The sequence below is a fragment of the Chaetodon auriga genome, chromosome 1 (genome assembly GCF_051107435.1).
Source record: "Chaetodon auriga isolate fChaAug3 chromosome 1, fChaAug3.hap1, whole genome shotgun sequence".
In the NCBI taxonomy this organism is placed as follows: domain Eukaryota; kingdom Metazoa; phylum Chordata; class Actinopteri; order Chaetodontiformes; family Chaetodontidae; genus Chaetodon; species Chaetodon auriga.
Window position 1 is genome coordinate 28716973 of NC_135074.1, and position 144179 is coordinate 28861151.

Genomic DNA, 144179 nt, shown 5'->3' on the forward strand with positions numbered 1-144179 from the left:
TGTCACCGGCATTCACGTCAGGTGTTATGAATAAAAAACAAAAACAAAAGCAAAGATGAGCTTCAGGACAAACACTGAGACCTCAGCACGGACATCAGCACACATACAATGTGACCGTACTTTTGTATTCACGGGTCTCTGATGAAGGCAGGAACAGTTCAGCTATGAAATGATTCTCTGTAAGCAATGAGGGCTGATAATACACACCTTTAACAGAGCGCCGACTCACCTTTGAGTGTTTAATTTGCCTCACGATGCCACTCTGCTGAGGCGGCAGCTCTATGGAAATAACATCACCGAGTTCAATTTCAGCTTTGTTAGAGTGCTGAAGAGAATGAACAAATATAATTACAAAAGTACTCAAAGCACCTTTTTTTTCCTCTTCTGCTCGTGACTGAAATGCCTTTTTGAATTGAATTTATTTAAATATGTGAATGAAACAAAAAATAATTGTGTTAAATGTGTTCATTACGATTGAAAGATGAAGATATCTGTGATCTGTTTATTTAAAGGCTTCCACTTGCATTTTTTTTAAATTTATTCATTTTAATTGCTTAACTGAGTTGAAATGCCGCGTGGTAAACCAAATCACAGCATTATTAATAGTGCTCCACAAGCATCAATTAGCAATAACAAGGCACCAGCAGAGGGCATCAAAAAATCATCATGTTCCCAGCCAGCTATTTGTAGGGCACCTCCAACAGCTACACTTAACAAGCATCCAACGGATACAGCGGGGACAAGCAGAAAAAAGGCAAAAGCTGTGGGGGAGCCACATGCTTATGGGATCTAAATGTGACAGCTAAGCCGGGCTAACATATTGCTGTCATGTTGTGTTGCAGAACAGTAGTGGAGCTGTCAGCTCGCTCAAAACCTCGATGTACCAGCCGTGAACGGCTGGACAGTGCCGGCTGTCTCAGAAGGTCTGATTTCAGAAGCAGTCACAGTCTGCTTTCATAAACTGTTTGAGACGGGGAGCTGTTCAATCGCTCACACTGCAGCTCTGTGATTGCATCTGGGATAAATCATTTTACCTTTGAGCTTCAAAGTAAACACTAATGTAATAATGTAGTCATCCAATCATTTCACCAGAGAAAGCAACCTCCGTGCCTCAGATCTGAGATAAACATGGTTCTGCTTAGATAAAAAAAATATATGTAAAGGAATGTATTATCATGCATCTACTTGGCACACAGTTCATTTAATCCAGATGTGGAAGTAACTAGATTAGAGGCAAGTCTGCCAGATCTCCACTGGATGTATCCAATCATGTTATGTATGAAATGCACTGCAGGAATACGAAATATTTCATCTGTGATAGCAGAGATGTGCCGCGGCAGCTCTATAGGCACTCCGTCTTGTGTTGTGGCTCCTCTTGAAGCAGGGATGTGTGCCAAGAAGGAACTAAGTCCCTTGCAAATCCATTCACTGGGAATGGTTGTCATCCCTCCAATCCATTCAAATTTGATTTGGCAAAAAGTAGTTTGCGTGACAGAACCTTGTGCTCCAATTGGGGGAGGTGATGAGGGGGAGGTGAATGACGCACAGCCCGGGAAGCTTAATGAGTCAGGAGGAGGAATCCCAGGGCTCATACAATACATCTGGTTAATAAGTCTAATACCTCATTTTGAAATGGCAGTTTACACAGCTACGATATGTGAAACACACTCACTCTGGAGCACACAGCAGGTGGATCGTTGATGGCTCTGGGTTCAAAACCTCCAGCTACCCGGTGAGTTTCTGGCTGCAGCTTGTATTTTCTCCCTGTGTGTGTGGGAAACTGTTTAATTACTGTTTAATCTGTCTATTATTTATCTGATAAATTGATTATGTCACAACGAATGTTATAATTTCCCAAAGTGAAGCCTTTTCATTGTTGGTTTCGTGCAACCAAAAGTCTAAAACCCAAAGATATGTTTAATTTAAAGTGATAGAAAAGGAGAAAAATGGGTGATTTGCAAATTTGAGAAGCTGGAACAAGTGAAAAATTGGGCATTTTCCTCAATAATTTACTTACTTTTCTGTCCATCAAATAACAAACTTATCACATTTCATCACATTAAAACTACTATAATTAATATTCTGTATTAACAGCAGATCGAATGACTGTTTGTGAAAGAGGTCGCTTGTAGTGACGGAATTATCACCAAAGTCTCCTCAGCTCAACAGAGCATTTCAGCAACTTTCAGCCCTCCTTTTTTTGGTTCACTGTCTGTAGAATAACAAGAAAAACCCCCTTTACCCAGCACCAAAGGGCAGACAGACAAAATTAGTGACATGCTGGTGAACATAATGGAGCACTTAGCAGCTAAATAGCCAGATTATCTTTCTCTGGAGTTGGAGACCAAAAACACGACTAAAAAGACAGTCAGTGGTGGACTCAAATTCATCAAATGGCCACAAACATGACTCCATCTGAATGATGATGAATGATGAAGTTGTTCTGTGTCTACCTGATGTGCAAGTAAGCAACTGTAAACTAAGAGTTTGTCAAATCATCTTAAATGCCTGTTTTTCTTTTTTTTTTTCTTTTTTTTTCTTTTTTGCAGCTTGTTTCTGCTGCCCCCAAATGGCCAAAAACACTGCCGATTTAAACTAAATGTCTTTTAAGTGCTTGGTGGATCAGAACCTTTCATTTGACTTTTCCTGTATTTTTGTGCTTTTGCGCAGTCATTCACAGACGCTGCAGCTGAATCTCCAGTCAGCGACTGTAAATTGGTCAGAATTAATAGCTTTTAGATGCTAACGAGGACCTCAGAGAGAACGCTGTGATTGTGTTACTTGAAACCCCAAGTGCCCAGATACCCAGCATCTGCTACCCACATAGTTTGATTATACGCACAAACATACAGCAACACACACACACAATTGCGCATACATAACTTATGGGGACATTACATAGACTTAGATTCATTACCTGAACCATAACCAAAAGCACAGCTTGCCTAACCTTAACCTTAACACAAGTCTTCACCCTAAAATATATTGATTTACATTATGGGGACTTGTGTTTTGATCCCACAAGGACAGTAAGTCCCCAGTTCGACTGTGTCATGTCTACACACACACACACACACACACAAACAGCCAGTACGTGACTCTCTCGGATGTGCTGAAGCTACAGTATATTACATAATACTACAGTCTGGAGACTCTAAAATACTTTCTCTTCCAAATCAATAGCAATTAATCAACACCAACCACAGCATTTTGTTTTGTTTTCTAAGAGGGTCCACAAAGACAAAAGCACTTGGTCCCTTGTTTGACTTGGAAAACAAGACAAGAATCGACAAGAAGTGGCTGAATAATGCACAACTCTGTCTTTTAGTGCGCGGCGCTATGTGTATCTACTGAGCATGCTGATGAGTACATCAGCAGTAAGATAGGCTATCTACAGTCAGGATCCCATGTGGTTTCAAATGTGAATGTAGCTAAGAATACAAATTTGTGCTTTAATTTGAAGTTTAATGTAGAATATCCAGTAAAAGTTTGATAAAAGAAATCTCATGTTTTATGTATCATTGGATAAATTACAGCTATGGCTGATTATGGAGCGTTAGCGATGGTTAAACGGGACATACCACAATGTTAGAGACAGCTGGTCTCCGGCAAATGTTTCTGTGTGAACTGAACAATCACTGGCAGGTTATTAACTGATCTGATCAAACGAACAAACAAGCAAACAAATAAACAGTAGAAAAACCAATTACTTAAAGGTGAGATTGCATGTTGCGTCCAGGCCATACACCTGCATGATGAGGAGGGAGGAAGCTGTGTTTTACGTGCTTTTCAATAATTGGTTCTGTGATTTAAAAAAGGGGTTTTCTGCTTACAGCAATGAGTCTTCTGTACTGTAGTTGTGTTTATTATTAGTAGTATTATCAGCAGCAGTAGTAGGTCTAAATAAATGTGCAATAATCCCACTTTTGCAGCATCTACACCAAACTGTTTTTGAGGATTAAATATACTTATCATATAAGCCTTTTAAAAAAACACTCACCTTAAATTGACAGTTTGGTTCAAAGGTGGTTTGCACTTATAGCAGCAAACTAAAATGGACTCAATTCGGGACTATGAAAAGGCTCATTTTCAAACTAAATACCATGTAAGATGTCAGCAGGGCCACTCATGGACGTGTTAACACATTTATGACTCGAGTCTTGACTACATTTGCATGGAACATGATGCATGTGACGGGATGCGTTACATGAATTTATGACAGTAATCCATTTAATCTTTGTCAAGTTCTGCATATTTTTCACTGTGCCTCAACGCTTTCAAGGACAATTCAATGTCATAACTTTGCCTATAGGGGCTCTTGATAAAGTGACCGATACAGGCCTACAATATACTGGCCAGTCAGATTTATATTTAACAGCTAATTTAATCCATCTACATTTAATGAGATCAACACTTATCTTCACTGATGTGCTTCTGGAGAACAGTGTCTGGCTCACCTTCTGTCAGCATCATTATTTAGTGGCATTTCTTTGTAGAAATGAGTATTGCAGACTTGGCTTTCAGTCAGGAGATTGGAGATTCAAATGAAATTCATTTCCTGTGCGGAAGTGTGCAGGATCAACATAATTTATGACTTGGGGGTCGCCTGGGACCTGGTTGTCACTTGGAAATTAGGATTTAGAGGAATTATTATCAATCAGTGATAAGTCTGGCTCATAGTCTGTATCACGTCCTCCCTGTGCTATATGTTCAGTCTGCTCTGCTCGTAAATAAAGGAGAGATAGCTCACATGTATTTAAAATAAAAGGCACATATGGGTGCGCATTTGCACATAAAAGCGACGTAAAATCTGAATTTTTATTGATGATCTTTCTTGTCCAATCCATCTGTTTGAGGGTCTGTTCGGAGCCCCGGGGAAAGGGTGTCTGCTGAGGAGAAAACCAAAGCTGGAGTCAAAGCTGTGTTCTCAAAGCCAAAGTTATAATGAACTCCACGTGTTTGAAGTCAGACATCTCCTCAAAGGCCGCTAAACTCAAATATAAAATGCTGCTGCATAAATGTACTCAGCTGATAAAGAATTCATAAATTAGCTGGTGTTAATTGATCACCTTTTTAAGTAGAGCTTTATTTCCGAGCTTCTCTTCAGGTGTTCTGTATCAAATTTTAAAGGTGGTTCAAAGATGCTAGACGTGCACTTGCACTGTGCACCCTGATAAACTGGAGAATTCCTGCTGAAATAGTGGGAATATGGTAAAAACATATTAGAGTATGCCTTATACTACACAACACACCTACTGACAATTTATGCAGAATCTACTTTTCCTGCATATTTAGTCATTTGCATGACTAAATAGCCCCAAACCAACTGAATTTCAATTAAGTTTGTTATGGATCATAATGCTCCCCAGAGGAGGAATCTGACCAGTCTGGTGCAAATTTACCCACCGTGCATGCAAGGTTTCTCGTTAACTTACTGTAGATTTCGTGGCCATGAAATATACTGAGAACATTTGCGACCCCAAGAGGATAAACTCTTCTGGTTTAATAGTATGTTGCCTTTCCTCGAGATAACACAAAGGGAATTAGTGGCAGAATCACTTTGGCACAAAAAAATAAAATTGTGATAGTTTGAGTTTAATGTAGAACAAACCCACAGAAACAGAGAACAGCAATATGTCATTAAACCTGAAACGATAATGCTCAGGACTGTTAGTGTATTGTGACACAGTTAATTATTATGGGATTAAATCTGCATAGACGGTAGATTCAGCAGGAACATGCATGTGGAATCTATTTTATTTACTGGTAATTGTGCATGTGCATATACTTCACTTTGCACTCACCATATGTCTTAATTTATTTATTAATAAGAAATGATGTTCTTAACAACAGCAAATACGCTTGGAAGGAAACATAATGCAGCATGAATTACATTTTGTATTAAGTTAATGAGAAATTGTTATAAATTAATGCACCCGGCATTTTGTCAGAAAGTTGTTACGTATTTCATTTATTTTCCACCAAAATGAGCAATCGTGCGATGCACTATCCACTTGTAGGGGCCACATTAGCACATTAGCATCACTCTCAGCAGCAATCCTGATGTTTCCCTACCCTTCACTAAGGGGCCCTTGTTGCCTGACTCTGATCACAGTCTGGATTTTGGTGTCACAGTCCCGCAAGTGTTACGCACACCATCCTCCCCGACCACGTCCCTGAGACTCCAACACGCCACATAAAATGTACTGTTTCATCCAATCAAACAAACATTGATTCTGAACATAATTACGGCAGCAATTAGGTTTGTCACCACACTGTAATCATGAAGGCAAATCGGTTGTACATAAACATAATTTCTAGGTTGTGGCATAGCTCTGGGCGCGGCGATGTCGGCCGGTCGGTCAGCCCAACATTTCGGTCCAGGGTCAATATTTTGGCAACTGTCAGATACTTGCAATGACATTTGGTAGATTTTTTAACTTATCCAACTCACAGAGTTTCCACATAAATGCAAACCAAGGGCTTTTTCAGTTTGATGTTTTGTGCAATTGTACAATAAAAAGCTTGGGCTTGTGAACTTCAACAACTTCAAGAGTAAAAGACACTCTTTAAAGTGTTCTTTAAAAAGGTGTGCAGCTTAAAAATGAACTACACACAAGGCACTCTGGGTTGTTTTTGACCGCTGACTTGAAACCGCATATATCTACAGTTTAGACAGAAAAAAGTTGTATTTGGCGGTGCAGATAGAGGTTTTCTAGGGAAGTGGATCGAGGTCCTTTACATCTCTATCAGCAAAGTCAGAGCAGGCAAGAAAACAAAGTGAGGCCTGGGTGAAAGGATTAAGGGAAGAGGAGGGCCCAGAGCAAAGTGCTGCTGCTGGTCTGATAAGTTTGCTGAGGAGGCTGATTCACATTGGAATTTGGCAGACATCAAACCTTTATAGCTTGCAGAGGACATGAGCAAAAGTAAGTAGATCATTCGTTTTTCTTAAACAGCAGCGAGGAACCTGTAGCGGCACAATCTGTGGCAAGAACCCTTTTGTTTGTTTAGCTACAACTCAGCTACAGCCACTTGATTTATGTCTTACTAAGCTTGTTTGGCCGCAATCTAGATCAGATTATGTGGCGTGCAGCTCAGTAAATTAAACCTGATGGAGGCAAAAGTTTCATTGCCAACCTGAACCAGCAGCAGCTCTTTACCTGAGGTCTTCATTGTGTTGTGCTACCTGGTAGCAAACTGATATTTATCCACATTAAAATCCTCTGCCTAAAACATTCGGCAGTGAGCTTTAATTAATAATCAGTAATCCGTAAGTGCTTGACGTGTACTGAATTATAATGAATGTTTCCTCAACAACACAATGGTGATGATTAGTTAAGATGCATTGTGCAAATTTATAGCCCTTATGTATATTGAAGCATATATTGCTTTCATAGTCTGTTAAGATGAATTTATGGGTGCATTCACTGAAGCTGTACCGAGCTACCCACGAATATAAACTATGAAGACACATCCATCAGTATTCAAATCTTTCATGATTAACCAGTTCCTTGTTCCACCTAATCATTCTTCCTGCTCAGAACTCATGCAGGAAATTCCCAGACTGTGATGACACAACCTGGACAGCTGATCCGCACATTCACTGAATCCCTCTAAAGCAACGTTATATCAAGATTGCTTCAACATGGGAGTCGTGCAAGCTCATGTCTGATACACTGCAACTACCTTTAACATGTTATATTTATTTTAATTACCTTTTACAGCCACTTTTAGCTCACAACAATCAGAGATGACTGTGGCTAAACGTTCAATCTTTGAGTCCATTATGCAGCGTTGGGTGGCAGCGAAGCTTCAACACAAACTTAAGTCCATTTGTTTCTCCCCTTTTAGCTCAGTTTGCTTCTCATCAGCTCTTGAAAGATGTGTCTGGCTCTTCAGCGAGGCGTGCCACGCACAGTTTCTGCAGTTTTCAGGTAAGCATGGAGTGAACGCTTGGCTTGGCAGAGCATGCTTGCTGGAAACTGGTTTTACATAGAGCCCTATAATGGTTTTAATGGTGAGGCCATGTGTTTACAGTGATGATTTTAAAACTGTGACAGTATAAAGATTTCAGCAAACCTTGAATTTGTGGTTCCTGTGGCAAGAAGACGGTGGCGTGAAGATAAGTGACCGTAATGAAGTGACAGGGAGGACCACCCAATCCTCTCTTCAAATGCCATGTTTGTAAGTGGCGCGACTGACTGACACGAGTCAATCACACTGATGCAGCTGTTGCTCACTCGTTCCTCTTTGCTCACAAAGAAAATGCTCTGTTTGTAAATCACCAGGAAAAGGCTGCCGTGTTCAAGTGCCTCCATAGCTTCTTCTTCTTCTTCTTTTTTTAAATCTTGGTGGTTTTATTGTATAAAATGCATACACCAAAGTGCATCTTTAATTTGTTTAGGGGGCTAAAGTAGATTCTACTGAAGCTACTCACTGAAGTGACAATTTACTGTATTCAAAAGCCATCATTACAATCTGAAGCACCCTGGCGACTCGGCTGGCTGAGGAACACACAGACGCATGTAACTGCTATGTTCTGGTTTCAGTGACTTCCACTTTCATCATGCTGGCACAGCTCTCTCCATATTTTCTGTCACTGTCATGTTAGAACTGTCCAATGAAGGCAAAATGCCAAGAAAAAGCACAGAGCTCAGAGTGGGAGTGGTAAGAATGTCAAAATGCAAAGGCTGTCTTTTGAATGTGGACCCTGAGCTGCATTAGTGAGCTTCAGGTGTTTTTTTTGTGAATGTGTGACTGCGAGCTGTGAGGCTGCCACACATAAGCTCACAGTCCTTGTGTCTGAACGTCAATGATACTGATATATATCACCATTTGGCCTGTCACAAGGCTTTTACTGAAGCTAAAAATCATAAACACATTTACACTTTAATCAATATCGTAAAAAATATGGTGCAGCAATGAGTGTTCCCTTCCTCCTGAGACATGGGTGCCAAACACATTAATACAACTTGAATGTAATTTATGGGTTGAGGGGCGCCACCGCAGCATTTGAACGGTTATACGTCCCTCGGTTGATTGAAAAGGCTGGGGAAAATAACATTTTCTGCAACGCTTATAATGAGATGCCCTGCGCGGCAACTGATAATGTGCTCCAAAAAAGACCGCTAATGGCTGCAGCGATGAAGGAGGCGAGGATCAAAAACAGTGATGTGATTTCTTGTCTATCCAGGCGACATGCTGCGTATACCATTTAAAGTTTTACGAACAAACATGAATTAAAATCAGCTTTTCGAGGGAGTTCAAACAGAAACATAAACAGGGAGCAAAAAATACGAGGAAAGGTGTCTCGGAGCTTCTGTCATGGAGGGCTTACAGGAGGGGTTTGCTCTAAGAGGAGATTATAACAAGGGATTATGTGCATGGATTCTACAATCACCACTGATAGAAATGCAAAAGGAAAATAAGTGCCAATTTACATTTTTGGGGCAAAAGATTGATACCGGTGTGGTGTTGGAGGAACGCGATTATGCTAAATGAGCATATTGTAATTAAAAGTACAGCATTTGTGGACCGAACCACACACACTTAACACGGTTTCATTTAGCCTTTTGAGGGAGGGCAGTCTCATTGATTTTGGGTTATGTGGCAGTCGCTCACACTGGCCAGAAGGCTGTGCATTGTCTTCTCAAAGTCCTCCATCTGTGGTTGTTCACTCCCTCCTACACTAAAACCAGGGATAAGCCTAAACATGTCGTCTCTTAGTTAAGTATTTTATTTCAGTGTGAGCTAAACTCTGGGAAACACTGGAACACGCAGGGCTAGAGAGTAACTCAAAACGAGCCCTGTGGAGCTTCCCTTCAGACAAAATTTTCTGTTATACTCACAGTTACTCACCAAAATGCCCCGTCTGTGTCGCTGAGGTCTAACAAACGTGCTGAATGTGTGTCCTCACTCATAGAACAAGCAGCCTTCTTAGCGCCTGCCTTTGGTGACTCATTGCGGCGTACCTTGCCATGTTAGCCCCACCTGTTGATCACTGTGAAACCGCAGGCAGGACTGTGTAACACACGTGTGTTTGCGTGCCTACTCGAGGCTTTACGCCTGTAATATTGCCACAATATGATAACTATGTTTACTTAAGGATATAAATATTTCTTCCACCACTGGGAAAATACTGCACAATGTATTTGTTTTTCTGTACTTGGTTTTGTTCTTCTTATTTTAATCAGTTTTTATACAATTGAACATACCAAGGTTGTTGGCAGGCCCCGTTATCAGACAGGTCGTTAATGACTCCCCCACCCCCAAATGACCATCATGTTATAATGTGAACGTCCTTGTTTTTGCTCCTGAGGTACAAAAACAACAGACTAGTCAGTGAAAATATTGTAGTTCTTGTTTGTTTCTCTTGTTTCGTTCCAAAGTGACCAGCTGCACCATATCTCTGAGCGCTTTCACTCCGTCACACCACTATTTGTAGGAAAGGTGTCTGAGCTCAGCTGGCCTCATTCCACAGTGTTGACAAGTGGCTTCAGTGCCCCCCTGAGCCCCCTCCCACGTCATGTGAGTCTTCATATTCCATTCTTAACGTGTTGGTTGCTGAACTTTGCCAGCTGACGGGTAATAAATATTAATGTAAATGCATAATGGAATGAATATTGGAATATATGATGCATATTTTGGTTCGGCTGCCAGGCTGTAATCCACCTTTAATGCTGAATAGTTGAGGGAATGTTTTTTTTTTTTCCTTATCTTTTATCTACACATTTTTCCTCAGAACATCATGGAACAACAGCAACGACTCACGAGCATCCCTGAGATCAGATTTTTGTCTGTTGGAGTGGACAGTGAGATTCAGACATCGTGTGCTCCTGTTCAATTTCTTCTGCAGGCGAGTTCACCAGAATTCCTCATTAATCATCGGACGGGGAATCTTGGCCGTGTTTGCGCAGCACGAAAGCGTATTTTTGTTGTTGTTCCTTTTGTATGAATTCCTCCTTTTTTCAATTTGAAATAAGCCTGCAGCATGTTCGACAGCGCTGTTTTGAGCGGTGGAAGCAGTGGGATGGTGGCAGCAGAGGGAGCTTGTTAAAAGAACAACTCTGGCTTTCATGAGAAATGAGTATGCAGACAACTAGAGGCATGCTGTGTAAGGCTCCACAGACACTGTGCCATGTCTGCACTGAAGGCACTCGCCTGCTCCTGGAGGGGCGGTTTGGGAGTGAAGGATGTCCATGGACACAGAACGGGGCTTTAACGCAACACAGGGTTATTTTCACTGAAAGGGCGTTTGACAAGATTACCGCGGTCATTTATGTGTGTCCCGTGTTTGTTAGTGTGTTTGTTGTCTGAGGCTGAAATATGGCGTCAAAAAATTCTGACATGATTTGTAGCTTATGCAAAACATCGGGCATCATTCTGTGTGCCTTGTATTACGAAATAAGAGAAAGAAAAATAATAATTGCTGTAATTCAGTTTGCATCCCATCCCTTTTTATTGTTACTGCCGTTCCGGACATATGCACACCGGCACCTTCACTCCTGTGCAGTCAAACTTGAATAGGAAAGCTGTTGAACCTGAGGACCGCGATCTGACAGCCGCTCACTCTTGCGTTGTCCCACAGCGCTTTGCAGCGAACCTCCAGGTGCTTCTGGATCACAGGCATTCAATCACCTTCAACCCTGAATCTGCCCTTACCAGCAAATTTTAGCAAATCCGAAGCCGGCCGGCATGAAAGGCAAACGATTACAATCTGCTCTCCTGATTGAACTCCACTGACCTTTCCACAACGAATGACTCTTTAAAAAGCACCAGTCAAAGTCAAACTATTCCTTTTTCTTCCGTCGGGAGGGCTGAAGGGTCCAGTCCACACTGCTTCATCTGGACGGCGATGTCGAACAGGTAGTCGTAGCATTCACACCTGCAAAGCACAGCAGCAAACTCAAAATCCATTTTCTGTCTTGCAAATGCACCTCTATATTCTTGGTCATAAACCGGATCAAAGAGGTTAATAATGCTGGGAATTAAATGCTCACATGGTCTTAGCTTTTTCCCACGACTCCCCCCAGACGTAGACACCGTGTCGGCGGACGAGGACCGCGCATGAATCCGGGTACTCCTCCATCGCCCGAGCCATCCGGTCTTTCAAGTCCTTCTCCTCTGGTGTGTTTTCAATAATAGGCACAACCAGGGTGTCATCATACCTGGGTATAAGCAGAGTAGGAAAAAAAAAAAGACAAATTACACCCAGGCATTAACTTTTCTCACCAGAGTTCTGTCAGATGATGCTACACAGACAGAGACGTCTGGACTGTGAGCCTGTCACTGCCGTCAGCTGTTCAGTGTCTCTGACTGCGACGCAATCAAATCAATGACTGTGAATCAGGCACTGTACGGAAACTGGATAAATGCTTTATCATGAAAGTCTGTTCCAGCATCTCATGCGTGAGGATCTGCTGGTTTTCTCTGTTTTATATCAGCGTACGTTGTGTCTCTTTGGGTTTTGGACTGCTGGTCGAACAAAACAAGCAATCTGAAGTTGTCACCTTTTTCAGCATTTGATGACATTTCCAGACTGAATGATGAATCAAACTGATGAATGATGAAAATATTCCTTTGTCAGTGCTGTAATCTAACGGCTCCTGACTGCCTCCTTCGCAGCTCTGACTAGAGAGGAATCATATAAACCTCTGCCAACATTTCGCCCTTCTTCTGCTGCCTGGACGGGTAACGAGCACATTGTCCGATATGTGAACTGTTCAAATGCTCCCATCAGGCGTTCACATCAATGACACAAAGCCTTTTTAAAAATATTATTTCAAACAGTATATGCTGATTATATGGACAAAATAAAATGAAATGAAATAAAACGAATGATCTTTGTTGGCAATCTGAAATTTAAAAAAAAAATCCCGCGGCAGTACCTGTGTTGTGGTTTTGTGGCGAGACTCATGTTTCAGCCTGTGATTTCCATCAAGGTTATTGAGAAAATTAAGACAAGACGGGACACATTCATGTGCAAAGAGCCAAGAAAGAGCTGTCTAAATGGACATCTGATTTATGTACAAAGACCTGCAGGCTGTGATGAAACTGCGCTCTTTATGAGCTTGAGCTGATGTTTCATTGTAAGGCTTTTCCTAATCATGGTGAAGGCAACGAGCCCAAAGTGTTGGTTTCCACAGAAAATTTGGCAGCTGCTGGAAATTTCTACTGTTGGACTGATTGTAGTTTTCATTCATTTTAACAGTTGAAATACGCTGAGACGTTTTAGGCATCATCCTCTGCTGGTGTACTGGAAGTTTGTCTTCTCAGGCTTGAAACTTCAGCGAGATGATTCTGAGAATGAGGTCAAACTTCACCACACAAAGCACTACGCACTGAATTATCATGTTTTTTATTAGCATATGATGCTAGCACAACAAAAATCAAGTTCTGCTCAGAATGAACTTCTCCCGCCGCGCCCGAACCATGAAGAAACAGGCTCAGAGGTCGACCTTGCACACTGTGCTGCTGCATTTTTATAATATTCAGCGAGGGAGGGTTCTAGAGTTCTGCATTTATCCTTTAAGCTCACCTTCACATTACTGAAATCCAGTTAAACAGAAACGGTCCTGCCTCGTGTGCAACGTGTCGGCCCAGGCGGAGCACTCTTTAGATTTTCACTATTTGTCATTCGCTGACTCCAAACAGCGAGTTTTCAGCCATGATCTCTGCTCTGAGAGCCACGACGCCAAGACTTTCTGAACCTCCACTTGACTGAGAAATGAAAACGCTTGGAAACTCTTTGGACTTCACTAATCCTCGCTGCTTGATTACGTACCGATAGTTGGTGCCTGAGGTGCCCTTACGAATCCCCTTGATCATCTCCTGGTGTGTTATCCTGAACTCTTTTCCAGGATACAGCAGTGTTGCCATGACAGCAGCCTTGGAGTGGGTGTGTATGACTGCCTGTGCCCCTGTATTTTAGCAAAGGAAAGGCAGATTTTGATTTTCGAGTGATGTCTACTGGTATTGTTTTTCTCAAATGGTGAATGTAAAACACGCGCTCACGCTCTCACACACAGGTGATGATCTGACATCAAGGTGCACTCTGCTTTCAAATTCCTTGGTTCACTTTGAATTGTGCTCGTGATGGCTTCGAGGTTTCAGTGCAAGCTGAACAAACTTTCACCTGACATTTCGGGATGGAGGGGATGAGTAACTGATACAAGAATCATCATTTTGAGGTGAGTCATTACAATAAAACGCTGACCTTCAATTACAGCGCCTTTCTTCAAAACCTGCATCTTATGAGCGCAACACTGTGTTTCTTCGTAAAACTGGAATTTAACTCAAAGCAATATTTCATCAAACCACAGCTTCCACACAGCCTTCACTTCAGAAAAACCATCCAAAGAAGAAACCTGCTGGTATTTATAGACCACCTTTATAGAATAAAAGGTGTTTCGAATGAAGGTGTTACAGAAGGAAACTGTTTGGAGGCGACTGATTTTACAGCTTTCTGTCCAATTATTACATCATTTCCAAAGACAGAATGATTTAAGTGAACTTTAAGGGAACGTTATCACAGCAGGTCAGTCGGCCATTCAAATAAAAAACATGTTTGTTCAAATAAAAAGTGTATGTTTGTGTATATGTGGATTTCTTCTTGGTGCTGTAGTGCAGCCCCACATTCTTATTGACATGTACTGCACTGAAGACTGGGGAAGATGTGGAACGCTCCAAAAACACCTGTGTGGATCATTCCACAGGTGAACGGGTTCGTTGGTAACAGGTGATAGTATCATGATTGGGGATGAAAGGGGCATCCTGAGAAGGCTCAGCCGTTCACAAGCGAGGTTCACCACTTTGTGAACACATGATTGGATGAAGGATGTCACTTGGAATCAGGTTTGTACACCATCGATGTGCTCAGACGAAGACAACGCGAGGATATGACTGACTTCAATAAAAAGATAACTGGTGTGTGTGTGTGTGTGTGTGTGAATGTATTATGAGTGACTCACCTCTCATAGTGTAGGCATTCATGAAAAGCGGTGTACACTGGCTCTTCTTCAGCTTCTTCCAGGCAGGTGGACAGCTGATGTCCCTCTCCTCCACGTCACACACAAACATGTCCTCCGGCTGAGTAACACAACACACACCAATCTGAATACTGCTCAATCACAACTCTCAGCTGATTATATATGCTGAGCAGAGCGATATTTCAGGGAGAGTCCAGCCCGCTCACCTGTATTCTCTCCTTCTGGACGCCTGATGGTGCAATGTAGATCTGCTCTCTGTGAGATACACAACAAACAGCACAGTCTGTATTAACATGAGGGAGAAGGACACGGACGGTGAAGTAGTTCTTGAAATAGCGATCCCGGGAGTGACTTTGTCATCCCATAATGGAGCATCAAGGCCTTGAGCGGAATACAAATAACAGCTGGACTCTTGTCGGGTTATTCAGTCTTTATCTCAAAGAAAACGTTAGTGTGTGTGCTGAGCCGAGACTTTACGGCTACAACTAACTTAAGAAACATTCACTAAAAGCTTTTCTAGCCATCCACAAAGAGCCCAATCCGCAGGGCACTCATTGGAAGTAATTCTTTGTACTGCTGCAGCAGTCTCACAGACTTTTTGCAGTTATCACTACAGTATTCATTTAAAAATCTTTTTGTGTCTTTGTCTCCATCGTTCCATTTACTTGCAATGCACTTTGAACTACGAGCGTGCAATGTCAATAGTGTTTCAGTGACTTCCTGATGTGTCATGTCGCTTACTGAGAAGTTAATCAGTGTTCAAGAGTTTTACTTTCTACAGCCTTGACCAAGAGACTGAGATATAAAGGAAAGAAATCAACTGGTTTTCAGTCTTAAACACACACATTGATCCCCTCCAAATCTCTGCAATGATCATATTTTTGCTTAAACGTTGAGAGCCCTCACGTTTCCTCATAGGATGTAGCGGATACAGCCATTCGACGCTCCTTTATCTGACAACAAACACAGCAGATAAAGGAGTAGCATATTGATTTTCTCGTGCAAGGTTTGGCGAGACCGCCTCGGGCTCTGAGTCATTTCTGAGTCGAACCAAAGCTACTGTGAAAAACAGGCTTCAAAACTTAAAATTCAGACCTGCACTCACAGAAAATAAAAATACACTCATTAGCATTTTCGTGTGGAACTGTGCATCAGTCTGACAACTCCACGGTCTATTCAGATTGCTTCATGTATTACACATTTTCATCGGCTTTCTTTTATGTAGAGTTAGTGAATAATTGTTAGAGGCTTTGGTTTAATCAAGCAGTTTCCAAGTTGCTCAGTTAAACAATTAAAGCAGCAATTTCTAAACATCCACAATATGGATAAGTCTCATTTATTAGACCGCGCAGATGAAGCTGGGGCCACACATTGGGGTTTCAAATGGCTCCTGTTTTTTAGCTTGATTTTAAAACGCCCTGACAACTAGAAAATAGTCATTATTACTCTGTCAAAAGCACAGCCATTCTGAGGAGTAATACTCGGCACAGCTGAAATACTGCACCGGCGCTTAGAACTGCTTATTTTCCCACTGACTCTGAAGGTACAATAATTTAACAAGATGAAAGAAAGTTTTCCTGTGAATCATTTCGGAGTTACAATGTTTTTCTCGCTGAATGAAACAGCAGCACGCATGAAGCGGCAGTCAGTAAATCTTATTTGGTTTCATCTGAAGTTTCATCAACCTCCCCTGTTGGCTTAAATGAACGTCTGCCATTCCCCGTTTCAGACAGGGATTTGCTAATGGGTGGTGCTTTCTTTGTAGCTGCCATCCAAAACAACACATTTCAAAGATGTTTGTAATAACCTGTCAAAGCCTTCAGTTTGAGTTCTGTTTCATTATGGCAGAACTGTGGCCTTCTGTCTTCACCCGAGATTTGCACACATTGTCAAAAGCGATATAACCGACCTCACGTCAGCCTCCCTGCACTTTTGTCAGCATACAAATGTTCTTAAAACAAGTCGACAAAACACAGCAACATTTTTGGCACGACTGTCAAACACATGCAAACAGAAAAGCTAACTGAAGGTGAATTCACGAATTCGGTTTTAGCAGCTTTAAGTTGGGAAAGTCACAGTTGAACATTTCTATTTCAAGGTCTATGTAATATATTTTGTTGAGTTGTGTATTCACATTATCCCAGATGTTTCCAAAAATGTTCAAACCCTGAGAAATCTGTAATTTGATTCAAGGTAACGGTGCATTTGCTCGCCTGTCAACAAAGGAAGCACCAGATGACACTTGGGAGAGGGAGGGAGGAAGTGGGTGAACGTGACTAAACGCTCCTGAATCGAGTCTGATTCTCATTGCCAGTGTTGATTTAACAATGAAGACAGCAACTCCCACGATCCCACGCTACTTCACGACATCAGCAAACTGCGTCTTTCATGGTTTTGAATGGGAAACCTGTAATGAACCTGCATACGAACCCTCGTCTCAGACTGATCCCTCCGCCCGTCCCCGTCACCCATCCCAGCTGGTAGAAGAGTCGGCATAACTCAGGGATGAGCACACGAGGATGCTCCTTCTCCTGCAACACACACATCAAATCAGTGTTGTGAAGAAAAGACTCTAAACTTTGATGCATATGCTTAAATGTATAATCACTGTGCTTTTAATGTTGATGTGTCGGGTCGCTGAACCAGTCATGTGTCACTGTGATTAAAGCAAAAAACCGTTCACCAGTATAACCAGTGCTCACATTTTCACTGAGACATCTGGTGAAATTCAATATTACTGTCTTATTGTCAACAAATCCCACGAGAAGATCAAAACCAAAAATATATTGATTCTATTAACAAAAATTGCCTGTTTAGTGGAAGATTACTCCTCTGTGGCAGGGAGCTCTGTTACTGCCCAAAAACTATTAAAAACACATCACTGGTGACATGTTCCTTAATTACCATGAACACACGCGCTGTAGTTTATTTTGGCCCGATCCCACACACCACCCTTCTGCATTAAATATTCACTGGAGCACCAAATGTGTATTAATCCAACGCTGAAAATAATCCCTAACAAATACACTCGTTCTTCCAGTTTGAGCAACGTTTGCTGAAAGATATTACAGAGCTTTTTATAAAGAGAAATAACACACACTATATTTGGGATCTGTTGCATCTTCAGTAGGAAGTAACGGGCTTGAGGTTGTGTGAGACAGACTTCACACACTGTTGGGTTTTGTCTTTTCATGGGATATGTTAACCATCAGAAAACTATAGAATATCTAGCCATGTACTTAAAAATGTGTGAATGACCTCATAATAATGGGAGACCATTATACTAAAATATAAAATACACTTTGTATTTTCTCACTTTGGCAGATATCTGTGAAGTTCAGTTGAACAACACTGATACCAAAAAAGTTGGGACGCTGTGTCAAACACAAATAAAACAGAATGTGATAACTTGATAATCCTTTTTAACATATTCTCAGTTGAAAACAGCACTGAGACGATGTATTTAACGTTCTACCTCGTTAACTTCATCGATTTTCTGTAAATATCTGCTTATTCTGAATTTGAACTAAAGACTGGGAACTGCTCCAAACACACCTGTTTGGATCATTCCACAGGTAAACGGGTTCATCAAGGCTCAGGTTCAAGGCTCAGCCGGTCACGAGCGAGGACGGAGCGAGGGTCACCACTTTGTGAACACATGATTGGATAAAGGAGATTACTGCATGAGCTCAGAAAACTGCCGATATGCAAATGAGTCATTCTGTTTCATTGACCTTTTACACAGCGTCCTAACTTTTCTAGAACCAGGGCTGGAGCTCTGTCGAATTAGTTCATGCAAACACTTGCCTGTTTCTCTGCGGCCTCTTGACCTGCATCTTGGCAGCCATTACTGGTGCCACACAGAGATGACATCTCCTGTGAAAAAAACCATTGACCACATTTAGAGACAATTCACAATGCCAGGAGAAGACGTCTGACAAAGGTTGCAGTAACATTGATTTTGGTGTAATATGAGACAAGCTTAGTGCTCTTAAGTCACAGCGAAGCAGCATTCTGTCAACGTCTTCCTTATTTTGATTCACTCCCTGTTGAAATCTGATATTGGTGAGCTAACAGGGGGAAGAATAAAGAGAGAAATGATTTACAGTTCTGAGTAATTCCTCTCCTTCCTTCTCCTCCCACACGTCAGTTACGAAGAAGCCACGGTTTCTCTAGATGGAGGAGCAGATAGGCAGGGCTGCTCAAAAATCTCAGATGCCACTATTGATTTAAATTTCTATTTTTACCTGCAGTTACATAATGGAAAACCCTAAAGATCTGAATTCTTTTATGGGAAGAGAAGGCAAATATAAAAGTGTACATATTTGGAATTGATCGTTAGATAGACAGAAGCTGTTTTTCATTCTGTTGTAAACAGTGCGTCAGTTTAAGCAGGATAGGGCAAATGACCTACGGAAGCTTTAAAATGCCTGAAAAAAATCAAATAAAGAAATAAAGTTGAGTATAATACACACTGGTATACGTATATCTTATACTTACATACTGTATATCATTATATTGTGGGCATTTACTCAAAATTAAACAAAAAAAAATGTCAAAAAGACAAGTACTAGTGTGCAGGATTTCATGGCATCTTGTGGATTTCATTCTAAGGTAATGAAAACACAGCACTTTGTATTTTCCGGTGATTATAAACCATATAAACATATAGCATACATATATTAAATATTAAATTAAACATTTTAAACAAAAACATACTTAAATATTATACCTCATTTCAGCCAATAGATCCCCCTAAATCCTACTCACTGGACCTTAAATAACAATAATTTTTCTATGCAACATGATCTTTCCTTGTCACATAAAAATTAAAAGCATAGTGAAAATGAATATTGCATCTCAGTGTTGTTCAGCAGAGAGCAGTATGTATGCATGATCATTAGCTTTCATGAGGATGTGCAAGGGAGCATTTTCTTTTTTGAAATGGAGACACGCTGTCAATGCCACAATGAAAAACAATAACCTGTCACAGCTTACAATCAACCATGAGCGCAGCTTATCAGCGCTGACATGAGCTGATGGCAGCCATGACAAACAGCCTTTCACATTAAAACGATTTTTTGTGGGCTAGCTGGCTGCAGGGACACTTGCATTGACTGTAATGCCATTAAGTTACATTTGTGATTGATTGAATGCACTTTTAAGGGATGAACAGTGCTGGTAGAAGCAGAACAGAAACTTCTCTTGGCTGAATTCTTAGACTTTTTTGATCCCAATTTGGGAAATTCTTTAGTTGCTTTGACAGCTATGAAGCAGCGATGGAAGAATTTTGCAAACATTATCACCACTGATAGTCAGCTGTCATTATTATTATTTTTTTTTGTTCTGATAACACAGCAAAAAGCAAAATTTAAGTAAAAAAGTCTAAGACAAGACCTGGCTTAAGTTATTCGATTTTCTGCTTTCATCTGTAGTTGTGTTATACAACAGTCCATTCATTCAGATATTGAATACCAAAAACTGCCCTTTCGACTTGTTTTTAATCAAATATGACACAGCAAATGCATACCTTAAAAAGGGAATGCTTGTAACTATGTATGGTATTTGACTTTATTTCATTCTGTGTCTGATTTGTTTTTAGTTAGGCATTTTAAATCTTCCATATACCAAAACTGTTTGAATATCTTTAATTTTGCGATATTGGTTGGACAAAACAAGCAATTTGAAGAAATGACCTTGGGATTATGAAATTGTCACTGGCTGGGTCGTGACTTTATTATTTTATACAACTGATGTCTGTTTCCTGTCAATGACCCTGCTGTAGCTCCACTGGAAACACTACATGTCAGCACACACTCATAATTGAGCAATACTGTGTTATCTAACTATGAGTAACACATTTTTATTGCAACAAAAGACCACATAAGGTCATTTCATTTCACTGAGCGGCTCTCCGTGCTTATTGGTGCTTATGATCTGCTGTTGTCTTGGTGCTGCTAGGTTGGATGAAAACTTAACATTACATAACAAACTTAGATTGTAAAACTGGAATCTGTGATAAGACACAAGATGCTGTGTTCAGTGCAGTAAACAGGTGGCTTGCTGCAAATTTGCCACTTTTAAAACCGTGATGTCATTTGTTTAGCTTATTCTTCTGTAGATTAATTCCATATCGTACATATGGAATTTACTGGCATAGAGAAACTACAGGTGTTCAAGAGTATCAACAACACTAACTGGAAAAGAAACATATGAATTGGAACCGACTGAAACATAACCTGTTTAGCTTGTGTGATTTGGCTGTGGGAGAACTATGACTAGATGTTTTAACTTACGGCAAACGCAAGCCGCAGTTTGTGCCACAAGTATTCAACACGAGTTACCACTCGCTCTAAAGAATAACGTTAATCACCTCAGGCTTTAGGACTTTAAGTGTGACAGACATTTTTCACTTCTTTCTGATATTTCATAACTCAAATGATTATGAATGATGATGAATGAGGAATCAATAAACAGATCCGCTGATTATGGTAAAAATCATTAGTTGCAGCTCTCAAAATGAATGAAAAACAGTTACATGATAAGTCTGTGAAGATTGTCATTCATCCAGGTCATGGTACTTCTGAGTGCTTTACAAAGGCAACTGGACTTGCTTGAGGTTCAGGAAGACATTTTGCATCTAACCCAAGAAACTTCTTCACTTCTAAATGACTGGTGGGAAATCCCAGGCATTTAATCTCTTGCAGGATTGTTCACGTCTTGGAAGTCATTGAGGTCTGAGGGACTGAAGGACTCCCCTCCACTCAGTATCTTGGATGGTAAATATACTGTATTTGTAAAGCGCTTTTCTCAAAACGCTTTTACAACACAAGTCTGCATTCACCCGTTAGCACACACACCCATACGACCAACCTTGCTCATTACCAGTGTTAGCCACTCAAACACACTCACACACCGATGGCACAGCATTGGGGGCAATTTTGGGGCTCAGTATCTCGCCCAGGGATAGTTCAGCATATGGACTGCCGAAGGTCGAACCACCGACCTTCTGATAGGTGGACGACTGCTCTACCTCCTGAGCCACAGCCGCCTGGATGAGAGGCAAAATGTCTTGTCCAGCTGCCTTTGGAAAGCACTCTGAAATAAGAACAAAGTTTGCATTTCTCATGCCTTTTATGAAGATCTACAACAGATCCAAATTACAAGTTTTAGAAGCACTGCTTGAATGAAGAGTTTCTTTTTACTTTGTGCTTTTGACTTGAGGGTGTTTACAGTCACTGATGCCTTTTTCCTGTTGAAATCTCTGCTGTAGAAACACTGAACATATCAGCATGCATGTCGGTAAAGACTGAGCATTTAATTGCCATGAAAGATGCCATCAGATCATTTCACCGAGGGGCTCTATATTTCCAGTTCTGTGCTCATCAGTGAAATCATCTGCTGTACTCTTGGTGCTGGGCAGGACTGAACATTTAACATTATCTAATCTGATGAGAGGTAAGATCCTCCATTCATGTAAATAAACAAGCACATCGTTGCAAACATGTCACTTTAGACTTGTAAAGATGAAGCATTATTGTTTGTTGTTATTTCTTTGTAAACAATTGTAATATGGTACAAGGGGCAAGTACATAACGTTAGACTTTGGCAATGAGTGAGGCTGTGCATTTTTTTTTGACTGGGAATGGATCAACAAATGGACTTAACTGAAACACAACCTACATAGTTTATGTAATTGATTAAGCTAAGTGAGAGCTAGCTAGATGCTGTAGTTAGCCAAGCTACAGTGCTCACGTTACACTAAGTTTTAGAAGTTAACGTTACGTTACCGAAAGTAGTCTTAATTCTGGAGTAACAAACAAGCAATCGACGCTCATTGATGTTAGTGTTGTCTCAGTTTAGTCACATGAAAAGTTTTAATTGTTACCTCATTTAAACTGAAGAAATACAAGTGCAGTTCTGTGCAGTTGATGCTAACGCTGCCTCGGCTAACCTACAGCAGTTCGGCTAACTTTGAAAAGACCTTCGTTTAGCTTTCAAACTCATTGTGCTGCGACATGACAAAGATAGTCTGACCTCTGCTCATGAGACCAGCAAAACATACACAAAGAACACGACTACTTACCTTATTTATGTTGTAAAATCAGTCTGTGGTTGAAATACACCATGCCCAAACAGCTAACGTTGCGGCGCATATTTTACGCACACCCGACGTCATCAAAGTGCGACAGCCAAACAGAAAACATACCCGGATGTGAAAACTATTGCCCAAACCTGTTTCTCTCAGTGGCTACATATCATGTGGTGGAAGAAGTATAGAGATCATTTAAGAAATGCCAGTCTACACAAACACTCCATTACAATTAGAAGTCAGTGCACATACATGTCCAAAGAGCCATTGGCTCTATGTGAAACTGCCTACTTACATATCAGTTACCACTCACAAACAGATTAATAATGCCTCTCTGATGATTGGAAGAAACCAGATTCACCAGGGTTTTGTCACATCACTTCACCACATACATAACGCCAGCGCTTTACAAATACAGTCCTCCCGGTATCTTTTGTTGCTTTGGGATGTTATTCTGTTATCCTTACCTCAATCAAACTAGTCTTTGCATAAAACTTTCTGATTGATGGCACTTTCATGTGTGTTCATGGCCATGCTGGTTTGGTCATATTGTGAATATTTCCCCGATGGACGACTGAATAACAATGGTACAAAAATTTAAAATGCATTTCAGCTGTGGGCCTGGCAATCAGCTTCTTGATTCTGAAAACGTTAAAAATAATGCTAATATTTGAAATCCACAAAGTTGATTTCTTGGATACCTTCCGTCACATCCTGCATGTTCAGCATTTAAGCTTTGTTCAGTCCTGTTTTCTGACCCATTAAGCCTCTGCTGCTCTGTTTGATAGGTTGCTGTTTTGGGGAGTTTCACATCGATGCCTGCCAGCTGTTTACCTCAAAATCCAGTTAAAACCTATGATCACAGTAGCGACATCATATCTAACATAATTAAGAGTTCCCCTTTCCCAACAACCTGACACGTTTGATCAACATGCTGCATCTCTTTCCACAGATATCATCATAGCCAAGCGTATTGACACACACAAGGAAATTTACTTTGTCTCGGGCTGTCAGTACAACAGTACAGTGCAAACTTAAATGAAGATATACAGATAGACCAAGACATGAAGCATACAGCTATTATATACAAGAAAGAGCTGGATTACAAACATAAATCAGGTCATAATATTATGGTATACAGCATATGTAGAACTGTGGTACAAGTAATGCAAGAGTGCATGGTAGGATAAACATGATTTGTTATCAACATGTGGTGCTTTAAGTAACCTCTGCCTCTAAACACAGTAAATAACAGATCCCTCCGTTGCCCTTGTTATCCTAAATCCACCTTGATGTCAGACCCATACAGAAATCTAATAAATAAACCATGCTCTTTTTTCCTGTGGACATATAAACACACACTGCATATGCAATCCATAAATGTTAATACCATATTTCTGATTTATTCACTCAAGTCATGAATGTAAAAGAGGCCTATTTCATGAGAACTTCTAGTCTGAACATGCTGTGTGTTGCCTTGAAGGATTTCTATCCGGAATGGGCTGCAATTGCCCCACACAGGCACTCCTCCCCTCGGCTCTTTGATTCCTGTTGAATAGACTCCAAGTCCGACTGCATATGGGAAAGGGCAGCCGCAAAGAGGCCTGTGAGTGCTCTGTGGAAGTCTCCATTTTGGCCAAACTTGATGTCAGTCAGGGTCTGCCTCTCATCAGAGTGCTCTCAGAGTAAGAGTCAAGAGTCACCAAATTCTCCAACTTCACTGCTGGCACAAACACGAGCTATAAATGGTTGTAGCAAAGAAGATGAAACAGGCTCACAATTTTCAACATTACTGCCATATTTTTGATCACCTCGATGAGCCGCTCTGTGATTTAATGTTGATTTTAATTCATCCTGAAATTCAGTTCAACTTTAATTGTGTAGCTCTTTTCCGAGCGACTCATCGTTCTCAGACAATGAGGCCAGTGACTTTGATGATTGCCTTACTTTACTCTAGGGCCACCATTAGGTTGACATTTTTTAGACTCTGAAAAATAGCAGTTGGCATAAAAAAGACAGTCTGCAAAGAACCTTAAAAAAATATTCAAGCAAACAAATAATCATGCATGGCAGTGATATCTGTCATGGATCAGTTGGGGAGAGTGCCAGCTGTATTTTGCGTTTGACCCTGAAAGAGAATTTCTGCTTAATCAGCCAGGAAAAGAAAGTTATCTAAAGGTGATAAGCTGAAGGTACTGTACCCCTTTCAAGTTCCTCATTAACTGAGATAAATTATGTACAACTATTAGAGGACTTAAAACCAGATGTTCTACACGCATAATACAAAAGTTCTCTGTTGTTAATATAAACCTGTTCGTGCTCATTTGACAGTTGACTGACAAGCATCTTCATGCAAATTCTTATAGCAGGGCAATTTGCAACAAATTTAACATGTTTATTCACTTTTAATGGGCCCATCCCTACTATCAAACATCCTTAAACCTCTGGGGCATCATTAACTTGCAACTGAAAAGGAGTGGTACCAACGAGTGCTCTGCCATGTTTTGTTTCATGTCTTGCCATGTCATGATTTGTCGGTGATGTCATGAACCGCTATAGATATGTCCAGCCCAGTCATATTTTGGGGAGGAGGCATCTGAGTTTTGCCCTCTTTCTTCATCATTTAAACAGGTAGCACCAAGGAGACACAAGCATTAGGTGTGTCTCAACCTGGTTTCCAGATAGGTGGTGAATTACACAGGAAGTCAGCAATTGTATTCTCTTGGGCGTGACACAAATCCATTGAACTTGGCATTCTAAGACTAAATAATATGTTCTTCTTTTGTCAAACTGAATCGGTAAACAATTGGTAAAAATTGGAAAACACACATGTACCACATGTTGCCTGCTAACAGCATTGTAAACAATGGTGAATCACATGGCTGAACTCACATGTATGAATCGCTTTGGCGGTCTCGCAATATTTGTTATGATGACTTCAAACCTTGGTCTTACTGATGTTTGCACACTAATACAGTGACTTAACATGTTACACTGCCTACTGCTGTTTGATTACTAACTAAGTAATTCAACATAATGCCGTGCCACCTGCACTCCAGTTAAACTGTTTTCCCGCCCCTTTGCTGCAACGCAATATGGGGCTAAGCTGGGAGGTTCAAATACTGTGCAGTCAGTGTTGCAGCAAAGCAAACATGAGTGCAGCCTATACAATTAAAAACGGCTAACTTTGATTCAGTGGAGACAGTGTTTAAGGGTGACAATAGTGCTATCTTCAATGCTAGCTCACTATAGCTTATCTAAATGAATTAAATTTACTGTGCGCAGTTGTCAAGTCCATTCTGCAACTTCCTGAACAGCCCAATGCAGCCAAGTGTGAGTAATTTTGCAGATACAATATAAAACAGTTTAGTCATTATTTTTCATGAGTTTTCAGTACAGCTAAGCTCAGTGTTTTCAATGTGACGTCATTATTGTGTGTTTCCTTGGAAAGGTTTTGCAGGTCATTGACTCACCAGTGTCCCACTTTTCTTTATAATATGTGACTAAATCACCGTCACTGCACAGTAATTTTTTGCTGAACTGGGAATTGATTTCAGACAAAACCATTGATGTCAGTTGCATAAGAAAGTTGGCAGAGGAGAAGTTTATTACTTTTACTGCAGAGTTTAAAGGTTAATTTCAGCCTCTATGAATGTTGTTTGATGTTTATGATTACAATTAAATGTTTTTTTTTTTCCTCGGGTTTCAGGGTTGCATATGTTGACAGTAAATAATAATTTGTCTGTATTTATTCACATTACTTTCCTGAACATATCTATTCATTTCTGCTACTGTATGTTTTCTACTTTGATGTTTTAATTAATAATAAAGAGTAAGCAGTGGCTTGAAATAAAAATATGCAATCATGGTTTAATTCAGAATACATTGTAATTATATAAAAGCATGTGGTGACCATCTCTAAAACTGAGAGATACAGACATATATTCAGGATGAACAACGATGCATCAGCTTCCCAGACTCTCAGTCAATGTAATATTTCCATTTCAGCTGAAACTTTACTTCATCTTTCTCTCCATTCGGGTTTGTAAATCCTTTTCACATCTCATTGATACGGTTGCAATTGGATAGTCATCAAGCAAACAATGCTGTTTTTCCTCTCCCTTTATTCTAGGTGAGAGCGAGCAGGAACGTGGGCACTGAAGCGAAGATTTGTCCATGGTGGAACAGAGGTGAAAGAGGTTGTGGCTAGTTTCTCTTGATTATTCATGGTCATAGATGTGAGGGCTGCAGTGCACAGGTCGCTGCATGGGCTCGGTTGCCTTGGGATTTTGAAGACGGGAACAATGGCGACTTCCATGACACATGAGATAACAGCAGGGTGGTGGGAGGGAGTCTGTCACAGTGGCTGCTAATTGGTCTGCACATGCCCAGTGGACCTGCCCTCGAAAGACCCTGCGTTCTGCTGCTCTGCAAGCGTTTATCCATTCATACAGTTTGATTGTACATGAACACAGAGAAAATCCTGTGCCATGTTCCGGTGGTACAATACAGAGATGGATGTGTGTTTTTAAGTCTCTCGAGAAAAAATATGAACACTAACATTTATCCCCTTAAAGTTTCCTTGTGTTTGAGACATTTGGCCAGCAGTGCTTGTGTTTTTGAACTTCAGACTGTTTCACTTTTCAAGATTTAAATGCACTTGTATTTTTGAAGAAAAACCTTACAACACCAAGGGCCAAATGTTCGCTGCTTCGTACCAGGGCTTGCTTTTGAAAAATGAAAAATGTTCAACCAAAGTGAAATATGGCTTGGAGTCCAAACATCTCAAAATGTGAAGTAAAAGCTCACCCCAAAATGAGAATTCAGTCATTATTGATTCACCCTCATGCTAGCTGAGAAACCATTGATGTCTGCAGGATGATGAAACACGTAGCCAGTGAGCCTCCATCGTTACATCTCAGCCTTTTCCTCAAACTACTGATGTCATTTTGCTGCATCAAAATCTTGACCACAATTTCCATCAAAAAAGCATATGTTTTGTTGTGACCCAAGTATTCAAAGGGCAATCTTCTGCAAGGAATGTTGGACCTATATTAAAATCCTTTGATTGAAAAAAAAAAAAAAACACATGAACTTCTCCACATTTTGCATCATATGGATAAAACTCACTGACTCATTTCTTATACCGACACAGTCACGAGACAACCATAAGCCAATAATTTGAATACTGAATCACCGGCAGTGTCTCGCCAGGGAATGCTGACTATTGCACGGTTATGAACACAAGATTTGTGCTTGAGCCTTGAGGTTATCCCTGTCGTGCATCATTGATAAGATATTGTAAAATTCCGTTCTCAACAGTAACATAAATGAACCTCTTCTGGGTGTGGAGCGCAAGACCGGACAAGCACTCACCCACACATGCTGAGTAATTCATCACGACTGTCGCAAATTCATGATCATGCCAGGTAGCCTGAGGCTGAAGCTCTGCAGTGACGCATCCATTTCCGTCAAATACCAGCGAATCACAACAGTCATTGTATACAGCACTCACTGCCTGCAGGCTGATGATACTGAGCTGAGTTCGGAGCAAAATCTGTCTGGTGAAATCTAAAAAAAACATGTGCGAAAATGTTGAAACAAGGACAAAAGCGAGGATTCTTTGTGTGTTGAAAGGCTTCTCCTGTGACGTGGGAGTGATAAGGAAGTCCTCATAAGATAGGGGGTGTTGTTTCATGCATCCCAGAACCGCACATAACTTACCACGTCTCTACATAACTGAATGTTGAGCTCTTTCCAGGGACTTTTCCCAACTGCCAGCCAACATATTTTTTACTTCCTTGAATGCTATTTCCCACAGTCTGCAGAGTACTTTCACTATGTTGTCAATGATGAAAATGCTGCTTGAGCGTTCATCACGGCCTGTTGCGTTTGCTTTTTCATTTTCGATGTTTCGAACCCGTTTGTCCTGATGTGATGACCTGTAATGTTCTTTTCTTCTTCTTCTTCTTTTAAATTATACATTTGTAAGTAAGAAACTTGATGAAAATATGATTTAATGTAAAAATTCTGCCACTATTTTTATGGTAGGAAAAATATTCTGTGTACTTAGGCTTTGTATATGTGTGTATCTAAAGCTGTACCTGTACCTGTATATATGTATTTGCATGCCAGTATATCTGTATATGTATTTATATGTATTCTTTCTAATATACATTTGCCTATTGTGTATAAATGCATACATTGTCATGCTGAACCAGTTGTCACCAGTTTGGGCCAATTAGACCACTCAGATATTATAACTATTATCTTATTACTTAAGTTTACATCCATCCTGTTTCACTCCACTGCTTTTTGGGGTCCAGTCTGGTCTCTTATAAATGTACAGTAGAAGCTTTTCTGGTACTTCTTCGTGTGATTTAGCCCCTAAATGGCATTTGTTGTCATTTCACTTGGTATTATGTGGAACTGAAGGTACAGATGAGATCATTCAGCCACATTTCATTAGAAACTCATGCCACCTGTTTTCTTGCTCTTCCAGCTCGAAGTATCTGAAAACAAATCAGCGTCCTGAACATCAGAGTTTATTTTTCTTTGTTTTGTTTTTGTTGTGTTGTTGTCACCAGTGTTTGCATGTTGCATCTGAGGAAGAGGGGAAAAAGGCGTGAGAAAATGTACAAGAAAGAGGGTGTGTTCACAGGTGTGCCAGCCCTCTGTGTGTGCGTGCGTTTGCGTGTGTCACCAGCCATTGTTGTACTAATGTAACACCTACCTGCTGCTGTGTATAAAAGGCAGCGCATGATTCATCTGCTTCAAATTATCAGGTCAGTGTGCCACACAGCTCCAGCTCAGCAGCATTTCACTGCTTCAGTCTATGGCTCCATCACAAGTTTCTGGTCTGAAGATGAAGAGTCTTCTTTTTGCAGTTGTTCTTGGACTTCTTGCTGTTGTCCACTCAACACCTGTTAATAGTAAGTGAAAGCCCTTATTATTCTTATTTTTACCTGTTTTACACAGTTCTCAAACACTTTCTATTTCAGCTGAGTTACCTGTGGGATTTTATTCGCTATGTAATGTTGTCGTTGAGGATTAAACTGTAAAATTAAGAACCTGAGTACATTTTTTCCTCACCAGTGGTCAATAAAATTCTTTGACATGATGACATTCTTCCACCTCAGGATTCAGAACACTACAGTCACGAGTAACCTGACAAATACAGTAATTCTTCGAGACAGATCTCTGAAATTTCAATAATTCCCATGGTGTCCTTTTCTTCCCCCGTGAGTCAGCACTTCCCCTCGAGCCACCTAAGATGCTCTTCATGTTTCAGGTCTAGCTCTTTCTGTAAGAACGGCAGAGTAGAATTTCATTGCCGGTGCACAGGTTTCACTGGCACCTCCAGATTAAACACAGCGATCATTGTGGGATGTTCTGAGCTGCTCCAGGAGGTGCATTAATGTGTACGTCTTGTGTAAGGTGAAACCAAAGATTGAGAAACCGGTAACTTTGCAGGGAGCAGCGGAGGTGAACATGACTGGGCAGAAACGAAGAGTGGAGATGTGTGATTTGATTCTTAGGCTCTTTTTTCTTAACCCTCTGTTGACTGTATTGAAAACTGTTGGTCAGTTTATTATCAGGAAAAATGCATTTAAAGCACTGAAAGTTAAAGTACTAGTTTTAACAACATCATTAGGGCAATGGTTTCCAATGTTTGGGTCAGGCGCCTCCAAAAGGTCATTTGGTTAATGGGGTATAGAAAACAAACTTCTGCTACACAAATTGGAATAAATGTCTTGACTCTCCTCAAATCTTTGCTTTTTAAAAAGAAGTTTTGGATCATTTTTCCTCGTTGGGCCCCAAACACTAATTGAAATAAAGCCATCTCAGGAGTTTTGAAGGAAATCTTTTTTTGGTGGAACAGCTCAGACATCTGAACTCATACACACTTTTTTTTTTTTTTTTTTGTAAGCAGCAACACACTAAAAAAGGCTGCAAAGCATTTATTTATTCTTTAACAACATACTGTATTTTACAAGCTTGTCATATGTATGTTTTTAATGTAGAAGTAAGTTGTGACTACAGCTTTGAGGTTAATTTAGTGGAGTAAAAAGCCCAATATTTCCTACAGAAATGTGGTGGAGTATAAATATAAAGTAGTATAAAATGGAAATACTGAAGTAAAGTACAAGAACCAAATGCAGTATAATACTTCACATGCACATGCTAAATGCAAAATATTATATATCCACCAGTGATTATGGTAATTTGGCAAATAAGAATCAACACTTTTAAGGTATTATTAATAATAATACTAATATTAGTATTATGGGAGTCAAAAAAATATATTTGAATTAGCAGAAACAATTAATATTTGCGTTAATTTGTTAATTATATGGGCGCATTGCCTAATTTATCCTTTTGTTTGCTGCTCGTTAATGACACAAAAGCCTGGTTATGGCTTCCTTCCAACTGAAACAGAGGAAAACCGTCATAGTTTACTCTGTTGTACTGGGTGTGTCAAAAGTGAGGTATGCTCTTGTTAAAACAGATGCTTTGATGAGGCAGCCTGTCTTTTGTTAACCTGCTCATAGACGATTAGTCACCCAGGTTAATCATTAACGTTTCTCACCACACCTCATCAAAGAAGGCCTCAACACAAGTTAATACAAGAATTTGAGGCGAAGCACTTAAGCCCTGTGTGGTTATTTTGTACAACGTAAAAGCTTGGTAACTTTCCTTTCGGCTCGTGTCAGGGCTGGTAGGTAAACACTTAAGGTGACCTGTGGATTTTTTCCATCTCTCTTTGTCCTAGCTGAGACCCAGGATGACTTTTACAAAGAAGCTCGTATGGAGGAGTTCCTCGTCCAGGACCATCATCGCACTTCAGTCACAACCCAAGCACCCAAAAGAACCTCAACCCAGCAGCCGTCCACTGAGTCCAAAGAGAGCGACACGGTTGAGGGCAGTGCTGCAGGGGAAGACGATGTGTTGTCCGCAGTGTTCCCCCAAGCATGGAGCAAACAACTTACAATCACAACTTTGAGTATGCATTCAAATGATCAGAGCTCTACTTCCCAAGTGCTGCGAAGGCACACTGATCACTCCAGTGTCTCCAATGTCGCTCACTCTTCCACTGACTACATGGACTCTGGGTCTGACGACATGGACTCTGGGTCTGGGTCTGGGTCTGGAGGTGATGGGAAAGAAGAGGAGAAGTTTGCTAAAAAGTATGCTAAAAGCCTAAACACGGAAATGAGGACATCCACCTCAATGGCTGCTCACATCAGACCCAGCACTCCACAAATGAAAGTAAATGAAGATTCAAGATTAAGTCCAGAAAAAGTCATCATAACCGAAACTGGTAAATACTGGTTAATATCCTTGGTAATAATCCAGTAACTATTATATTGTCTTTGTTATTCATTGTGATTTTCTGGTCTTAGTTCAACAGCAGCAAGTGGAAGAAAATGTCCAGTCTTCGTTGCCACAGAACAGCACAGGACAAAGTCCATCAGGTGAGTCCAGGAAAAGGATGCATTTATATACCAGATTTGTGCATGATTGAACTCTGTATTACAACAGTCCATCTTATCAACTCCTGCTTTCCCACGTGACCAGGTTGGATCATCATCGTTGGCTTTATTGTTGGTGTTGCGGTACTGGTAATGCTCTGCGTTGCCATCGCTACCAGAGACAAGTAAGAATTAAATATCAGAAATATGCTACACTGTTTTTGCCAACAACCATCATGAGCGTAGAATTCAATTCTCACCGTTCCTTATTGTGCAGATGGAATGGCCCAAAACAGGCAGCCCAGCTCGAGACCACAACTAGCTCTTCAAACCAGCAGAGGGAGCAAGAGATGGAGACGTTCCTGCTCAAAGAGAAGCCCAGGGAGAATGGAAAGGCGGCAGAGTACACAGTCATCCCCCTGGACGAGCTTCCTGAGAAGTGTTCAGCGCAGTGAGGCTCAGAAACAGACTCTGGAGGCTTGAGACTCATCGCAGAACCACAAGAGTGCGTTTGAAGCAGATGAATTCAATCAGAGGAACAAAACTGTCGGCGCTGTTGAGCCAAAAGTTTCTGTGGACTTTCGCAGCTTCGGGCCCGGTCTGAGCGGGAATCTGTTTTTTCCAGCTGGCGTTCAAAAACTATATTCACCTTGGAAGTACAGCAATATTTAGGTTTATATATTTATTGCCATATCAATAACTTTTGTTAACTGTAACGTACAGTTAGTGGGTAAGATCCACAAATGCCGTTTATTTCAAACACCATTGAAAAGGTCTTTACAGTGTTTCAATTTCCTCTGTTCTCAGTGTAAATATATATATGTTTTTAACTCACAGGTCTGTTAGTGGACGCATGGAAATGTCCAGTCTGATGAAAATGTCTTTTGTGATAATATTATTTTAAATCTCTTTGTAATAATATTATTGAAGACGGTGTTGTGGATTGTAACTTATATTAAGCTGCTCCGTTTTCCCCACAGTCACTGTGGAAGCTCTGTACTGAGCAGTGCTCAGCCCACTGACTCATTAGCGTCTCTTGACAGCCTACACAGCACTTCAGCCGCTGCGTCGTGCACTCAATGAATGCTCATATGCTGTATCACATCCGCCCTCCTCTGAGAAATAAATACAACGGCAGCTCATCAATAAACATTTATTTGTTTCCATTCATATTTACACACAAGTATTAAAATATTTACACACTTTGAGCCCATTTGCCTGACAAATATTTTTGTGCAGTGCTATAGTTTATTTAGTACAAGTGAATTCAGTCCTGCTTGCATTTCGTCAGTCAGTGAAAAGAGGGTTTGCATTACAGACGCAAGGAAAATGAACACGTCCTTGGACCGATGTGTGTATAGAATCAAAAAGAAAGATAGAAAATATAAGTTTAATGTCTAAAGATTTTACAATTTCACATGTTCATAGAAAACACTTCCTACAGCAGGCCCATTGACTAACAATATAATCTTATGCAGATCAAGGCCCAATAACAAATGAAACAGATGGAAAAGCGACATCATGAATTAACAGAGAATGGGTTTTTGACATAAATCAGGGTGTGCTGATAATCACTGAGGAACGAGGTGCTTGAGCCAAACACAAGGTGGCTTGTCGAGGTGTCACAACATGCAGACATGCTGTAGCTGCCAGCACCAGTACTCCATCCCTCAAATAACATTCACTCATTAAACAAGTGAAAAATGTTGGGCTTTCTTCCCTGACAACCATTTGGGACTCAGTAGTTTCTCTCAAAAACAGATAAATTCAATGCATCAATTGCAAATAAATAATCCTAAATTCACAACCTATTGAGACAACTAGTGGTGCATAAAAGGAACATTAACATTGGACTAACATTGTTAAATATATATACTTATAGTCTTTATAGAAACCTTTAGCATAGCAAAAACAATTCTGATAGATTACATAAAGTGTCAAATTCTATACATTTGATTTATACACTTTATCTAAAGAGAGTATATACACAAAGTGCAAGGAGGCACTTTAAACATGAATATATAAGCTGTCGCTTATATGAAAAGAGAAATAAATAATCCCGTTTTCACCTACGCTTGAACAGAGTTGCTACACAGAGTTGAACTCATAAACATGGACTTTTTCAACCAACATCCAATGACCTTGTTGATACTGCTTCAGATTGATGCGAGTGCAGGAGGCAGAATTTAGTGTGCACTTGCTAAACAGACGTTACCATCGCTCATTAACTCTACATGCAATTACAAGTGCGTTATTTAGATGTAGATCTGCAGTGTAAACTCTGAGTGCAGTGAAGCTGGAAGGTGGAGAAACGCCTTCCACTAAAGAGTGAGTCTCAGTAATCTATTGAAATGAACAGTGGTAACTTTGATCCAGAAATGTGTTAGTCATCACACTGACTGCACTCTGCAGCTGACGTCGTCAAGGCAAGGTTGTCATAAAGCAAAGAAATAAACAGTTTGAAAGAAAACAGAGCAATGCACTGGCCTGCGGAGAGCTTGAGACACCACCCCTCCTTCTTTTCTCTGTCTCGTTCATCGTCCTCTCTTGCTCTCAGAAACACACGTGAACACATAAATTCCAGTACACAGGCGTACTTTTTGACTACAAACAGAAAGTGAGTGCTTCACTCATAAAGAACATATATAGAAAAAAAGAAAATAATAAGAGGGAGGGCACCCTTCACGTACACTAATGTCTGCTTTGCGGCTCTCTGCAACACATCCTGTACTGTTTGTCGCCACATTTAGAGCGCACATGCTCTCCTCTTAGGGTCTAAGTCCTAAGCTTTGCTTCTTAGGCTTGACCATGAGTGCGGCATCAGGGCGTAATCCCATAAGTCAAACAGTCAAAGGTAATGCAGTGTTTAACCATCCCGCATTCACGTCATAATGCCGCATGGAGCAATGTTTTGTTCAGCTCTTGCTCTGTTTTCGTAAATCCAGCTTGTATCTTGTATTTTAACCTTTGGTCTTCATGTAAATTGCATAGAAAGACAGAAATCACAAAACCATTGAGAGTAACTGCTATTCAGTATATAATATTCAATAAGTCTCATGAGCTGATTTTGTTCATTTGTTCTGAGTCGCTTTACACCAACTATTACATTAGCTCTCATTGGTCTTTATATAAAATTTAACTGGCAAGGCCATCATCCAACCATCATATCTCCGCCCTTTGAGCTACAAAGAAAAAGCTTCAATACAAAAGAAAAATGAGATGTTGCCCATGGACGAAGAATTCTTTTGTTGACAGAACAGGAAGCTTGCAGCAGCACCAAGTAAGGCCCTGAGTGTCGTCAACCACACGATTTATTCTTCGGTACAAAGTGCATGAAATGCACCAGTTTGTTACAGTTTCTGTCTAGTTAGCGCAAATGCAAGATCTAACATGAGTTGGTCATAGAGCCGTCTGTAGTTTGCTCCAGTAGCCACCCGGATGGGTAGCTGAAAGACTGGCCGACTGTTTGTTCTTGCGGTACGGTCGACTCTGCTAACGCTTCCTTTTTTTTTTCTCTTCTTTTTATATGTGTTTTTTTTTTTGTTCTGTTTTGTTTTTATAGTTGCAGAAAGTAAAAGCTGTAGGAACTCAGGGTAAGGCGCAGCAGCATCTGGACCTGCTTTACTCGCATTTCCACGGTCCCTCTTCAACAAGAGAGAACTCTGCAGTCTTGCCATTTTTGCCCATGGTGACCTGTAAGCAATTATCAAGAACATCTAACTATGGGGCCAAGGCACCGTCATTTACAAACCATCAGCGGTTGGGAGCAGAGAAGCCATCGCTTCAGTACATTCAGGCCATTGACCTTGGGGCTGACTTGTGTGAATCCCCAACATTGAAGTACATGCCATCTCTTACACTGATTCAATGATACAGTGATGCTGTGTACACGTCAGTGTGCTTTCTCAGTTACAAGCTTGTAAGAAAACAAGGCTGATTCTAGTTTTCCAGAGTTGGCCATGTATTTTATGGATTCTCTGCCCAACCGAATTACAATAATAATCAGAACGCAACTTTAGCATCAGACACAAAGTTGCATGATACAGACAATGAAATATCAACAAAAATACTGTATGAGTGGAATTCTCTAATCACAACGATTTTGCTCTTGTTTGTTTAGAAGGCCAGCTACAATACTGACAGGAAGGGATCTTTGATAGGCATTTCATGAATGTATGCATCACTTTGGATGAAACATGGTGAAACAGCAGTCTTTATGTATACCACTGGCTAGAAAAGTCTTTGAAAAGATGGCCAATGATTGAAAACTGTAATTTGGTTAGGGCTGCCATAAATACATGTCCAATTAAGTAGATAGAAGAAAAATAAAACAGTTTCTTAATAAACTCAAAACATGCCACAACAAAATGCAAATCAAATATAATTGGGTACAAGACATTAGGAATGGTTGATGCTTAAGAAGAAACACTTTCATTTGAATTTCATGGGAGTAAAACAGAGTTTTTGAGGATAAAAAACAAAAGAGTATGATATATAAAAAAGAACAAAGTCTGATTTTGATGAACCTGGTATCACAAAAACTGCTTTTTCATATGATTAACAAATATAGAAATATTTGTTTAGCTTTTCACCCTCTTTAAAAACATGACACTTACTATTCACAAAGACGCACATAGACCAGCATAAGAAGTCACATAGAAAAGAAACACAAACACAGACGAGAAGAAAGACGGACACAGACACAGAGCTGGGGAGGACTCTCTACATACAAGTCTCTATGTCCGTTAACGTGAAATGTACCTTGCAGTCGTCTATCAAGATTGAGTTGTGGTGAGCGTATACATTCTGGTTGGTGTTATTTTCAAAGAAGGACTGATTCTTTGCCATCTCAAATTCCTCCATCCGGCTCTGTTGGGAGTCGAAGGAGTCGAGCTCATGTTTGGAAAGGTGGTACACGATACCCGCTCCATAGGAGTCCCCGACCACGTTAACCGAAGTGCGGAAACGATCCCTGCAGGTGGAGGAAGAAAGCGGCGGGAAAGACAGAGAAAAGTAATGAGTGAAAGAAAAAGAGAACAAGACGAAGCAGGAAGAAGTGCCTTTTCTTTTGTTGTTCTTTGAAATTGTTTTTTAATTTGGATTTTAAGCTGCGAGCAGCAGGAAAGACAAACAACACTGGGTCGGATTTAAAAAAGCACAAAATAGCAGCAGCAATACACAGTAGAATACGCCGCTACTGAGGACACAAAGAGAAGAGGATTACTACACTGTGTGAATATGTTAGTGATTCACGGTTAATTAATTTGTTAAAATGTATAAAAGAGTTTCCACCTTTAATATGAATCATTTAGCCCAAGGGTTAATAAGACCACAAGCAGCTTATTCCCAGATGAGTAATATCAGCATTGTTGCCAGCAGAGAGAGAGAGAAAAAAAAGTGCCAACGCTTTTTGTCTTTTTGCAAACGGATTATGTACTCTAGTTATTTTAATTATGTTTCTGAATTAACCCAGAGATGTCAGTGAGTCAGCGAGTAGGAGAGCCGAACTCTACATCTACAGGACAGCTATCAAAGCCTGACAGCCAGATTTGTTTACACCCCCGAAACATATGTTAGAGAACATGCTCAGCGCTCAGTCTGTAATGAGACACCCTGTACGTTCACATTAAAGTCAAGCATCTGTTTTGATGCTACTCTTGCCAGTGCTGTGGTTTAGCTTTACACTCTGCAAACTGTGCGTGGAAATGTGCTGCTCTGGAAGGAAATGCAGAAAAACATACTGAAAGTTGTCAGGCTATAGACAAACAGAAAACTCAATGATAATGTGTTAAAGGAGAAGAGTGTGCTGGGCTGCATTTCATGCCATTTACATCATTAACAGAGGAGAGCAACAGAAAGATGTGTCCAACCAGCTTCACAGTAAAGAATCGACTCGATTGTTGGAAAAATTAGCAAAAATAGAGTCATGCTCTGAAGCTCCCGTGGATAACTGTTATCTGGTTAAAAATCCGACATGATATGTTTTGCTGAGATGATGACACACTCTAAAGGAAGCAAATACTGATTTTTGTCAGATAAGAAGCTAAAATCAAAGCCCTTGCATGGTGCTGCTATGCGTCTGTGGGTTTTGAATGAGTGCTGAACTTACAGCAGCCAGTCGACAGCCACCAGGAGGCTGATGTCCTGAGTGGGCAGCCCCACCGCCGTCAGGATCAGAAGCATGGTCACCAGTCCAGCGCTGGGGATACTGGCTGCTCCCACGCTGGCCAGGGTGGCCGTCATGCTACATAAGAGACAAGTTCCATAGTTAGCAGGAGGGCTCCAACATACCGCTGCAGCTTTACACTGTTAACGTGCACCGGCTGTATTTGTAGGAAAACTAGGAAGTGATGAGGTTTTCTGTATTTAAAAACATTTTACTGTGTGCATGTTTCACCATATTTACAGGGGGACACTTCTTTGGTTTCTTCAGTAACCCTGTTGAGCCTAATGTGGCCTGTTTATTGCCAAAATGTTGCCTTGTAAATGTACTGTGCTATTTCTCTGCAGCCACGTTCTCACCTGACAGTAATAATCTGGCCCCAGTCGAGGACGATGCCATTCATCTGAGCGATGAAGATGGCGGCCACAGCCTCATAAAGCGCTGTGCCGTCCATGTTGATGGTGGCACCCACCGGGAGGACAAAGCGTGTTACTCTCTTGTCGATGCCCAGGTTCTCCTCTAAGCATCGGAACGTGACAGGCAAGGTACCGGCGCTGCGGCAAATAAGACAGGAAGAAGTGCTTTGGTATTGCAGTCACGGAGAGGATGCAGCAAGGTTCGGTTTGCAAACTCTTCACACATTTGGCATTAAAAACTTGCAGAAATTAAGAACTCTACAACCAGTTATAGGCTGTCTGTTGAGAATTAATTTGACTGGGTCACACTTGATGTTGCAACACTTTTTAAACTTAATTACACTAATCTTCTATTCATACTGAAACAAATCCACTCTGAACCATGGTAATTTATGAATTGTTAATTTCCTACAGAAAATAGACTAATGTAGGCTGAGACTTTCATGAGTTGAACTTCACCAAAGAAACAAAAACTAGTTTGAATTTACTCGAAGGGTGAATTTCATGTAGAGACAACAGCAGCTGTGACTCAGCAGTTGATTTGTGTGTTTTCTCTGATAATAAATCAGTTTTTCTCATTGATGACGGAGTCGTGAGGAGGCCAGAACATGAGGTCATGCCAGGAGGGGAAAGAGTGCATATATGTGATTAATAAAACATCAAGTAAAGATATCCCACACAAAATGAGAGACCATTCCTGGCAAGAACATTTCACCGTTACCACATAAGATAAAGGGTGAAAAAACATGCAGCACACTCGAGAGGAAACCTGAATTTCATTTCACACTGAGCTCACCAGGATCAGAAAGTCTTAATTCCAGAATATAAAACACGACAAAGGCAGAAATCACTCATACCTGGACGCTGTTCCAAGTGCCGTGACCCAAGCCTGGAATATCCCCATGAAGAACTTGAAGGGATTTTCTTTTACTATGACAAAATATATCAGCGGAAGGAAGATCCCTCCATGGATGATGAGACCCACTATCACGGTGACCATGTACATCCCCAACTGCCTCGCAACCACCTCCAAGTCAGCAATGGAGATGATCTTTCCACAGATGAGGCAGGCTATACCAAGAGGGGAGTACCTGAAGATAGACACAGAATATGTTTGTGATCAGGGCTGCAGGCAGATTGATAGCATTTTGAAGATATTAAGATGTAGCATTCGTGTCTGGGCTTGGCGGTGTCTCTGAACGTGGAGCACAGGATGCCTGCTGTGGTTAAAAACTTACCACATGATCGCCCCAACGAGCCTCATCACAATCTCATTCAGGACGTTGAAAAACTCCAGCATCAGTTTGGCCTTTTCTCCCATTTTCCCCATAATAACTCCAAAAGCGACAAAGAATCCGATCAAACCTGTGAGACGCAAAGTACAGTAATGTTGATTTAGTCTACAAATGTCCTGTATTCGTGTATTTTGACACAGATCTGCATCCAGATGCTTATTTTTAAAGATTTTCTATCACTAAATGTGATTGTGTAGCAGTGGTGGTGGTGTGTGTTATCTGAGTGTTTTCTAGTTCTTATGTAACTGAAAGAAAAAAAAAAAAACAAGACAAACAAAAAAACTTGTACTTTTCTTCTACAACTGCTGCAGTGGGTGTGTTTCAAACTTTTCACCTACCCAGGACGTTCATCCCACTCTTGAACTGAAGCGACCTCTTGACTGTGAACTGTGGAGGTGCTTTGGTTCTGTTGGTGGGCACTGGAACTTTGGTGGTTACTGTCTGGATCTGAACAAGAGGCAAAGAAAAGAACAAACAGTTGGAGCAACTGACATATGAATCAGACTTTTTTATGGTGGGTGAAAACCTTTTCTTTGAGACTCCTACCTGCTGAAAGCAGGCCTGCACCAAGTTCTCCGGGAAGAGATTTCGGATGAGATCGAAGAAAGCGTCCACGCTGGACACCTCGTCGTTCTTCTTTCCCTGGCCGAGATTAGCCCTCAGCTTGGGGTTCCCGGGGTGGATGAGCAGCACCAGGACCACTCCCAGGACGGCTGCAATCACTGTCGTGGACATGTAGTAGACCATGGCCCTGGTGCCTAAGCGGCCGCTGGATTTGGCATCCAAACCGGCTAATCCTGTTGGCATAGGATGTTTTACAGGAAAGTAAAGTAAGTGTCCAATATTGTTGTTGGATGGATTCTTCTGTTGACAGATGGCGACAGTTATATTTTGTTTGTGGTAATAGATTTAAATTGTCTGCATTTTTGCATGTTAAATCTGACCTCTTCTTCCGAAATAGCTTTAAACATTCTCATTAAGTTGATCATCGACCGAACAGCTGCTAATGTCGGCCCAGTCAGACCAGCTCGCAGCATCTGCACAGCGAAGCCTCCACACATCAGCATTACCTCATTTACATAAGAGATGCTGGTGTTGTGAGTCTGGCTGTTTCGTCTGTGAGGACATATTGTGCAGATATATTGGAAAAACTAATTCTGTACCCGAACATTTCATGAGACTCGCTTCCGAAGTGAGACGAAACTTAATTACACATTTGTACTTAGCAAGACAATTGGACTTATCTTTTGAATTCAGTTTTAATTATCCAGTCTGACAGCAAGTGATTGTAACGCTGCTTATCTGTTGACTTGTGGCGGGACGACATGTCTCGACTTCCAGAACAGCGCATGATGAATAGCAACGGTCTTCAACACGTGAGTTGTTGACTGAGGGTAATTGAGTTTGTTGAGGAAAGCGTGTGTGCGGCCTCTTCACATGGTTGTGCAGAGGCACACTGTGCTATGGACAATATGTCTGATATCATATTATCATCAGATCAGCTGGAGAACTGGACTCTGCTGGGAAATGAATAGGATTTAGTTTTATCTCTGACAGTTTTGAGTGATTATTAGGCACTCTATCCAAAGCTGGATTATCTTTTTTAACTTCTTTTATAAACAAAGATGTTCAGCATCTTAAAAGCGATTTGACATGTAGAGTTATGACCACATGACATTTTTCAGACATGTCTAATATTCTTAAATTTTTAATTTTTTGGAACTAGGATGAGGTTTATGTTTTCACAAGAAAATAGTTTTAAGTGTGTAAAAACAATAACATCTGCTTGAGTTGTGTCTGCGTGCCTCCCGTCCTCGTCTATACCCATAATGCCCGATAAAACCTGCCCACTCGCTCGTCTCTCCTGTTGCAGCTCAACTCCCAGAAAGCAACAAGTCGCGCCGCGCAACCTCATTTCAGGACAGTTGTCTGCAAATTGAGCAGAACATTCGCAGCAGCTACTGTACCTCACCCACCTGTGACCAGGCTGGAAACAACAAGAGGCAAAATAAGCATCTTCAGCATCCTCATTAGGATCTCCCCGGGGAAGGCGATGATCATAATAACGTCAGGAGGGAGAGGCGATATGTGCCGCAGCAGCATTCCAGCAATGGAACCCAGAAACACACCTGAGCCGGCGAGAAAACACAAATCAGACACACAACACTTAAAGAGTCTAAATGACAGCGTGTCAGCATGTGCGGTAAATAAAATTTGCTCATTAGAGTCTTAATTAACATCACAGCCTGTCATCTGAGAGTCGCAGTGCCACAATGTTAAAACTTGACATCACTTTACTGTACAGCAGCTAACGGAATAAAGACACCAAGAAAATCTAACGTTGATCAGACTGATTTCACAGCTCCTGTGCGTCTGTCAGCAGACGGAGAGCACAGAAAGGACTTGTTACAAAGAGAAAATAGTACATACTCTACTGCATTCAAATGAAATATTAAAGCATCTCCTCACTTCAGTGTCTGACAGTGTAATTTAAAAGCAATATGACCCCAGAGACAGAGCATCATGAAACTCTTCTGCTGAATGCTTTTTTAACATCCGGAAAGAAGCTGTGAACCGTTTTCATATCTAAATGGTATGTAGTGAAATGTTTTGGCTTCACGTCAGGCAGCACCAGTGTCTCAGTGGTTAGCACTATTGTCTCTCAGCACGAAGGTCCTGTATCTGAAAGACTGAGGCCTTCCTGACTGATGTTTGTATGTTTTCTTCATGTGCGGGCAGATTTTCTCCTGATGTTCCAGACATGCAGGGAAGCATAATTGCCCGAAGCTGTAAATGTGTTTGTCTGCCTGAGTGTTTTAGTGCAGTAATGGATGAACAACCTGTCTAGAGTGTATCCTGCTTTTTGTTATATGCATGCTGGGAAGTGGCTCTAGCACCATGAGTAGAAAATGGATGGTTTGTGGATGGAAGTTTTGCGAGGTAGCTGGGTTTGTGAGACCACGCTAACCGAGAATCTATATTGCCAGGCTTCAGGTTATGCATTAATGGCCAAACCGCTGTCATTTTGGACCAATCAGCATCCATTGAGGAACTACTGGCAGCAAAACAGCAATGGCTGCTGCTGGAGAGGTTAGCGTAGATGCTACCACAGCACCATTACACCAGAACTGGAGAGTATTTCTTCATTGAAATAAGCAAAGAACAGCTCTGAAGGCTGTGGCAGATTGATAGCATCATGTGGTTCGTTATTCTGATTGATGTTTTCAAGGACGACCTCTGAGATGGTTACGTGTAACCAACAATCTGGAGCATCAGGTTGGATGAAAGTATCACAAGTAAAAAGTTACCAAGGATTGTGAGAGTGAGAACCATGTTCTTCATGATTTTATCACACACGCTGCTGCATGCGCTCTCGCTTTCCACGCTGGGCTCCAGGTGGCTCTCGTCCATCCTGACTTCCACTTGCTTCTGCATTTCGTTGGCACTGAAAGAATAAAAAAGGAAGATAATTAACTACTGGCAGTTTTTTTTGGTTGCTCTATGATGCGTTTCTGGACTGTATGCTGTATTTTTTTATGTATTTTGATTACAAAGTGTCAGACATGTTTAGCTATGATCTTTAGTTGCAGCAAAGAGAAGACAGACAATGTTAACAAGGTTAAAAATAGAGGTGGGGTTGCACTATGATAACGAGCACAGCTGGACCTTTGCCATCCAATTATTTCTGAGTATGAAGCAAAAATGAAGCTTTATGTTGCTGAGACAGCCGTTATAAGTCACAGACATAAATTAGCAGTACTTCCAGCTTGGTTGTGCATTCCAACATATGTAATTAGGAATATCTATTAGGGATCATAGTCTTGTTATTGCAACTCCTGCTGGTTGGCTTTTGGCGGTCAATGCGTAATTCCCATACATTTTATCAGGGAAGGAACTCACCAAAGAGGAAAAAGTATTAATTTATGATGCCATTATGTTAAAGCACTGTCTATATTCGTCAGTTAGAAAAATTCATGATAGCCATGAATTCATAACATTACATACAAGACTGCTATTCAAAAAAGTGTTCATTGTGTCATTGAGAATTTATGGGGGCACATGCACACACGATTATACTCAACTAATGCTGCATACTACTGAAAATTTGTGAAAAGTTTGCAGATGGCCTTCCATAATTAGTGACTGACATTCCCAGTCACAGAATCAGTAAAGGGCCTGTTTACGATCTGCATTTTAAACAAATCATTCCAGTTTTGCTCGATACATTTGAATAAACAGAACGACAGCTGTTACTCATATCCTCCTCTCTGAGACTCCTGCTTCGGTTGGATGTCTGCGTATGGTAATTTATGATAAGCTGACATATTCTACTTCTGTGTTGAATAAAATCTAATAGGAATGAACCTTGGATGTATAGATTCATGAGGGCATGCATAATGGGGACGCAAATACTTTATATATTCTATATATTTGCATGTTTATGCTACATAGTCAGTGATTCAGCCTCATGGTTTTTGTGAGTTTCCAGGACTTTGCAGGTGCTTTCATTGCTGAGAGATGTTAATTTCGGAAAATGATGGCGTCCATCTTATGACCCATTCCTTCATCTCACCGCTTCATCATGTCACTGAAGCAACAAGTATCTCAGGTTTGTTGTGGTGTGGCGTAAAGCCTCTTTGACTTAAAGATCAGCTCTCCCCTGTGTAGCCTTTAAATCCTCTGTAGACCACAGACGTGCACAGTTACGTAACAGTGAATGTCAACCTGTGTCATTTGGACACTCTCGACCTTCATGACTCGAACACCTGGAATATTAATGTTGGCAGCCAACGTGGCATAAAGAAACTACAGCTTCTCTCAGCAAAGGTGTTGCATCAAGTGAAAAGTTTCCTGCAGAAAAAGTAATTCGCAATAAGTGTGAAGACAAAGCTTTAATTATAGGCAGTGGAGACACTTAATATACTCTACTTCCCACATCCAATAACATGTTTGATAGTTCAATATTTGAATGACTGTCTGTAAAAGACATCAGAAGGAGCAGGGAACATACAAGGTAAGAAGAGTGCAAGTGCCAAGTCAATCACGACTGTCTACTCTGTGCTCTAGCATTAATGAGACTTAAGCCTTTTAAAGAGGATAAAATAGCACCTGCAGTACACAAGTGATTGAGTTATATAACGGAAAAGGGGCTTCCCAGGAAAAGTCAAGGTGTCACCACTCCCTGCCTGACGACTGTTATGCAGGAGATTACTGATTTAAACACCAAACATCAGCGTTCAGACCAAAGTTCTCTACGAAGATAGCTACTGCAAAAGCCTCGGACGAGTCGTTCAAGAGCAAAAACACTTAATGAATATATGGTGTTAATGAAAGGAAATGCTTGAAAAGGTGACAGATGCAAGCCAAAAGTCACACAAGATACACTCCATGCAGATCTCTGGATATATCTGATCTCAGTTCAGTGTCTGCTCTGCGTTTAAGGAGCAATGACAAATAATCTGAGCAACATCATTATTACTCTATTAATGCACACCAACAGGATTGCTACAAAACTTTACCCTTAAAGCAGTTATTTCTGGAAAACAGACAATAGACCAAAGCAATCATTGCGTCACTGATGCATCATTCAGCTCTCAAGGGAAATGTGTAAAGGAGCTGCTGAACATTACTTTGATGGCAACTCTTCAATGCCAATGTTTTGATGACTCGTCTCACAAACTACTACCACATCACTGTGCACTTCTTATTATGCTTACCAGTTGTTTTTTTATGTTGCTTGGGATTGAGATTGTACTTGTGGAGAGCTACTACACGGCCATCGGCAGCAGTGAAAAAAATAACAAATTCATGTCTTATGCATGAGTAAATCCAGTCAGAACCTCCAAAAAAAGTGTTTTATCCCTTCAGAAAGGTCTCTTCAGTCCTTGGAAATCTGCAGATCACTTCTTCCTCAGCATTCGATGTATATCCACAATCACAGGTGCCTGCTCATTCAGCTGCAGGGAGGTGTGTAAAGGTGAACTGACTAACTTGGAGGTCTGACAGGAGTCTCCCAGACGCGAAGGGTGGAGTCAAAGAACTGAGATTAGCGACCGTTGAAACCCTTGTTGCTGTCTTTTTTTTTTTTTTTTTTGCTTAGTTTATTTGTTTACGTCTGCCAGAGGGAACGATTTACCTCGCTTTGGATGTTGAACAATAAAAAGTCTCAGAAGGTTCTGAGTCAGTAAAAAAATATACGTAAAGTGTTAAGGTCATTGACTGGCTCCGACTACAAATGGTGTCAGGTTGTTTCAAACTGGAGCTCATTAGATTTCCTAAATTACAAAGCAATGCATATTCATCTGAACAGTTCTTTAAGCATCCACATGCTGCACTTGCAGAACTTAAGTACAGATGCTTAGTAAGAGCCACAAAGTGCACGCTTTGCTTTCATTTGTACAGACCTTTCAAAAAAGTCAGGAGTTTTAAAATACCTTGGCTAAACAGAATCACTGGGGATGTTGCTGTGGCCCATAATCAATTTGACCACAGAGTGGTGTCATGATGGGAGAAGCGGGAGATATTGTGCTGCTAAGTTTGTGTGCAGCTGATTGGCTCTATTCATCAATTTCATGCATTTACTAACGTTTGAAGGGAGAAAATGGAGACTTTCATGTGGCTTTCTTGTTATTAATCTGAGTCAAGTATCATACTTTATAATGTCTGATGTGTCGTTCATCTGTGCCTCTGTGGATAATTTTAAATGACTTGCTGCTACTTGTGTGCAACCAACAAATGACTTGCACTTAGGTTTATTTGCACGCTTCATTAATATGTGAGCCAGTTAAGAGAAAGGCACAAATTCAAGGGTTAATGTCTGCTTCCCAATTATTGTTAAGCATCAAGTTCATACAAAACAATAACGTTCAAATTAAGCATCAAAAAGCTTCAAGGAGAACTCATTTAGCAGCAGAATGAAAGTTGATAATGAGAGCAAAAGAAAAATACTGATTGCAGCTGTTGCCTCCGCACTTTTTGAGTATTTAATCAAACATCAATTATGGCTTATATTTGGGTTAGATTTCTTATTTCTTACTGATTTTAATGGAGGATTTGGCATGCAAGCTGCTTCTGTCAGTTCTGTTCCTCAGTTTAAACCAGCATTGGATTGCTTGAGATGACTTGATCACTAGGATGACGGCAAATAAAACAGCAAACCAAGGCAAATATGAGCTTTTCATGAGTTTAGAAAGTGTATGTTTTTTTGTATTCCAATAATTTGGCCTTGACTGTGCTGCTCTGCCTGCACAAGATCTTGTTATTGCTTCCAAGTCACTCGGCAGAAATTCTGCACAGCAACAATAAGAGTGAGTTAGGCTTTGATTTGAGGCATTTGTGGAGACGCAGCTGTTTAGTGCTGCTTAGTCACTGAGTGTGTGACCATGGCTCCTTTTAGTTTCACAGCTGTGGTGCATGCAGTCATTGTGATCGTGTTGCCAAGGCAGCATTCATTCTTTACTGATCGGTTGGGGTGACTGGCTTTTTATGTGGACAATTACCAAGGTGTGTGTGAGATGTCACTGGCGTCATTTGAGCGTTTTAACAGTCATTGTGCTCCTATTTGGTTTATTATTATGGGTCAGTCATGATGCTGTGCAGTGTCTAATGCAGGTTTTAAGCCTTATTAACTCTTATCCACAGTATAATTTTGTTGTTAAAAATGGGGCTCTGACAGCTTGACCATGTTACTGCTTTATCCCTTGATGTGGGAATCAAAGAACTGCTTGGTCGCAGTTTGCATACAGTAGTTACTGGGTGTAAGCGTGTTGAGTAGGTGACACTTTATATCCGTGAAGTGTGTGTGTGAAGATTCCCATTACTTAGCTGCTCTCAGAGCTTGGACAGGGAGAAGAGAGGCAGTCTGAGAGCACATGGCAAAGCATTCGTCCATGCAATTCCACACCTGGCTCCACCTTTTCTCCCCTCAGCACCAAGCCGACCTCATGCTGCAACACCTGACAACACACACCACGCTTAGACAGCAGGTGTCTATAATTACCTAATCTGTTCTGAGCCATCCTAATCCAGCACACATACACACTGAGATGGATCAGACGCACTCAGAGAACAAGTCTACAGCTGTGATATCCTACAACACATTTCCACAAATCATAAAACATACGTGGTCCTGATAGTGGATCACTTTGCTGCAATCAAATAACATATTAGTTTAATACAAAGGCGATGAGCAAAGCTGTTTTGTCACTGTAAACCACAAATTCAACCTCTGACCTAATATTAAACCTACATCCACACATTAAAATTATTAAGTATGAACAGACAACCGTATGAGCACATTTAAGTTTTTGTGGTTTCAGTCTCATCTGTCCTGTTTTGACCTGTTAGAAGGTTGTTGGATTGATGAGGGATTGACAGATTAATTGACTAATCCTTCATCCTGTGTCCTGCATGCTCACATGACATTCATGTACAAACCTGATCCCAACAAAGGAGGGACGCTGTGCAGAACGTAAATCAAACAGAGCGCAATCATTTGCAAATGAACTGTATTTACCGACAATGTAGCAGTGATATCCTTTATCCAATCATGTGTTCACAAAGTGGTGAACCTCGCTCCATCCTCGCTTGTGAATGACTGAGCCTTTCCAGGATGCCCCTTTCATACCCAACCATGATACTATCACCTGTTACCAATCAACCTGTTTACCTGTGGAATGATCCAAACAGGTGTTTTTGGAGTTTTCCACAACTTTTCTTGCTCCTGTCTTGACTTGTTTGAAACATGTTGCGTGAGTGAAAGAGGAGGTGGACAAAAGTAACTTTACAATGTGTCCTTCAAATACTGTATCCCTACAGTAAATATCAGTTAGGTGCAGCTGAATATTGTCCTGTTGTTGAGTTGGGGACATTGTTTGTCTTCCTCCTTCCATTATTTTGGATTGTTTGCCACTAATGCACCTGTGCGGTGGTCAGGGAGTTTCTTTTTTTAAATCTAAAAACTTTTGCCAATCATAGATTTTATACTGTGAATTGAGGTTTCAGGGAGAGACAAGACAACTCGTAGACACACACACAGATGCCTGATACTTTGTCCACCTTAGATACTGTAGGTGCAGTACATGGTCTATCTGGTGGGCAGGCGTCCAAATACACCATTGTTCCTTGTCAGAGTGATGAACAATCACAGAATCATCAAAAATCTACAGTGGAAAACGAGCAAACACACAAATCCTACATCCAGGACAAAACTGCCTTTCAGTGACATAATCCTTAGTGATCTCCTGTACATATACTCATCATCACAGCATTAAAGACACCAGAATCTGAATAAAAACAGTAAAATTGAACAGCAATTTGAATATCAGCATCAAATCAGTGTTGCTGAACTGGCTTTAGTTGAATAAATGGATGAATGTAAAGACTTAAGAACAGAAATTTCACAGCCCTCGTAAATAAAATCTTAATGTTAAGCCGATATAAAACCAACCTCAGTATGTTACAGCAGGCCCCTGAGGTACAGTAAGAGCAAACCCAGCTCTCACATGCACAGGATATCTGTCTTAACCTGGAACATACCCAGAGGGGCAGCAGCAGTCAGTTCATGTTCCTCATCACTGAGCATCGCCTGTAAGCCTTAGGTTTGGTTACTGTAAGCATCCAAAATATGAGAGTTTTTCATGCTTTCATTTATGTACAATTTATCTCAACTATGGAACCACGCCGTCCAAATGATCCGCTGTACCTGACAGGTGTTTACACCTTCTACAAACGTAAATAAAAGCTAAACAGAATACAATTCCCAGCATTCTCTAACTCGGGTTACATAACACAGACACGTGCTCGCTGTGGATGTGGAGAGTCCATTACCTGCACACAGAGGTCAGCCAGTACATGAAATAGCAATGATTCAATGGGTCAGAAACAATGAGGATTAATGGGCTCTTCTGATGGCTCCATGTGTCAAACTGTCAATGCTTTTAGGGATTTCATGCTTTCAGATCAGTTAAATATTATATGCTTCACTACAGGTTTAAAAATGGACGTTGTATCTGCTGTAGACGAAAAACACCTTTTCAAAAACTAGATAAATAACTCTGGAGACTGAAAATAGAACCAAACCTTTTCTCACTGTTCAGACAATTATATTTAACAATAATTTTCATTGATTATATCCAAATGAAGCATCTGATGCACTGCGGTTTTTAGGGTATACATTCATTTATAGTGGCAAGCACCCAATGTAACCTGCACAGAGACATTTCAGCTTAGGTGGTCGTGGCATTTTGAACATGAACGAAATCATAAAATGATTGCAGAGAGCCACAAAGTTAAACACAATTATTCTTCAAGTAAGCAGCAAAGACCTGAAGCACTTCTCAAAGTCTAAACATGGACTAAAACTCTACCACACTTTAACTGCTAAAGACATGTCAGCCAAACTTTTAAGATTAAACACGAGCAGGGGGCTACATGAGAAGTAAATGCAGCAGTGCATCAAGCGATGTGGTGATTTTGCCAAATTGGAATCAGTTTCACCAAAGGCTCAAAGTTGTGTAAAAGAGGATTTCCAGCAGGACAGTAGCCTCAGTCTGTGCAGTCTGAGGTCCAGTCCAGTGATCTGATCATTTTTAACAGGCGAGAACGGCCCAAAGGGAGCAGTATTCTCCTCCTGGATGTGGACGGTAAGCATGTTAATAATGCTAGTTTTTCAAAACGTAGCTGTAGCAGGTTAACTTCCTCTGTCACAGTGCATGCTCCACTTTCAGGTTGCACCAAACACCTACAGTAAAAACTATCAGCTGTCATCAGAATGTTGAAACCCGACCAGAGCTAAAATGTAGAAATCATGTTGAGGTTCAGGTGCGGCCATGTTGGCTGGGCTAACCTACTTGACATGCTGCTTTCAAGGTCCTTTAATGAAAATACAGGCAGGGAAAATATGCTTGGAAATTAGCAGTATGGAGGCATTTTAAATTAGTCACCAATGCAGATAATAATGAAGCTGTTGGTTATGTAAAATGTGTGGGGCTCTGATGAGATATGACAGCAAGAAGACTGGGAACTCAGCCTTGCAACGACATGTGGACAAAGGATGCAGGCTGAACAGTTGCGTCACAGGGAGACAGAAACTCACTGCTTTAGCTTGTCATTGGTAGCTGTGCGTATATTTTCAGCAGCACAGATGCCACTGAATAATCCTAGAAATATTATATAAATACTATAAATACTACGTTCTACAAGGTGTCTGTCTGATGATATAACCTTTGCATGACCACACATTGCTACTTGTCACTTTGATCATGAAGCTGACGCTACTCTATAGAGTACATAGTATATTATAGAAACAAGTATTTATAATGGAGACCATTATAGATCCAAGATTAAACTGAAAAAGGCTCAAATCATTACAAACCAGCCAGCCAGGATTTATCAGCACACAGCTCAGTTATGCCACTGATATGTCAGCGCCATGGTCAGGCTTATAGTTTCTAACTTTCACAAACCCGTCAGATAAAGGATCGATGAGTCGGGCAGACTAGACGGACATATTCAACAACCCCTCTGCCCCTGCACTCTCTCTGCCACTCGAGGATGGAGAGGGGGATTGGCATCCTCCCTCATCCCCCTCAAATCGCCCACGGCTGAGGTCCAAGGAAGAGCAGGAGTTTTGCATGGCTTTCCCTCCACACTCAGCTGATGTAAACCTCACTGAATGTCTTTAAAAACATGTAATGATGATCAATCAAACAAACTCTCAGGGATGAATCCTAACAAATGTGGGTTCTCACTTTTTGCAAAGCGTGCAAATGAGGGATAAGAATTTTCACTAAATACAACATACAACAAACATTTTGGCTGAAATGCGCATTAACTGACAGGAAAAAACATCCAGGTTTTGGTAGTTGGCTCAGACTTGTATATCATCGTGTCAAGCAAGTGTAAATAAGACTAAGTAAGAATAGTGTTGTAAAGTCTTTGAACAAATATAAAAAATGTGCTTTTAAAAATGCAACACAGCAGATGCACATAGCAGTGTAGGCTATGTACAGCGAACGCGCTAATAGCAACGTTGTTTTGCACCTTAGAGGCATGATGCATGGCAGAAGATCCTGTTTCAAAGATAATTTTAATTACATCTTCTTGTCTTGTAAGAGCAGAGTTTCAGTTGGATCTGAGCCAGAGCTCAGCACCAGCTCCTGATTATGAGAGTTAACTGCTCTTACTTATGCAGGAGATGTACAATTAAAAAATTTCAGATCGGATAAGCACCTCTTGACTTGCTCTGCCATCATGCCCTCCACTTGAGAATGAAGTTGAGAAGGAAATGCTGTTTCTACTCAGACTCATTTCACAAAGACCTCTTGTCCTTCCTCACGCAGAGTAAGGCAAATTAAAGCTAAATTATGCAGCTAGGATTATATGCTTCTTTGCTGTCTTATGGGAAGTTGGGTGAGAAGATTGATAATTGTTTCCATCTCTGTGCATTGAAAAGCTTGCTCCTGAAAGTGTTTAGCCTAGCTTAGTTGGAGGCAGTGGGAACCAGCTACCATTGACCCAGAAAAGAAAGACACATCTTTTAACAGCTTCAAAATCTTGTTTACATGCTGTATCTTGTTAACTAGACATCCAAGTTTTAGTCTGGGTTTTATTTAGAGTTTAGAAAGTTTGTAAAGCTGGCAACTTCCCAATGAGGACAGGACCTCGGAGATGCTGCGTGCTTTCACTCTAAGCGTGCACTCTGCAATTAAATTAAAAGTGAACGTTTGTTCGTCACTTCTATGGAAACATGCATTTTAGAGCTGATTAGAAACACGTCCAGTCAGTTATACAACAGCCCGACCCGTCACAAACAAAATAATCACATCAAAATAATCAGAAAACTCTTCTTGACATCTTACACTGCTGAAAATAATTGCACCTCCACCTCCCTCTACCATCTTGAGTTTTTAATGTAGTTTTGATCTAAAGCAATAAAACATAATGATCATGCACAAATACTGTATTGGGAAAAACTCAAATAAGTTCAGTTAAAAATGGCTTTTTGGTTATTTGGACATCATGCCCAGCAGGGACAACGTGTCACTTCAGTGAGGGAGCATGGATATTTCTCCTGAGGGCCTCCAGCTAGCCCTCAGGGCCTCCTGCTGATGAGAAGCTTCAAAGTTTCTTTGATGCACAAGTGAGTAAGAGGGGCCCTTTTCCTTCAAGAACACTTTACAGGACTGCCTTCTGATTTTGTGAAAGCATAATACATACTCTACTGTTCTGAAAATAACATTTAAATTTGGTAATTAACTGTGAGCGTACTCTGTCCAAATACATGGTGTGTAACTTGTACATTATTGTTAATGGCTGTAGCTAATTTATTTATTTTTGCTTAATTGAAGAGTTAGTGTATGATAGCGAAAAGGCACAATGGATAGTGATGTCCTCCAGAGCAGTAAGTACAGTTTAACCTTTCTCTGAGAGTGCACGGTGTCCAATGTCACACAGTGTAATGTGCAGAGTGCACCGTAGTCACGTTCCCTGACAAGATGCACAGAAAAGAAGACACTGTCTGATGTGCAACCCATCTAGTTAATTTTACTCAGAATTTACAGTGTAACCCTTCTGGCTATTCTTTTGAACTTCATCCTCTTGCAGCCTTGTCTCGAGCTGGGGAGCGTGGTGGGAGTGAGTCTCACAGAACACCATATCTCTAATGATGCACATGTGGCTCAAGGCCAGCAGTTTTGCATTGCTCTAAGAAACTGTCACTTCCATAAAATTGTTGGGTTGACTTGCTCCTGTCCTGAGATGTAAAGTCATTAATCTTTTAATTCACTAACATTTCTGTGTTTCTTGCATTTTAGGTGGATAAGGACCAACCGAGCTTATTTCAAGACTTTGTTTACTGGTGGTTTTCACTGGTAGGCATTTTGCCAGTATCCTGAGTTGAACTACAATGAGCCATTCACTCAGGAATGAGAGTGTAAATACAATCAAACACAGCACCAACCGTTACATTCAGATATGCTTAGAACTGGGTCACAGCACTAACGACATTGCAACAACTCTAATAGCTACATGCCATACTGTGAATGTCTAACCTAACAGCCACAAGGAGCGACATTCAGGATCAACATGTTGAACAACACTAGAGAAGATGAACTCTGGGTCATCTCTGGATAAACAGTTTGTTTTGCAGGCAGAGTTGATCTCCTTTCCATTTTAAATGACTTGTAATTACATGTTTGCCGTTACATGCAGAAAAAACAAATGTCCTCATGAGGAAAAGATGGTGTAATTATCCACCTCTAGCATCCTTAAATGAAAAGTGCTCACCTGTGGAAGTCTTGTCTTCTTTAAATTTGTGTGTTTTCCTGATTGGGGTAAATATAATGTAGCAAATTTACTTCAAGTATGCGTAGAATTCAAGTAGCATTAAGGTTAGCAGAGTTTTTGAAGAGAAATGATTCAGGTGCTGCAGCAGGGTCCACCTCCTCTGCTACTCTATGGTATGGAAATCCTCACACCTCCCTCCTGCAACCTAAACAAATAGCCTGCACATGCACAGTGTGCACACTGATGTACAGACACAGCAGTGGGGATTTGAGATGAGAGGTCAGTACCTCCTCTCAGGTGTGGGTGGGTGGGGTGTTCTCTCAGTTAAAGAGTAATAGATTAGCAGACTTTCACCCATTTTTAGCATCATGACATCATACACTAAGATGGAGACCTCTGCTAGTGCATTAAGGCCCAAGCCCATAAAGTCAACGCAAATGCAAAAATGATAAAATGTGGTGAACGCATTTCTATTTGCAATGCATTAATGTGTTTCCTCATGTGGTGCTGTGCATCTTAGGTGTGCAGTGGAATCACTAATATGTTGCAGTATAATGCATTTTCTAGCCTTTCCTTATGCATTTGCTCACTTTCTTTACAGTAGAAATACAATCATCAGCTGCTTTTTCCCTCACAACTCCGTCTGCAAGTTGCAGAGACAGACTACTGAGCTACTCATTGTTTAATTGGCCGGGATTAAAAGGTGTCCTGCACAAAGCCGCGGAGAGCACAGCGGGTGTCTGCGTCTCAGGAGTAAGAGCTAAGTTTAGCAAATCCTCTCAGTGTGTTTCTCAATGACAGCACATGTTGGAGAGTCTGCAGAGAAACTCACGAATGCATAACCTCACATGCGAACACGCCACAGACACACAGGTAGAGTGCATATTTACAGATGAACACCTAGTCCTTACAAGGTGAACTGCCCTGCATGTGCACACAAGCTCGGAAATGCATGCAAATAAGAGAAATAATGTGTCACTGAGTTTTAAATGATGTTTGAACATTAGTGCTTCTTAACAGACAAATGTTTGAGTTTTTTTATTTGGAATTGGAGACTTTGCATGCAAACTGAATAATAAATGTCCTAATATCAACTTAGCAGAGAATAAACTTATCCATACTTCATACTGTATGTGTCTTACTTTGCAGATAATGACTTATCCTTCTTGGAAAATGTTTATCTCCAGGACAGTCAGAGGTCAGAGACTTGGAGCTGGCAGAGATTCAGTGACTTGCCCAAGGACACTTCAGCAGGATTGAGCATTACAACCGTGAAGTGGAGACAGGAACTCAGCTCCAAAGCACTTTTTAGATTTGAAGATTGGCTTGGAACGTAAAAGCTTTAATATTTAGTCCATTATTTTATATAATTAGTTCATGATAACAAAAGTAACTTCATTTTCAAATAAATGTAACATGGACTGAAAGTCAGCCAAATCAGGACACAAGCTCAAAATATAAATCTAATAAAAATCTGACTGCTGATGACTGACGGTCAGCAAATTTTGACTTTCAGTGTGGATCTATAGACCAAACCACACAGTGCCAGAAGATAATCAGTAAATGTAAGAAAACATATTTCATTCATCAAGTGATAATGCCCTCAACCCCGGTTTGCCTTCCAGCTGAGCAGTGTGCACTAACACTGAGCATCAAAGACTCAAAACAGCATCTGGAGGGTTTCTTTATTTTTTAAAGAACAATCATGATCTTCAAAATTCTATTCTGAAAAATACACTTCACAAACACAAGGTAACATTCAAAGATCATGAGTACGTGGGTGTGTGTGTTAACCAGCTCATGGTGAGTTGTTTGAAGTGGAGGTGGCCCAGATACAGAAGAATAACATGCACACAAAAAAGACAAAGAGGACTGAAAGGGGGAGAGACAAACAGCTCTCACCTTATCTAATATTGACACAGATAGAAAATTACCACAGCAAATGTTCTCACTGTCCACTCCATCTCCACCACTTTCAACCACAAATATAAATAAATGCCCATTTCAGAGTTGAGCTGCTGAAATGAAGCTTTACAAGAGATGCAGAGAAACAAAAATCTACTTCATGTTTTTCTCTATCCAGTCTCGAAAGCTGCTGATTCGCGTCTGAACCGTGTGAGTCTGTTGGTTGCAGCTCTTTTCTTTATAGCTGAAGCTCTCTAAACCAAGAAGCTGCCAGCCTGCGCCAGAGGCCTCCTCAGTCTCTTCATGACCCGACAAGACGCCACTTGTGGATGAAAACACAGCTGGTACGGTCGTGATGCCTGGAACAACACCGGGGCAAGGGCTTTGAAGGCTGGGTGGTTTTCTAATGACACACAGCGTATTGTCACTGATCACTGCGGTATACGCGCCTCCTTGGGCAAATTCCCGTTCACATTGCGCAACGTCACCCAACTGAACAAGTTTGGTCTGGCTCGAGGGAGCGTGGCGGCTCAGGTGCCCGTCATCGTTTGGTGAAATCCACCTCGCAGCGTAAGCCTCCTGCGCTGTCACCTCTCCTCCTTGTACTTTGGGCAGACACACTGGCAGCACACGCTCGCTAATCTTGGCCTTGTCTTTCAGCTTGAGCACAGCCACATCAGAGTCTGGTGCAGAGGGAAAATCTGGATGGACTAAAATGTCTGAAACCTGTTGGGGCAGAAATAGAGAAGCAATGAGATGAAAATGGATGAACGTGAGAATGGAGAATACCTGAGAAAGCTTGATTCCACTGTGAAAGTGCCAAGTTTTGTTGTTTTTAGAATATCTGTCACGATCAGATTATATGCGTCAAGATGCACAAAAATCTCAAATCCAAATCAAATACAGATGTATCCCGTTAAAGCTTTAAGTGCACATCTTAATGCCAAAGGACTCCTTGCTGTACCATATACAAACAAAAACTCATCCAGAAGATTATATCTATTTAATGAAGATTCCTCTCTTAATACTTTATCACCGCATCTGCTGTTTGGTTGATTTTGCAGTCATGGTAAACTTTTATGCACCATCTGACCTGAAAATACAAAGACGTCAAGCTATTTCAAGACTATAATGAGCATGCTTTTGGTAATTTGCAGGCGGCAGCCTTTTAACCTTGGCATTTAAATGTCTTTTGATATGAAAATATATCTACATATCAACTTGAGAGATTCACGCCTGCTGGGAAATTATGATATTTTGTGGTGTGAACTCAAAACATCACCATGAGAACAGATTCCAATTTTCTACGAGCTCATAATAATCCCATAAATCTAAAACATTTGGTGGATTTTCTTTGACTGGTAGACTGTCTTGTACCCTGAGGTGGTTCAGGCTTTTCATCCGATCCTTGGATGTCTGGTACTGCACGCCTATGACAACCTTCACTCGTGCTGGGTGAAGGGTCTGCTGCTTGTCCTTGTCTACCACACACTGAGCTGCCACCAGGACGCTTCGCTGGGTGAGCAGAGCCCCGCTGCAGGCCAGGTACCAGAATGTGGACTCCTCTGAGGCCCCCTGCTGGAGAGACACGGCTATCCCAGGTGGCCTGTGGGTGCTTGCAGTGTGGTCAGGAGGTGAGCGGATATAGATGGCTGCGTGCCACGGCCACTGAGCGTCTGTGAGGTTATTTGGACTGAAAGTGTCGAATTTGCCACAAACTGTGGGAAGAACAGCCAGAGAGGAGAAAGAGTGCTTAAGATTTAAATTCATAACAACCTGGCACAAAAAAAGACGTGCTCAAAATTTCAAGGTGACACTTGGGCAAACATAATTCTTCTGCCTTTTACTTTGCACGGCAAACACTGTGAGACACTCAAAGGCCCAGCACACACAGGCACAGGTGCTTCTACTTCTGGTTAGTTAGGCTTCTGTTCAAGCTGAGATCGGTTGGAGCTCTGCGGCAGTTTCACGAGTTCACCAAGCTTCACAAACAAATATCATTAGAGGTGGAGGTATTAGAGGTGTAAACCGTCCAAAAACAGGTTCAACAAAACGTATAGGAGGCTCAGAGACATGTCAGTGAAGCACAGTCCAAACCTGAGCACACAGCTCTGAGACTAACCAGGTAAAAAGAAAGAAAACACCTGTGTGTGAGGTGACGGTGGGGGTGCAGGCATTTAAAAGAACAGTTTGACCTTGTGGATGAGAGTCTAAGCTTTGGCCAGAGGAAGGCGAACTGTTTCGCCCTGTTTCTATTCTTTAAGCTAAGCTAAGCTAGCCAGCTGCTGGCTGCAGATTCTTTACCATGCAGATGCAAGAGTGGCATCGATCTTTCCATCTAACTCTCTACAACACAGAAAATACCAGCATTTCCCAAAATGGATGATGGTTGTTTAAAAATGTAATATGAAGGTAGAGAGGAGTCGTGCACCCCTGAGGTGAAATGCAAATGGATCAAGATATTTAATAACTTCTATTTCCAAAGTCAAAAATGAATTTTCACTCTTGTGAAAAGTCAAAAAATCTGAACGTTAATGAACATACAGAAATAAGCAATATCTTTCTAAATTGTACTAACATGCTAACATTAGCCACCTTAGCAACAAAAGCATGTTGAATCAACAATCTGCTTTACAGCTTATGAACTCAGCTCTTTATTTGTAGAGAAGTCATATTTTTTTTAATGTTACACACATTTCTGTTGGATACTGTCTACACTGCTGCTGCTCTCACCTGGTGAGCAGGAAACATGGCGTCCACTCCACCTGCCAGTCTTCAGACAGGTGCGTTTGGAGCTCCCTGTGTGGCGGTAGAGCGGGGAGGCGCACCTGTACTCTATGCTCGTGTAGACCGGGTGAAAGCCACGAGGAAGCTCCACTAAGGCGCCGTCGTCTTTCTTTGACTGTTTGTCAGATTTAAGTGGAATAAAACCAGCTGCTAATAAATCGTGCATGCTGTACCTGGATGATAGTCTTTGGTCAGGATTCTCCCTGTGGAAAAGAAAAAGCGTGTCTTAATCGCTCCTTATCTGCACTTCAATAACTCAACGTGGGAATACTGTTACCAGTGTGAGCTACATCCACAACATCATTTGAATTTCAAACAGTATAACAGTGCATGCAGTGTCTTAGTGGCTACCTTGATATCAGCTGTGGCTTCACAACACTTTGTCGCACAAGTTCAGACACTTTGGGCTCTCGACATGCTGCAAAGGCAAATCAAGCAGGCGACTATTAGTGCACAAGAATCACCATCTGAACCATCTATCGTCAATAATTGTCTGGGTAAGTTATTCAGCGTAAATAGGAAGAATTCTATGCAGAAAATACAAATAAATATAATCAAAAACATCACTGACACGAACAATGACCTTGTTTACGCACTCGTCACAGAGCTATAATTGGTAAATTGCTTCTGTTTTCACATGTCAGGATATGTAAATTCCCTGGTAAATTGGGTTGTCAAATGAACAAATAGTAACTGCATGTTGGAGACATGTTGTGCCATGCTCACATAGTAATACAGCAGAAAAACAGGTGTTTGTGTAACAGGGTGTTCCCAACCCTAATGTGGTTTTGAAAACAGCTACCTCTCACACACTTGGGTGGCCTGTTACTCCATGACCCATTAGAGAGGCAGGTGCTCTGGTGGTTTCCACTCAAAAAGTAGGACTTTTTGCAGAAAAACTCAATGGTCTCCGCACCCCCCGCTGTGTAAGGAGCAGGTCTGTGGTAGCCATTGAGCAGTTTGGGTGGAGGGGAACACTGGACTCTGCTTGTTTGGCCTGTATGAGTACGTGTTTGAGAGAGAAAAGGAACAAAATCATTTTATAAACGCATCATGTGGCTTTTATGCTGTACACACACTACAAATTACAAGCCACCTGGTGAAAATGTACCTTTTGAACACGTGGGAAGCGTACCACTCCACGTGCCATTAGGCTGACAGATCCTCTGCTGGGAGCCGATAAGCGTGAAAGGTGGATGGCACCGGTAGTTTACAGATACCAGCTCCTCCTTTGGGCCATATACAGGCAGAAGATATCCATTCACTGGTTCCTCTGGGGTTGCACACACTCGATTCTTGATGGCTGAAACTGTGGAGATATTTTCTGGTGATAAATGACAGATAAACCCCCACTGAATAAGACATAAATAATAAGAAGGATACACGTGTTAACACTTTACACTTGACTGAATTCACATAAATGGGACAAAGCTGATGACAGACTTTGAAAATCCTCTCATTATGTTTGTGTTATTGTGTTGCTTTCGTTTTGCTGCGGTATGCAAATATTTATTTTTGCCTTAAAAGGAATAACATTAGCTGAGTTACCTCTTGCCGCATAATTATGGAAATCTCTGATGAGATTGAAACCATTACCGGATAAGCAACCAATTAGCACATTATTTAGTGAGCTCAAACTTGATTTTGATAGATTTCCTTAAAATTTTGAGATTTTGAAAAAGTTCTGATGTGTGTTTTGAGACGTTGTGGAAAACTGAGTTCTTATCGTCACTCATCTAACAGGGCTGTGTTAATGGCCAAGAACTGAGTTGACTTTTGACAAAGTAAGCTGAGCATTTTATGTGTTACAGTCTCCCATGAAAGCTAGTAATTTGAAACTCAGTCACAATAACTAATAGCATTTTTTGCTAAGATCAGTCTCTTTAACATGCAATACGTAAGAATGTGAAGCAATGTATGTACATGCATTGATCGCTCTGTATTTCCAGTGTGTGAGTGGACTGTAATGTAACTTTAAAACTGAGACCTGGAGATTGTCTAACTTGAGCTCCAACAAAAGCTGACCTTCATTTTCCCTACATGAGAGCTGTTTTAATACTCTGAATCTCAATGGTTTGTATATTTTTTACTGAAACTTTGTCTTTCACATGGTGCTAGTATTGCAGTGTTTTCTCCGTGGCAGCTTTTAAATCATTAATATACATAGTGAAAAGAATAATAGTCCTAGGATGGTGCCCTGGAGCACCCCACAGGTTGAAGGTCTTTGATTGGAAAGCGTCTCAGTTACGTTAATCTTTTGGAATTGTAAGAGGAAGGAACTGAACCCCTTTAACTGCTGCCTGCCTAAAACCACTATAACTGTTTATTGTTTCCTTGCGAGTAATTATATGCTAAAATAACTAAAACCCTTCTTTGACTTCCAAAAATATTGCTATGAGGGGCCCTGACATCCATTCCGGCTGTACCACTGTATGTTCAGGTTAGCTAGCAGGAGTTATTGTCCAGGAGGGAAAAGACTGGATTAATGGGATGCAAGTTAGATGCATAATTTGCTTCAAAGAGGGCAAATGGGCAGGGATAAGTATGACAAATCTGTGTCGCTGCCTGTCGGCCTCACATCGCTGGCCTGTATATGCGGCAGCACACACACACAGCAGAATAAAATAAAAAGGTCCAGGAGCAAATACGGTGCACGCCATGCACAGAGGGACATCACATACTCATGACAAATGTATCCGAATACCTACAGTACAGTATATTATGACAAAGAATATATCATTCTTAATTGTTTCCTTTGGATTCCATGTAGTACAATGCACCAGCTGTGGACATAATAAGAGGAACAGCATATATTATAATGCAATGTAGTCGAGCAATACCGCCCTGGACTCACTAAACAAGCTTAACAAGCACATGTTAAGCTCTTAAAAGGGAGTATTTATCTTGTGGCACTTGTATTAGAGTGCATTATACTGTCAGGTGTCTCTGGTATTTTGTCTATGGCGTATCCATTCTGTGTGCATAATGTGTAAGCAGCATTCACTTTGCTAACAATGGTTGTACCTGCCTGAACTCTGCTGAAAGGTAAGAACAAAGCCATCAAAGTTGTTGTAGCCATCTGAAGTGAACAGGATGTGCAAGTAGTTCCCAGAGCTCGTTATTGGAGGAGGCAGCTGATCCCCACAGAATCGGCCAATCACAGGGGAGCTCAGACTGTAGCCGTCACGCACCTCGACATAGTCGTAATGACAGTTATGGTCAGACTCCAGGCTGAGCTGTGAAAACCTGCAGCACGAACAAAGAGAAGTTACTTACTGATTTGTGTCAAAAGACTTAACATTAGTATTCAAGGTGCAGAATTCTGTGGGTTCATGCAGGGCTATCCACTCTGCTTTCACCTCAACATCAGAGGAGCTGTGACAGTCCAATCATTTAAATGGCCACTTTTTCACTTTCTGCACATGGAATAATTTCTCTTTTTGCATCTGCTCTTCTACTTTTTGTCAGCGTGTGGGAAATTTTCCTATGAGAGAGAACTGCTCGTACCCGACACTTTTTCTTTAAAGGTCTAGATTTAAGAGTGCAGACCCTTTCACAACAGTGTGCTTCAACATCAGCTGACAGTGATGCTGAGCTGGTCTCCTGTGTGGCCAATTGCAGGAAGTAGCATCCTTTAGCTTGGCCTGTTTCAAAAAGCAGGAGTCCAAATTAACGGCACAGAATAAATCCTGCCACAGGTCTTTTGATACTCATCGCACTGATCCAGCTACATTTATTAGCTGTGTCACAGAGAGGTTGTTTTTATTACACTCACACATAAGACTAGGTGAAAAGAAGCAGCGTCTGTGTAAACTTTGGTAAGCCTTGCCTTGACTTGAGGCTGATATAAATCCTAATTCACTTTAGTCCATTCATTAATCCTAACACAGACAGTAGAATGTCTAGATTGCTTTTCTCACTATTTGTGGTGAACTTATGGTGCCTCTACAAACAAAGTCTGACCATTCTTTTCTGCTTCACATACTGAATACTTTTGTGTGCACTCAAAGGTTTTGAAAGAAGTGACCCACCTCAGCTCGATGTTGCTGCCCCTCTCCACTTGCACTGTCCATTCACATCGGGCATTTGTTGGGTAGCTCTCCAGGGCGATGTGGCCCTGAGCCCGCTGAATGACGCCTCCACATGCTACCCACAAGAGATCTGTGCTTACTTTCACTTAGTCAATTCACATTCTCATCAAATGCGTGTTTATCACAGCAGCTCTGAGCATTTTTACTTTTGTATGCGGGGGCCAGTAATGTGACATTCTCTCTAAGGGGGTAGATAATTTCCAAAAAATGAGAGATTACAGGATCCAACCAGTCAATTCAATAACCACGATTATAAACACCATGCTGGTATTCGTACTGGCATGTGTGTTCTTCAGAGGACTAAAAAACCAAACAAGATGCAGAAAATTGTCCAAATTGATTTCTGTCAGCTCTGAAATGAGGCTTTGAGTTTGTGTTTAATGGTTAAAATGTTTTCGCCTTTTAGAATCTTTTAGAGTTCACAAACCTTTTTGGACACACTGCCTGCTTGGCAAAGCCGTATTAAAACCATGCAGCCTATTTAACTTGAATGCTCGGCCACTTGGACCCACGCAGACACTAAACAGGTTGTGTAAGACAACAAACATTGCACACTGGCCATGCCTTCCCTTGTGTAAGTCAAACCGACGGCACATGACAGAACGGCATCCAAGTGCAATTTCCCCACGGCCATGAAACAACAAAGAATGGAAAAATATGATGAGAGTGAATACCAGGAGTGGCGAGCAGGTAAACTTGTTTGTACTCCTCTATCAATAGCAAAATGTCACCATGAGCTTCACCAGCATACGTTTGGTTTAACTTATTTGGGTGGCAGCTGCTGTGCTGCAATACTGATAATCATGTTTTCAAAAGAAAAAAAAAACACGGATCATATATCTGATCAGTATTTAAGTAGTTAGTGAACATGAGCTGCTCGTAGATTAGTAGCTGGTGACTGTGGATGTAGCCTGTCTGAAACCTAACAAGATAGCACTGTCGCCACCAAGTGTCTTTATGATGTATTACAAGTTTGGACGCAACAATCTGAAAACTGTGGACATACAGTATTGATTATGGTTACAGCCCCAAATCCTTTGGTCCATAAATTAATTATGTTTCTACTCATAGTCGTACATATTGCAGATGTTTATCTTTAGGTGATGGATTATTTCATTTAACTTGTTAGCGTTCTAACCATGTTACTGAAATGCTGCAAATACATGCACATTCTTGTTTAAAGCTTTCAATGCATGCAGTCATTTTAAGACACGTATTGACTGTCTTAAAGCAAACTGACTGCATTTATGTGAGGATCTCAGATCTGACTCTAAACTAACTGGTCAGATCAGTATTCTATAAAAAGAAAAAAAAAAGAAAATCTGATTAACAAAAACCTCAAGCATCCAGCCAAAGACATGTATAGATGATATATAAGAAGATATCAGAACTGAATGGGGTGCATTTGCTCAATTCTACATAAGTACTTTGGCACTGTGAGTTTTCTCATGTCAGCAGTAAGATTCAGAAAATTCAGCCAATTCTGTGGCACGATAAGGCCCCACAGCAATGCTGGGTTATAGCAATCAAACTCACTTTTACAGTCCCCGCCACTCCAGCCTTGGCGACACTCTGTACAATACTTTCCATTCACGAAGAAGTCATCATTGGCTTTCCATGTTCCATTGTGGCAGGTTTTGCAGTTCTCAAACAGACTGCAGCCTGGCAGGGACATAAAAACGAAATAAGCCGAAAGTAACGTAAAAGTAATCATCCAAGACATTTTTAAGTGAATTTGCAACTCTCAGCCCCTGACTAATATAACACCATAATGACTCGGGATATACTGAACATTTCTCGAGCCAAACACTCAGTGCCTGGACGGTTTTTCTCAGGATATATCATCATCATCAGAAGTTTTTTTTACACCTCTGAGAGCAGCTGCTGTTTGTATGGAAATAATAAGACTAAAAAAAGCTGGAGATAGCATGAGCAGTGAGACAAATGAAGCACCTCGCAGATAATTACAGGTGAAGGAACGTTTTAAAGCTACAATGAGAGTGTACCTGGATGAATGATACAGGGGTCGCACTGATCCAGAGCGTTGCGGCAGCAGGGAACCGTGTAGCCCACCTTGGACCCTTTTGAGGGACAGCGACACTGGATGAGGTGGTACTCACAGCACGGGCGACACATGACGCTCCATTCAGAGCTCGGGCAGTTGTCCCCTGTCAGAGGTGTGGAGCCAGAACAAAGGACAGTGGAATCGAGCTTAACATGCATCTACTGAACCCTCTGAGGTCTGATGCTTGATGTTTTCAGGCTCTAAGAAGGTAGATAGGATCAAAAGTGAAAAGTTACAGTGGAAGAGTTTCACTGTTTCTACCTGTAAAAAATGAAAACTGATTTAGCCCCACAGCACGCGTCTGTGTCTACATGAGGCTTTAGAAATGCAGTAGCAGAGGTACAAACCTTTATTTTCCTTTTTATCTGATGATGCGGCAATGACTTTCTTGTGCAACACACACTCAGCTTTTCATGCTGACTGGAAAAAATGCTGGCTCGATGCCTGCAGATGATCTTATCAAACTCTAGCTGGACTGTTTGTGAACCAAATCCAGGACTTAAAGATGCCACGGTGTACCTACAGACCCACAGTCATGTACCATGTTGAGCAGCGTGGGACGCACAGAGATCCTGAAATATGTCCCAAAGCCCCCTGAAGATGGCAGCTTCTTCCCCCAACCCCATTTTGAATGCTAGGTATGTTACTGAATATACTGTGTTATGTTATTGCTCTCTCAAACACAATGCACAGAGCAGTGGAAAGTGGGCTCAGGATGCAGCTCACAAGGATCTACAGCCATTTGTCATCATCACAGGTTTAATTCTACCCAGTTATAGATTTCTGTACTAATTGAAATATAAAGTCACAGATATTGAAACCTCACTAATATGTCCAATGGCTGGACTAATTGGCAGAGGAAAATGCTCTGTACAGGCCAGTCCACGAGAAGGTATGTGTTAGTCTTATTCCAGTGAGGCACATCGCATGAGCTGAGGCAAGTCTTAGCAGCAGAAGTGACTCATCTCCAAATAACTCCACAGTTAGTCAGAAATAAGTCAACAAACTTTTCCAAAGTTAGCAACATTTTCACAAAAGAGAGGCTGTGTAGTAGAACACTCTGACTTTGTGCACGGTAAGAAACACAATCAAACCTGAAATAAATGTCTTTTACTCACCACGTGGCCAAGCTGTTACACAAAAACAAAGATTTAGGAGGAGGAGGAAGCAGAGTTTGGGATCCGGAGGGGCAGGCATGGGCCCTTTTCCCGTGAAGAAAGTGAGCATGTTGGCTGCCAAGCTCGCCGCAATAAACTACCAAAGAAGTTCCAATAGAGCAGTGCTCAGTGCTATCTGGAGATCTTCCTGTCTGCTCAAAAATATGACGTAGCTATGGGTGATGAATTCTCCCACCTCAGCATAACGGACAGGGATCCTTAACCCATTCCTTCCATGCTGATTTCATTTGTTAAAGCCTGTGCTTGCTTTGTTCTGCTCAAATCAGCACTAGATCTGCAACTGGTTCCTGTTCCTCTGCTCCTGTTGTGAGTCCAGAATGAAAGCTGTGTGCTGAATAGTAACAGGGGGAAAATACTTGCTGGCAAAGAGAGTGGAAAGTGCATTTGAGGGAATAAAGACATGCTAATGAGGAAAACAGTGACGAGTGAAGAAAGTCCAGAGGAAAAAAGTTCCATCTATCAGTCTACGGAGAGAAGTTTCAAGGACAGAGCGGAAATAAATCTCTGGAGCTGCAAGTTAGAGATTAAAAATGATTTTTTTTTTTTCCCCCCAAAATGCTTCAAAAGTCGTGCAGTGAAAAAACGTATCTGCAGGTGCATCAAGCCAAATGTGTTTATTCACAAGCTGTCGTGCCAGACGTGACAGTTTCACAACGTCTGGCCGGCGGGTAACAGATGTCCTCCCTATGAAATGTTTATGATGTCAGTCTCCATAGATTTGCCAGGAGCAACGAGGCCGATCGCCACATCATGTCCAAGGTTGCTTTTCCATTACCTAAGCTTTTCTCAGGAGTTTCCATGTTTGGATATCTGTTCTCATCTTCTCCATTACAGCAGCAGTCAGATCGAGACTGATGATACTACATGAATTCAGGTTTTGATTGCTGGTCATACTCTTGCCTTTCACTTTCTGGAATATGTGATCTTATCATTATCTGATATTACTAAAGGTGTAAAAGTGTGGATTGCACAGTATGAGAAGACAGAGAGAGTCTGGGACTTTTTACTTGAATTACTGTGAAAATGTTCAGATTTTAGCATTATTGGTACACATGTATATGAACAGTGATGTACATCATGTAAACCGTACATATCTTGTATGGTGAAGAGTCTTGAATGACATTTCTCTTACTCTTCAGCTAAATAAACCATTTACCTACAGGATCACCTGAAGAACTCATTGTCACAAGCAGAGCTGGTGCTTTTGGAGATACACTGATGATATATCTTCATCTTATTGTTCATGCACTTCAGGACTTGAAGCCTTCAAAGGTTAAACTTTTTTTTTTTAAAGCAGTTCGTCCGCTTAGAGGGCAGAAGAACTCCATAAGTTTATGGTGACATAGCCTTGACATAAAACCATGTTTTGCTGTTAAGGCGTACATATTAGCAAAGAGTTACCGATTTACACATCTAGCAGATCCATTATGAAACAAGAAAAGGTTCAATATCCAGTCTCTTTGTTTGGTATCCACCAATTCCTGAAAACAAAAAACCTAATCTCTATCTAATCTAATTCCTCACAAGCTTGTTTTTATCTGCATACCATGAGGTTTTCGCGGCAAGTGTGGAAGTCTGTCCAGCTTGACGGAGTGTGAGCACATGTGCAGGAGGGATGGGGAAAAATATGTGAAAATTACAGATGTGTCAACAAAAATGAAAGCTGTAATTAGTGCCAAAGGTGCTCACACAGGATTCAGACTTAAAGCGGGTATTTCAGTTTGAGCACATTTAGAGATAATTACCGTGCTTTCATGTTGTAATTCTCAAAATTACACACAAACATCGAGAGTCCACAAGTCAACATAAATGATGTTTTCCCAAAACATTGACAGCAGGACATACATTTTCAATCATTCTGAAGGATACATTGTGGATACCCAACTTTAGCCTATAATATTTTGTTGCATAAGGAAAAGTTTCAACTCCTTCAGCATAAAGAACTTGTCTCAGTGTAACACCATGAATATGTAGCTTAAATCTTGGATAAAATATACAGTAATGCATTCACTTGAAGCTGCTATAATCAATAGATTTATATCAACAACGGGTCAAACGACTGTCAAGAGGCCGCTCATAGTGACGAACCCAAATTGGTTTTACCCGACTCTTCAGTTCTCGTAAGCAGGAGCTGTTTTAGCAAAACGCTCTGATAAACTCTACCTGGCCAATGTTGTGCCCTTAAATAAGGGGGCTAGTCGTAGGAATGAGGAAAACCCAACGCAGCTCTTGCACTCACTGTCTAGATTGAATGATGTTTTATATCATTGAAACAAAACTAGTTTATGCTCAGGCAATCACACCAATGCACTAAATATCAGGACGGCAGACATCACCGCAAATACATCTTTTTAACATTCTCTAAATTATTCAAAATGTGTTTTTAACTAAATTATTATATAACCAGTGTGCTATGAGATGCTTTTTTTAACCCACTAACTTATTAAATATCACATCAAATCTTACATTACAAAAATAAACTATGTTACATTACAGCAGAGCAGTAAACACAGAACAGTAAGAGTAGCTTAAACAGCGAAGTTGCCAAAGTCGATACGCCCGCGCCGCCATGCGGTCTCCAGGTGCTAGCTTACGTGACGAAAATTAGCAAGAAACTCTTTTTAACAGTAGCTATATAAAACATTTGTTTTTTCTTATACAGCATCGCAATAACACATGTAAAAGCACTGATAACGTGTTCTCAAGTTTACAGTGCTTTGTGTACAGGAATTACCTTAAATAAGGGGGACAGTCGTAGGAGAGGGATGAGGAAAAACGCAACGCAGTCCCAAGGCATTACTAACAGATCACAGAACAATCAAACCACTCTGCATCCTTGATCTGTGTTCGTCTATGTGTTTTACTAGCTGTATATCTTAAAGATAACTAATATTGCAGGTGACTAATGAACAGGGGGTACTAACTGTAATAAAGAACGATAAAATAAACCTTGTTTAAATAAAAAAAAAAATTCACCTGGAGGAGATGAATTATTCTGTGATTGATTACACTATTTTGTCACATAACTTGTCACACCAACGCCAGGTGGAGTTTATCAGAACTAACGATTATCTCGTGGACATATTAGAACGTTTAGCAGATAAAAAAAACTCACAAGAGTGGTGGAGACCAAAACAGAGCCAGAAGGTAAAGTGAATATTGCATTTAGATTTTGTCAGGTGGCCAGAAACACGGCCGAATGCTGCTAAATTGCTAACATGTTAGCTATGTCAGCTTTAAGACGTGATGTTATGTCAAGACAGTGTGCGCAGTTCAGCTAGTTTTGCTGCCCTCAAGTGTCCAAAAATCAGTGAATGCAGGTTCAAGACGCATTTAGTTACATGAAACAAAATAAATAAAAAATATAAAGCATGTAGCTCTCATTGCAGAGTGAAAACGTTTTTCTGCACGAACCAAGAAGATACTGTGGTCATGATTTTTAACTGAAAATGTCCCAGCAGTAATTAACTCTCCCATCAACGCTGAGTGACAACCACACTTTGACCACCACTCTGAGCTGACACGCACAAAGAAACATGAGTGACTGCTTATGATTCTCGCAGCCTTTGAACTGCCAATCATTATTGAAGATTTCGCCTCGTCCCGTCATGTTGAACCTGACCCAACCAGACATGAGAGAGAACGATGAGGGGTGGGGGATTATGTATTTCACATTATGACACAGTTCTAAAACTTTCATTGGTGTCACAAGGCCAACTTCACTGTTGAAATGAGTTCTTGACATCAGAGACCAGTGTTTTTTGGTTCGTGTAATTACCCATGGTGCTCTATCAGCTATTTTTAGCCCCCTGTTGCTCAGAGAAATATTCCATTTGGAGCCCAGAGACTTTCATCCAGTCCGGCTCCAGCATCCACTGACCTTCCTCACCTCCAACCAGTGTTGACAATAACTAAGCTGCCCACACTGTATTGTCCCACGGCGGTAGTGACACACAGAGGAGACCTCTCGCTGAAACACATCTTATCACTGTAAATGAGGCCCCAGAAATAGCAGCAATTATGAAGATGAATAGATAGAAATTAAGCTTTGCAGCAGTTACAACACACACTTAGCTGTGTCTTTGCCAGCAGGCATCTGGATTACTATAAATCCAAAGCAGGCTATGATGATCAGCTACAATTAAGTACAGTGGCTGAATTTAAAAAAAAAAAGATCAAAAGAGAGAATCAAAATGGAAAATCTTCAGATGTAAATGCTGAAAATTCTGACTGCTGTTGCAGACTTTTGTCAAGTTGCAAGTTCCCAGGTCAAAAATGAACCTTCAGGCTCAGTTTAAACTAACATTTGAAATCGAAGCGACTGAGCAAAGACACACCAGCTTAATAAAATGTAAAAAAAAATGCCATCAATTGCACAACTAAAGAGTGAGTTTTACAACATTTGATTAAGATATACTATTTAATTTGACGTGTTTTGTAGCTGTGATATCTGGTCTATTAATTTTGATCATTTCACTGGATTTCAGTCTCAAATAATGACAATTACATTCCTTATTTTCTCATGTAAACACTAGTAGCTCTCTGGATAATTGCAGGAGGTGACGCCATCCTCAACAATGGACTAGTTTTATTCCTGGTGCGATCGATGAAATAAAAATTGGATGATGATGATTTACAGCGACGCATCTCTGCAGATGTATGTCTATTTGTTTTGTTGATAGAGCAGGTCTGTGGAGATTCATCGTCCTTAAAGCTCTGAATACTGCCAGTCATTAATATGTTAACAATGTTCTCACTGAGGAGTCATTCCTTTGTTCTTCTGCTTTCATGTCAGACAGCTCAATCAATCAGTTCACCTCATCAGCCGCCTCTGCATTTACGACCAGCTGCTCCGTGTGTCAAGCACTGGTCACTTGAATAAATGCGATCCAGTGGTCTCGCGCTTGGAGCAGACCACTCAGCGCAGCGCTGACCTTTCAAGGCCCATATACGACGGCGGTGTGTGTCGATGTCTCGCTTCAACCTGCCAAAAAACCACCAGCTTCATTAACTTCTCACACACATCAGGGATGAGAAAGGCCTGAGGGAGTTAAGCTGACTTACTGGCTTAAATATTTTCCTCATGAGAGAGATAACAGTGTCAAGGCTCAGGCTTCTGTTCTGATTCCTATCATGAGATTACATTTGAAGATACTGTGTAGAATTGATACAAGCTGCAAGTAGATTGACACAAAATATGGATATAAACTATACATATTTTATTTGACAAAAGTGCCAAAATATCATATTTATAAATACAAATAACCAGTGACAGCAAAATCTTCCCTTTTAATAGGAAAGCTTGAAAACAATTGATTCATACACCATGTTTAAAGGTTCTATATGCAAGATTTTAAGTATTCATACAGCAGCAAAAAAAACATTTCCTATGTACAGATATAGTGGAGTACTGGCGTCCTGAGTAGGGAATGAAGTCACACTTTCTCTACATGTTGTAATCTGAGCTTCTGTTCTTTGTTTTGGGAGCCGGGCCGGCCACGTTGGCGTGTTAGAAACTGTCGGCCCTCCCTGCATTTATAAAGAGACTGCGATCGACCTCCAACAGCGACGTGAAAGTTAGACGGAAGAGCACAAGTGTTCAGCTGAAGGCGACCATCCAGAATGCCCTCCACCAAGCATATTGCACTTGACGTTTTAGGCAGCTCGCGTTAGCAGAACAGCTAGCAAGCTACTAATTGTGTTACGTGGATTTAGGTCACTCAGCCGAGAAAACACAGCACACAGCAAACACAGCAGAGAAACAGCTCCTCACAGTTGAATATGTTACTAATGTTAATAAAACACCTGTATACTGTAATGTTCCAACCAGCACCACGATGTACATCCTCTTGGTTTATCTTTGTTCATCTCGTTGCACTTGGTGCACTTGTGCGACATCTAGTGGCTGAAATCTCACGTGTAGAACCTTTAACATTCGACTCAGCTCAGAAACATTATGTGCTGCAGCAAACACTGTACAAGTTTACAACAGCAACAGTGTAAAATGCTGAAGGAGTGCTTCCTTTGGAGATAAAGGCCTATTGTACGTCGGCCGCACTGACCCCAGGTTTCTGATTACCCTGCCTGTTGTATCCTCTATAAGCAACAGGGCGTTACAGATCCGGCTGTCTTGGCTTGGTTCGTACAGTTGAAGTCACAAGTTTACACACACCTTAGTCAAATACATTTAAACTCAGTTTCCACTATTCCTGACATTTAATCTTAATAAACAAGGTTTTAGCTCTGAATTACAGGAGACAGAATGATTTATTCCTGCTTTTCTTTCATTCATCACATTCCCAGCAGCTCAGACGTTTACATACTCGTAGTATTTGGTAGCATTGCTTTTCAACTGTTTAATTTGGGTCAAACGTTTCAGGTATCATCGCTCCCACGCACTTTGACCACACATGTTCTATTGGATTGAGGTCAGAGTTTGTGATGACCTTGATTTTGCTCTCCTTCAGCCATTTTGCCACAACCTTGGAAGTATGTCTGGGGTCATTGTCCATTTCAAGGACCCGTTTGCGATCAAGCTTTACCTTCCTGCCTGATGAGATGTTGCTTCAATATACTGACATAATCTTCCTTCGTTGTCTATTTTGTGATGTGCACCAGTCCCCACAACACGATGCTGCCATCATGGAGCTGCTCTTCGGCTCGCAATCCCCCTTTTTCCTCCAAATGTAACGATGGTCATTAAGGCCAATCGGTTCAATTTTTGTTTCACCAGACCAGAGGTCGTTTCACAGACAAAGCATCAGTTTCCTCCAGCACCTTGACGACATGCTTTGCTGTTATTCTGGGATTGATTTGCACTTTTGCGCCCAAGCACGTTTAACTCTTGGAGACAGAACGCCTGAGTGGTATGACAGCTGTGTGGCCTCGGGGTGTTTGTACTTGTGTACTATCGTTTGTACAGATGAATAAGGTACCTTCACCTCCAACTGACTTCAATTAGAATCAGAAGCTTCTGAATTCATAACACAACTTTCTGGAATTTTCCGAGCTCTTTAAAGGCAGAGTCTGTGCACAACAGTTGTGTCATGCACACAGTTGATGTTTCCGAAATGTTAGGCCAAAAAAAAAACAGTTTGTATACTATATGAAGCGTATGTAAACTTCGGACTTCAACAGTATTTGAGAAAGCAGAACAGAAAAACAAGACATACATTCCTAAAAATGGCATATAGCTGTGAAAAAGCTTCTGTTCCCTCAGTGGAAGTCATCAGACCCTCTCTGTGGATAAAAACACGATTTCCTCCTGCACTTCGAGTACTTCAAGGAGATATAATTAAATTTCTGTCATTTAATTGTAAAAATAATTGTACAAAGGCCCCAGATGAATGTGAATAATTCAACTAAAACATAAATACTAATTCCTTCGAGTCTTAGACGAAACAGTATAAAAGCAGAAGACTAGTAAACCCAACAAAAACCACTGATTCCAAGTGAAGTATCGTTTCAATCAATAATCAGTAATGTCGTTACATTATTTCACATTCTCACTCGACATACAAGCTGAAGCTTTGCCGGCCTGTTCACACCCCCATGTTTTCTTTCTCCTCTGGCAGCAGCTTTTCCTTAGCTGAGTCCTGGGGGTCTCTGTGGGGAGTCTTCTTCATTTCTAGACTTTTGACCCAAGTGTAGGCCGACGAGCCACCAAGAACCATCATGTTACTGGTCCACCACAGCATGCTTTTGCTGGAAGAGTTGTACACCACCGCAATGACCGTCTGTGCGCAGGCTTTCGCTGTTCCTGAGACATTGTGCGTGAGTGGACTGGTGAACTTGATCTGGAGGCCTGTCACGTAACCGATGGCGAAACCAAACACCCCCCCGAGCGTCATCATGCCCCAGAACCCGAGATCAGTGAGGCGGCTGAAGTTGGCGAGACGGCCGAACTCTCCAAATATGAGGATGAGCGGGAGGAAGAGGATGCAGGCGTTGATGTTGTTGTAGTAGGACAGTTTCCAGATGTTTCCGTCCACTGCGGGCATCACCTTCTTGGTGTAGATGGCGTTCAGAGAGACACAAGCACTGGCCAGCACCCCAAAAAGGACGCCTGACCAGGAGAGGGACCCTGCCACGCCTTCCTGGTCCACACCGAGCCAGAATCCACCTGAGAAGCATAAAGCATTTTTAACACTGGAGCAGCCAAACCGCCTTCAGCTGAAACATCTCAATAGCTTTCCTACCTGTGTTTTCAAAGTCATGCCACTGAATAATTCATGTGTCTTGGATTTATTTCTGAATTTTCAGCCAAGAGGTAAAATACTGACTAAAATTAAACCTCCTCTCCCTGACCTAGCAGTCCTCACTGTGTATAAAAAACTGACATCTCCGATGTTTGGGGCTGATTTGCTCAACTCGTTGCTCTAATTCGTTTTACTGAGTCCATCTGCAGATGCTGAATTCAACTTACAGGAAGTCAAGACTCTACTTTGTGCTTTTTTTCAACAGGAATTGCCACCACAATCTCAGCGCTGTCGGCAGGATCACTCATGCGAGAGGACACCTGGAGCTCAGGGCTGAAGGTAAAGACTGTGCACAGCCAGAGTCGGGGGCTCTAACCTTAACCTCCCTTCAAAGTGGAGGCCTGACGCCTGAGCTCAGAGGCTTGCTCACCGCTGTGATCCAATGAACCAGGCGGCTTGAAGAACACTGTCTTTCAGATAAGTGAAATCTGTTGAGAGAGTCGATTCTCGTCACTAACAGGTGTGTTGGGAGGACAGGTACCTGCAGAGTACCCATCCTCAGTAATGTGGCACACACTTTAGGCCAAAGTGCATGAGCATATATATTTTCTGACAGCAGCGTTGTGCAGTAACACACTAAAAGAGTGCGTTCATTGAAGAAGCTCACGTTTCCTCACGAAATATCTATTTGTGGTCGTAAGATCTGAGATTCTGAGAGAAAGGGTAAGACCACGAGCCAACAGCTGCAAAGTTCCTCCACCAGAGTCAAATTCGGCATTTTGTTCCTTTGTTTCCCGACAAGCAGCAGTGATGGTGGAAGTATTCAGACCCTCTTAGTAATAAATAATACCAAACTGTGAAATATACTCCACTGCAAGTAAAAGTCCTGCATTCAAAACGTTATTTAAGTAAAAGTACGCATCAGCAAAATATCGAGAATATTGTCACACACAAAGTCTGACCAATAATTGATTACCAACAGGAAAAATATTGCATTGCAATCCAGATGCAGGAGGACAGAAAGTCCACGTACCTAATATGATGCCACAGCACAGCAGGGCTCGGAATGATGTGGTCTGCTTCAGGATAACGTAGGACAGCAGCACATTGAACACCGTGCTGAGGGACCGGCCGATCGTGTAGAAAGCCACCCCGACGTTCTTCAGGCACAGGTTGTTGAAGGTGATCATGCCGATGAACACAACGGACAGCGGCAGCACCTCCCGCGCCGTCTTCAAGTCGAGTTTGACCGCCGGGAAGTCGATGAGTCCCGGGCACATACCGGACAGCAGCTGCAGGATCCAGCACAGTCCGACCGTCACCACACACTGATAGAAAGTGACGAACAACGGCGCGTCCAAGTCCCGGTTATCCAGCAGATAGTTATTAAGGAACACCATCGTTATTGACACAAACCAGTACAGCGCAACCACGGCTGCTATTTTAACAGCCCGGAGTAAGAAAGTCTCTCCATGTCCGTCCTGGTCCATCGTTTCCGAGCCGGCTAGAGCCATCCTCAAGATGCTGGACCGCTTCAGCTGCGTCCTGTTCATGATTACAGACAGAAAAGGACAGTCTGGGTGAAGACTGCAGCATTTACACGAGCTAATATGTGGCTAATGTTGAACACCAGCAGTGCTACAGCAACCCCACGATTCAACATGACGGCTGACTTCCGCCAGCGGCAATAACAATATGACTTCCGGTCTCACATTTCCAGAATAAAAGCCACAATGCTACACAATGTAATTGCAAAGTAGTTCCACAGCTAAATTTCATATATGTAATTGCCTGCTATTTTCATTATCAATTAATCGGTTTGAGTATTTTTTTTTTTGTTGTTGTTTTTTGAGTAGAAAAATGAGCATTTTGTGGTTTCTTTACTCCTCTGTGACAGCAAACTGAATATCTTTGGGTGACATCATCTTGAGCTTTGGGAAGCAGTGATATTTTTCACCATTTTCTGACATTTCATAGACCAAACAACTGATTGATTAATCAAGAAAGCAATTGACAGTTCAACCTTTCGCACTGTTTTCTTTGCAGCATGTCTATCTCTTTTTATGATTATCATTTTTGCCTCATTATGGGCCTGAAATGTTTAATGATGCTCATGTAAGGACTTTTTAACTTTGCTTTGAAAAATTCTAGGCCAATACAACATATGTAATGAATACAATAGTTTTGTATGTGTATTGTATGTTAAATCTGTTTCTACCATGAGCCTACAGTGAAAAATACAATGCGGGATGAACTGGATGGTTATTGCACCAAATGTAAAACCAAAAACCACAGTTCTGCATGTGGAGGCTAAAATGAGACAGGATGGGATATATATTAATCCACATAATGTTATTCATTAGTTAAAACTGCATATCTGCTAATATACCACTACAGGTATTTTAAATCTCAAATATCGATATCCAAAAAATATTAGTAGAACATTAGTTTGAAAGAGTTAAAGTTTAACAGCCTCATTAAACCTTGGAGGCCAGGCAAACTTTCGATCCTGTCTGTCCGAGTGTGGACAGGATGTCTATTCAATCATCGTCATGTTTATCATAGGCGTCACTATTTAAACCCTTCCATCAGGTTCCATGTTTGCCCAGGTTAGAGCTTTAATGTTGTGAGATAAAGGTTGTTTCACAGCCTGCTTCATCTTATCTGTGAGTGAAGCTAACATGGCTAACATTAGCCTAACCTACTGTTTGTGTTAAACTAAAGATAACTGATTCTTGCAACTTTCTTATTCCTCTTCAGATTCTGAGATGAGTAGTTTCGCAGTAACACGGCAAATGATGTTGAAAGAGCTGTGGTTGATCCATGTTTTTCTTTGTTAAATATTTTCCAATATCATTTCATCATTAATCTGACGATAATTATTAGCAGTGAATTCTCGCACTTCGATCAATGTTTACGTCAAACACAAAAGTTACTTTTCTCACTTTTATCTTGAAGGGAAGCATAAACCGAAAGTCTCTATGAGCGTGACTACTTCCTGGTTTGAGCCGGCTGTTTTTGTCTTTTCTTATTTAAAGACACCATGTCCTCGAGGAAGCGCACTCACAGATCAACATATTACTCGAAGTTCAGTAACACTGTTTGAGCTCGCGTTAAACAAACGTTCACGTATCCAGATGTTTCAGCTTGCGCTGCATACATTATCTGACTTTCACATTTATCCTTTGACAGAGCAACTAATCTTTTGTGCGCTTTTTAATATCACCTGCCAAACATTCTTCTATAAATACATGATTCACTGTTAGACTTTCATACCGTAGGTTGCCGGAGCTGGTTCTGTATTTGATAAGTCCAGCAGGGAGAAAGACGTGAGCGTCCGGTCCTTTTACTGTCCGTCCTGTCTCTGTCATGAGGAAGCAGCACGGGTGTCTCCTGTTTCACCTGTATTTCCTGGTACACGCCGACAAAACCATAAAAGAAGGCAGGCTCATTACGTCAGCGTGTAGCGCGTGAACGCACATTGGTGCCGCACTTAAAAGCTCCCGGCTCAGTCAGCAGTGATGAAAGTGCGGACCTTTCCTTCATCGCCCCCCTCTCAGGTCACAGGTGATCAGTGGGGGTGATGGGGTCGCCTGTATTTTGCTGTGTTTTCATTTGATTTGCATGCAAGCTACATTAATGTTAAGTTATAACAGACTGGGGCTTCTTATGCACATGTGATTGAGGTTACTAAAAGACTAACCTTAGTAATTCAGCTAACTGTGATAATACCCTACTTTAATTAACGTTATGTAATCAGTTTAATGGGCTTTTTTTTTTTTTTTTATCATGGCAGAGAGTCCTTCATTCATTATTACGGTGCATTATTTTCTGATAATTAAGCTTGTTAAAATCTTTTCTAAAAGTTTCTGTTAGCCATAAAATGTGCCTTTGTTGTTTTCTAGCTGATGGTTATATCGCTGCACCATTAATAATCAGAGGAGGTTCTTAAGCGTTTCAGCTGAATACTTGATATTCCCATTACTTTTGTTATTATTGGCTCTGTGAATCATCCTGAGGCAGCGTCAGGGTCGAAATACGAGGAGCAGAGGGGGAATGAAGAACACAGATTTTGTTAACATTATTTATTTATCCAAAACTTAATATTTTCAAGAGACACTTCACATATTTGCTATGGTGAGTATTTTAATTTCGCCATGGGCTCTGTAAAGCATGCCTATAATCGTCTATTTGGGCAACAAGAGCAAATTATTTAATGTTCAAATATGGGAAATCTGTCTGGAGCTATTCTCTGAAATGTGCTCTTTCCAAACCACTGCTGAGATTGCTTGCGCATAAAACTGGTACCAGAAAATCCAGAAACTCATTCTTAAAACTGACGGATTGACAAGCGTAATGTCTCAAACCAAAGAGATGTTTGAACAACAGACCCACGCCAGGAGTGAACAATAGGAGTGACAAAAGAGATGTGGGTGTGTGAGCTCAGTCGGTCCCTGAAGGGAGTCTTCACACCGGTTTTTCAGGTCTAGTAGCTGTGGGACACGCAGATTTAGTCTGGATCAGGTATTTTTCTTCACTCCACTCCACTGATCAGACTTCCTGTGCACACATGAGAAGATTATATGCATCAGGGATAATTCAAGTTTTCATTAACTGTATAAAATCCAACTTAACTTAAAAGTTAATGGGATTTACACTTCGAGATAAACCTCGGTGTTGATTTACAGGATTATTTGGTTGGTTGTTTATCCTTTGGGTGTGGAGGGTGATGCTTGTGAAGCACCATGACTTCCTGCTGCGCCCTCTGTCATCTGCTTTTATTAACCCATCACCTGCAAGACACATCTGTACCAACAGGCCCAATGAATCAAAAATCCAGATCTCTTTTCAGGATAGCATGTGACTAACATAACAAGTATTTTATTTATCCTATTTTATGTCCTCACTGCGTGTTTTCACTGTGAATCATTTTACATAAGCAGCAGCAGGTTTTATTATCACTAAGGTTTTATTATTGTTGTACTAAAGCCTCCAAACAGTAGGTGGCAGCAAATGATCAATGTTGATTATGTGGCTGGCTGCAGGATTATGAATTTATGACTGACACCTAGCACATTATGTAGTTTCATAGTGCCAATCAGCATAATTACTTTTTTGGAAGTGAATACATGGTGGGAAATAGTGTTTTCTACAGCGATCGCAGTAAATTACCTCAAGAACACCATCAGCACTGACCTTTTCTCATATAGACAACTCAATTGCTGTTTTCACTTCCCTCAGAAAAGCTGGGCTGTTGGTTAAATCCTGAGCCCGTGATGCCATTCCTTCCATCTCTTTAATGACTGTAAAGCTTAGAAAATACATGTTTGCATTATTGTCTTTATTCGGCAGTGGAGACAGACAGGAAATGTGGTGAGAGAGATCAGTGGCACGCAATAAAAGATTTCCTTTCACATTCAGATCAGGGACATTGTGATCAGTGGCACCTTAATCCCAGAGGACGCCCAAGTTAAGAATATTTAGCTCCTCCACCCATTTATCATATCAGCTGCGTCTGCTGACTGCTGTAAAAAAAACCTCCACATTTTTATAGGGTTTAGTTGCTTTGCTTGCTTTTATGCTTTCCCTCATTATGTGAGTGAATAGTTGAGTTTTATTTTTGGTGCACATATTTCCACATGTGCTTTCTTCAGTGCAGACATTCCTGTAAAACAGCAGAATAAAGAAAGTTAAACTTCCACTTGGCTCTCCCGTCCAGACCTTGTCTCTTCCTGCTGTCATCGCTCTCCTGCTCCGCAGTTGCAAGCTTGCTCAGTTGCTGGAAAATTGCTGTAAGTGAATGTTGTCTGTTGGTGTTATATTTTCTGCTACAGTACACAAAAAGTCACTTTGCTGGTGTGCCAGCCTTAGCCGATGAGTTGGTAAGCTACGCCTGTGGACTCATACAGTATATGCTCCCAGCAAGGATGTAAAACTCCATCTTCCTCCGAGAACACAGAGGCTGTGTTTGTGCAGCCTGACTCAGCCATGCAACACATCCATCAGTGGGTGTCTGACCCCTTATTGTGCTCCCTTTTGCTCAGACTTTTGAAAGGGAGATATGCCACACTGGAGCCAAGTTTGCTATTCGCAAGACGGTCTGCCTCCCCGACCCCTGTCAGCTGGGGAGATTTCCACACTTTATTAGCAAGCACAGAAATGTGGGGAAGATGCTCCGGATCCTGGAGCTCTGGAGCATCGACACTGGAGCATTAGTGTATCTCCACCCAGGGTTTCAGTGAAACGCTCATGTCAGGAAACAAATGTCTAATACAGGAAGGTGTGGTGGAAGTTATTTTCTGAGCGAAACTTTCGATAAAAGACGATGGGACCAACATGTTGTTGCATTATTTAATAATGAATAAAACAAGGTTTACAGAGCTGACCGAGTTTGATCTGAGAGGACAGAGCTCATACACCAGAGTTTGATATTAGAGGTCTGACCCTGAACACGATTCAACACTGTTATGTTATCCTGCCTTGTATGAATGCTGCTTTCAGTATGTCATAACAACAAGCAGTGGGGACGAAACTTCATCCAAGGTTGAATGACATGAAAGAAGAAAGCAGACGCGTCCTCCAACATGAAACACTTCAAATTAAACTGGAATGCACAATAGATATCACACAAACTTCATCGGCCATTTCTGTCCACAGAGCAAAACTATGGTTATATAAACTGACATTACAGAAAGAAGCAAGTGTCCAGCTCAAAACAGGAGATAAACTGTTATATCGGATGAAAGCAACACAGGTTTTAAAGGTCCCGTGTTTCGGCCCCTAGACACCAGACGCTTGTGTCTAATTCTGGGTCTCAAAAAAAGTAATGTTTTTTTTTAATTCCTTTGCAGCCCTGCACCTATTTCATGCTTGAATTCCAATGTCTTGCCTTTCTGCATCAACAACATTAGAACATATGTCCTGCGACTTGCTTTCCTTTGTTACAAAGACGACGGATACACGTCTATATACACATCACAACTGGCCTCACACTCTACACTTTACACTCAATACTTTAAACCCTTTAAATGGATGAGTTATGTTTCGTCTGAATTATTTTCATCTCATGTGACTTGATTCAAATTTGGCAAAAGGGGAAGAAGAAACTTGCCATGGTGCAGCTCTGTACAGTTTACAGTTTTGTCAGATATTTGGATGATTCAACAAGGTTTTTGTAAAAATATGACTTCCTCTCCTATGAACCTCTGTCCCTCAGTGGCCTACAGTATTTCACATAATCTCCAGATGGCACATTTTACTACATAGGTGAGGTTTGCTAGCATTAATCATCCAAATACAGTGTTCTAATATGACTAAAAGATATGTCACATACCCCCATCACAGAAGCAAATGGCTCCTTTATATCATATCAAGCTATTGCATTTTTAGATTTGGTATAAAGCCTGTTGTGATGTTACAGTTATGTGTCAGTTAACTACTGGATGATGCAGTTACTCAAAAGCAATTGAAATATAACCAAACTACATACATACAGTAGCCTCCATGTAAGCATCAAGGGTATAATTTACAGATTTTTCTCTCAACCCCTCCATAAATGGCATTCAGCAAACATCTGTGATGGATCATGGCCACTTGATAATCCAAATAAGACCCCTAATTACTCCCTCATTATGCTCTTTAGAGCACATGATGTCCATTTCAACGCTATAAAGAGGTAATACAGTAGATGAGGAGCAAAGCAACAAGTGCAGGTCAGGAAACGTCAACAAGGCAACTTAAAACTGAGGCAAACAGAACAAATCAAACACACACCTTCACAGCAAGAAGCTGCCAGTTTTCTGCCTCTACAGACCAGCAAGTGGCATTTGTACTTCACCTAAACTGGAACGTACCATCTGTTCAGGAAAGCGCAGGGGTGAGTTAAACAGGTGCAAACATGACAACACGATAACATAAACTGTTTAAGATGCTTATTGTTTTGACATGTGAGTGAACACGATTACCAAAATCATCCTAACTTGAATAGAATATAATCGGCTGTAGAACAATTTACTCCTCCTTCAACCGCTCATCAGCACCTGTTCTCCAATGACACACACCTGTTTCTGCTGCCACTGAACTAGATGCAACACACATACATGTCACACAGCAAAACACTGTAAAACTACACAGCTGAAACAGGCTGGTGTTGTCTTATTTGTTAAAGTTCTCGGAGAAATGATTAATTGCTGCACGACCAACTGCAAAGAAAAGTTGAGGCAGCAGCCTTTTCCCAGACCAAAGACAATAGACCTCCTTTTTTACTAGAACCACAGGTTTTTATTATTAATGGCACCGTTGTGACTGTAGCTTCAGCAGCACTGCATGGCAAACCCAATGCTGCTGTTGTCCTGGTCTATAGGTAATTGCTGTTCATAATGAATCTTCCAGCAAGTGGTGTGAATAGATATTAGGCTGGTGAGGGTGAGCCGTGTGGTACAGTCCACAGGGCAGCTTAATTTCAAACACATATAATCCTCCCTCGTGGACCAAAGCTGGTTTCCCAGCTATACTGCTTTTACTACTTTGATCTCCCTGTGGTTGTAACAACCTCCGCTTTCTCGCTGTCTAGAGGGAAGAAAGAGCAGGAGGTCTTCCTTAAGATTGTTTTCCTTACAATTGGAGTGTAATAATAGGCTCGAAAGAAAATAATTAATAAAAACAGGTTGACAGAGAAAACATGAAACTCTGAGTTCCACTCTCAGCTGCCTTTCGCACGAGACTCAAGCTTGACAGGAACAATTTGTCCAAGACAGATGAATGGGAGAAAATGATGAAAATCTGTACTAATGGCTCAGCAAAGCTAATCATTTGAGTTCCTGTTACACTGGCGAAATATCAAGGTTGGGTTTTCTTCCCATTCTCACATATATCAACATATTCATGGTGAACTGTCTGCGTCTGAGCTAGAATTTCCTAATCCGTGTTTGGGTTGTTGAAGTGCTTATGTTGGCTGGAATTTCTTCACCATGATTATGTCTTTCCAGTGCGTCTAAAGCCGCCCCCTGTGGTGAGAACTGAACTGAAAGGCATTTAATCGAGAGGACACTTCTTTGGCCATCGTGGCACATAAAGCACCACAAGACGTCCTCCTGAAGAACCAAGACCATAAAACATGAGCGAGCGATCCCCTCAGAATGAAACAGCAAAAAGCAATTTAACTATTCAGTGTGAGCTGACCATCGTCCTCTTAGCTCTGCAACGTGAAATGCAGCTGCAGCATATATGCAGACGTCCTCTTTGTCACTGCCAGGCTGACACGTTTGGCTTTGCTCAGCCGGCTGGCAGACTGCAAACCCCTGTCATCAGAGACCGAGACCAGTCTGATGACTCAACCTCGTCCCAGTCATTCTGTGGAGCAGCATGATGTCAATGGAGCTGCCATTTTGTCCAGCGAGGCTTTCCACCCATCCACGCTCTCTTTTACTCCTATTCATTCATGGGGAGGGCAGGGGTCTATCTCAGCATGCAGTCAGGAACAGAGAAACACTCCAGGCAGTCAAACAACGTAACACTGGCTCATTAACACCTAAAGGCAATTTACAGGAAATCGGCACAGGAAGGCCTCGGAAGTGAGCGCACTTATTCCTCTCTGCTGCCTTTAGTGCTTGTTGTAGCACTCGCCTTTGCTGTGAGGTGGCTATAATCAAAATATGTGATATGACCAGCAGATCACACCCAGTTAATATCAAACATGATGCTTTTAATGCGTTTGTTTTAATTTTTATTATTCTATATGTTTGCTGTATGTTTTGTCCGATGCATTTTCTTTACTTGAATAAATCTGACTGTGTGGAACAGGTTGCTTGCAGTGATGGATCCAACTCTGCAGTTCTTCAGAGCTTGATAGCATCTTTGGATTTCTGGCCAGTAGATTTATTGTTCTAGTTCACTCCCATGCTCTCAACACTACCTCCCCAACACCAAAGTTAACAAAGTGGACCATTTAGCTACTAAAGAGAAATATGTTGTTCTCAGGAGTTAGTGGAGAGCACAAACAGCTAAAAGCAGAGAGATTTCTTTTCTTAAATTCATCAGAATGGACACAAACAGCTCTGTGCTCAGTCTCTGCTGGACATATAAACAGGTAGCTGATTGCTGACACCTCATCAGCTTCAAAGATTATAATACAGCTTGTTGCTGCTGCCCCCAAGTGGCCCAAAAAAACCCCAAATCCCCGAAATGAATAAAATCAGTTATTATATGTTTATTCTAAGTTATCTTTCTAAGTTATTCAAGAAGTTTGTTATTGTACAAAATGTTTTGTTGAGTTTGCCGTTATGCTGGAACACGATGTGACGTTTTAAAATTGTATAGCATTAGAAAGATGTTGTCTTCCTGGAATGGAACTATGTGGATTCTGCGGAAAATATGAAGCTCTCATCGACATGTGGATTATAAGCTATTCATGTCAGTGACAGCTGAGCAGAAATTAGATTTCTTCCTCTTAAAATATTCTTGATCCCTGTCTTAAAGTGCAACTGAAAAAATAAAAGCGAATACACTATATACAGGTATTTTTCAGAATCAGAATCAGAAATATGTTATTGATCCCCGAGGGGAAATTGTTTTTGTTACAGGTGCTCCTAAAAAGAATAGAAGAGATAGAGAGATTTACATGTCATCCTCGCCACCACACCTGACAAAGTGAAAATAGCACACAGTGTGCATGTGAGTGCGCGACAAAGGTCACCAGCAGACTACCACATTGAGTGAGTCACTGGCTGTAACATTGCTAATGAAGCTAAAGCAGTTGTGTGCTGCACGCTTGTGTTTCCACTCACCTGCACGGCTGCACAAAGGGCTTGGTTAATTATCTCCTTTGTTTAAAATTGTTCTCACACCATCTTAGAATGTGCTGTTAGCTGGGTGAGTGAGCGAGTTGAGCTTGATCAATAATTAGACTTGTGTAGCAGTAAAAAAATCCAGCTTTCTCTCCTCATTTGTGCCTTTTCTTATTCTATCCTCCCTTCAGACTCCTCCTCTCTAAACCTAAAGAGTGTTACTCTGAATCAGGAGAGACACAACTTGAGTTGGAAAAGACAGCTACTGTTCAGGCCTCACGTCTGTATATTTAATGAGAGATGCAGACCAACAGCTCCACCTAGAGGCTGCGTAAAGGAAGTGACATCAACGTCATCAACTAATGTGTTTAGACACAAATGCAAAGTGCAAAGTCAATGCAAACACACAAATAGATGCAAATTCATGTCTGTTCACTTCACATGAGTTCAAATTTTGGAAAAATTCGCTTCTCATTTGGTCTGAACACACAGTAACCAAACAGATTTACGTCGCAATAAAACAATAAAACAGAAAACACGAACATGCATTTGCATAGATATAATTCAGGAGTGCATTATTTTATGCTCTGTATAGCAGCCACATTCGCAATGATAGTTTTACTTGTCATAAATATAAGGAAAACAATTATTTTCCACATTAATATCAGTAGATTGGTATTGTTTTCTTTTGCTGTTGTTATTAAAGCACTGAAGGGCTTCGTCTGTGGTCTCTTCAGCCGTCTGTGGTCTGGGGTGAAGTGCCATACTGGGATGTTTGTTATTATTAGCATTGGCCCTCATAACCACATCCAGGACTCTTGAGGAGAGAGTGGGTGGCTAGAAAGCAAGCTATTTATGTTAAAGGCCTGGTGTCAGGGCTATGTCTCACCATTAAACAGTGCACAACGCATTTCTAAGCCACAGCGCAACAATAATAAATGGATAAATATGTAAATTAATGACATTGTCTTTTAAAGGAAACATTAGCATGTGTACAGTGTTAGCATGTGTACAGCATACACCCCAAACATTTCAAATGTAAAGAAGATTTTACTGATGTTACAGGAGGATCCAAAAAACTGGCTCCAATTAGTTTTTGTAGCTGACAAGGCATCAAAACATAAAACCAATTCGCAACATATACCAGAGAAAACAACGGGAACATTTCCTTAATGCAGTGAACGTACCGAGCGTCAAACAGAAACAAACAATGCCTCAGCTATGAAATCCAGTTGATTTTTGTCAGAGATGGAGTTTTTCTTCATCCCAGTCGTCTGTTTTGTTGCCTTTCTGACTCGAGCCTCCTCCAAAGCCAGCTGTCTGGTTGTGCTGCCTGGAAAAAGAACAAATGAAACTCAAGTTTTAGATGAACAGCTTGCTGAACACACCCCTGAACTATTGTCACTGTTAAGAACTTGTACATATTTTAAAGAGTTTTGACCTCATGTAGTAAAAATGGCATTGAATAACCACGAGGACTGAATGTTATGTCATATGAAAGCATACACTGAGACACTATATTCATAAAACAACAAACTACAAACTAAAAAATGACCATGAAGGTACCTGAACACCTCTCGGACAGACTGTGCTATTTTATTTGCATTCTTCAACAACACATCTAACGTCAAAGCTGGATTTACTTAACTTAACTGGTGTCCACCCAGTAGCTTTATGGGCCGTTCGATAGCATCCCACAGTCTTCACCAGACCGTTCTCAGTTGTCATGGCGATGGCTCAGTCACCACATGACCTAAAATGGAAACTCGTTCATGTGACAACAGGTGGTCATAATCCTGCCTACGGCTCCCGATGTGGAACGCCTCCTCGATCCTTCTCAGGTGTTCCGTTCAGCGCTCCGCCGGTGTTGTCAGTTGCTGCATATTATATTAAACAGCTCTCCAGTTTTCCTCTCAGAGGGGGTCTTGCGTTCCAGCAGAGATCCTCGAGTGTTTAATGGTTTGTGCTAAGTGCTGTGGTAGTGCTCCTTGTGAACTGAAGAACCTGGCTAGATCCAGAAGAGGGGGTTTTGATACGCACCATATTAAACAGAAGTAATGATCAGAACATTAACAATAAAACCAAGAGCGTATCCAGCTGGCTTCGTCTTTTTTCTGCCCCTTAGTGGTCAACAATTGCCTGAGATTGAATGATTTTTGATCACAGGTGGGCAGAAAGACTTGAAATCAAACCCAGCCAGTGAATGCCTGCGGGGCTATTGTAAAACAAATCAAAGGTAGTAAATCTCTTCTTAATTTCAAAGTTCTAAACAAACCAAGGGATCAGAGTCCTCTTTTTCCCTAAATGGATGAAGCCCAAACTCATTAAGGCTTTATTTTGTGGGCCTCCAGCATCTGAGGAGTAACAGCTGTTGGACCTTCATTGCAAGACATGCAGTTATTTCTTAATGTCTTAGAATAACACATTTTCAGCAAAACAGAAAACTTTTGATAAATTCACATGTGCTCATCTGTTCGGGGGCGATTCAACAGGGGGCGTCATCCCGCGGCTCGTTGATTTTGTCCTAACAAAACAGGATAAGAGAAGAAAATTTATCAGCCAATATTTCAACTTCTGAACAATTCGTATTTTCTAAGGCAGAGGATGTTGGATGATTCATTACTTGAATTATAGATCATACAGTAGGCCTATTTAGTCTCATGTTGACAATCATTCGGGGGGGTATGTCTCAGTCTGGCGGCTCCTCGGTTGCAGTTTGGGCTTTAAATACTTGTTCAACTTTTGACTTTTCATTTCTTGCATCACCCCATCCCTCAAAATCAGTCACCAGGGAAAATAACTCATCAGTGTGAAAAGACAGATGATTAAATAAGTGGGTCGGCCGTGCGTGTGCGTGTGTGTGTATGTGTGCACTCCCATTTGCAGTGTGTGTGTGTGCGCGTGTGTGATGGGGTGGTGGGGACGGCCTGCTAAAAAGAAGCAGTATTCTCCATTATCTTGTGGCCAAGGCGGCGTTTGTGCTGACACAGTGAAATATTGATGTGGAATAAATTCCCGTCTAATTAGAGTGGCTGAATTAATCAGGAAGCGTTTAATTAGCAGAGTTTTCTTTTCAGTTGAGGGGAGGTTTTGATCTGAGCCATATGGCTGCTCCCTCTGATGTGCCGCGGTTCACAGGCTTTTAAATATGAATTACTTTTGTTAGAGGCCTCAATGAAAATGAGCTTTTCCGTGACAGGCTAATTGTGTAATAGACCCAGGTAGTATGGGATACTTGTAATGGCAGTACCTTATTTTAAGAGCTACATCCTGTTATGTTAGCTGGAAAACTGGCGAAAGCAGATTTCTGACAGATATTTTATGTGGTTCCTCGTGTTTGTCAAATATCATATCATCTTATTTCATTGATCTAAACAACAGTAGTTTAATCCACTCGATGTAGGCTTAAATTTCTGATTCGCTCAAGTTATATAACAGAAAATCTGGAGTTTAAGCAGCTCTGTGAGGCTGAACAAACCCTCTATCGTGCTCACATTGATAACATGCTGATGTTTGGCTGGTATAACGTACAGTTGAAGCTCGTTGGAATGTCATTAAGTTTGCAGATATCTGCTCATAAACCAAAGTATATAGTCCAAATTAAAATTTTGATGATGGCACTAGATAAAACGTTAAGAGGCCATTATGATTATTACAAGTCGTCCCGAGGGGGACGTGAAGGCCTGTACGATGTTTCATGGCACTCTCGTAGCTGTCGAGACATTCGCTCTAAACCACAAACGTGAAGCTCACGGTGGGGCTCGGGGAGAAGCCAGAGGATCACAAGGATCGCCTGTAAAGATCTATTAGACGTTGAGATATTTCACTCGATAAGTGAAAACTTTGACCTGCTGTTGGTGCTGGAAGAAAAGTCGTCAGGATTCTTCCTTTGGGCACCTTGGATATTTGTACCAAATGTCACAGAAACCCATCCGATTGTTGTCGAGGCATTTCACTAAAAAACAGGTCAGGCGTTAACCTCGTGGACGTGCTGGAGGAAAAGTCAGGGGTCACCAATGTTTTTCTCCTCTGCAGACCATGAACGTCTCCATCAAATTTCATGGAAATCCATCCAAAAGCTGTTGAGCTATTTTAGATTGGACCAAAGCGGGAGACTGACTGCCATCCCTTCAGCCACTCTGCTAGCCTTTGTAAAAACAGAGCGATTGTATTTGTCCTTGCCCACTTTGCTGCCGCCTGCTCCATCTGTGTGTGATTGGCTGAATAGCTGGCGTCTTTAAATAAAGGTTTCATAAAAAGAGTTCTTCTGATTGTCATGGTTCAAGGATACTTCTGCAAAAGAGCTGCAGTGACTTCCAAACACGATTAGAAACACACAGAGGAGGCACGCTGTTTAGGCTACATATTCTTTTGCTACAGTGAACATGTCAAGTGTAGTTAATTCCTCTCATCCCATCAAACTTGCAGTGCAATGTCCCTGAGTATGTTCAGTGATGGCTGCCTGGAGTGAAGCAACTCTCTAGAGGCTGAAAATGCAGCTGCAAAATTGCTTCAGAATAAACAGTATGCCTCATCTCAACAGTTTATCAAAGCTTTTTGCCCTGTAAAGCACCTGTTGTGCACAAGAAGTAATGAATTTCACAGCAGCACACAGTACAGAACACTAGAGAGGGATCATTTATGTGGCGTAATCAATATTGTAAGTGATTATACGAAGGCAAAAACAATATCTAGACATGAATTTATGAACAAATGAGAAAACATGGAACAGAGGTGATTTTCTTTTACAGTGAATTTAAACACACTCACCACTGTTCAGCAAAACAAACATAAAAGATAAGGCTCATCGCACAAACAGTACCACACGAGGTTTAAAATTACCCTGCACCGATCTGTCAAACACATCGCCGTGTCAGGCAGTAACCTACCATATCACCAGCTACTTGTGAGTCAAATGGCGCACTGACATTATCCAAATGTGTGTGTATCTCTTAATGTGCAAAGTCACAGTATTATCGGGGCGTTTGTGGCTTTGATTGATGAAATGGTCAAAAAACAATCTGCCCCACCGTCATCAGCCCATCAGTGATGAGTGGGATGAAGGAAATAAAGACGGCAGAGCAGTCATTCCTGCAATTTATGAGTTTGGACAGAAGTATTGGTGAAGGTGTAGATGCATGCAGATGGCTGTCGCACATGCTGCATCGCCAGACATACAGGAAGAAACTCAAATGTGTCTTTTTCCACATGCAATGAAAGCTATCTGTCTGCAAAAGCTGATAATACTTGTCAGCTTCATTTATTCATATTGTGTGGCATCACTTTTGAATGGAGCCTGTGCAGCTGGTGCGATATATGTTGCTGTTGTATTTTTATACTTCCAGCTTACAATAAGCCATATCTGCCACAGCTGAGTCTGACTGGCATCCAGCTGTCAATGACTACAGCATTTTCTGTCCATTTAGTTTGCAGTTCAATGTAATTTTAGTTCTGCTGAGGAGGAAGCCTTTGTTTACTTCCAATGCCAAATGATGAACGAGGGAACGGTCAGCATGGTGAGTTTGAAAAGCACAGGAGATGAGGTGAAGCTGGACATCCATCTCTGCTATGGATGCTTTGTAAGTAAGGGATAGTGCCTAATGAAGTGTCCATTATCAGGAATTAATGGATGACATCGTGGACAGAGCAGAGTCCATTGATTCCTCATTATGGGAGAAGAAGACTTGGGAAAAAGAAATTAGGACCATTAATTTGTAGTTTAATTTATAGTTACGTTTTGTTGTTATGTTTGAAATCAAAATCTAAAGTTTTTCAGAGGTCGTAACACCTCGGGGTTTGACTAATACAATACATGCAGAAACAGTAAATACCATTTGATAGTATGTTTAACATCAAGACTGGCTTGCTATCCTGCCATGTCACTGTCCCAAATCAGTATCCATGTTTTCACCAGCAAGTTATCGCCCATGTTTCAGCCGCAGCCTGAAATATTGAGTTGAATAGCAAACGGGGTGTGAGATGACTGCTTATCAGTGGGTTCAGAGGGACAGTGTACTTCCTGCAGCTTGCGTGTTACAGTTGCCATCCCGCGACTTTCAGAGGATAAGGGACTGAAGGACTACACTCAGAGTTGCAAATGAGATATTCAGATTTTTTATCATTTAATTTATTCCTAATATTGAGCTGTCCGCAGGCAGCTGTCTTTTTCGTCTTCCGTTTGATTTAATTCCCCTGGTTTTAACTCCTTCTGCTGTTTCTGCCTCTTCTTTTCAACGTCTCCTTCTTCAGCTGCATCCCCGTCATCCCAGTTGCCAAAGAGGTTAAAAGAAATGTTGAAGTAATTAGATGTTAGCTTGTTAACGTGTTGCAATACATTTTAAAGAGGGTTACTCACTTCAAAAACCATCTGTATAATGATTTACAGCAGTGAATAGACAGTTTCCCTGGAACTACTTATTAGGTGTCAAGAATTAATGGTCACCCTGCAGCCAATCAGAATCAAGTATGCACCCAGATCATGGTATAAGGACTGGATATCAGGCCAAGATTTATTCTAAGTTGTTCATCCAATGTGTCAGAAAAGGTTTTTCTCCGGGTTTACGTCCACGTTACATGTCCCATCTGACATCACATTCAAAAAATAGACTTCTTGGAAAGAAAAAAAGAAAATACTACATAAAATGAAACCTTTATTATAGAACATCCTTGATCTCCAGACAGTTTATGGCTCTCAGCTCCTGTTTCCTGACTTTGAGACAGTAAAGAAGTGGAGCCTGCGAGTTCTCTGTCAACAGACATCATTCATGCTGGAGGAAAGAAACTGACACTAGTTGGTGAGTGCAGTTGAGCCTTGTTCCATTTACATTCCCTGATGAGACATATTTAAGATAAATCGCTTGCTGTGTTTTCCTTTCCACCCAGAAATGTCCACTGCATTGAGATAAATGCTAGTATTAGCATATGTGGCTAACAAGCATATTTTGCCAGCATTCAGGCAGAAAACTCGAAGGGGCATGTTGGTGAGATGATGATATATGATCCAGGAAGGTCGGTTTGAGTAATAAATTCATGAGTTTGAAAGCTTATTTGACACAAAACACTCCACAGCAGTTTATAACGTCACAAAAAAAACACCTCCCGAAGCGGTCTCATTGAAATGATTGAGGAGGCAGCGTCTCCATGATCCGCTAATGTCAGTCTGAACACGGCTTTGAGAAGTCCTCCGTCCATTGCAGTCTTCTTTGGCGCTTTGGTGTGGCACAATGCAATGCTATTCAACTCAAGCTAGCTCTGAAATAAATACGCCAGTCTGTATTAGTTGGATAGCTAACATTAGCATATGAGCCTTTCATCCTCCTGCAGCTGACCTCTGACTTCACTGGAGGGAGACTAAAGGCAGAACATTTTCACTACCTACGGGGGTAAACAGTCTATCGCACTCCTATTATCACCCTGCCGTCAAGCATACACTTCAATTTGTAATCTGGTAATGTATGCATTTGCTGTTACCTGTTCAGAATACAAGCTGGGAGAGGAGAATTATCACAGCTGCCCAGCTTGCAGGGCAAACATGGCACTGTTTGTTTGTCGTTGGGATCTGCCTGTTTGCAGTGGTAGGTCATTACCTTAGGAGTTCAAAACTGTAAGTGGATGACCCTTTTACAAAGTTTCCATGGCTGTGTGTAATCCCGGGCCGAAACTGCTGCAGTCGTTCATGTTGATTTGAAAAGGTTTTAGGCTCTCATATAAAATTTAGTCCGAAGGGCGAGTGAATATTGGCTTTAGCAGCTGACACGCACCAGATGATTATGCCTGTTTCCTGTACTGTATTTGGGCAGCAGATGATTACAGGGAGTGTTGTTTTCTTCCCTTTAAATATTCACAAGCCCACAGCACAGTCAGTTTTCATTTAAATCATTTAAATTGGAAAGGTGTATAAATGTTTGCATGATTATAATTTGATGTTGTAGAGCTGGACAGAGGTCTGCACTCACGGCGAGATTAACAGTCAGGTTGAAGCTGTCAGTGTCAAGGCGATTTTAACAAAGCACAAACGTCTCACAAGGAAAACAGACCACCTCAAGGAAACAGAGACTGCTGCGACTATTAAACTGTCAACTACGAGTCCTCGTCTCTGTTTTCCACATCATTATGTGAGAGTCATTGAGACCAGCTTTGATTCGTAACTTCAAAACACAGTTTGAGTATTTGATATCCACGCGCTACAACTCCTCCGTCCAAAGGTGATGTAAACAGAGTCTCCGTCTTTCAGCATCCAAGCACAAAGACGTGCAGAGGACAAATCAAACATGCCACTCAGCCACCTGTCTGAGACAAAATGGCCAGTTTACTCCTCTCTTTGTTATCGTGGATGAGCACAGAGAGCCGAGGTTCTGGCTCGAGTGAACTGCCAGGGAGCTCTTTTGTTGTCTGGTGAAATGTGACACTGATGACTGAGCAGGGAAAGCGATATCACAGTTCTTCTTCTTTTATCCCGTTTTTCACAACTTCACCATTCAGGAAGTATCACAGAGATGAGATTAGTGGCCACATGTCCCATCTTGCCATCTTGTCACACGGAAGTCACTGGACTGGTAATGCATGCACACCCAAGAAACACACAGACAGAAAAGGGATTTGGATCTATCACACTCAGTGTATTTAAATAAATAAGAAGGCCTCTACTAGATTTTCCATGTGGACCCCAGTTTGTTTCTGGTTTTTATTTTTGGTGATACATGCTTTAAATCATTGAGCTCCTGTCTTGTATTGAAGAGGAGTGAATTTCAGATATACAACTTATAATAAGAGTCAGTGGCCAAAGATCTTTGGAAATACGTGACCTTTCAGCAACTTTGGACAACATATAACACATTAATCTACATTTTATTGCAGATTATACATTTTACTCTCTAACTATATAATATTCAGCATGCATATATTTATATTTTATGACATAAATATTACAACTACTTTCTCAATAATGATTTCTTGTAAATGATTAAAGTACAGAGTATATCATCTAATATTACACGTATTAAAATGACTTTTCTCTGCTGTGCTGCCATATTCTTAAGAGGTGAAAAACATCCTCTCGTCCTGGTTCTGTACATCTGAGTCACACTCCCTGATACGTAGTTAACACCAAATAATTGGCTTAAATCCAAGGTGGATTTTTAATGGTGTCATGGGGTACAGTGTCAATCAATAACATTATCAACTCCTCCCAGCTACATATTGTGGTCAGTCTGTGCGATGTAAAAAAAAAAAAATCTTCTGTATTGTTCTGTCAAACCTGGGGTAGAAATTGCAAAGAAACATCCATTTCGATCTCGCACTCGATGCTAATGATGAGGAAAGTGACCCAGAAATCAATCCAGGAACAGAGACTTGGGTAAGTAACTTGACTAAGGAGGTTCTTTCTTGGACACACAAAAGAGAAATGGTGAGCAGCGATGTAATCAAACAAGGTCAGTGAAGGGCCATACATTTCTGCAGCAGAATGGAGTCTGTCACCGGTTTACTAATGGGCTCTTGACTGAGAGCGGAGGGGGTGGGGATCCTGGACTGCAAGCCTAATTTCTCTTCCGCCAGCAGCTCTGTGTCCATTGGTACAAATCTGCTCTTAGTTTTGTCATGTAGATGCATTGAGTTTTATATCATGAAAGCTTTGAATTGTAATATTTCTGGCATCACTCATAATACTGAACATAAAACTAATATTTTTGATTAGAGTGCAACGTAAATGTTGAGTCTTTTACTTCCAATAAAGGTAGACCTACGAGCATTTGTATTGTCGGCACACCAAGCTGCTACAAATACAGATATCTCGACCCATCTGCAAGCAGATTATTGACAGGAAGCAACACGTGTGGCTATGCAGCCACCCGTATCTCCGACATCTCCCCGAAAGTTCGCACCCAGTTCTACAGAGCCACCATCGAGTGTGTCCTCACCTCCTCCATCACTGCATCCTCTGCCCACACCAAACAGACTGGAATGCATCATGCGAACAGCCAGACGGCTCACCGGACAGGATCAAGTGTCTGTGAGCGTTTTGCATGATGCCAAAGACAGAGAGACAGCGGACCCATCACACCCGGCTCGCTGCCTCTTCAGGAAGCTTCCATCCAGCAGCGGGTTCGGCTCTGTCGGCACCAGGACCACCAGACACCTCAACAGTTTTCTCCCCGAAGGCCGTCGCCCTCCTCAACGACCTGTCCTAGCTTCGTCCCACAACCTCCAACACAGACATGCACACACATACAGTTTGTGACGGTACAGCTGCCATCTATGGACTGTGCAATATGTGCAATTGTAGCATAATGCAGCATAGTTACTGTATTATTTCTAACTTGCATACAAATGCCACAGTACATGTAGCAAAACGTAGGATAGTTTGTTATTCTCAACTATATATTTCTTGTGTTTATCTTTGTTTAACTTTTATCTTGGCTTTCTTTTTCACTGGACTGTATCACCAAGTTAAATTCCCGAATATGTGGTACTTTAGGTGATTCAAGCGATTCTGATTCTATCCTGGTGACCTTGATGTAGAAATAAGAAAAACCTAAAACACACTGTATTCGATCATTGTTGGAGGGATCTTAAGTGCGTAGCTGGGAGACTTTAAGACAAATTACATTGTACTCTATCATCTAAAAATATACACATGGCATCATCAGTCATTAAATATGGGATAATAATTCACTGTGTTCACTCTGCCAGCACTTTGGTTGGAGCTTTAGACAAAGTATATGTGAAAACCGACAGGTTCGGTCGGCCATTCGTAATGACTGCTGCAGTCAGAGGCAAAGGCTGATTTTAAAACTCCGTTCAAATCTTGCAAACTGTCCTGTTCTCCCTTTTCGCGACATCCGTGCTAGCTTACCAGTGTGTCCCGTTGGCTCGATAAGAACTTACAGCAGCTATTTCAGATGTCGGAGCTTTCCACTGACACTTTAATGCACCAAAGCTATTCTCCCTTCCTTTGGTGGAAAAGATAAGCAAATGCATTCAGACATCAAAACATCTGATATACAGTATTCTGCAAAGTGGACTTTGCATGAGATGAATAATTATTTTTTATTAACTGATGTTATTAATGTCATCCAGGTCAGAGTGATAATAACTTGTTAGGAGAAAAGATAGAGGAACGTCAGAACAGATGAAAGTAATCTGAGCACCTTTACATCCAGCTACTGAAGCTTCTCCTCTGTATGACTCAGCATACTGATGCAGCTTTGATCAGCTCTGCCCTTAACTCTAGGCTGAAAGCCTATATGAATTAATTCATTAGTTTCCTTTTTACCATCACAAATCATTGGGTTCAGGATTATCCTGATGTATTGCTGTTATGAACAGCTATTTTTTTGCAACAATTTCAACACACATTTTATGTTTTATGCCCTTTAAGTGGCTCTCCCCTTTTCGCTGAGTAAAAGCTTGCAGCTATTCTGTGATTTCACTAACAGGATTGCTGATAAACTGAACTGCGATGGCAGATTCATGATTTAGAGTTTGACCTGAAATGGAGCTCATATACAAAGTTGTCTGTAAGCTACTGTTGGAAGCAGTGCTTGTTGAGTAGTGAAATCAGGCTCGATATCACCCAGCGCGTGTCCTAGCACCATATTCAACATGCAGTATGCAAACAAGCAACACCCGTACTATGCATATTTTTGTGACACAATCTTGGCAGGCGGAGGCACAGAGCACGTCAAAATATGGCCCTGGCCCAATTCAGAGTTCCTGGAGAAATTCCAGCAGAGCCAGAATAAATCTTTTGCCAGCTGCTGCTGATCCATGTCCTAATACGAGGTTCATGCGAAGAAAAAAAGAAACGCAAACAAACAGACTGTGGGATCTGATTTCTTCCTACATGTTAGACAGGAGATATATTCAGATGTAGACCACTGAAAATGATTTGTAATGACATCTAGAGGTCTTACACGTGTAAGAACCAGCTATCAAAAGTACTGATCAATAGCAAATGACAGTTCTGTTGAAGTACGCCTCATGCCATTAGCTAGTTATGAGCTCATGTAGAGTAAACAACAATGAATTTAATACCATCATAACAATACACACTGACACACTGGAAACTGACCACTTAGTATAACTTTGCATCGCAGCATTGGCACTGCTTCACATTAACCACCTGAAATGAATTCCTTTCCTTTTATGAGTCTGGTTCAGACAATAATTTGAAAGTAGAAAACAACAGGAATTTCACTTCTGCTTTCGAAAGACACTTGAAAAGTGAGTTTGGGGGAAAAAAAAAAACCACACCTCTGAAGTTCAGCTGAGAGAAACAGGGTCACAGAATGAAGTTCTGACCACTGAAGCCCAAAATTAAAGCACATGGTGGAACAGTGTGGGAGCAGCTTATTTCATGGGCTAGCAGCAGACAGTTTCAGGACTTCCTACTGACTGGAGAGCATAGCGTGTGTGTGTGCATGCGTGTGTGAGAAAGAGCGAATGTGTGAGTGTGTGGCAGCAGGCTGTTCAAACCCCCTTTTCCCTACATTTCCATCTGTCACACTCTGCTTGGTTGCTGCGGAAAAGTATATATCACTCAACAGCAGTTGCAGAGGATTCACTTGTTATCAGGTTCACACCTGTCCAACAAAATCCTCTGAGTGGAAAGTGACCATGGCCATGCAGCAAAGATCAGCCCAGTAAATGACTTTCATTGCTCTTCAGTGCTGTTGTAAATTTGTAAGGTTAGATGATCCATTTTGGATTATTTTACAAACAGCATAGGCTGCGGAGCAACAATTAATCGACCGTGCACCATTTGCTCTGCTGCATTTATTCGACAGGTTTACCACAGGTTGTATAGCTCTGACTGTGTTTTCTAAAACCCTCCATCCGCTGAGAGAATCCTTTAGGGTCGAGTAATCCAAGAGAAAGCTGACTGTGCAGCATTCCCAATCAATCTGCGACACAAAATGTGTTGTTCATTCAGCGATCGCCTCGCTCAGATTTGTTGACCCCGCAGCGCACATGTAGCAGTCATTTTCCACCTTTCACTTTCGCTTTTCAATTTCAGGTCCAATTTTCGCATAATTACAGCCCACGTTTGTCTTTACTAGTAACCTTCAAATGGAAAGAGCACAGAGTGGATTTGGTCTTTAGTAAAGTAGCTCTAATGAATGAAAGAAAACTGACAGATTTACCATTCAGGCATTATCTTTATTGACATTATACACTGGTATGCCTGCTGTATACAGTACCAATTCGGTATATAAAGAGTAGTAGTAGTTTGCAATGTGTAAAAGCTCTTGACAAGACAGTAAAGGTTTAGCGAGCTCTGTTCAGCGTTAATGATTTTCAGAGGAAGAACACTGAGCTGTCAATCCATCATTCCTGTGTTTCCTCTCTACATACGATGAGGCAATTCATCATTCGTCTTTTCATCATCCTCAGGAAGAAAAAAGCTGTTAGCACAGCAAAGGAGCAGCAAAATAGGGAACACATGGAAAAGGAAATACGGGCGGAAAAAGCGGCATCTAAGTAGGTCCGCTTTTTTTAGCAGGTAATCATTCTTGGGGGAGAGTTGTGTGGCACTGGGTCGATTGCTGGGCAAACTTCTACATATAAAAATGTGGCGAGGTGTCCCATGGAGTTTATCCTTTGTAGCCCGATGGGAAATCACACTGCGCTTTACCTGGCCTCTTTCTTAAATCCACCGTCTCCATCTTCTCCGCAGACTGAGTGTGTGTTTGTTGCTGGCTGAAGACTCTTAAGTTTATGTTGCAGTGAACATTTATTACTGCGAGTGGAGAGAAGAGTTTGTTCTGCCTTGAGTGTAGAGCTGAGGTCAGCAGAGGTTATTCTGAGGATCTGTAATTACGCTGTCATGTTCATTTGACTTCTGTTGTAATGCTAAGAAACACTGACCCGCTGTAAATGTCAGACAAGGACTAATTCTGTGTTCTGTATCTGAAAAATCTGGCTTCTGCTACAGTTTTTGAAGCAGCACAACCTCCAGTAAAGATCTTATTGCTTCCAATAAAGTGTGTGTCCTCTCACAGGGTACAATTATACAGTCAGTTTAGTTGGATTTATGATATGGAGACCGTGGTTTAATACAATCACAACGCACTTGACAAGATTTGACTAGAAAATTACATATTTATTCCTCCTTTAGTCATAATGTGATAAAAACGGGGGTTTCAGTTTCACCATTCACTTTTTTATTTATTATTTTTAGATTTTAGTGAAAAATGCAAGAAGAGCAGACTCTTAAATGAAAAAATAAAACACAAATCTTTATGAAAAATGCCTGTAAGTACTCCAGCAAGTGAAAGAAAAAGTGTGGGTATGAAATTAGATAGACTGGATAGTCATTCTCCAAGCAGCTGGCGTCCAAAGCTAATGTAATGAAATGTGCCATTCAGTTGGACTCCACAGCACAAACTATGCTAACAAAATCAGTGGAAAGACGCCAAACAGAAGCAGATCTGCGTCAGTTCGAGGTGAAGAGATGTCTGCTCGAGTTGGGGGCGAAAAAGTGTAGTTGTACGGCTTCGTGAATGCGACAGAGGCAGAAGAAACTGGCGCTTCTGCTGAGTTTAGAAATCAGTCTGAACTGTCACACCGAGTTGCTGATTTTTGTCAGTCGGGGAGCTTGTTTATGGAGTGCTTGTGGCCAAAAGACTGAATAAAAAAAAAAAAAAAAAAATCTGCTCCAGCAGCCAAACTGACTTAAAAATCCACTTCTTTTTGTGCCTGCATGCAACATGCTTGATGTCTTGCAGCTGAGGAGAACACAGTTTATCCCATGCTGTATTCATCACATAAGCAGTTGGTGAGATTTCATTAATATTACATCCCACAGTTCATACTGTCTCACCTCACATCCCCAAGTTTTCTTTAGATTATCACATTCAAAAAGCAAACTAGGCCGCTTCTCACCAATCAGCTGTCGGACGGGAGCACATCTGTGTTCCCATTCCAATATTAACACACCTTTAACTTTGTATTGTGCTCAGGTCCAGACCTTAAATCTAAGCCTTACCCTGGGAACACAAGCCCCTGGGAACATGCGAACGACCCCTGTTGATCTGTCAAACAGCCAGCAGCAAGCACCTAATTAGAGTTGCCTCATTCGGACTAAAACCCCCATCTGTGCAACTTTTGGCATGAACACAGCAATAGCGTTGATGAAGAAGGTGAAGCTGATAAAACAGAACATAAGACACACAAACAATGATCTGTACAAACTCCTCGCGTCAGACTGCAACTTCAAACTGCATTTCTCATCTCGGAAATGAGTTTTAATTATTGACCAGCGGAAATCTTTTCATGCGGGCTAAAAGCTCGGCCTTTTCCTTCAGTTTCAGCTAACACTTTCCTCCTCTCTATTATGCTCTTATCTCTCTCCACCGAGGTGGCAGAGAAATTAAATTACTTATCTCCAACTTCATTAACTCTCTTATCTTCACCGAGGCACATATCAAACAGAATTTCTCTTAAACATCTTCCCCTATTCCCAGCCTTTTTTATGCATAAGATATTTTAGCAAGGCACAAGAGAGCCGAGTGTATTAGATGTCGTCTAATATGGGAAAGAATTTAATTCTATTTCATTTGCCCGACATGTTGAACATGTCCTGCTTTCAACTCTTCTGCTCTGGGATCAGCTGTGTCTATATTTTGTGGCCTGTCTGGATTTGCATTAAGGAATTGCATCATGAGCAGCCAAATACTCATTTTTTTCAAGATTGAGTTGGGATTTATTCAAGGAAATATAACAGCTAACTGCCATGTCTGTATCAAATTTGGTAAAGATATGTCATCATCAAACCTCTTACTCACATATATTGAATTAACTTATCAAGCTGTGGACTGAAATCTGTAAGCTACAAAGAAAGAAAAGCTTAATTATTTGTGTTTATGAGACCTACAGCGATGAATGCCAGTGTAGGATTATTTCCTCACAGGAATTCAGAGAGATGTTCGTCTCAAAATCCTTCATGCAGTCGTTTCGGCAAAATCCTGCAGTGCCACTTTCACTAAGGAATGAATTAAACTTAATGTGAACTTTTCTCCACATTTCCTAACATGTCTTAGAGCTGCTTAAGTTTTCAAGGACAAACCAAACCTTGAGTGGAGAGTGCAGAATAAACACATGCAGCAAACAAAAATATTTCCAAAGGGAAATTACATTGTGGATTTTCTCCTGACCTTCAATCCTTTTTGCTTTTTTTTTTAAATTTATTTTTTATTTTTTGCTTTTTGAGGAGGTGAAACAGGATGAATTTTTTACTGGCCTTCACTTAATTTTGATATGAACGCTATACTGCCACTGTTTGGGCTCGTCAAGATGTAGGTGGTTAAACTGCATTTCTTATCAAGATTGCATCAATGTGGTGTATTTTTTGTCTTACAAACAATGGCTGCAGCACATAAACCTTGAACACAAGTTTGCATCAAACTTTGAACATAAAAATCAATCTATTATTTAACTTAAGTGTGAGAAACAGCAGCCTTCTCTTCCAGTGTGTTGAATTGAGCACAATGAGACCAATAATTTCAAATGACCGATTGAAAAACACGAGCAGTGTTTCCACATCAATGCAAAATAGCTGCAATTAACAATATTAGTAACCGCCGCATTTGATCGGGTTTCATGGCTGCGGTCCTGTGCATGCTGACTGACTGGCACTGGTTACTGTGACTGGAAAGAAATCATGATTCATTTTAAGGACTGTGTTTTTTCCTGCCATATCCCAAATCCAAGCCCAACACCATCAATATGTAAACTTCAAAACTCTTGTTTTTTGAGTACGCTGTTAACGTGCACTACTCTCCCATAATGCAACACAAAGGAAACAGAGGCGCTGGTCACAACTGGAAGAAATTAAGCTAATTGTGGATGATGGTGAAAGTGGTGAATGGAACAAAAATAGACGTAAAATTTTTGGAAATCGCAGTTTGTTTGGTTGGTCGTTATCGGGCCTCGTCTGAAAATCATGCAGCTGTCTCTCATCGTCCTGTGTTGCATTTGCTGGACCCATTAGTTTGACTTAACATTCACCTTTTCATCGCCTGACTTGGCAGCGCAGCAATGAACACCAGGACCCTGAAACTGAGGCAGCTAAATGGAATTCAGCCACCATTCATGTTATTATCCTCACCTTTCCTGCTGGGACATGTTAAAACATAGAAAAGGTCTCATGTTGTGCATTCAAGGTCTTCAGGAGTCGGTGAGGACACCTGTGTGGGCGTGCAGGGCCTTTCGGGGCGGGGCTCTCTGGAGGCTCTCTGGAGGCTCTCTCACACACACACACATACTAATATTTCTATCAGTAATTTCTATCAGTAAATTAGTGCTTCATCAGCAGCTCAGATTAGGTTTTCCAGTGTCAAATTACAAAACCCAGACACTAAACACGAAGGTTCGGTGAGGCTGTTTCTATGGAAACTGTCCAACGTGCGTTATGGTAATGTGCTCGCTGTTCAGAGGGAAAAGAAAACTTCAGAAATAATTTTCTGTGGAATGAATACATACGACGGATCAATTTAACTCAACAAAAACATTCACATCTAAGTGAAAATCAAGAAGGAGGAGGAACAGAGGAGCGCAGCCAATTTGTCCGACCCAAACCGTCGTCTTTCTCTTCCGCTGATGCTAAGGGTCCCACGCTGAACCTGAACGCCTCTCACGTCTCCACTCCCCACGCCATGGATGGCTCGTTGAGGCTGTTTGTGCTCGATGCTGGTCTCTCCTTCAGTGCACTTTACTGTAGCTACTTCACTGAGTCCAATTACTTTTTTTTTTTCCTACTCAGCATGTCTGAATTTTGCTTTTAAAGAGTCAAAAAATAATCTGAGCAGAAGCATCGAGGGACCATTTTATCACAAATTTAGAACAAACATCTTCTTCTCATGATCAGTTTGAACACATCTCAATTAAAGAAGCACTCTTGCTTAAATGTAAGACAGATACTTTAAATTTGGGTCCCTTGTAAATATTACAAACACAGTAAAAATATTAATGTGCCTCGTTCTGAAACAATTTACTTTGGCTTTTCTCACGAGCATATCAGAAAAAAGAAAATGGAATAAAAACTGTTCCAGAATGTAGCTCCCACAAACAAACAAATAAATCAGCTCGAATACACAAATGCATCACATCAGTTTGCCTCCATTGTCTGGGGAAGCGCTGATTACGAATGCAGTTATTAGGAATGACTCCGTGGGCGACCTCCCAACATGTCCCCGATTTCCTGCTCTGCTTCGTCTTTGTCTAAATCGAGAGAGCGGCGAGCCTCCCTGCAGGACACACTTCGCTCTCACCAACAGTTCATCGACTGCTGCATTAGTGAAACCACAAAGTGAGTCACGGATTTAAAAAAGCAGCCGACCTACAGATTCCTCTTCTGATGCATCCTTTTCAAGATCCTGTTGAATGTGATCAGTTCTTCTTGATGTGCGTCGTTGCATATGCAAACAAAGCTGTGCATACATCTGCACATGAGCTCTGGCTTCACATGTTGAATTAACATTTGTTCTCTCTCGATAACTCTCATTCTGGGTAATTTGTTTTTAGACGCCCTGAACACATCTGACCTGACAAAGCATATCCTGCACTTGTAAGTGTGAGCGTGTCTACACTTGAAAGGGATCGTCCAAAAAACATAATTACACTCACACGAATGCATGTACAAACATTATGGGCATGTTGGCGACATGATCAGCTTTTTCTTGATTACCACATGAAGAATCAACACTGAAAGTTGAGTACAGTCACTATTTTTGGCCGAAGTAGAACACTGTGGAACTGCAGGGGTAGTTTCAGGTTCAACAGCCAAACTGCAAGCTATAAAATAACTGCAGTAACGTTACACTATTAAAACCAAGATGAAAAATGTGTGTGTTCTTCACTACATTTAATGTTAAATGTAGCGGCTTTATGGCTATAAAATGTCATTGGAGCATAGCTTACTGTGCATAGCTCTCAGAGAGACAGAAAAACACACTTTGAATATATTTTGCCATTAAAAATAATGAATTGCTGTCACGGATTGTTAAATATTTTCTTTAAATTCGGTATATGTGTGTGTGGTTTGTATGTAATCATGCATTAAAGCAGTAAATCAAGCAGCTAACCTCCACATGTCTTTCATGCTTTACCTTAATTGGTTTCATCTCCCATCTAAATTTCTCAGCGTGTGCAGTCGTGTGTGCGCTGGTTTGCTCTTTGATGAGTTTTTTTTTTTTTTTTTTTTTACAGAAGCACTTGCAAAGCTACGCTTGCAGTCACTCTGGGACACGTGGTACAGAGATTCCTGTGCTTCTGACGCAAAATATTCATGTTTGCTAATTCAGTATGTAATCCCACTTTGTGACCTCCATATTTATAAGGCTCAAGCAGTCGGCATTTCTGGAACAGAGAAAGGAAGCCTGTGGCCCGGTGATAAAAGCCGCTGCTTTCAGTATGAGGCTGAGCTGAACTTCAGGTGTTCCCGAGTACACGCGTCTGCTTCCTACTGACCTTGCACATTCGATTCATTTGATTGTCACGTTTATTAAGCACCTCCATCCTGATTAGCTGAATTATGCTAAAACAGCGTTTCTGCTGGCAACTTGATAGATGATTTAACTCGCCCCTACCCCTCTGCATTTTCTCGGAGCTGGAATGTATTCCCCGATAATAAGATTTATTTAAATCAATTTCATGTTTATTTCTCTTGAGGTTTGCTGGTTTGTTCGTCTAATAAATGCACTCCCACAACCTTTTACATGCAGTCGTAAGAAAGGATCATCACTCGAAATTGGGACTTCCTGAGATCATCAGAGAAAGATGGCCATAAGAGCAGAACTTGGTTTTCTAAGCCCTTCGATCTGTCCATCTATCGATCGATCGGAGGCTTTGATTAGGAATGACTGTATCATTTTTGATACAGGCTGCACAGTAATTGAGAATGGTGAGCAGACAATTTCATTCATTCATTGTCTGTTAATTAATGAACAGCCTGCAGCCAATCATATTTGAGAATTCGCCCAAACCATGTTATAATATCAATCAAACTGCTGTGGAACTGTGCCAGAGGCTGCTGCTAATATACAAAACGTTCAAATGAAACCTAGCAAGCTCGTTACCTCTTTTAATTGACATTCGTTGATGGATTACTTATGAGAGACTTGGGATGTACCGACAGACACAGAGGTAGACGGACAGGAGACACGGGGGGGGGGTTACTGTGACAGTTTACGGCTGTTAAGTGAATTGTGCGAACATTTGTCAGGCCCTGTGGTTAATGCCTTGGACAAAAAAATAAATCATGTTGCTAGATTGATTTTCTGCATGAAAAGAAAAAAAAAACAAAACAGGTGGGCAGAGTCTCTTTTCATGATCTTGTGTGCCTGATAAATAAGAGGCCTTTATATTAAATCCTGCATTGACACAGGTTGCAGTAAGTGACGTTTTGCTTGAGTTTTAACCCGTGCTGCCTGTTGATGTTTTGGGGCAAATCCACTTCATTTCTCATTCCTCTCATCTGTTTCTCACTGGAGAAATCAGGAGGCTAAAACAGGCGCGTGGCACAAAGTTTTGAAAATGTGATGAAGAAACATATGCAGGGAATCCCATCTTTAATGGGCCGACTGCTAAAAAAAAAACCCAAAAAGACCTGATGTATGACTTGTTAAAATGAACTTTTCCTGCAGAGAAAATTGTTGATAAATTCCGCACTTTTCGTTCAGATAACAAAGGCAACAGAAATCCTGCTTTAATTATGACAAGCATGGAGAGAGCTGTCAGAACAGCTTCAGAGAAAATACCACAGTTCGTAATGAGGCACATAGAAAACCAGTTCACAGGCACTATTGTTGCATTCATGTCATTTTGGATTTACTGTGAATAAAACCTGCGGTCTGCGGAAAAAGTGGTAATTACAAGCAGGATAATATGTGTGGGAATTCATAACTCGGTCATATCTTAACATACAGACGTGAAACACATATTGATATCACTCAGTGTGACTCACACTTCCTGAGGATATCATTATCTCCAACGTCCAACTCACATAAACGCCCATAAATCCTCTTAGAGGTAACAGAAATTGCCTGAGAATCATCTCATTTTATGTTTTCTGCACTATCAAAGTAATCCAGTGATAGTTGTCTGCACGTTTGTGGTAGCATGCAAAAAGAAACTGCATTGTTCACAAATCCAGCGCACTATTAATAGTGCCAATTTGCCAAAATGCAAACAAATCCAGTGGAGGCTAAACACCTGTAGCTGACATTACAAAAAACCCATTTAATGAGCTTTTTTCAGGTCTTGCTCCCCTCACAGTTCCCAAATAGGCCTACTGTATGTGTTCGTGACAGCATGCTTCCGTCTGTCAGATCAGCAAAAAAAGTTGCACAATATTTTACAGTAAGCTGATAAAAAAAGCAGAATGACAAGCAGCTCCTCACTCAGAAGAGACTCGGAGATCTGATTCAAAAGAAAAGCATGTTGCTCCGGTTTAGGATTTATATTCCAGGAAAACCAGCGGGTTTGCCAAACACAGTAGGTAACTGCAGCTGTAATTATTACCGAGGTAAGCGATGAAAAAATACCCACATACATGCGCTGGACAGGACAGAAATTACTGACCAGCGCAGGTAATGTTAAAATCACCATGACTCCTCTAAAGAAAGAAAAAACCCAGACTGAATGGCGCTGTAGATGGATTTTTATTTCACCAAGAAATTGCCATGCTTACTGGGTTATGTTCAAAGTCATTTTCTCCAGCCTATTTTAAGAAAAGTGAGTAATGTCTGTTGGGATGGTTTGAGCTCAGAGGCACAATCCAAATGCAGTCCACACAAATGCAGTCTAGATACAAAGTATTTCAAATGCGAACCTTTCAACAGCTTAAACACACGAATGCCTCCAAGTTGCAGCAATGAGACGTCATCCCTTTCTTTGACATCCTCCCATATGATGTGAACATGGCATAAGCACAGGAGATACACTGTGCTATTACCCGCAGACAGTGTTGTGACTAAGCAGCATGCATTTCCATACAGATTGCATTTGTTTCCGCTCAGCTGCCGCGCAGTAATGAGCAGCTCCGGTATGTGGAAGATAACAGGATGGGGCTCATTTCAATGTACCTGAACACCGTCTAGAGCAATCTCACATCACGTCGCTCTAATACAAAGCTCATCTGACCACGTAAAGAAGATATTTGCCATTCGCACATGAGCAGCTGGCGTCACATGTGATTAAAGCCGACTGCTTTCACATTGCTCTGCCTATACAGTGACTGCTGCAGTGTTTATCTGACAATCTTACAATGTATATCCCTTCACTGGTGAGCACTTGTGTAATCAACGCATTGTAACACAGTCCTCAGTGGAATGATGGACTGATACCACGCTAAATATGACAAAGTAAACATATGGGAGCATGCTAATGTTAGCATTGGACTCAAAGTCCACCTGAATATTCTTTCAATAGATCCCCCAAAACACTGGTCCTTTAAGGTTCAGGAAAAACCGTCTAATGTCGTCTGTGGGTGGGAAAAGTGAAATAAGACCGGTCCTCTGTGTCAAAGCTACATGCTTTGTTGACCCATCCATCCCCCACAACCTCCTCCATGTGAATTAATCATCTTTGTAGATTTTGGAACCTGTAGACCATTAAAAGACTGGGAATTTACAACCAGTGAAGAATCAACGGAAAGCAAAGTTTTCCCTCATTTTAAACCCATTTACCAACTTTGTTTTTTATGTAGAGAGCATAAAAAACAAAGTTATCCTGGCAATAGACGTCTAGACTTATTAAGAAGATGTAAATATATATGTATATTTTTTTGATGTTGTATTGTCAACTTGCAGTAGTACTGAAAGCCCAATGATTTGAAGGGTCTGGTTTCCCCAAATTGATTGAAAATAAAATCTAAGGGCGAAGAAACATAGATCTGAAGAATTTTAAAACAATTTCTCGAATAGTTTGCTTCTTTGCCTTTCATGTATGACTCATATTTTCAATATCCAGTTCTGCCACGTCCTTTTTCTCCTTAGGCATCTCAGCTAATCTCCCCTCTTCATGCAGCTGCCACAGTTTAGTTTACACCATCGCAGTGATACAGACAACTAAGACTCATCGGAGTTTTAACGTGACCTGGAGAAAACCTGGAAAAGCGATCCATTGTGAGAGCTGATCTTTGCTGCGATGCTTTATTTCCCTGCTTCCCCTTCCACACCTTGATTCTAATTATGGCCAAGCTGTTTCACCTTCTTCTCTGTAAGGATTTTCGGTGTCAGACTTCCTGTTGGAGCTGCCTCCCCATGATAAAACAGGGAGAGGAGCCAACATTCCTCAGTGCCAGAGAGGCAGCAGATTTATCAGATGACTCGAGCAGAGCCAAACAGCTGCAAACACGCTGCCAAGTTAGCACTAACAAGTACTTTTGGACACATTAGTTTTGCTATATCACAGCATTTAGAGCTTTTAATGCTATTACACAGTATGTAACATAAGTCTGCATAATGAATGTTCTGTGTACATTCCTGTAAAAATTAATAAAAAGGGATAAATGAAGGGAAGGAGCTTACAGTCGTGAATTCTCTGAAACTCTGGGTAAAGATCAAGCAGAAACCTCCAGGGCTGAAAGGCTGAAGTGCCAAAAACTGCAGTTCCTTGAACGGCCACTCGAGGCTGGCTGCAAAGCGAGTCAATCCCCATAGACCTCCATATTAAAATGTTCAAATTTGCAGCAGAAATAAACATGTTTACAGCCTGGTACAAAGACAGTTTTGGTCTCTGTAGCTAATTTCACCCTTCATGACAGCTATACATGGGTGATTTTTTATTTTTTATTTTTTATTTTTTTTAATTATATTGATTCTTAAAGCTGTACATAATTATGGGCATGCCCACTTTGAGTGACAGCTGGCTGCTAGGTTTCAGCAACCAGCCTTCATCCACCCACGCTCCACCTCCTTGTCTGGGAGTTTAGCAGAGTCAGGCACTGCTGGATCCGCTGCCACTGAGCTTCACACTGGTTCTTCACAAACCTGTGAGTGACATCATGGGAACGACGTCCATCTCCACACAGTCTGTGGTTCAGCTGCCACTTGTTTTGTGCTACAGAAACCAGGAAGGTTTTAGTACCTTGCCAAGCTTTGGCTGAGGGCAATATGAAAATAGCTTGGCTCTACTAGAACTGGGCTTTGAGGGAGGAAACATGAGGCCAGAGAGAGGCTGAAAATTTCAGCCATTTAGCTAATCTGGAGTTTGCAAACAGCACATTGATTCTCCCACGTCTGTCCCACTTTAAAGAAAATAAGGATTTTCTGCATCTGGAGCAAACAGACCTTTTGCTTGAACCCCAAGAGAGGATTTAAAAGCAGAGATTTGTCTCAATAGCTCTTGTTTTTCTTTTTAATGAGCCAGATGTCTGCCATTTGGATATGCTGTATTGCCACCTGATGTCATCATTTTACTAATGACACCAAGTATCATTATGAACGGCATGATTTTCAGTTACTTTAAAAAATATAGAAATGTATATGTATATATATCATAAAGCAAACCACCACTGCCACTCGTAAACAAAGGAAAAAAGCCAACTGATCAGCCAAACATTTGTGCGTGTGTCCTCCCTTAATGATGCATCCCAAAGGTGTATTCACAGGTGAAAGCCCGAGTTAAGGAAATAAAACAGTGTGTGCCAGAGTTAAATATCTTTAAAGAGCTACGTGGATCCTTACACACTCATCCACCACCTGCTCCAAACCCTTATCCCTTAATTGACCCTGGACATGAATCATAAGCTGCAGAATCATCTAATGTGGCCTTAATTTCGCCATCGTGTCTCTAGATTTCAGAAGCAATGCCAAACAATTATTGCATTCCTTCCCAGCAGAGGTCTTTTTTTACTGTGCTTTTATTGTCACAACTCAAACTCAGGCATGCTATTATGTAAACCTTTATTGGTAATAAACACAAGACACAAGACGAAAGGCCATCAACATGACCCCTCTATGATTATGTACATAACTCTGTATGTTATAATTATGAATACCAGTGTTTCTCAGTGTTTAGGAATCCTCCTCCGACAGAAAATCAAATTTCCAATTACACTCCTTGAAGAATAAAAGCGTTCTACAAACACAAAATGACAAGATAATTAAAAAAGAAATGGAATTCTTAGAATTGATTTAATTTGGGGTCTTGCAGATTTTAAGTTAATAAAATTTTCCTCATCAGTGCTCACATGAAGGCCTGTTTTTATCACACAGGCGCAAAGCCAGTGCGAATGCTGAGGCTTTCCCACTGGCCAGCATACCTTCAATAATTTAACAGAGATCTTCTAACATGGCATTGACTTACTGCTCTCTTCTCGATTGGTGATTCCACACGTATTTCCAAATGCTGACTGATTAAGTGTGTTGAAGTGTGTTTACACTTGGTGACTTGATGCATCTTGGGCGGGTTTGGACAGCTATCCAATCTGAGACAGTTATGTGTAAATGCATCCAAGAAGCATGAAGATGGATTGAGACCTGATTGCTCAAACCACCTCCCAGCCGCCAGTGAGCGGTCTGTGGAAACAACCGCTGCATCCATGGTCTGTCTCTGCTGAGGTTACATTGAAATGACACTGAATTGAACTGTTGTGTTCTGTCTCAAGGAAAAAAACAGCTCCACGTATCAAACACAAGGACGCGCCGAGCTGCATTTATCTGATCCCTGATCAGTTCAGCCCCTGAATGATCTGTGTGGGTGAGAGAATGACGTGTTACAGCCCATGAGAACGCTCAAACTTCTGTCTCACTCGCTAACTAAACTGATGTTGTAAATAAACTGCTGAAGTGCAAAGGTTATTACTGCAGTTTCCAAACACCTTCAGGTGCGTTATCACTTCTTTCTGGACCAGTGGATGGCTGACACTGATTTGCATATAGCTCAGGAAAACAAAGACGCATTCAAAGACAGTCAGCAGAGATGCATGTGGTCAGTGTAAAGTGTCTGTAATCTCATCTAGATTTCACTTGAAATAACAAGTGTAAATTGAGTGGCTACCTGCATATAAACCAGCATGACTGACTGAATCCAGCCTGTGAAGTCACTCACAGTCAGCAAACAACATGTAAACATTAATAAATGTAACAGCTGGAGCGTCCTCAGGTCTACGGAGCCTTTGTTTTGGTTTTTCGTGCCACAGTTCTGCTTTCATTGAACTTTTTTTTCAGCCCATTTCAGCTAAAACCAAACAGACGGACACAGTCAGGAACTAGCTGGTGAACATAATGGAGCTAAAGAGCAAGATGTTTTCCTTGGGAGGAAACAGTGCTAAAACAGTGATTATGCGCTTAAATTTGTCATGTGGTCAGAAACACACATGCAAGTGAATGCTAGCGCTGCTCTGTGTCTCCTGTATGCATAAAATAGACCACACATTCACCATTTTCCCCATTCACAGCCTTTTGAGAATGTCCTGTCGCTGGTTCTGCTGCACGAAGGAGGTAGAAAAAAAACAAACAATTAAAGCAGCTTCAAGCATAAATTCAAAAAAGTACACTGTCTGCTAAAGGACATGTCGTGTGCTGTATGTTAATATTTGGGACATTATGTTGTATACTCTGTGCTGACTGAAGAAGGAGAGTTAACTCAGGAGAGGATGTCCTGCAGGATATGATGTACATGCCATTGTGCTTTACACACAGCACTCATCTTATCTTAAGAGGTAATTAAACACACCATCCAGTTAACATCATCTCAGAAAACAATCCTGCAAAGAAACAAATTGGCCGTCATCATAATAGCAGACAGGCTGTATATTGGAGACGTATGGTTGACTGTGGTTATGTATCATCCTGTGTTATTTAACTCTTACACTTGCTTCTCACTCCTTATTCCAGTGCCTCATTTGAGACCATATCACAGCGTGGCAGCTTCGGAAATTGAGTTTTTCCAACAGGAGTCCTTGTTTTCCATCCTTGCCGGTTGACCTTTGACCGTTAACGCCCCCTCAGCAGGTGAAGCAGGTGAAATTGAATTGTTACTTTCTGTTTTTCTCAGCACACCGTCTCCTGCCTGCATGTTATAATTTGCTAAAGCTCTCGCTCACCTTCCACAGAGGTCAGAAAGTCACTCTTTTCTCGGGGGAATCTGTTTCCCGGATTGCTGTTTTTATGCTAACAAACAATCCCAGCCACTCCACACATGAAACAAAGTCTGTTTCACTCACTATATTTTACACCGCATGAAATTTTTCCACGGACCACACAGGAGCAGCACAGCAGTGATATTATGTGCATTTATTATTTGACCTTCCAAAGCCAGACTTAACTGAGGAACTTAAGGGACTTAATTAATTCCCAAATTCTCACCGCCAGCTCTTCAATGACATTTTAAGGCAATAATTAAAATCCCTGCACTAATGATCACAAAGCTGCCTTAACACTTACGGCACGTTCAGACATCGGCACTGTATCTCCATCTGATTAAACTGCATTTGACTTCTTCATGTATTAATTACACCTCTCAGGAAAAATGCACTCAGGAAATTGGATTTGCATTTTTTTTGTGTGTTCTCCTCTTCTGCCTCAGAAGTGTGTGGACACCTTTCTGTTGACAGGATTAGATTTATGCACAGTTTCAATTGTTGTGACTAACGTACACAGATCCAGAGTCAGGAAAAGACACAGTACGGACAACGGGGTCATCAATCCGACACCAAAATGAGTAACGCACTTAGCTGCATTTCAATCGGTAGGAAAATGGGAAAGAACAGGCTTCTTGGTCATCACAGGAAAGGCAGAAATGACCTGCTGTGTAATCACGTTTCCTTTCACTACAACCACCTTCCACGTCCTGAAGGTTCATTTTTGTATTTCTTTGATTATGACTTCAAAATATTTGCTCTCACTTTGTTCAGTGCTAACTTTCAGGAACGCACTACCTTCATTTCCCATAATTAGCTTCTCAGCAAGGTGTTTTGATGTGTGGCTTTCTCAATTAAACCATTGTAAGAATTTATATGCTGTAAAAATGTCTAAATGATCTAATCTATATGAAATATGTAATTGAGCTACTTGCAGCTGTTACAGTTAAACTATTTAATACTCAGCATGTGTGCATACTGCATACTGTAATTGCAAAGTTTTTTAAAGGCTGTTTACTAAAAGTTTGGTTAATAATATGTTGTTTGAGTCATATTTTACATTTCTGAAATTCATTAAACTGACATATTCATATTTTAAAAGATATCACAATGAAGATGCCATCGAACACAAAGGCGTCCACTGGTCTCTGATTATTGCGAGTTAGTTTATTCATTAATCCTCTCTCTGTGTGAGGGGACAATTATGTTTTAATGGGAACTGTATAATTGATGCTGATGTGAGTAACCACTTAAAAAGTGATGATATGCCGCCATCATCATAATTACTCTGGAATTCCTCTGGGAAGCGAGAGCAGACTAAAACGAGACAACTCACTTTTAGTGCAGTGTCTCATTGCTTTTTTTCTCTTTTACATTTTCTTATTAATGTCACGACACAGTGAAAAATAAATGAGTGTCCTTTTTAATATGTCCGGTAAACACAGAGGCACCCCTGGGACGCTTCTTTCTCCGTTTTCACAAAGCCTCAAAATTAATTCAAGTCGTGTTTCAGGGCTGCATGTGAAAAAACGAAACACCTAGAAACAGCACTTAGAATAATCACTTCATTTAACAGACTGCATTGTTTATAAGTGGTGTTTATTTATCCAGAAATGGATAAAAAATTGCTCTATAAATATTTAAGATACCAGTAGGAAACTTGTTCTTGGAGCACACTTATAATAAACCTGCTAACACTGATAATAATGCACCCTCCAGCTTTGTTTTTATTAATCTCTTTTATCATTTTCAGAAATTGGTATTGGTTGCTTTTCTGTCTCTGGCATCATCTGTGTCAGATTCACAACATGTACAGAGTCTGTCTCAATCCACCGTTTCAAGTTTCAAGGTCTTCATATGTCATATGCACAACAATTACAATGAAGCCGTTGCTGGCAATGAAATTCTTCCTCTCAGGCTCTCTCCATAAATGCTCATACAATATGCATTAAAAGAAAAACATGCAAGTAAATGAGAAGCAAGAGAAACAGAATCTTAGTCTTAGTATACATGCAATAAAATATACTGTATATATAAAAAATAGAGGAATATAATAGAAGCAAAAGTAGTTTGAGGAATGTCTTCTATATAGAAAGTCATCAATTTTTCACAAAACGCTGAGCATCCCATGTGTTTCTGTGAAAAGAAACCGTATGAAAACCAAACAAATGAAGCTGAATACTTATTGATACCTGCAGTATGAAGTGTACACTGTCACTAATATTTTCTAAGACATTCAGCATGCAACAGTTTTTTTTTTTGGTGGCAAATTTTCGTCCTTTTCAAAATGCATTTTCAGGATGTCAAGATAGCTTAGGCACAGCATGAATACACTGTTTGTGTTGTTTATTGTTCCTATGCGAGTACATTGAGTGCAGCGTTTAAACCAGTCAGATTCCTTGTATGTGCACATACTTGGCCGATAATTCTGATTCTGTGAAGCTGCTGTACATTTATGGAGCCTCTCACTGTGCCAACATCAATTTCATCCTGTCGGGTGGAACATCAACAACTACTTTAGAGAGGATTACAATAAAGCAGAGGGCTAATGAAGGTGTCATGCTTACTTTAATGAGCGAGTGGAATTTTTCATACTGCTAAACCACAAACGGAAGCAGAAACTTGTCTCTCCGGGCAAATAATGAGTGGAAGAAACAAAAGGAGAGGCTGTCAGAGTTTCATAAAGACGGTCTGACGTCACCCGGTTTCCATTGATTCCCCAGACCAGCGCAGACAGAAGCACATGAATCATCCTCCAAAGCAAAACAAAACAGAGAAAAAGACAGAAAGTGCTTACGAAAGATGTACAATGCTTTGGAACAAAATGACGCAGACGCGGTGTCATTCCAGGACGTGTTATTTAAAGCCAGCGTGTGTGAATTTCTGATGGTGGTGGCTCTGCACGACCTTAGCCGCCCCTGCTCCTCCTCAGAAGACACCGTAGTGGCTGGAGTTGAACAAAGGTCTGCTACAGAGGCTGTCCAAGGCTGCCAGAGGCTAAATCAATTATTCATCATAAAGTTTGCTATTAATTTCTGTCTAATATTATTTATTCTTATTAATTTATTCCATTTATTTCAGCACTTTTAAAGAGTTTAAATAGCATCATATTGGGGGAAGATAAAGTACTAGCTCGCAGGGGAACGAGAGAGGAGCTTTCCATCTGGAGACGTCAACCAAATCAGCAGAAGAGGAAATCCATTCCAGGAAGCCTTCAGAGCTGCGGAGACGCAGCAGAACGCATCCATCATGGCAGCCAGTGACACCAAAGGCTGAAATCAACCTGATCTGTGTGAGGATGATGAGGTGAGGACGGCGGAGCTCATTAAAGAGAGGTAGGTTTCTCTTATCAGGCCTCCTACTTCACTTTTATCATCTACTGAGGTTGATAAAGCTGACTGACATAAAAGCCTGCATGTAGGTCAGAGATAATTGATCAATTGATGGAAGATTAAGGTTATCTTGATTGAATTTGAATCCTTACAAGTGAAAGCCTTGAGCACGAGTGTGCAAGTGATTCGAAAGTATCTTATCTGCGAATTACTTTTCTATACTTTTAACTGCTGCAGTGTATTTCCAATGTGCCCAAGCGTCTATTAGCACTCAGTTTCAATTACAAGCACCCTAATGGATGTTGACACTGAATCTACTCCACTTGCAAATCCAGGAAGCTCACTTCTTCAGATGAGCAGGGACGTCTCGTCAGCAGCTGCAGCAGATGCTTTTGAGATTCAGTGTGACAGCACCGAACCAGATGGTCTGTAGAGTCTGACCCACATCTCAGGAAGTAAGAGGAGATGGTTAGAGGCTTGAAGTCGTGACAGAACTTGCAAAGAGCCATTCAGATTCAAAGCAAGCGGCGCAGCAGGCTCACCCACAGGACTGACTTTATTGCATTTCCAATTACCCGCCTGCTACTGGAAGTGCAATTGGACATTTAGTCGTTGATTGAGCGACAGTATTGTCTTAACTTGTCCAATCTAGTTGGAAAAGTTTTCCGGACGGTCGGTAAATGCTCAGAATACAATACAAGGAAAAAGCAAGCTAAAAGAGCATCTTCATTTTTTTTTTTTGCAAAGCAAAGCAGACGTTAATTTGATGTTTGATGCTTGGCTTGATACCAACATGACTCCTTTCTCCAAAATGTTGTGTGCTTATACAAAGGGCCTACAGGGCATTGAAACACTGGAAGCGTTTCAGACCACGCTGTATCTAACTGAATATTTTAAATATCCATCCATTATCTATAACTGCTTATCCTCCGCAAGAAGGCTGGAGCCAATCCCAGCTGACACTGGGTGAGAGGCAGGCTGGACACTGGACAGGTCGGCAGTTCATCACAACCATTCACGCTCACGTTCACGCCTATGGGCAATTCAGAGCCGGGAGGCAACAGTGCGAACCACTGCACCGCCGTGCCGCCATAATTAAACTATGATGTATTTTTGAATACTCATTTGTGTCAGGAGATTGACGTGCAATTTCATTTCCTCAAGCAAAATGAAATAAAGGTTAATCAGCTTGTGCTAGCGAATCAATTTTCTGTACATTTGACTTACAGCAAAATCACTGGCAGCTAAAAATGAGCCCTGATAACTCCAGCTTGACACCATGGAAAGAAACGTATTTCCTTTAGCGCTCGGTACTGTCAGAATGAAGCAAATGAAAGAAATTCAACATGTCCATAATGCAATCTACCACATAAACGTTCCCTTCGCAATGCAATGAAGTCTCAGAATATAGATTTTAAACTTTTCTGGTGAACCTAACTCGCCCCTCATTAATACATTATTCTCTATTTTTGCAGACGGTAATACTGCGAGTGATTCAGGCAGTGAGTCTAATGAGCATTTAAGCAATCAATTCAGAAGGATCACAGACGAACTGTGGATGATTTTTATTTCCCCGTCGTAATGATTCTCTCTGAATAACCACCTCTTGTCAAACCGGTCTGCTAAATAACTCCGTATAGCTGCTTTAAGACACGTCTCTCCTCTGATTATGTGGTAGATTTTACAAAAGAAATGCACTGCCTCACGACTGTGTTTAAATTTCAAGACAAAGATAAACACCAGCTGAAAGAGTGACAGATACGCTACCTTTGATTTTTGATAGAACAGAAAAATCCACTAAAAGCTCACTTTTATTCTGAAATGCTAATGTTTTGACAGTTACAGTGAAATATACTCTATACTACTAATGCTAGCACTTAGAATACATAACGCTGTTAACTTTTGACTTGTGTCTTAATACATGTCATGAGCTGCAGGATGCCGCCACGCTCACAGTGAATTTAAATCAGGGAGATGAAAGCTGCTCTGTGGCATCAACACATTGACAAAGTCACATTCTCCCATTTCACAAGGCCAGAGCTCACACTTGCACCTCTCACCCACACACTCTCTCGTTTGTATGTCAATACTGGCGAGGTGGCTCGGTGACATAACGCATTCCCTAAAGGACCCCTGCACCCATTTTATCAAGGTCAGTCTACCTGTTGTGCGGAGAACAAATGAGCCTGCGAACAGAACGGTTTAATGTCTTCTTTGGCGTTATGAAAGATGCTAGCAAGTTGCATTACGGGAAGCGTTGCATGCAGGGTTTTTGGGGGCGTGGCTCATGTTTTGGACTAAAAGTCACTGCATCTCAGCCTCTGCATCTTCAGTTTTAACCATTAGTTTTGTGACATATTTCTCAAAAACCCTCCAGCTTAACGGAGGTGTCATGCTAAGTTGCTGGGGTGCATTAAGCATTACAGCTACATTCCTTACTCGTTACTCCTACTCATCACTCAATCAACCTAAATCTATGCCAGCATAAGTTTAAAATGAGGTCTGAACTCTCTGTTAGCCTTTTGCAGAAGTGAGGACTGAACAAAATTTCCTCTTAAGGTCAAAAACTCAAACCGGTCCTCACAGAGATAGAAACACAAGAGGACACACTCACCCACACACGCACACACACTCCATGCTTGTCATACACTTCTTCACATCTTTCAGATTCTTGCTGTAAGTGAAAAAAGGCTCAACCTGTCACACTGACTGGCAGTAGTAATATTTTTAAATGTGGATTTGAAGCTGTGATCTACTTTCAATAATACATGTTGAGCTGTAATAACAGGCTTACCAAGAGCGGAGCCGTATATCCCAGTCAGGCCCTGTAAAGAAATAAAACGGAAACTAAAATGACCACAAAATGGCTAAAAAGTGTTCAATTAACGACGCTGAATGCAAATGTGGGAAGACGCTGAAACGTGCTCCCTCCATTGGGCTTGTATTGAAGGAGCTGCTTTGCATTTTTGCCTGAATATCATTTATGTAAAAGGTTCTGAGAAATGACTCTGAGGCAGCGTCGCATGGTTGACCACAGTCTAACTCAGGTTTGTGTTTGCTTCAGGGCAGAATCTGACTGTCAAATGTGCGACGTTTGATGGAGTAATTTGCAAAATATGTGCATTATAAATAAGACCTGTATTAAGTGCACGTATGCTCACACGGTCACGCCGTCTTCTCTTGACACCACAAAAGGCTTGTTGTTCTTTACCTCCACCTGCTTGGATGCCTTATTTATAGATTTTGAACCGCGGCTGCTGTCTGTACTCGTGTGTGCTGCTGAACATCTTTGGTAATGACTTGTTATTTTGAAGCACGCTCAGCTACTACAATCAGCCTTTAACTCCAGGTCAGCTGGATCAGTGTGACTGACAGGGCGTCAACCGCTACAAAATAATCAATGAACGAGCGAACTGGGTTGCTACAGAGGATTTCGCATACAGTCGGATGTTTACATCTCACAAAATGTCATCCGCTTCTGTTTCTGCCTCTAATCTTCCTGCACTGTATGCTCCAGCTGCAGGGTGCTGATGTTCGCCTGGAATCCCGTGTGGATCTCTGTTGTGTTTCCTGCCTGTCAGTCAGCCAATCACGGACCGAGATGCGCGTGCATATACGCTCACTCCAAACGGTCCGCTCCTCGTTCCTCAGTGGCATGATGTGCAGCGCAAAGCAAATACTGCACTTCAGGCAATTTATATTAACATATTAGAGCTCCTCTTCTGTGTTTACAGCACTCTTCTTCATCGCTCATTTCCATTTCTCATTTCTTGGCTGTATCCCTCTCACATTCAAGCTATTCTGGAAGGGCGCTGTGCAAACAACATGACACTTTGAGACAGATATCGCTGTTGTGTCCCTCAGAGGAAATCATGGCTTCTGTCCTGAACAGAATAATCAGATTAGTGCCCATTGAAGCCTTTCAGCAGGCTGTTGAATGATACCCGTTGTTAGTGTTGCCTGTTAAGGTCATTAATTAACCAGCTGAGATTACAGTTTGAATAAATACCAAATGGTGAGCTAATGGTTATTAATAATTGTACGTGTTTGGGGTAAATACAGCTCATCTTCAGTGAGGGCCTGAAGCCTGTGGGGGAAAGATTGGTTTCATATGAGTAAATTATCAGTTAGTCAGTCAGGAGTAATTGCATATGTGAAGGTCAGTCTTTGTTGAAATATTTATGCGCAGCTGAAGAGATGCAGGCAGATGCTTCACACTGTAAACCTTTAACAACCGGCTTATGAAATGGCAGGAAATCTATTATGGGTGATTTTTCTTTGCAAAAACGTTTAAAGCATTAAAAAGGATCCAAGTTCTAATCAACCAAATGGCCAGAAAATGTTGGCATTGCATGTGTCTGTAATGTGGATATGTTTTATTATGTGACAGTGCTGTGGTTGAGATCTGATGAGGCACACAAACTGCATGGTTACGGTTTGGAAAAGACCATGTTGTGGATTAAAATACACAAGTGTGTCGCCACAAACACGGCTGGAAAATGTCCCAGCCTCCCATTAAAAACACGACTGAACGGCGGTCTGCTGCCGTCACGCCACCGCTGCCCGTCCTCCTCCCCCTGACGAGAGGCTCAGCTCGTACAAACTGTGCAGAAATGCAGATGCATAAGAAACGTAGAAATGTAAAGTATCTGTAGTTTGCCTACGTTTTGCTCTGGCGACTGGGCTGCTCTAATAAACAGTCAAAGCTGTTTCACTGCCGCTTTAGGAAGTCAGAATAATGACAAATGATTCTGTCTGGCACCACAGATTGAGCTCTTCTTGCTTGAATTCATTCATTTTTGGATTAAAGTCTGTTTCTAAATATACCAACAGCGTAATGATGTCCTTTTTTGTGCTGTTTTTTTTTTTTCCCTCAGTTCACTGGACACGCTCATAACCCACAGAAATACTGAGGAAATCTAAAAAAAAATGCAGCATATCAAGCTTGACGGAACCTAAAGTAGAAAATATAGCACATGTGATGAATGTTTCATGTTCTCATACATGCTGTATGGGCTGTGCATTATCAACTTGTGCTGTATCACAACAGTGACCTGAGTCTTTGCCTCATGTGAAAGATTAATGGAAAGAGTACACAGCATGTCAATCACGTCCCCGCCAAGGACGGAAGCAAGCCCGGACGCATCTCAGTTCTATATTTGGTCGTGAATATGAAACACAGACTGACTGAAAATATGTTTTCATCAAAAGTTATCCATTTAGAGAGGACTGTTGAAAAGTTACTCCATACTGTAGAGTATCCGTTGGCTTATTATATAACACTGAAATGGACAGAAACGGCAATGAATGATGCAATTCAGTTACAATTTCTTTGCTCTATAAAAACCTTTAAAGGCTTTGAAGGTAATATCTGCAAATCTGCACTTTTTGAAGTCTGTATTAAGAATAATTATGACTGCAGTAATTAAAATGCAAAGATTTTACTTTTCAGGGAAATGATGAATGTTTTATGACAAAAGGTTAAACTTATTTAAAATGTTGGGAAAAGCACAGCAGGAGATGTGCCTCCGCTTGCATGCCATATGTTTTATAAAATATGAGCGTAATGAATCATCCAAATGCAGCTACTCAGACAAACTGTGTCGATTTACAAGCGAGCAGCAGCTGTAAACTAAGATTTCTGAAGCATATTTTCCTGCCAGAGCATGTCCATGATAACAGAGTAGAAGGACATGAGGCACAAAAGCAAATACCTTCGTATGTTTCCATCAGAGATGGTTTCTGAGAGCACACTGAGCCGGATCTCCTTCTTATACTAAACAAATCACTGCAAACCTCGGTGGTAGAATACAAGGTTGGGTTGATGTAAGAGGGAAAACTGCACAAGAAGGAAAAAGACCAAGTCAGTTGATGCCGTGAGCACCTCGTTGTCAAGGAGCAGACTCTTAAAAATTCATGAATTCATTACACTTGTGCTACTGAGAAATAAAAGATTTAATTTTTTATGGAGTATTTCCCATACAATGTCCAGAAGGGAAAGTTTGGCAAGATAAAGACGAGAGATTTTCACTTCATCTTGACTTTGTGACTCGCTCTATGATCGTTCTCACGACTGAATCACATGGCTTTCAATGGGTCTTTGACGGCCACTTAATGAGTACAAATAGCTAACTGAGCTACATCCCTCAGGATTCAATCCCATGTTTTTTTACTTTTTCAGTCACCCGGAATTTTTAAAACTTGCATAACAAAGTTCACCCTCCTTTCGGCTTGGACCCCGAGGACTTTTATGTCCTCTTTTCAGCTGTGCTGTATACTCACACAGCACAGCCACACAGTTTGGTTTCAAACCTCTGCGTGCAGCCATGAACATTAATAACTAGAAAAAGTCGCAAGCAAATTGTCAGAGCGGTGACCTTATGACTTGCTAGTTGCTGCTTGTAATTAGTGGTTGGAAAAATCTGGCCGAGGTACAATCAGTGGATTTTTTTCTCCTCCAAATGACTTCTAGGTGGTACTCAGAGGAGACATCTGTATGTGGGCACATTTGAGCCATATGGCTTTTATTATGTCTCGACAAGGAAAACACAGGGAAAAGATTTCCAGCAAATCAGATTGAATACCTTGGTGCTTTGCCATCCAGTTCAAATCAGATTTCTCGCATTCAGCCTGGTTTCTCAAATCAAATTTTAATCTTTCAACGCCTGCAAAACGACACATAATGTTTTCTCACCCAGAGCACGGTTAACCAGCGGTGAATGTAGAATTTATCACCCCTGCCTTTGCTCGGCGATTGGAGGCCTTTTGGAGGAATCGTGTAGCCTGCTGGTTAATTCAGAGCCAAGCTAAGGATGTTCCTCGAACAGACAGTCACACAGGAGTTAGCTAACAATGCTAACATCTGCTCTTCATTTTGATGCTGGGCAGTAATCTAAGCTCACAAGCTGGCCTCACTAGTCTGCCAGCTCGACACTGTAGCGTTAGCAGCCTGGCTAAGCTAAGGCTTAAAAGCTAACATCAGTTACTGTGTCTGTGTGTTCATTTACAGCAGCAGCTTCTAGTTAAATGACACTAAGGGATAAAACCTCACATGAAACATGAGGACATATTGGTATCTTGGATTCAGAATTTATTGCCCAGTGGGATTTCACATATAAGAAAGGGTTTTGTGCAGGAATGTGCAAAAAATGATTAAGTGGGAGGAACATATGAAAGTGCATGATAGACATTTACATTATAGAGGAATTAAATTGTCTATACTGAAATTAAAATGCTATCTAATAAAAAAATATGAAAATGAATGACTTGGTTTGATGTTTCATAATAATGAGCTGAATTTAAATAATTTCTTTAATCATTTCACAAATTGCAGGTTAATGTGACACAATAATTATTTCATTATGTCTCTATTTAATATCGAAGTCTCCATTTTAAAAGCTTTGCCACTAATTAGCACCACATCATTACCACAGCTACCAGTGCAGACAGATGATGGTGCTAAAAGGTGCTAAAAAAATATGGAACTTATCACTGTAACCTGCTTTTCACAATCATACATGGTCACGATGTTTTACAAAGTGATAACAAGTTATTACAACATACTGTGAAGAAGAGCTTTAATTCAAATTGTAATTGTCAGAAGTTCATTGTAAACACCTGCAGTTTAGTTCCATAAAGTTTGACTGAGGTTATTTGTAAACCCGCCTTCCTTTGCTCTGTATGACCCACTTCAGGTCCCCACAGTGCAGTTTTATGTTGGTCAGCGTTGGGTTTAAAGTTCTTGTCGGGGTGGGATGTCAAAAACGCCCTTGAGAAAGTTGCTGAGCAAGACGTTGCTGTGGTTGCTATAAAAGTTTTAAAGTTCATAAAAAAATTCTTCCCCCACATTTTCAAAAGTCCTTCAGCGTCCTCTGTTCATAAAACCTAAAAAAAACAAAGGAATAAGTACATCATCACCACAAATCCTGAATTTGACATTATTTTTACACCTTCCAGGAATCCGCTCGCCGTCTTTCTCTCCCTCAGCAGTGGGTAAACTGAAGGTGTTGAAGGTGACATTCTGTTTTGTGCTTGTGGAGATTATTTAGGTTGGTTCCAGTAAAAGGATTTGACAGGATTTGTATATATTATCCACTGATGGTGATGTGTGTATGAATGTGTGCGTGTGGGCAGATCCGTTTCCCATCATTGTGTCATCTCACCTCCCCTGAAACACATGCTTTCTTACCTCAGGATTTCCAAAATAACCTCTTAAACTGACTTGTTTATGACACGTCGACTATCCTGAGACCCACCATTCATATTTTTTAACAACTCATTAAGTGAAGAGAGCAGCAGCCGATTGATTGGACCGCAGGAACGGGGCCAGATTTGGAAGGCTGGCATGTGAGGGACTGTCTTGGTGTGCAAGAACATCTGGCGGCGCTGCTGTCAGCTCTGTTAAGCTGTCTGACAGGAGATGTTAGCATCCTGTCTGCTGCACATGTTGGGAGTTCGCTCGCTGACAGTAGCTGTCCCTCATAATACATAATCATCCTGTAATCAAGAGCAACATGTCATGTTCCCCAGTGGATTAAAGCAAAATGAGGTTTGTTCTCATTTTTTATTATGCTGCAGCAATCTACTCTACCAAGACATAATAATAATAATAATAATAATAATAATAATAATAATAATAATAATAATAATAATAATAATAATGATAACAACTTTGAATTCTATAATACTTAAAGTGGTATTTCAAAGTACTGTAAGTGTGTTATAAATTGAACTTGTGTAAAATATGCTCATTTTCAGTTCCTTTGTAATACACTATTAGCAAGCTTATTTAAAGTGTACTTTAATTTCACTTCATTTTAAGTATATCTAAGTCTATTTCCAACATACTGGTGAAATATACAATTGTATTGCGGGTATGTTAAGGATGAATTATGAATTTCCAGTTTTAGCAACTATTTACACTTCAAGCATACTCAGGTATTACTCAGGTGGTTTCACCTGGGCTTCATGATTATTAATGAGAGAGTGAATAGTAAATAGACAGTTTTCAATGCAGAGTGGTTAGAAGCTGAATCTAGGTGTAGTGGCTGTATGCAACATCTCAAAAGTCTTGTCCTGGCACATCAGTACAGAGGAAACAGCTGCCATCCTGCTGCTAATAGAACCTGAAGCTACAAGTTGTTGTGGCTTTGGTGGCATCTAGCAGCAGCAGGTTGGGTACACCCCGGAAAGGTTGCCTGTCAGTGGAGGTGCTGACATCCATGCTCACATTCACACCTCCTGGTAACTTCCAGTTTCTAATTAACCTAACCTGTGTGACTCTGGACTGAGGGTGGAAACCGGAGCACCTTGAGAAACCACACAGAGACAGGGAGAACATGCAAACACCAGCCAGAGACATGCCAGCTGAACTCACCTTTCAGAGTCAGGAAACTTTATTGATCCCAACACTGAGTCTAGTCCTTGTCATTAGGTTATTGCATTCATTACATTTGTACGTGCACATACTGCACATGTGCACATACAGTACTGTATACCACTGTGGTAATCTCATCTAAGTGAGCCACATGAATGCAGTTTTAATTTGTTAATTTGTCTGGAGATATGTGCATGTGCAGATTTTGCCTGTTAAATAACAACATTATGTTATTATTGGCAACCATTAAACATAAAGTGTGTCAAAATGTAAACCATATCGTTTATGCTGTGTTATGAATTTGTTCACACTAGTCCTTCTTTTCTCCATGAAACATCTGTAGAATAGAGCAGCTACACATTTTACATCCTTCTTAATGAGCTTTGGTTCATGGGTGGCATGAAAACATACAGCACCACCCAGTATGACAATACTACTGCGTAAAGGTCAAACATCTTGTAGATATAAGAAAATTAATTGGACTGTTCTTGACACTGGGAACAATGAAACCCTTAAGCAAGTCTTGAAAACACACACATGCACAGTTTTACATGTCCTTTATTTCTCTTTGATTTCCCGGCAGCAACCAGCGAAACTCAGCTCGACTCTCTAAAGCCAGCTGGCTTGAGGGGCTGTTACCTCCTGTGCTTTCGGTAAACTCCCTCACTTTTTTTTTTTTTTGGTTACCCTATGGAGAGTTGAGGGAATCGTGCAGAGATCAGCTCTTCACATCATTTTAAAGTGAAGGTTAGAGCAGGAAGTTGCGTTTGATTTCAGTCTATTTTTCCTCTACGTTCAGAAAAGATGTAAACACATGTTCACAGAGCGTGAGGGTTAGCATTCATTATCTCTCCGTGTTTAATTTGTTCGCCTTGAAACTGCACAGCCACGTCCAGAGGGGCTCGACTCAAAGATCCACACTCCCTCTTCACCCCCCACCCGTCAGCTTTAATGTAAAAGTAAACACTGGTTCAGCAGCAAATACATTTAAATCTGACTTCATTTCAGTGCTGTAAAAGCAACATGTATTTATTGAATATGCCTCCAGTTACAGTCCGCCTGTATTTTCTTCTCTGACCAGCTCTCACGTCATAATGAACCACACGCTTCACCTGACGTCATTATCGGCCGCTTGGACGAATGCTTCTGCACTAATTCTCAGCTCCTAATGTGCTCCCTTCTTCTGAGAAAATGATCTGCACCAGTGGCACCACTTATAAACCTAACAGCAGGTTAAAGCCCGGCCTCGAAATCACTTCAGGTGGCTTGTAGTACAACTCCAACTTGATTAGACACGGTGTAGTGCTGCAACGACTACACCATTTTAGGTTATTTGCTCACAATTGACGGCCGTTATTTGTTCTGACATTTGGCTGCTGTATTTTCAGCCAAGCCCGCTGCGGTACTGTGCTCTAAATCGCTGACACAAAGAAAACCTGCATATTAAATGTGTGGTTTTTACAACAACGAGCCAATCAAGAAATTGTTCAAGGGAATGAAAAGCAACCAACAGGATTCTTACCTGTCGTGATCAGTCAACAACATAGTAAATCCTAATAAAATAAAGTATAATACGCGAAAATCCATAGAGTCAGTAATTGGACTTCATGGGAGGAGAAATTAATGAAGATACTCCCATTTGTGCAAAGCTTGATGGAAATCTGATGCATGTGTGTGTGTGTGTGTGTGTGTGTGTGTGTGTGTGCAGAGGACCGTGCATGATGAATAATTTTACAATGGCCATTTCACTGTCTTGGTGTGTAATATCCAAAGTGGTGAAGGAAAATTAAAATTCATGTAATATTACGCCGTAGAGCCAATTGGATTTGAAAGTCATTTGGGTGTGTTTATGAGGAGGAGGGTGTCACTGGCTTCGATGTGCAGAATAAGTAATTTCCCAGTATCACATCCAATTTAGCAAATCTACTTTGTTCAAATACCGTACCTCACTTAGGCTTTAACCTCTTACTATAAGCCACGGATGGAGTTTATGAATTTATTACTGCCGCGATCTGATCTTTTAACAGCGTGATACGAGCTGAATTTGTGGATATTGGAATAGTTAGATGGTTAAAGACTCAGGCTGGATTGGAGTAATCTGGTATTGTGGAGGAAGTCTGCAGCTACAGCAGGACTAAAGGAAGAGTAGAGTCAAATCTCAAAAGAACCAGGTTTAAGAGGAGACCGGATTTCTGTGGAGGGAAGGCTTAAATCTCTACACAAAATCCCACTGCCTTCTTCGCTTTAAGTTGTACCTGGTTATGCTACAAAGTGCAGCGAGCCGATGATACAGTCATATCAACTATGCAGCCAGAAGTATCCTGACTCCCTAAAATTACACATATGTGCCTTAAAAACCGTGGACAGATGTTTTAAGAGGCTCCACTTTTCTGGGAAGGCTTTCTGAAAGATTCTGGAACCTGGCTGCAGGGATTTTCTCCCATTCAGCCACAAGAGCATTAGCGGGGCCGGTCAGTGGGCGATAAGGCTTGGCTCAGAGTTGGTGTCCCCGTTCATCCCAAATGTGTTGGACGGGGTTGAGGTCAGGGCTCTGGGGAAGTCGAGTTCTTCCACATTAAACTGGGAAAACAATTTATTTATGAGCCACGGGGATGGGAGCGCTGTCATGTTGAAAGACAAACTGACAGGCCTTGACCAATCATGGAAAACAGCCCCGGACAAAATGTACTGCATGAGGCGATATGGCCATCTCTGTTTGTTTGGCCCTAATCTAGGTCCTTTAATACTGTCTGATATGGAACTTGTATTTACCTAAATGATTAAATATCTGACAAACCAAGAAACAGCTGTTGATCCACTTGATCCAATCACTGAAGGTCCTGGTTGTGTGAGCTCTGTTATCTAGGAAGGTTTAAAGCATTGTTGCATTTGTTACAGATGTTGAGTCCTAAAGAAAGAAGTGGAAAGAAATGTGCTTCCTTCTTTAAGCAAGCTAATCTCACAGTGGTAGTACATTTATATCAGTCAAGGTTACTTAATTTAAGCATAATACGGCGTTTTTGTCTGTAAATTTCAAGGTTATTTCAAGGCAACTGCAATAACATTTGATGTTAAATTTTAGCACTTTTTCCAGCATATTAAGAAAAATAATTATTCTTTGAATCTGGACAACTTAAGCTGTACTGGTTTTAAGATAAATTTCCTAATACGCAGCCTAATTTGGAGATGATGGCACAAGCAAATCTTGGTTAGTGATATTTTCATGTACTGTTGGCAGAGAATTTAGCTTATTTTAGGCGCTATTTCCCCTATTCTATTGCTTTTTTCTTGTTTTTTAAGAGCTGAGTTTTGGGAGAACGTGACTCCTGAAGCTGACATGAAGCGATCAGTTAGAGAGAGGAAGTATCACGCTGTTGGAGTTGGGACTACAGAACAACCTCGGTCCATTTGAGGCTGTACAGTAGTCTCACAGAGCAATGCTTCTTTCACGTCCTACAAAAGCTCTGGCAGAATACAGACAGCTGCTTGCAGAGAGCGCACAAACCCGGGAACAGCCAAGTTTTATTTTGGCCTGCCATCAACTTACTCGCAGAATTAACATTAATTAGCGACAGCTGATATGGCCTCCTGCCACTGACATTTGTCTTTTTAACCGGCGAAATCACCAGTCTGCGCTGGCTAAAAATGAGAAGCTACTTCCCGAATGCTTTGTACTCTGTGCTAATGAGAAAGAGAGAGGAGATGCAGATTCGTTACTGTCTGGGCTTAGTACATTTTGCCAGCCTGGGTGTAAGAACAGAGTCAATCACCGGTCCAACTCACATTCACGCAGTTAATTTTCACTCCCATTATGCAGTGAAAGGCTTGCAGTGTGAAGTCCGGCTGTCATTATAGACAGCAGTGCTGCAGCACTAGCAGTCCAAGGTGGACAAAACACAGCAGAGTTCAGTAAAGAAAAGACTGGATTTTGATTGGCTGGCTTACAAATACATACAATGACAGCATATTCACATGATATGTAAGAATTATGTCCAATAATGTCTCCATATTCCCCTGAAAGTCAGGACAGGTAACATTTGAGAGTCAGGCATCGATGAGGGCTGATCTAGCATTTTAAGAAGGTGCTTATGTGTTTTCTAAAATTGGGTGTGCGTAGAATGAACTTACATTATCTACTCCTATCTCCCGATCATACATCAGTAATAAACGCAATTAAAACAGACACTCGCTCTGTCTGGTCCCAGTCCGGTCGTGTTACTGTGAGGCTGCAGAGCCCGGGTGTGAACACCTCCCGGTGCTCGGAGCTCACGATTAGGGTAGACGCCAGTCAGCTAATACAGCCACGAGCTCCACGGCTAGCTGAGCTAAGTCGCTAATGGCGGCTAGTAGCAGCCAAAGATGGCTCCAGCAGAGTATAGTGAGCAGCAATGAGCGGTTACTCTGGTGATATGCTGCTCCCTGTTTGGTTTGAGGGACTTTCCAAAGGTGACCAATTCTTACACAATGTCCCTTCAATGTTGTGCAACGACTGTGTTTCCACTTCAGTCTAAATTAAAAAAAAAAAAAAAAACAAACCATGTCTCTGCCTTTTTGAATGTCTGAGAAAATCAATCATAAAAAACCCAGGGAAAATGGTCGTCTGCCCATCTGTTATTGTCCCTGCGTTTTAAAAATAGATGAAAAGAACAGAAATGATGGGAATGATAGACATGATGGACTTGAATAAAATGAAAAACAAACATCTTACAGGCCTGCTGTAATTTACACAGCTGCTCTGGCACAGAGAGATTCTGGAAATAGCAGCATCTGAGGCATCGAGCTCGCTATTATTCACTGGTGTGCCTCTAATTTTCTAAAATGGCTTTAAAATCGGCTGCAGACGGATCCAGTGGTTCTTTTTCATCTAACCCAATATCTCTCAGACAGCAATATGTGTGAGATTAAAAAGCAGGTTATTTTGTACAACATTTTCCATCATTTGGCTTTAATGAATACACTGCTTCTGGTGTAGACTTTCATTATGATGTTTATGATGCCTGTGAGCACTGCCAGTGACATTAAAGGCAGAGGCTGCTGCAGCTGAGAGCAGGTATGTCTTCTTTATTATTTGGCTCACTTTACAGATGATGTACACATTACAGCTTTATCCTCCAAAGGGAAAATCAAGGAATTGCGCGGTCCCAGTACCACCACAGGGAAACACTGATAAAAACTGCTTTCCATGTCTCAGTCACTACGTTCCAAAGTCACAATAAGGTGGAATAATAAGAGTAAAGGGCAGACATCAAAATGTCCAGGACACATATGTTAAAGGTTCCATTTACCCAAAATAATAGCAATAAAGAGATCTCCTCTTTACTTTAGTCTCATCTAGATGTGCAGACAGCTTCATCGTGTCTCCGAGGACTTTGAGAGATTCCCCAACATCATCAAAAATGCATAAAAAAATTACCAAAACCGCCAACTTCATGTCTTTCCAGAATGTCCCAGTGAGTCAATAATCCAATCCAGCCATTCACTTCCATTGTTGTACTGCGATTGCTACGGATTTCAAAAGGTCTGTACATAAAACTGTGACTCAGAAGCTAGCATTTTCATTTTACTTTATTTTCCTTGAACAGACAAGTGATCCTGCTCATCTGATCCAGCAGATCAGACGCAGACTGAGTCAGCGTACGACACACTGAACAAATATCTATTCGAGGAGCTCAGGGTGATGTATGACTATCTACTAATGCTACCATAGCGATCCCCTCATGGCACATTAACTCATTTTTATGGTATCTTTTCCAAAGCCGCTGCCGTCTCTTTCTCATACTTCACATGTTACTTTTGTGGCCCGATAGAATTTATTAACCTAAATCTTTAAGGACACTGGTAGTGAAGAGAGGCTGCAAATCTACTCCAGCAGCCACACGATGAATCCTGGCTTCTGTCGAGTTTAGCTGCAACTGAGCTTATTTCTGTTATTTTCCCATGATGCACTAAGGTACAGGAGCTAAACAGAGCTCTGAATAGTAAACCGATGTAACAGGTCACATATCATAAAGCTGGTGGGAGCATAAATTGCTTTTCTAATCCAAAATCTTCCCCTTCCTGCCTTAAAGGTAAACCCACTTAAAAATAATTCTTCATGTGCACATAGTACATTGCTTATTTGATGTATTGCATTCTTTCCCCCTGGAAGGAAATGAATTAATTTTGCTTTGTTTATCCTCATTTGCTGATACTTCAAGAACTGGTTTTAAACTTAATGAATTGACCTTGGGAAATACCAATGTTATATCCTGATGGGATATTTCGTTGCTGACATTATTGCTTTCATTTTGCCATCCCAGAGTCGTGTGTTGCTGGCATGCTGTTAGACATAATTTAATTTGATTTTGATTTTTTGTTCCGTAGTTTAAGTCTAATTTGGTTTTTCCGTTCAATCGCTGACCCCTTTTAACTTTTCTGGCACATGTTTCCGCTTCCTCCAGGGAACATGTTTTCTCCACTGGCAATTTCCTACTTTTCAATGGTGCTGCTTTGTTCATTGCAGGTTCGCTTGTGCAGGTAGTGACACTATATATGAGCTCAAATCATACTTTTCCAAATTGCTTCTTTTGCAGTTTATGCCCAGAATAACTTCATTTTTTTTTTTTTTTTTATGTCTTTGTACCCTGTTAGCAATTGTGTTCTTGCTAAGATTCATACACCAGTGGCTAAATCGAGGGTACCAGGCTGAACTGTAAAAATTGCAGTTTTACCTCGACTGGCAAAATGTACCATCCTATTGACATTCACAGCAGAATCTGTCTTTGTGCGCATGTATTGCATCAAACTGTCTTCCAAGTTTTCCAGCACTGTCTCAGCTTCTTCTCTGTGATGGTTTCCCTTGACAACAGGCAGCCCCGTTCATGTGCATGGTTTAATTTTAGTTTTGTGATACTCTAGTAATCCCCAAAGGAGAAATTGTGCTACAGTACAGTGCCGTTGGGATTCAATGTTTTTCTTTTTCAAGGACACTTCAGTCGGGTGAATGTTTGCTCAAACGGGGATTATTTGGGTTTAGACCTTCACACTGAAGGACAATCACTCCGCTCATGCTGCACTACTTTCATCCTAATGCAATTTTGTTTCTCATCTGAGTGGGCAGGCGGGCTTTTTGGACGTTATGCTGATGATAGATGTGATGCGATCCATACAAACAGGTTGTCGGCAAACCCTGAGATCACCGATTATCTCCTCAGCCAATCTGCTTTGGTGACTTCACACCTTCATCACGCATTTGGGCAGTTTTCAGGGATGTTCGGTCAGAGCAGAGTGTCTAAATAGTTTCTGTTACCGTAGTAAATAACATTTTTTACACACATTTCCACCAACGCTCCTGGCCGAGGAGTGAAGGAGATAGCAGCTCTCTGTCTTAGTAGCTTTTCAACCTTCCACTTTCACGCTAAATATCTCCCCCTCTAAACAGAGAAACAGGAATCAAGGCCAAAAGTAACGCATTTCTCAGAACTATACCTTTTTATAGAATCGGATTTTCTCTTGCTCGTCTCCAAAATGGGGATTAATTGCTTCTGCCATGCAACATTTATGATGTTCCAGAAAAATTTCAAGATGGCCATCTTCTATAGTGCTCTCTTGTATAGCCGACTGGGAACGCTCGTGCTCATCTTTCTGCTTTTTGCAACACTTTGCCTTTTTCCGGTGTGCTCTGCTGTCCATTATGTCCTCTGAGTCTTAAATGTATGGGTCCTCTAAAGCTTTTTTGTCCCTGTGCTTTGCTCTCTCTCTGAGTATCTTTACTGTCTGCCTGCAGCTCTTACTTTATGTTTTCAGATTTACGTTTCGGCTATCACAAATAACATGTTAAATACATGTTAATTACACTGGTACAGTTTTAAACTTTTGATTTCAGCATAAGTGGCATAAGTTTCATCTTTTCTGCCTTTGGTTTGGCTGTTTTATCTTTTCTTTGACCGTCTAACCTCTTTTCCTTCTTGATACAGTTCTGCCTCCTGAATGAAGCTTATTTTCTACATGCAATACTCAACAAGGCGCCATGTCTAAATATGAGAAATATGTTTTCCCCGACTGCCCCCATAAGCTGGATGAAGGCACATCAGCAGTAGTTTGTTTTGGGGATTCTGCAGCTAAAAAGCGCTCAGTTAAATTTAGGCCAAGATCACCTTCATCATTAGAGGAAATGAACAATCAGTGTTGCTAGGAGATAGCACTTGTGCATCCACAGACCTTTTTCACAGCAGATATGATATTGAGTTGTAATAGCAGGAAAAGCAATGGTGGAATTAGTTCCATTCTGTTCCTAATCAGTGAGACGGTACACACAACGCAAAGACCTCCTCCGAGTGGATCACAGCCGACACTAATATTATTGAATACACCTGTGCTTTTCCTGCTATGACATGTCAAAATATCTGAAAAAGCTCTGCTGTCTGTATTATATTTTAAATAGAAGCTTGTGGCTGCTTTGCATTGTGACAGTTCACCTGACCATGCAGCTTGATCCAGACTAGCATCTGTTAATGTCCTTCATGTTATAGATTCAGCCTCAAGGTCAGAAAACCTCAGTGTCAATCTATCTGTGGTCTGTGCTCTAACACATGCGCTTCAGTGAAGGCTTTATCACCGTGATTTAGTGTATGCTAACCCTGCTGCAGGAGAGATAACAGCTGATACTTGTTCTTGTAGATTCTCAGTTTCCAGGTCTCGTCAGGGCTGCCCTTTGTCTCTGCTTTTATTTTCTCTTTCTTTGGAGCCCTTTGCTCAGGCATTACAACAGCCAGAGGTCCTCGAGCCAATCACCATACACGACACACTGCATTGCATTTGTTTGTATGCAGATGATATTTCGATCTTCATAAAAAATCCCTCAAGATCACATCTCTTTTGAGGTTTTCGGTAATATCTTTGGATGTAAAATGAGCAAAATCAGCATTGATGCCAGTGGATGAATTGTGGTGAAAAGTGGCCAAACTGCTCCTTTTCAGTATTCATGCAATAAAGTCATAAATGACAAGATAGTGATCTAAAGAGATCCTTTCAGTCTAGACTAACAGCCATCATTATAGTTAACCTGCTTAACATGCTCTGCATTCACTTACAATCTGGTTGAATCCAGAGCCTCATTTGTCACTGCTCCCCACTGAACCGCATTTAAAATACCCACATAATCTACCGAATTTGATATATTCCAACATACCCCATAAGATAGTGAAACTGGACTTTTGTCCAATTATATCATACATTTTCACTGCGCAGCATGAAAGTCTGAAGTCATGAAGTCCAGCAATTATCCAAAATGTCTGACAAATTCTTTCACAAGTCTCAAGTTTTCCAGAATAATTCTCTTTGATGGATGGCAAACCAATTTACTTTCCACAGTGGGGTGACAAAGGTGTCTCTCTCTGTGGGAAACAAGGTCTCTGTAAATTAAGAGATTTGCAAAGGTCCTATGACCACACTTTTATTTAGTTTTTTTATCTACAGTTGCATGCAGCAATGCGAGCCCAGGGCATGACATTGATTGAGAAATGCATCCACTTCATTTGATATTTGGCATCAAAGGTAAACACAAGGGTCTTGTCTCTAACTGACTTTTACAAACCTTTGCCACTTACCAGACTCTGGAACATATATATTAGTACTTCCTCAGATCCGGATTGGTCCACTAACATATATGGTCAAATATATCCCTGTCATCCAGAAATCCAAACCATCACCGACACGATAAATTTATTAAAGCTTTTATCTCCTGAACCTTGAAGATTACCAGTGAAAGTCAGAGCTAATCCATATTACGACCTTTGTCCAGACTACACCACTGACTCTTTTCTTCATATGGTTTGACAGTGCCCAGAGGTTAATAGATTTTGGGGACACGTTGAATATTATGTCTAATATTATTAAGAGAGCCACCCTCCCCTCACGCTGTTTGCTATTACTTAATGACACCTCCTTTTTGAAGCTAACTACAAATGATAGGTGCCTCTTGTTAGCTGGTCTCACAGCTGCTAAAAGGATGTAGCTTGTGGCTGGAAACCACCACACGCTCTGTCAGTGAGAGAATGGCTCTCTGCTTCCTGGGATGCTGCACAGCTGGAGCTTTCTACAGCACTGTTACACTGTGCCAAAAACAGACTATTATCTGATGGTCAAAGCTATGAGAGAAAATGAATGTTTTATTCATAAATACTTGTGATTTTTCTTGCTTACTCATTTAGAATATTATACATATATACTACATGTATATTCTTTGATTACTTCTCATATACGTACATACAGAATATATTTTATTTATACTCTTTGTTATTTCTGTGAATATCTCCATGCAGGATAGAGAAAATGAGCTAATTATCTAATTTCTTTTGTGTGTGAATGCTGTTGGTTTATGTCTGTAATGGTCATGGGATTCCTGGGCAGCAGGGCGGTGGCGGTGGGGGGAATGGGTGGGACGGACTGGTAGTTTGCTAATGTTTGTGGTTTCTGTGTCTGTGCTTTTATGTACACTGCCTTGGTTCGTCATGTTTGGGGTTAGAGGGTGGGGATGGAGTGCATTGGTGGGAGGAAAACAAGGGAAGGGGGAGGTGGGGGAAAATCAACTGGTTTTACATTTTGCCTCGCTCGCCTTGTGTCACTTTTGTGGCTGTGATGGTGCTTTCCCTGCCTTATATGAACAAAGAATAATTGATCACAGAAAAGACTGTACAGTTTGATTTTTCAATTTATTCTCCAAATATGAAGGATCAGATAAAACCGAAGGCATTTATTTCCATATTAGCACACGAGGGCATTTTTTTGTCATGTTTTCTTTTTACGCTTTTTACTCTGAATAGAAAAATCAAATTATAGGCTGCATGCAGACTTGCAAACAATGCTTTTTTGTTGTTTGTTAAATTCATTTTTTCTTACCTTTGCTTTCACATTTTGGGCTTGTTTGTGGGGCATAAATGTATTTTGGATGAAAATAAAAAAAATACTGTCTTTACTGTACATGCTGCCGAGAAGATTTATTAAAAAATAAACGTTGACTTTAAGTGTTTAATTTACATTTTTCATTCTTTCAGGAACTCTTTCCATTATTTGTGCCAATGGATGCTCTGTTTTGTGCCTTTTGGCACATCCAAAGCTGGAGAGCGGCCCAGTCTGTCTCAGGTTAAAGGGCGAATCATCAGTCATTGGGTAGAAAACTGCCACTGTACCGTGCTGTGTCCTCGTGGAACTTTGATGCATTTTGTAGCTCTGACTCCACCACAATTAGTGAAGTCAGAGCTGGCATTTTGTATTTGACAGCTGATAAAAAACATATTCTTCAACTTACTATAAAGTATTAGCTTCTTTAGTGCCAAACGGTTAGAATATGGCCAGAGTGATGTGCCAAACTGCAGCGACTGTGCCAAGTCAGTAATGATCTATGCTGTGCTTTGTGAGAATCTAATTTGTTGCTGTTGTTTTGTGAGTATGGGAACGTTATTGATGAGGCAGAGCAGGAGTATCCCTGAGGACAGCAGAGCACTGTGCTATTAGAGGTATGGCGCTGTTTCAACCTGCAAAAACACATTTTAGAACTATTACTGCTGCAACAGCTACCACATGCACTACAGTGATTTTTAATATTGTTCAATCTCTTCAAAGGGATGTAAAAGGAATTGAAAGGAGTTAAAGTGGTCATCAGCAATCCTGCAATGTCTTAGAATAAAGGTCACAAAGAGAAATTGGACAGTTTTTAAGGATAATGCACATTATTTCCACTGAGGCCTGATTTTCCAGTGTTTTTCCCTTCATGAGGACGGACTGTTTTCGGTGTTTGTCACTCCACTGTAGAGCTTTTTGTGCCTGCAGTTTGCCAGAAGCACTGCTCTCAAATATGCATTCTCTCTCACTACCCACCACCCACACAGAGCTAAAGCAAGCTCCCACAGTGAATCCTAAAAAGCGTTTAAGACAATAACACTCAGTCTGCACTTCCCCCGCATCCTTAAATAGCTGTGATTAAACAATTACCATGCCATGTCAATCCATTACTATTGTTTTAGTTTGGATGTAATCAATAATTTTTGACTTAGCCGGAACTGATGGATGTACTGTAGAAAGAGCTCACCAACCTCACCCACATGTATCCCACATATAATTACCAGGTTGATGTCAATTGGTTTCCCCAGACATCTGTGTTTGAGCAGTTTACTTGATAATGTCCTGATGCTAATTAAACGAGCAAAACCAACATGACAATAAAGTCACGTTTAATGAATATCTACTATTACGTATTATTTGAAAGCTACAATCTGGGTAAGGATCCTGGGTCGGATCTCGGGACCTCGGCTTTCATTGGACCCATGAAGACCTCTAATTGAGTGAGCTCTGAAATTTTTCAACCTGTATTTCTTAATCTTAGGATGGTTTGGCACCACAAAACGTATCTACTAGCAGCTTCTGTCTTTATAGACAATAGTTACCTTTAGATACTAAATAAAAGGTTATTGTCCTTCCAGGAATCTACAGTATGCAATGACAGCTGAGTCTGAGAAGAAGGACGTGCGATCTTGCCTCACAATGCTTCAGTTGGGAGGTAAGGGTTAAAAGGATGTTAAATGCATGCATACGTTCCAGCTAAACTCCCACACCTTCACCCACTTCAGGAGTGGGCGGTGAGCTGATCTGCTCCATGAAACTCCTGGGCCTAAAATAAACCCTGGACCAGCCCTGTGAGGAAATGAATCTCCTCTGTTATCATGTGTCAATGTCACTGCCGTACACAGTAAAGGAGGCTGCCCTACATAGTCAATCTCCATAAAGAACTGCTCACTAACTGTGTGCATGTGCATATTCTTGGGTGTATGTGTGTGTGTGTGTGTGTGTTTACTTGTGTGCATGTCTGCACATTTAGAGAGTGACAGTGTGGTAATGAGGGGGGATGTCAGAGAAGAGGCTGGCACTGATGTGCTGTCACTCTGGATCTTCTCAAGGTCTGATCAGCCTCCTCAGTCTCATGTCTCTCCAGGCCAACTACTCAGACCTTCAAGGACACCACAACTGCATATCACACAGAGGCGCTAATTTATTTATTTGCACTGCCTGTGTGGTGTGTGTGTGTGTAAATGGGAGTTCCCGCGGAGGTCATTGATCAATCATTCTAGTGTGACCTATCCAAGAAAACAAGAAGAGCTACAACAGCATGGAGTGATGGAGAAAAGACAATCACAGTCACATGGGAGACGGAGAGCGGAGTAAACATGTCATGTGACACGTACCATTTCCTCCCCCTCCTCCTCTGCCTCGGTCTCTGCCTGTCCCGCTGTGTCGTATTACAATCGCACTATTTTAAGTGTTACCTTTCACACAAAGAGGGAATATGGTTTAGCTTTTCATAACATTATGTTTGAATGTATGGATTTTTGTGTGGTTAATAATAAAATCCTTGACACATGACAGGCATGCATGAATTGTATTTCCTTGGGAGGAGGGTTTTTTTTTTGACTACACGCCTCACGTCTACTGACAAGACAATTTCAGCCTGATTTTGTACAGGTGGACTCAAGGACAGTTTACAGGTTTGACAAAAATATTTATTTTGCCAATTTATAAGCACAAGCACTTGCAGATTTGGACTGTAGTTCATACTGACATGAAGGCTGAACACAATGCAGAGAATTGCAGAAACTATCAGTGTGGAGTTAAGAGCAGTGTTGCCGTCTGCTGAATTTTGGGGGGCTGCCTTTTGATGGATCACAAAAACCACCTTGCAACTTGACAGAGACTCCACTGTGAGAGAACGGATGCACTGAAAGCAAGCAGGAAAATGCTTGGCAGCGTGTTCTGAGTACGATTTGGTCCAAATAGTAAACACAAGCAATCCAGATTAATCCAGCATCAACGAGGAGGTTAATTGGTCTGTTCCACTGCCTTTGAGCATCGCAGCATGTGAGAGGGGATTCTCACACCTCACTATAATAAAAACCAAGTACAGATCTCAGTTATCAAAGACTCATCTGTCTGCCCTGTCAAAGATGACCACGGAGACATTTGACCGAAAGCCAGGTGTTGACCTGTGGAATCGGAGGTGCAAGGCCACATGACTAAAAACCTCTGTCTATAACTGCTTATCCTTTGAGGATTGCGGGGGAGTCAGCAATTCAGCACAGGGCTGACACAGGAACAAATGACCATTCACACTCATGTTCACACCTGCGGGCCATTTAATGTCACCAATTACCCTAATATGCATGTCTTTGGACTGTTGGTGGAACCTGGAGCATCCAGAGTAAACCTATGCAGACACAGGGATCAATAAAATCAATAAACGCAATTAAAACAAGCAAAAAAGGAAACCATTTAGCTATGAAGCTGACTTACACATGATAGATGAACGGAAGCTTGGAATATACCAGAAATTGTTAACTGTATAGGTGGAACTAATGTTAATGTTAAAGAGTCATGCAACAGTAATACAAGTTTACAGTAGACTGGGTGAGAAGCTATTTTTATTTCAAGTTATACCAGAAAGATGGGGTTTGAGAAAGGTCTTAATTTGGTTTTATTTTATCTAGCAGTTCCCAGTTCATAATTGAATGCACAAGCAAAGTTAAACTGAGTCAGAAGCACGTCCAGAGTCACAGAAGTCTTTATTGAAGACTGAGGCCTGAGTCGAACGCTGGAGGCCTGCTCATAGCCGTGGTGACTAACCTTTTATTTAGTAATATTTCTTCTTTTGATTTGGTCCTGCAGTCTCAGGCGGTTCAGCTGAACCATCATTTTAAATACTTGTTATTGGAAATTTGTGGCGTCTGGTCAATCCATCACGCAGCACTCTGGAGGACCGTGATGGAGGATGGATAGGGCGACTCATCCAGCGCAGATACATCACCTCACAATGACATTACCACAATTTGTTTAGCTCTTCCGAGCAGTGGCAAAACAAAGTCAAATGAGTCAACAAACCAAATTTCCTGGGAACAATCAGACACCAGGCGTGACTCTGGCCAGCGTCTGTGGCACACATCCAGCCAACCTTCCTCTCTCAGCTGAAGGTCAGCTCACTTCAATTTCATAGAACTCTCATAATTCATTGACTGTGAAGGCTTGTATCTCAGCAAATTATCCGGCTCCTCGCATCCCACATGTAAACAAATCCATAATCGCGCTATACTGTGCAGTAAGGTCCCCTGGTGATATTTATTGTCACAAACACAGAGTCACTAAAACATCTATCTTGAAGATCAGTGGTTGCATTTATTTGTTGCCTCATTTAGTTTTTTCTTTCAAAGCTTTTTCATTTAAAGCCTTGGCACTCACGGTTAAAAGACAGTGATTGAAATAGTTTTTCAGGCACAACTTGCTCAAGTTTTGCTCAAAACCCATCAAACAGGAAAGGTATTTTTCTCAGAAACAAAACAGATGTATTTTGTGAGGGTTGAATCTAAAAAAAAGAGGGACAGGGACAAAAAGCAAAGGTTTTTTCAAGACATTGTTGTGTAGACACAGTGTCACACAAAGACTGAGAGCTTGAGCTTTCTAAAATGTTGAGTATATGCTGCTAACAAAGTGCAGTAAAGCAAATATGAGTATTAAATCATGACATAGTTGAACAGTGGACCTGTAAGCTGAAAGACTTAAAGAGTTTCCGCCTCCAAATAGGCACCATTTGTCATTTGCTCAAACGTTTGTAACAAACTGTTTATGTTCGCTGACAGGTGACCCGTCTCCAATCTGACTTTCTTTTGCTTTTATAACTACGACTACAATCTTTCCCTAACCTCAGCCATAGAGGTTATAGATCAGTTTTTCTGAAAACACTCACATTAGTTATTTGGGAAGGCAAACCTACTCTTCTGTTTGGCTGCGAGGACTTGTGGGATGAACAAAGTCAGCCATGGCACAACATTGATATATTGCTGAAAGTCGTAGGACTTCAACATCGCACAGGTTTACTTTAATTTTATGTAGAATTGTCCATGCTATTTGAGCTAATAAGCTACCATGCTAACCTTTCAGCTTTCAAGCTAACTTTAATCACACACCTGATGCTACCACTGCTTGTGCCATCTACCAACAGTCAACATTTGTTTTTAAACTATATTTCCATTGTTTTAAATAAAGTAATTTTAAAATAAGACTTTATTGATCCCACGCTGGGGAAATGCACCATCTGCAACAGCAAGAATAAAGAAGCAGAGGCAGAAAAAAGAACAAGTAGAACAAATAGACATAAAAAGATATAAAATAAAATCATGTATAGCGACTATGTTCATTATATACAAACATATATAAGAAATATTGCCTTTGCTCAATTTCACAGTGGATTTTAAACAGCACACGAGCAAAATAAAGATAATAAAATATGGCATTCTTGGATTATTGCACAGTAAATATATGTTTATATATCTGTCACAGTATAAGATGCACAGATGTAATAGATCTTAGCGTATCATCAACCCAGTGCTACGTTAAATGATGCTGGGGTTAAACACTCTAAAGCAGTAGGAGTGAAGGACCTGCACTAGCGCTCCTTCCTTCCTTTACCGAAATTTACCTACAACTGGGTGGCAGATCAGGAAATGCACATACGTATCATTAATGGAGCTGCCACACACTTTGTTTCAGAAGGCGCTAACAAATTACCTGTTTTATCATTTATGTATGAGAACTCATTGGGTTTAAAATTAAATAATGGCAAAAACAAAACATGGCTCCAAAAGCCACGCATCATTACCACAACGGCCCATTAAGGTCATCTGAAGTGTAGCTCGTACTATGTGGTTCAGCTTCCCTCAGTTTATTGCTTCAGTCAGGTAAAAAGGGATTGAGATTGTTTTTCAATTTGTGGAGGAGAGAAAAAAAAAAAAAAAAAAAAACACTACACACCCACACACACCATATCTTATTTAGCAGATAAGCCCTTCACTGGAAATCTGCTCATGATTATCCACTAAGAAAAGTTTGTCCACAGCATATGCAATAACATTCATTATTCCTAATCCACGAGGAACGAGAAGCGAACGTGTCATCAAAGTAAAGTTTCTTACCAATTAAGTCACAGAAACAATGAAATTCTCTCTGTGTTTTGGTAGATTCAAAGACATAAACACCTCAAAGTGAAACCACAAGGAAAAAGCTCCAGTCAGACACAGAGGAAAGAGAGTCCTCTCTGAAGCCTAACAAGAAAACAAATTGCTGTCTGAACTATTTCCAGACCCTCTGAGATGCACTAACCGCAATTTCAGAGTGGAGGGAATTAATACTGTTAATGAGGCAGGTTACAGGAAGAGTCCTTTATACTTATCCTCATCGGAGTTGAAGGTGACCTCTCTAATCAAACCCGGCACTGCAGCACTCAGAGGATCGCCAGCCTGTTGGCTCCGGAAACGTAGCAAAGCCACACTCTCGAGGGGTTCAGATCTGTGTAATAAACCAATCAAGGCACCTTCTGATAGCAAATGGACTCTGGAATTAGCTCTCACGTCTGCATGTAAAACAAATGCGCTTTAGAAATAACCTTGACGTTTATTTTCAAAAAGAGTCCGTCAGTGGGACTGTTCATGCCACCAGTCTAAAGGTTTGCAAACAGAGGAATCTGGATCATAAGAAGCCAGTAATGCAGAGATCATCTATGACATTTAGCTGGCATTTAACAAAACTTAGCCCAATTCTAGCTGCTTTCACCCTGTAAGATTGTTAGTTTATACTCATACAAAAGAATGTTATTTTCCAACTTTTCAAATTTAAAGGTTATCGCTCCATCATGGCATAACATTGGCTGTGGAGTCTATAGCCATGCTGTTTTGGGAGATGACAGATGGCAAGATAGATTCCAGTTCCATGCCCAAGAGCTTGCAGCTTAACATTTACATTTAACAAATTGAATTTAGAGTGTGAGAGGTACTGTTAGGGGCACAGTAAGTCAGAGACACTTCTCAGACAGCCACATAGTTTTGGTGTAAAACCCTGAGTGCACGCTCAATAAAATGCACCTCCTGGATGTCTGCTGCAATAAAAACTGACACATTCGGTGCAATTTGGATAAATGCATTGTTTATCGATCACTGACACCAAACTACTGACTGTGTACTTGTACCTAAGATGAGAAATGATTCTGCACACTACTCATTTATCTGTTAAATGGCACACTCTGTTCCACAGATAGGAAGGGGAATTGCCTCGCTCTTTCTGTTTTGTGTTTATTGATTCGTCTAAAGCACTTGATACACTAGAATACTCTCTTCCTTGATATCAGCCGCTTTTGAGGCGAACGCATGACCACCGCACCTCGCTGAACGACCCAAGGTTGAATGCTCGTGCTGCTTTATTAATGGGATTCAAACAATTTTTGGTGGTTACATTTTTTCCGACTAAAATAATTCTGCATGATTTTGCATAATTCTGCTTTGTAGTTAATGCTCATGCATCATGCAGCGGTGAGTTCAGGTGTCAATTTATTATACAACAAAAAAAAGAAAAGAAAAAAAACAACCTGATAAAGAAGCTTTTATTTTGCTCTTTCGGTTTTACGGATTTGAGTGTATTGCACTTAAAAAATAAACATGTACAGCATAATGTCATGTATTCTAACATATTACACTTCATTCAGTAATGGCCACCTGGACACCGTCGGTCAGCACACCTTTACTTGCGTGTCGTTATAAGTGCATTTTGAGGGATTTATATTGTGTTACGTAACCTGCCACATTATTATGTGATGTGCAT

General features: G+C 41.0%; 5 protein-coding genes across 8 annotated transcripts; 1 reads left to right on the forward strand and 4 right to left on the reverse strand.

The window, feature by feature from the left end:
• Nucleotides 1-7963: 7963 nt before the first annotated feature.
• Nucleotides 7964-23184, reverse strand: apip (APAF1 interacting protein). Of its 3 annotated transcripts, XM_076733562.1 has the most exons (9): nucleotides 23074-23154; nucleotides 21994-22085; nucleotides 18795-18863; nucleotides 17418-17518; nucleotides 15194-15242; nucleotides 14970-15087; nucleotides 13784-13919; nucleotides 12000-12167; nucleotides 7964-11884 (listed from the first exon to the last, which is right to left on the reverse strand). In XM_076733562.1, exons 3-9 carry the CDS (start codon nucleotides 18858-18860, stop codon nucleotides 11785-11787), a joined length of 738 nt encoding a protein of 245 aa, XP_076589677.1. In that variant the 5' UTR covers nucleotides 18861-18863; nucleotides 21994-22085; nucleotides 23074-23154; the 3' UTR covers nucleotides 7964-11784. The 3 variants fall into 3 exon arrangements, with proteins under 3 accessions (XP_076589677.1, XP_076589668.1, XP_076589685.1); XM_076733553.1 differs by lacking the exon at nucleotides 21994-22085 and having other exon boundaries at nucleotides 23074-23184; XM_076733570.1 differs by lacking the exon at nucleotides 21994-22085 and having other exon boundaries at nucleotides 17418-17512; nucleotides 18789-18863; nucleotides 23074-23151.
• Nucleotides 23185-29876: 6692 nt separating this feature from the next.
• On the forward strand, nucleotides 29877-33706 carry cd44a (CD44 molecule (IN blood group) a). The gene is made up of 5 exons (XM_076733600.1): nucleotides 29877-30011; nucleotides 31853-32401; nucleotides 32484-32555; nucleotides 32659-32737; nucleotides 32830-33706. Exons 1-5 carry the CDS (start codon nucleotides 29915-29917, stop codon nucleotides 33005-33007), a joined length of 975 nt encoding a protein of 324 aa, XP_076589715.1. The 5' UTR covers nucleotides 29877-29914; the 3' UTR covers nucleotides 33008-33706.
• Nucleotides 33692-54969, reverse strand: LOC143322404 (excitatory amino acid transporter 2-like). 2 transcript variants are annotated; one of them, XM_076733588.1, is made up of 11 exons: nucleotides 54713-54969; nucleotides 43735-43871; nucleotides 42403-42555; nucleotides 40973-41223; nucleotides 40765-40873; nucleotides 40370-40496; nucleotides 39989-40222; nucleotides 39075-39269; nucleotides 38662-38796; nucleotides 37314-37524; nucleotides 33692-36245 (listed from the first exon to the last, which is right to left on the reverse strand). In XM_076733588.1, exons 2-11 carry the CDS (start codon nucleotides 43859-43861, stop codon nucleotides 36174-36176), a joined length of 1614 nt encoding a protein of 537 aa, XP_076589703.1. In that variant the 5' UTR covers nucleotides 43862-43871; nucleotides 54713-54969; the 3' UTR covers nucleotides 33692-36173. The 2 variants fall into 2 exon arrangements, with proteins under 2 accessions (XP_076589703.1, XP_076589696.1); XM_076733581.1 differs by having other exon boundaries at nucleotides 40765-41223.
• Nucleotides 54970-56384: 1415 nt separating this feature from the next.
• Nucleotides 56385-66787, reverse strand: pamr1a (peptidase domain containing associated with muscle regeneration 1a). Its single transcript, XM_076738564.1, has 11 exons — nucleotides 66679-66787; nucleotides 65502-65663; nucleotides 65032-65157; nucleotides 63436-63550; nucleotides 62433-62650; nucleotides 60516-60728; nucleotides 60207-60401; nucleotides 59756-59822; nucleotides 59351-59607; nucleotides 57995-58335; nucleotides 56385-57343 (listed from the first exon to the last, which is right to left on the reverse strand). The coding sequence occupies exons 1-11, from the start codon at nucleotides 66785-66787 to the stop codon at nucleotides 56771-56773; spliced, it is 2376 nt and encodes a 791-aa protein (XP_076594679.1). The 3' UTR covers nucleotides 56385-56770.
• Nucleotides 66788-72007: 5220 nt separating this feature from the next.
• On the reverse strand, nucleotides 72008-78324 carry slc35c1 (solute carrier family 35 member C1). The gene is made up of 3 exons (XM_076733614.1): nucleotides 78213-78324; nucleotides 75970-76481; nucleotides 72008-74860 (listed from the first exon to the last, which is right to left on the reverse strand). Exons 1-3 carry the CDS (start codon nucleotides 78305-78307, stop codon nucleotides 74280-74282), a joined length of 1188 nt encoding a protein of 395 aa, XP_076589729.1. The 5' UTR covers nucleotides 78308-78324; the 3' UTR covers nucleotides 72008-74279.
• Between the last annotated feature and the right edge of the window lie 65855 nt (nucleotides 78325-144179).

Bases quoted from the DNA above. Each gene is read 5' to 3' on its own strand.
- pamr1a (XM_076738564.1), bottom strand. From the start codon at position 66,787: ATGCTCACTTTCTTCACGGGAAAAGGGCCCATGCCTGCCCCTCCGGAT. The intron at 60,729-62,432 runs GCAGGTACAACC...ATTTATCACCAG, and splicing joins TACCTTTCAGCAGAGTTCAG to AAAATATCTCCACAGTTTCA. The intron at 59,608-59,755 runs GTAGCCACTAAG...TCTTTTCCACAG, and splicing joins AAGCCACAGCTGATATCAAG to GGAGAATCCTGACCAAAGAC.
- slc35c1 (XM_076733614.1), bottom strand. From the start codon at position 78,307: ATGACAGAGACAGGACGGACAGTAAAAGGACCGGACGCTCACGTCTTT. The intron at 76,482-78,212 runs GTATGAAAGTCT...AATCATGAACAG, and splicing joins ACCAGCTCCGGCAACCTACG to GACGCAGCTGAAGCGGTCCA. The intron at 74,861-75,969 runs GTACGTGGACTT...TATGCTTCTCAG, and splicing joins GTGCTGTGGCATCATATTAG to GTGGATTCTGGCTCGGTGTG.
- apip (XM_076733553.1), bottom strand. From the start codon at position 18,860: ATGTCATCTCTGTGTGGCACCAGTAATGGCTGCCAAGATGCAGGTCAA. The intron at 15,243-17,417 runs GTTCGTATGCAG...TGTATCTCACAG, and splicing joins GGGATCAGTCTGAGACGAGG to AGAGCAGATCTACATTGCAC. The intron at 13,920-14,969 runs GTGAGTCACTCA...GCTAAAATACAG, and splicing joins GAATGCCTACACTATGAGAG to GGGCACAGGCAGTCATACAC.
- cd44a (XM_076733600.1), top strand. From the start codon at position 29,915: ATGGCTCCATCACAAGTTTCTGGTCTGAAGATGAAGAGTCTTCTTTTT. The intron at 32,402-32,483 runs GTAAATACTGGT...TTCTGGTCTTAG, and splicing joins AGTCATCATAACCGAAACTG to TTCAACAGCAGCAAGTGGAA. The intron at 32,738-32,829 runs GTAAGAATTAAA...CTTATTGTGCAG, and splicing joins GCCATCGCTACCAGAGACAA to ATGGAATGGCCCAAAACAGG.
- LOC143322404 (XM_076733581.1), bottom strand. From the start codon at position 43,861: ATGCAGAAGCAAGTGGAAGTCAGGATGGACGAGAGCCACCTGGAGCCC. The intron at 40,497-40,764 runs GTAGGTGAAAAG...TGCGTCTCACAG, and splicing joins GAGTGGGATGAACGTCCTGG to GTTTGATCGGATTCTTTGTC. The intron at 36,246-37,313 runs GTACATTTCACG...AATTGCTTACAG, and splicing joins TCTTGATAGACGACTGCAAG to GTCACCATGGGCAAAAATGG.